A 112,500-nucleotide genomic window follows, 5' to 3' on the forward strand; every position below is an offset into this window, starting at 1 on the left:
TGATATGTAATGGATTACAAAAGGTGTTTAAATTCTTTCAATCCAATAATGAATTATGGATCTCTGATCGATAAGCTCAACAGGTTATGGGTGAAGACAGTGTAAAACAAATTATTTTCATCAAATAGAAAGATCTGTAGAAGCAGACCAGAACATGTCCTCTCTCTCTTGATGTTCTGTAGCTGTGCAGTAGATTTGCTTGTTGTGGTTTGTTGTGGTTTGAGCATGTTTTGGTGTTTCTTTGCCGCTCATCTGTGTCTAAACTTCACCTCCCCTCATCGCTGCTGTGTGATAGCTCACCTCATCGCCGTCTGGATCGCAACTCACATCAAAAGGTCTGCTCAGCGCCTCATCCTGCCCCCACGCTGGCTGATAAAGCAACACCTCATCCGTAACTTCTGTGCAATCTTCCTATCTGCTTGAATCCGGCCTGGACTTGTACGTCAGGGGCTTACTTTCAAGAACGCAAAAAAATAACAACTGCAGAAATGTGCTGGATGGTGGAGAACTACAGCAGAAAAGAGAAGGCTGGTAAGAGAGTCTATGGTGTGCAAACTTTACTGCAATGTCTGTGACAAGAAGAGATCCAGTTACATGCTTGAACTACTGTCTGGGCAAATCGGAAGCATTCAAGACACCCAACCCCCTTCCAGATATTGCTGATTAAATAATAAAAGCATGATAATCGAAGCTGCATTTCCATTTATGAAATCTAACTCACAGGCTGGAATACTGCGGGGGCTCTCGTCTTGTCCCCCCAAATCGTTCCCAAACAGTCTGTCCGACCCCATGCCAAATGCAGAGAGGGAAAAGGGGAAGGAGAAAAATAAATAAATCCTCAATTTTAATGGCTCATTTCCGTGGGACACTACCCTTAAGCCTTAGGCCTGACATCAGTAGAGAGACAACCCCTCCACCCAATCCTCCATTAAATCTTCCAATCCGCACACACTCACAGCAACGCATGAGAGTCGGCAGTATGTCTAATCTGATTTCTCAGTTTGGTGCTCCTCTCCACAGCGCAGACAGGCGGTTGGTGGCGGGGCAGGTGAAGCTACCAGCCCAAACAGGCTGCATTCATGATTTGTTATTTATATGCTCGCTCATGTTTGTTTGTTTGTGTGTCTGGACAAATTAACTGTGAAACTATGCAAACTGAATGTTTTGATACAAACAAAAGAGATAAGAAGTAACAGTGATGGTTCATTAATAAAAGTCTAAGTTTCTGAATTTTAAATCTCAGTACAAAACCCAATCTGTAATTCCTGGCCAAATTATTATACAGTTGGTATATTTGGATGCATAATTGAAGAGGTTTAGCTTTTTTTGTTAGTAAAACTAATCATCATTAAAATAAATTGATACTGGACTGAAAATGTTTTTTAAATAAATATTTATTTTTACGATTATTATTATTATTATATATTTTTTAATTATAACCCATTATAGTGTAGTTGTAAGCAGTGACATGGACATTAGTAAGTGTTCATTAATTCTTGTGTATAATGTTAATGAATGACTAATAATAATATAACACAGTTGAGAATATAAAATAGTATATATTTATTTATTACATCTATTCATTTTATTTAATAATGATAATAATTTTTCTTGAGCAAACACCATCCGCCGATGAAGGCCAAGAGATGTAGCTGAAAGCTCTGGAAGAAATTAATAAAATTAAACTATTTCCATTATCCAGAATGAACATTCGTGAGTTTAAAGCTGCCTGTGAATGATTGTACAAGATTAGTTAATAAACGTAGGAAGGATCTGTTCATGTTAGTAAGCCATCAATCGTTCATTAACTGTGTTTGACACCATTTATTATAGTGCGTTAATAAACTGCTTATAAAAGCATAACAAGCGGGTAAAAGAGAAATGTTACCCAACAATAAATCATCAGAAGTGTACAGGCACATATCTTAAAACGCTTGATAATGTTGCCCAGTGTGTCATTTAACTTGTGGGCGTACAGCACTGATACATCCTGCAGGATAGAGAGTTGTACAAAATAAACCATTTGAAGCTTCAGGACGCAGATGTGGAATCAGATGAAGAAAGAAGAGGAGATATTTTGTTCTGCGCTATCAGTCACTGTATCTGCCGTTCAGTGTCATCCTCCAATGGCCTCTGCTCCTCTGTTTTCTCCTCGCAATGATGTTATGTACACACACCTGATGATTAATATGCAGCCATGAAGCAGTGAAAAGAGGAGCGGGGGGGGGGGGGGGTAGAGGGAAAACAGAGGGGAGAAAGGCCTGATGGGAATCTTTTCGGCACAGTAAACACTGCATGAATTAACCTATCAGAGCGCTGACAACGTGAGGCGTGACCAGGAAACAAATGAGGAAAGGGCGAGAGAAGAAAGAATATACAATAGTGTATATACCGATAATATAATATCCCTAAAAACAGGACAAAGTGTGTATATGTTTATTATTGACTACAAATAATCTCTATTAGTTTAACTTCAGGTGATACTGCTATTAATAAAAGTCGGGGTGTATTATATTGTTTTACAGAACGCTTGTGCATGCATGTGTGTAAGAGTGTATAGTGCGTACTCAATGTCAATCAAACCAGTTTCTAATTAAGAGTTGCGGTGCAAGGTTAGCGATTGTTGCTAGGGAAAGAAATCACTATCAGCGTCCCATTTTCATATGAATGAGCTTCTCTAATTAAACTGAACAGCTAATGAGAGCCTATATCAAAATAATACAATGTTTAACCAGCTATGTAAGAAGTGAACAAGTGATGGTGACATATAGGACGAAAAGGAGCCGCAGAGAGAGACAAACGGAAGTGAAAGGCACGCAGATTAACTGGTTCTGAGCAGAAAACTGATATCTGTTGTCTTTGAACCTGTAATGTTATTTCTGCGCCGACAGAAGCTCAAAGAATCCGGAGGCCAAGATTGAGTTAGACTTCGGTGCACAAAAGGAACGAGCAGGAGAAAGAGAGAGAGAGAATAAATGTCGACTTGCATGTTATAAGGCTGAACCGCGTCTGAGAGCGAGAGAAGCAGGAAGGGAGATCTCAGATGAAAAGCAGAAGAAAAAAAAGTCTCTTCCATTGTTGGAGTGTGTGTGTTCGTGTGTGTGTGTGTGTGTGTGTGTGTGTGTGTGTGTGTGGCTGTCAGGCGTGCACACATACTTGTGTGCCTGCTATAATTTCTCCATTTGAAGGTTAATTAACGCTTGAAGTAAAAGCTACAGGACTGCAAATCAAAGACAGTAAACAGTCTTCCAGCCGCCTCAGGGGATTATTAGAAAAATAAATGAAAGCTGCGTAAAACAATTAAAATATTTGAAATGTGAACTTTGAGAGGCAGTTTTCCCTCCGTTTTCCTTTGATAACACTAAAATGATCAAGGACAAGTGAAATAAACTTGTGTGAAAAGTGTGCGAGCATAACGCTGTACAAAACCATACACATGTGGAGGCTGTCGCTGCAAATGTATTAATAGTAAAACAACATATACAGTATTAAAATAAAGTGTTTTGACAGGAACAGATACAAGTATATGTACAAATTACACTAAACTTAATTCAAAATCTGGAAAATGACAATATAATAATCACAAACTGCGAGGTTCTCCACTCTGAATCTGCTACTTCAAACAGAAAACAACAGATTATTGCAGCAGCCAGTGGGCAAGCAGCTAAAAGACACATTGCAAAATGCAATCTAGGCTCCTTGAAAGTAGAAGAAGTGAGGAAGTGAGTGTGATTGTAGTGGTGGGGAGGGAAGAATATATATTTGATTTCGGGGCTGTGCCGTGTGCATGTCAACACCCTCAATCTGGCAAACCAGAGGGATATGAGCTAATTAAGGAGGAAGACAACCGAAGGGGCAAAACAGGGAAGAAATCAAATTAAAGGCAAGAGGGGATTAGTGAGAGAGGCAAAGTACTTTCTACTTTTTTCTAGAGTTTAGCTCAAACATTTGGAAAGAGAGAGGACAAGACAAAGTGGGGCGGTAAACAGCGAGTAAAAAAAGTTAGAGAGACGGATGAAGAGTGCTTTTGCTAAAAACTGGTTTGGAAGTTATTTCAGACAACATTTGCATCAAATGAAGCGCCCTGCCCTGTTTCTATATGTTCCGTTTGACTTACTGTCCCTTTTTCTGTCTTTTTCTCTCTGTCTTTGTGTGTCTCTCTGTCTCCTTTTAGTTCTCTCAGAGGAGCTGTCCCTGTCCCAGCCCCGGAGCTCGTATCTGATGGGCAGCGGGCCACTGTTTTCATAAACACAGTTTTTGGAGGGCTAGCATACATACATAAACAGCAGCACCACAGGCTGCAGTGTCAGATCTCCTCTAAACCTCCGTCACTCACTCTGCTCTTCTAAAAGCCCCATCAGGCAGTGTTTGGGCCAGCCTGACACTGCCGGGCTTTCAGACGGGTCCCAGACAGAACCAGCGCCATGTTTGGGTCCCCCTGCAGACACCGAGCCCCCCGGCTCCGTCAGAACCCCACTGTCCCTGCCTGTCAGTCCGGGATTAACTCTGTATACACACTGGCCCATTACAGTACACACAGCGTAGACCTCAGGGCACAATAAATATCCTTTAATCTGATAACCTTGTGTTTGCTTAAAAAAGTATAGAGGTTTGTGCGGCTTTGAAATGGTATGTTAGCTTATTACTCTGAAAAGAATCTCTAAATCTGTAAACTTTTTTTTTCTGATAATTAAAGAACCGTTTGTGGTTTCCTACAGCTGAGAATCTGAGGTCTGAAGTGTGCTTTTGGTTTTCTGTGGCACAAAAACCCTCTGCATGGTAGTGCAGCAGCTGTCCCATACATATAAATATTTATATGAATAAATGTTTGTTGTATCTATCCACCTTCATAACAATAGTAGACCAGCAACTCAGTCCCTAAGGACTCCCTAACTCTTTTCAGACTTGTGAGGGGTTTTCTTCTAATGGGTTTTAAAAATTAGCTGCTATTAATCAATATTTTTATATTCACAAAGTATAAATTACTACATATGTGAAAGGGTTGTGACTACAGATAATTCGCAGCCGACTCCCGTCAGCTCTAAGGAGCAGTTTAGCGTCTTTCAGCTCATGGTTTTAGTTTTGAGCCCGAAACTTAACTGTTCTGCTTCACGCTCACCGCTGTCATCAGTTTTCCATATCAACTTAACAGGTGAAAATATGTCAGTGTTGTGTTCACAGCGTGTTTATGCTGCACCTAAGTGGCCCAAAACATCCCTAAAGGCAGCTTTAAATTGTTTTAGAAAGTTGAAAAATGGTCTTGTCATCTAGGCGGCAGGACATGAGCCGTTTGTTATCGGTTACCAAAATCTCTTAATTAAATGATCTGAAAACTCGCTCCACTACTGAACAACTGCACGTCATTGGACCATTCTAGTCATGAGATTTAACTTGACGTCAACAGCCATAATAATAAGTCTGGGTCAACATTTCTCTCATTGATGCAATACATTGCAGAAGACAACAACAATAAGGAGATTTTAACTTGTATGTGTCACAACAACAAAAGAGCGATACATTGCTTCTGAGGGAATTCCCAATTTAGACGCTTTTATATTAGACGCATTGACATGAATATGATACTGTTTGCACTACTCTAAGAAATTGAATAATTCCCTAAACATATTTTAGGCTCAGTGGATTCAGAAAGCTAACGACGCAGACTATGGACACATAAGGAGTGAGTTAGGACTGGATTTTCTGTTTGGGGACTAATCTAAACATAACATCTACCTCTGAGTTGCAGCAGACCAAATGGATTCCCCTCAAGACATTTCATTAGATTGTAAAACAAGCATGACAATCCAAGAATAGCTGACATCTCTTTGACATCTCTTAAGAGTGGAAGTGACTTTTCACATGACCCTACACATCACATGACCCCACCAGCAGCAATCTTAGTTGAACTGCACCCCCAGTTTTAAGTTCCCTCAGCAGTAACACAACGCTCGAAAGGGAACAGCTTCAGGCTTTTCCTTCAAATTTATTACTGTTGTTTTAACATAATTATGGGGAACATTTGTGTGCCTACACAGGACCGCAAACCAAAATCCACTAGTTTAATAATAGTTTAGGCTCTACACTGAGCTGAAAGATAGTTTGACAACAATTCAGATTAAGAGAGAATAAGTAAGATCAACTGGAATCCTAATGTTTCGCAGAGAACGTAACTTTGCACATTTCTGATCCATTTAAACTAAGTCAGCAGTGTGCCTTGTAATATGTTATCAGCGATGTAAAGTTTTACTTATTTAACTTTTAGATGGTAGAATTTATAAGTAGTTTATAAGTAATTACATTACTTATATTATTACATTATTATATTATGTGTAATAAGATTATACCAGTATATTGGCCTGGCGCTAATTCTGAACAAAATACGCCGGTTTAATGTCTTAATTAGTTTTATAGCATATGAGGGTAAAAATGACAGTTACTGCATCATTTAAAAATATGGCTTTCTGTCTTTGCTGACGTGTGGCAGTAGTTTGTAGTTACCTAGTTATTAAAAACAAGATGTGAACTCCAGAGAGGATAGCTATGTAGTTAAGGATGCATAATGAAGGGAGGCTATGGGAGATTTGTCCTACATCTTGTTGATATTTTTCTCTGACAACTGAATCATGTCAGCTTCCTCATCCTTTCACTCGTCACCTCAATCTCGGAGACACATCGGCAGATCGAGATTGTGTTGACATATGCCTCTGCCTCCCCCTCTCCTCTATGCGAAGGTGAATTACGTCGGCAGGCTCACAGAGAACCTGCTGGAAATGTTCAAGGTGATGCTGCAGGTGACCTCTGACCTGGACGACTGGACTCTGCTGAGCTCAACTGTAATGATTGCTATTCTTTGCCCATCAGCCGCGGCCTTTCACTGACTGTCCCCTCGTCCTGAGCTGACGAGGAGGGAGATGAGAGGATGACAGCATCAGTAAAAAAAAAAATGGACAGTTGTTTGGGTTGTTTGGGTGTGTGTGTATGTGTGTGTGTGTGTGTGTGTCAGGGTATGGAAGCAGTATATCAATACATTTCTTTATTGAGGTGCCAGCACTAATTTGCATGTTGTTTTTTTTGCCTGTGTAAAGGAGACGGGAATAGATATGCAAACAATTCAGTGGTGATGGGAGAACAATGGTGGAGTTAAATGCGTTTCTTTCATTGCGGTGTACCGCTTACCCATGGCAAAAATGTTGAGGACATAGCAGCTAATGAGCCTCTTTAATATGCAAAGGAAATGTGGTTTTTAGTAGCTAATTGATTTTGTCCTGAACTAACTGACACACTTAAGGACGCCAAGTGTCTGCACCAAAATGTTAAAATAAATTCATTAAGAAATGTTTATAATGCTATAAAGTTAATTTATATTTTAAATGGTCAGATTAAAGCAATCATTTCAATAATACATTAACACATCATCTTATCACCAAGTGAGAACGGTGCAGTTGACCCTGAATGTGTTAGATCTGCTCTTAATATTATTTGTGTGTGCACATCGACAATCCTTATGTAAATGTAAGACCTGTAAGTGCAAGCTCAGCGCTTATATAGGGACCTGAAAAATGCCCACAAGCACTCTTGTGCCTTTTCATACTCAAACATAAACGTCTCCTAGATAAGGCCCTGTCACACATATCCGTATGACAGAAACGTATGCCGGTGCATACGAAATATCGGCAATAGGTTGATATAAATTAAGGGTAAGTTGTGATCGTTTGAAGGACGCAGACGTTACGCTGAACACGCCAGACACACGGCCCTGTCACACAGCTCCGTATGGCAGAAACGTGCCGGCGTATATGAAAATTAGCTCAAAATGTGTCAGAGTCCAACTACAGAGTTGACTATACGTATGTCAAACATTGATAGCGTATCACTTACCTATTTAAAACGTATCGGAGCGTCTGGCCAACGGAGCTGGAAAAGTGCCATCTGGTTCACGTCATGCTGATGCTGGAGAACGGCTAACATGCTGAACGCTAGCTGTACTGTAGAAACACGTTTAATAAGTTACTCCGTCGTCAGGCATCATCTTAACATAGGGTAGGAATAGGTTATCCACTCGTTATCAATAAACTGGCTGTAGGGTTCACCGTCAGCCGACGTAGCCTATATCTAACGTACCTCTAATGTAGTCACGTAGGTATTCACTATATTTACGTAGGTAAGTATTCATGTACTATATTTACGTACTATATTTTTTCATTGATAAATATTCACGTACGTATTCCGTATTCACGTATGCCTAACGTCACGTAACGTCTGCATATCTTATGAAGCACACGTCGGGTACGTCCGGTAATTTTGAACATGCTCAAAACATCAGCGTTCAACAACGCACCCCAGAGTAACACAGTGAGCTCTTAACGAATACTACTTATACCTTACCTTATATCAACGTACACCTGCGTGTTGCCGATATTTTGTATACGCCATTTTTTTGTATACGTTATGCATTCGTTGGGTATTCGTCTGATACATTTTGTATTAGTAAGTGAAACTATCAATAGGTTAGACATGCGTATCTGTATATGTTCACTTTTCAGATCCGATGAAATGTTGGACGTATTTGGACTCTGACAAATGTTCGTATGCGTCGGCAAACGTTTCTGTCATACGGATATGTGTGACAGGGCCTTGACACACATAGAACAAATAAACACACACAAACACTCACTGTGTCACATAATAAATTGGCCGGGCCATTAAGTAGATTTTCATTGGGACTGGTGAAAGGTTTGTCTGATAACTGTGCGTAAAATGAATTAAGAATTGAAAGCCACATAATGCTTTTTAGATTCACAAATAAAAACTGTATTTACAAATGAGAGTTTGAAATTTGTAAATGTTAGGTTCACAAATGCTTTTCTTTTTTTTGTAAATTAATTTAACGCAGTCACAGATATGTTTTTATTTGTTGTGTATTTTTAAAATGTATATCTTTGTGAGTTTACAAATCATTTTTTGTATTTGTGAAAGATGTTTTATATTTACACATTTACACACGGATTGACGATCTGTTCACATGAATAATATTTAGACAAATCTATCTCCATATGAATGGACCAGGATCCGCCAGATTTTCACTGATCTCTTCTTTTGTTATCATAAATCTTACAATATCCTATTTACAAAAAACTACTCCAGTACAAGCACGAGGGTTAAACATGAGGACAATAAGCAACAACTGATTTAAAAGCATAAAGGCTGACACACTGACCAAGTGTAGGATCATTATTTAGTCTTATATATTAGTTTAACTACTTGTTTAGGGTTATACATTTGTACTACTTGTAATATATGCTGTAACACAAAAAGATGAGAAAAAACTCCAACTATCTAATCTTGTTTTCTAAGCAGCTTCACTGAATGTATTCTTCTTTCATTTTGCTGCTACCACACAAAGCAAACAAGTAAGGCCATACAATTTAGAGGCACCAATACTTGGTTTGAATATTATAATACTAAAAAAAAAAGAATACACCGCACTATTTTCATGCATGACAGAGGAAAGTGTTGTGCTTTTTATTCCACTTTGTTTCATCGGCTGGCTGAATTCGTAGATAGAATTAATTCTATCCAACGGGATATAAAGGAGTTACACTAAGTACAAGCACCACCTGGACCAGCCACAGCATTAAAACACTGATTACACAATAAGGCATCAATTAGAGTACTTTCATTAAGTACATTTTGGTGCGATTACTTTAGGATTACTTTGAATGCAGGACAATTACTTTGTGGCAATCTAAATACTAAAATAATACCAGAGTTCAAACTATTTTAGGAGCAGTGAAAGCAAGTCTGACGTTGCACCTTAATACAGGTATAATTGGCAGGCCCTTATTCGTGACCACCATTTACAAAGGCATTTGTAAAAAAAAAAAAAAAGAAGACTTCCACAGCTGATGGGGGGGGGGGGGGGAGGGGTTGAGAGATAAGCAGTGCCGGAAATGGAGGAGTCGACTGAAAGAGGCTGCGGCGGTATTAATTAAACAATGCCCATTTTAATCATAGCTAATTATATTTGCAGGCGAGGGTTGAGAGGAGTGAGGGGGCTGAGGGTGATTCTATCTGTGTCTGTGCTCATTAGGATGGTAGAGCTGTCTGATACAGCTTCTGTCATCAAATAATCAGCAATAAACATAATCTCTGTCGGAGGGAGGTGATACTGTTAAAACTAGTATAGTAAAGACCAACACCAGCATGTAAACAGAGCTGGTGAGGGATCAACCACACACAAAAGTGAAAAAAATAGTACTTCTAGATCTGCTTTCAAGCCGGAAAAATATGCCGTCAAACAATAAAAAAAAAAAAGGGAATATAATAGTCTGGAGTAAAATGGGAATATATTTGAGCAATGAGAGCACGTAAGAGGCCTTACAACCTCCCTGCTGGTTAAATTGTTAATTAATGTTGCACCCATTTATCAGTCAAATTGCTTCTAATTAGTCTTTTCAATCTGCTCTGCCTTGAACCACAATTTAAACTCTTTTCTTGCTCTCCTTCTTCGCCTTGTCAATAATCCAGCCACCGCTCCTTTCCCTTCCCTTCGTTTCTTTCTCTTACACGGCTGCGTGTTATCTCTGCTCATCAGAGACCGTTTCCCATCTATAAACATTCAGGAGCTCAGATGTTGACCCTCGACTCCTGGTTGACCTGGAGCTCACGAGCAAAAGGGGAACAGGGGTATAGCAAGGAAATAATCATGGCTATGTCTTATCTCTTTAGTGGACGAGGAGCGATTTTAAAAGGAGAAAAGTATAGAGAGTCTTATGGGGAATCAAGAATATGAACACTGGGTCATATATGCAGGTCAAAATGGACATGAAGAACAGCCGGTGTGTGCGATCATTTTCCCATGTCAGGTATATACTTCTTGTCCTGGCTTGGTGACAGTGTGCGTGCGTGCATGCGATGAGCCGAGGTGAGAACACACCCCCAGCTGCAGTCCCATAGACTCTCTGTCTGTTACCTCCTGCCACAATCAGCTACGTCTCTGAAAAGCCGCTTAAGCAGTCCACCCATACATCCTCACCTAAGCTCGGAAAGGACTATGGTGTCTGTCTCTCACCACACACACACACACACACACACACACACACACACACACACACACACACACACACACACACACACACACACTGTCACACGATCACAACAGGATTAGCATGCATGTTAAAACATAGTGGGGAAACACGGTGCACACAGCGTTTGTGTTAATGAAACGCGAGAGGATCTTTATCAAGACAAGGAGGATGAAAATAATCATCTTCTAAAAGGAGCATTTGTTAAATTGATTCAGTGTTTACAATTATATCAAGGCAAAATGCAAGACAAGAATGGCTTTCAGCTCATTTATATATTAGTGTACGACATATTTTTTAGAGTTTAACGAAGGATAAAATGTCGATAAAGGTACAGATTAGATATTAGATATGGATCTGACTAATATGAACAAAATATTTTAATAAAAATAAAAAATAAACTCTTGCAGCAATGACACAAATGTGTGCATCTTCAGGGTCTGCCTGTGAAATTATGACATTAAGTGAAATATTTAAGAGCCTGAGAGATGATTTCCATTACTGTCTCATGATGAGACATCAGACCAGTAATGGGCAAAGAAAAAGGTTTTCAATAAAAACTGGAATGGATGGGGAATGAAAGAGCGGGATGCAGCGAGGAAGAGAAATTGGAGAGACACAGGAGTAAAAAAGCGACTGAGATTTTTTCCCGTCTGGTTTTCTATAAGAGGAACGAGAGGAGATAAGACTAAAAGGACTGTCACTCAGAGGAACAATCCTTCCAGTGTCCCCTCTTGCTCCTTCTGCTCCTCCCTCCTCCCTCTCTCTCCAATTTCCACAGATTCTTGCTGAGATAGAGTCGCTGTTCACAGGGACAGTTTGCTGACATCATCCGCTACATACCGAGTGTCCTGCACTCTCACTGCCCCGCCCCACGACACTTCTGTGACAGGATGGGCACACACATACACAAAACACTACCGGGCACATTGACACCATCATTTCCACCCTGCGCACTTCTCAATGACTGGCTGATTAATAGAACCATCAACCACCTACAATAAGGATCGTCATTGTTACATTTCTTTTCTTACTATGTTTTATTTAGTTAACTCATTCAAACATCTCAATCTAACATTGAAAGAGGAAAAAAGTTCAAACGCATGCAGAATAAAAGCCGACATGGTTACACAAGAGATAGATAATGTCCACTACTCCAGTAGATGATTCATGTTTTATTCATTTACTTTTAAACAACTTTAAAACCAGTATCAACATCACAGTAATGTACATAAAAGTACAAAATTACGAAAGATCCCTTTTCTAAATCTCAAAGTCTTACACCATGTATTGATCATGCTTTTGCAGACTAGCGTAATACGATTCAGTAGGCAGTTTCAAGCTGTATGCTACAGGAGTAGGTACAATTCTTATGCGTATTAGTTACAGCTAGGATTGTATATAGATCGAATTGATCCTGGACAGAGTGTGACATCTGGAAACCTCACTTAAAATGTGCATAAAATATGTATATAGGAACAGTATCTCTTTTGACTCTTGTACATATGCCGCCGTAGGTACTGGACATACAAACTGCAGCTAGCAGAATGCTTCATAATGATAAAAACAAACAAGGTTTTTGTACATAATTACGGATGAATTCAGCTGGTTCTGCAAAAAGAATTTGGGACACAAGTGTTACATCCATTGCCGTTATGTTCTTCTTAGGCACTACCAACGTTCACACTCAAAGTCACATTCAAATAACAGTCAGAAATAAAGTTTCAGTATAAGTTTGCTTTATTTGTCTTTCTGAAAACATTGGTATTCAATTCAACTCAAGCAATCTCTAGACTGGAATAACTGCCCTCCTGGGTCAAATGCATCTCGACAAACTGCCTGCTAGGGAGCGAGATGCAGACAGTGCGTTCAGAGATCTGTTGAAATCTGTGAGTTCAGTATTTCTGTATTGCTAGCTGACGTGTTTATGCCAGTCCAGGCTCAGCTGAATCAACAACATACCGAAATCTGTTTTGCTGCAAGCCAAAAGAATTGATTTAGACTTACAAAGAAGAACAAAAGTAGCGATTCTTTAAGACACCTAAAAAAAAAAAGAAAAGCAGGAACCGAAGAGCGGCTTCTCCCCTTGTGTTGGAGCGAACTGGATTAAGTCCATCTCCATAAAGGGAGATAGTAAAAAATAATTGTTTCACATGCGTTCAGCATTCCACAATCATTACATTTCAGCAGACTGTCGCCATCAGAAGCTCACCTCGGCATGACCTCTGAAACGCCCTCAGGCCTGTCTGAAGTGACACAATGTCAGGCTGAAGTGTGTTCAAGAAAGGTCAAGACTGAACCATCTTTTTATGGGAATCAAAGACATACCGCTTGAAATGCAAGTGAATGCTGACAGGCTGAGAATCTGTTTTGGGCTCCTCTTCAGTTGCTGGTTCGCCTTTGCTCCCACCCTTCCCTTTCTTCTTAGAGGTGGAGGATAACAGCTGCTTGGTTTCTGGGCAAAGACCCTCTGAAGAAAAGATAAACAGGCAAGTCAAGTAAAAAGGTTGATTATCTAAAAAAACAATCGTTATATAAATAAATCTCTATATGTAATACATCTAGATTATAACTGACTATGTACAGTATTTGGGTCAACTTAATCATCTCAGTAGGTATATCTGATGCTTGATAGAGATCTGTTGTCCCTGTTATGTGTGCAGTAGGTGCTGACCTCAAGTTCAACTGATGCCTTCCTCCTCCTGATGTAACTCATGAAAAATTTGCAGAGGTCTCCTGGAGTCTCTGCGTTAGCCTGGCTCATTCTGACACTCTTTCTTCTCTCTTGGTCTCGTTCTCAGCCACACCGAGCCGTTTCCTGTGAACGCTGAGCTTATGCGTGCACTACAAATTCATATCTACTCTCTTGTCTTTCTGAATGCGGCTGCTTGCATGCTGTTTTTCACATGGAAGGTAAGAAATGTTCTGGCTGTCTGACGTCACGTACAATGGCGCCAGCATTCTTCTTGTTATCGTTATGCCAATGTGAGGGTTGTTATGGTTGCAGGGCAGACAGAAATCTCTTCTTGTTATCCACGATCAGCTGACAATGTCCTCTCACCAACACAGAGCACTCTCACACGCCCAAACATTAATTATGTTTGTTCACGCAGAAGTGACACATAGGAAGTGCACTTTCACACATTTGTCCTCAAGTGAATAGCTACGTGTGTGTGTGTGTGTTGTTTACATCTACTATATAATGAGAATAGTACACAGATAAAAAAAAAAAAAAAAGGGAAATGCGACTTTCACTGAAGCTTAATAGTCAAGATAAGTGCATGGGCTAGGATATGACTAGTGGTGTACTTGTCAGACAGTGTTTATCAGTGTCCAAAAATCAACACCCAATAGAAGACAAATATGGGTATAAAGTGGCTTTGGTGGAAAAATAAAATAGAGTCAGTGGCCAAGTAGGCAGCAAGTTTCTTTTGGAGGCGCAGTATAAGACCAGGTTTAAACCTGTGCTTATACCAGAGAAGAAGAAGAAGCAATGATGATCTCACTGTCTACCTAAATCTGTCAACAGAAAATGGACAAACATAATCTAATTCCTGCTTCTCAAATGTGCTGATTTGCTGTTTTTGTTCATATGTTAAAGTGAAATGAATGTGTTGGGGTCACATAATGGTAATGGTATCCCATTTAGGCTTCAGGAAATGTTGATGAACATTTGTAGACCAAACAATTTGAATTGAATAATAGAGGAAACAGTCAGCAGATTAATAGGTAATGAAAATAACCATTAGTTGTATAACTAGAAATAATGCAGGCAGATATGATCAACAGAAAAGCAAGTTTGCATAAAAGCAGACACTTTTATGTATGCATCCTTAATAAAAGAGAGAGTCTGTGGAGCAACAGGCAGTCAACTGAAACTGATACTGACATATAGCAACAAGTGCAATACCCAGCAAATCAATATATATATATATGTGTGTGTGTATGTATGTATGTATGTATGTATGTATGTATGTATGTATGTATGTATGTATGTATGTATGTATATATATATATATATATATATATATATATATATATAAATAAAGGAAAAACTGTTTTGGAGGATTGCAACATGCAACATGTACATTTGTACAAACTGCCACAAAGCAAAACCTTCAGAGTACAAATGTCAGCTAAAGATAGCTGCACCTAAACCTATAATGACACTTGTGAAGTATTGTAGGAGACTCTACTCAGACATATGGGCGTAGCAATAATTTGATCTATTATTTGTATATCTAGCATTTGTCTGATGTGAAGCAGTCGTTTTGTTTGTACGGTATGGTTATTTTAAACCATTGCTTAAATGAATCTACAGAACAATGAGGTTACAGTATCGTGATATATACCGTTACCCTTCTATAAAATGACAAACACCGTGATGGGAGATTTTGGCCAAACCTCCCACCCCTATGTTCATGCGTGAAGATGTGTGCACTAGTATGTCTGAGTATGTGAGGCAGTGGAGAGGATGTAGGTGAGGTTCTCTTTCTACATGTTTTTGTTTTCTCTTCCCTCCCGGTGCGGAGCAGTGGGTTCGGAGCAACAGAAGGTAAAATAAACACAGAACAGACTTCCCCCGGAACACAGGCAATCCCCGGAGGAATCCTGGGAATGTGGTTCAGGATGTCGGGCCTACCACTCTTACCGCATCCTGAAAACTGTCCGCAGAGCCCCCAACGTCCAAAGAAAGATAGAGAAAGCGCTCTGGATGTGTGATTTGATGAAGAGGGAGTCTTTGCATTATCACAAAGCCACAGTGGGCTGATATGTGTGACCTAGCCTCCATTAAACAGCATCAGTAGTTTAATTGCTGGTGTGACAGATGTGAAGAAACAATAACTTTTCACCTCAGGTTGTTCTTACCTTGTATACGGATCTTGAACTTCCCGCTCTGTCCAAACCCGCCCTCGATAACGCCAGTCTCGCCTGTCGACAGTGTGACCTTCAGCCCCACAAAGAGCTGGAGGTTGGTCTCCTTCTTGAAAAGGTTGCGGCCAATCACAGTGTAATCGTCAGTCACCTGAACACAAGAGAGTGGGAAAGTGCCTCATGAGCTGCAGCACTAATGACAGTTAAAAGGAAAGCACAAGAAGTGACATACGTGATTAGAAGTACTTGAATGGTGTGAAAGCATGTGATCTATTAATGACTGTGAAAATGTCAGAATGTGCTTTATTTTCATCTCATTTTTCCTTCCTCTAATCGAGGTCTTGTGGGTTGATGATTTCACTCTGTCACCATGGAAGAAGAGCTGATCCTCTGTCCTGTGTCCTCATCAACTGTACCACTCGCCGTAAGCCACATTCTTCGAGGCTCGCCGCCTGGCTGTCTGGCATTCTTCCTTTAATCCTCCTGCACATTTTATGCTATATTTGTTTGTATTTCTTTCTTATCACCCATCACTAAGTCGATCTAACCCGCCACTAATCTGATAACATGAGGGCACCGCTCTGTCTCCGACTCACCACCACCACCCCCCCCCCACCCCACTGCCAGCTATTCCTCTCTCTTCTGCCTAACTCTTATTTATTCCTGAACATTTGACCCTAACATCCCTCAAGCGTGATTGATGCGCTGATAATAAAAAAAAAAAATAGGGTGTGCTGTACACGTCTGACAGACTGGATGAATTGTGACTGGATGAGACTGTCATATCTCAACAATGCCAGTAATGTGTTCTTTTACAAAAAGAATTTAAGTCTAGAAACATAACTGGCTCTTTCTGGGAGACAGAGGAAGTACAACTTTAACGTCACATGACCACAGACTGACCTCTCGCACGCGCTGCTCTACTCCTGAGTCACTGACTGGAGCTGTCAACAGCCTGAGGTGCTAACAGCAGGAAACTAGTTCATACACTTGACCCCTGACCTGAGTCTGACTCTGCATGAGGGTACACACAGAGCAACTTAACTGTACAGCGCAGAGTGACAAGAGTCATAACATCTTCAGTGCTTCAGTACGCCCATTGATGAACATATTAACTGTGAGGAGTTGGAGGGTGTTGACTTTTTGAAAAACTCCCAAATCAAATGTTGAAATCGATAAGAAAACAACAGCATTAGATAAGATGACATACGCATTGGTGTGAACTGGAGCTCAGGATTTAGGACAAAACATGGCAGCAGTAACACAAGGACAAAAGATCTAAACGGCATGTGTGTGAGAGAGAGAGAGAAAGAAGCTGAGTCAGAGTGAAGTGAGGGAAGGTTAACTCACACAGTCATGTGGGTATTCCTGTGCCACTCAGGTGTGTCTAAACAGTGCCAACCACTGACAGCTAGACAGGGCGAGTGGCGTCAGTGGGCCACCCAAGCACACCTCTGTGTCATAGCACATGCTAAGGCATGCATACAAATCTATGCCTCAAACACTAATCACCAGGGCTGCATGTTGTTTGTGTGTGTGTGTTTATGAATGTACAATAGGGGCTCTGTCTGAGAGGCACGCTCCAGTGCCACCAGCAATGAGAAACATCCAAAGAAGAACCAAAGCCAGAAGAAAGACCACAAGGTGATGGAGAGGGCAGAGGAGCAAGGGACAACACTCAAGGGTCAGGAGAGAATGACTGTGAGAAAAAGAAGAAGTGTCCCACTCACCCTTTCCACCTGGCCCTCCTTGTGTTTCGTCTTGTAGATGCGCAGACGAGGCAGTGCAGTCTCAACATAGGCTTTATCTTCAAACCCCTGGAGCAGACGGCCTTGGAAGGCCAACCGGCATGCATTGGCGTGGATGTCTGTGTCCAGCTTTGAACCAATCACCAGGCAGAGTAAGGGGCATGTGACTGGCCGCTCAAACTCCAACAAGGCCCATTGCTCTGGGTCAGATGCTGGACTCGCCTCTCCCTGACTGGTGCCATATTCATCTTGGTAGAAGTACTCCCTCTCGAAGGTGAAGGGTGTATCCAGCAAGCAGGGCTGCGATGGAGGTGGTTTAGTGTCTGAGGGGGGCTCTGAGGCACCCACGGGTGGCAAGCCAAAGAAGGTAACCCTCGCCATGACTGTCTCATGACCCACGGTGATGTGGAACTTGGCACGGGTGGCCAGAGAGCCCTTGAAGTAGCCTATCTTCCTCACAGAGATGACAGCTGCAGAGAGGGTACGCAAGGACCCCGGGGTGCACACCACACCCCGCTCTAACAGTTTAGGGTCAAACTGCGTCACACACACACCTACACGATCCCCCTGCATGGCCCCTGACACTGGCTTCCGAAACATCTGCACCGACTTTATCTTCTTGGTCACCTGATGGGAGAGAGCATGGAGATATAATAAATAACATAACTAAAACATTATAGATGTGACTTATAAAGAATTATAAGTGTTTTATGATTCTATTGACTAGTTATAAACTAGAGATTAACAGATGGGGCTTATAATACAACATGACTACATATACTAGCCTTTACACACCTCAACAATCAACTGTAGTTAGTACTCATAGTATGCTTTAATAGTCCATGCCGTACCATAACTTAGCGTATGTGTTAACTAAAGTGAAATACATATTGATCAATCTATAATAATGCACGCTTCATCATAACGTTTCATTGTTGGTGGTAAGTAAAGTGTCATGGATTTTCATGCATTTAATATAATCTATGAGATTATTATAGAAGAATAATGTGTCTGCTTTAGGAAAGGAACCTTAAAAGGAATAGTTCAGCCCAAAATCAAAAATACATACTTTTCAGCGTGGCCATGTAGCTCACCTGAGCTAGCTAATGTTGCAGCTAAGCAAAGAAGAACGCCATTAATAGGAAAGGTAGAAATAAAATAGTTCCTTGAGTCAACCGCTCACAACAAGGTCTGTGGATTATATTGAGTAAACGGGTCATGATTTCTGGAAAGAGACATCGCTGTCGGGTTTTGAGCACAACAAGCAAAGTACAATCTACTTCTAATGTATTCAAGAGAAAGCAGATCTTTGGGTGAACTGTACCTTTAATGTATAAAACCTGCAGTATATGATATATTCAATCACAATGATAGACAATAAAGCTTTCTTACTTTGCATATATCATAAAGGTTTTATACTTTATGGTTCCATTCATAAAGCCGACACATCTTACTTGTGATTCTCTGCATTTGGGCATCAATATGTACTTCAATGGAGTTAACACATGCAATGATAATGTATGATACTGCATGGACTATTAAAGCATACTATGCGTGATGAGTCTTCATAGAATGTGTTAACGAAAAAACATCAGTTTTTATCTCCACAGTGCAGATGTTTTATAATATATTTAAGGGGAAAAGGCCCAATAGAGGTTTTTTCGTCAATAAAATATGCACATACACAAGTACTCATTAAATATGCACAACTTGCAGTTTAAGCTACCGGTACTTCTTTCTTTAAAAGATAACAGAGCTATTTGTCAAAAATATGGCGAAGACGGTTATTGATCAAATTGTTTTATTTGTGGGGGGGGATACATTTTTGGCTAAAATAAAATGTTTTTATTATTTTAATAATTATCTAAATATTATCAAGCTTTGATGAAAACATAATTAAAGATAGCGATGTGCTTTGTTTTGGGGTTTTTTAAACTGTACATCTCCAAGCTAATCACAAGTACACAAATGAACAATTAAAAGATATCTGATTTATTACCTGTCCATCGTCCCATCTATGGATTGTGGGATCTGGCATACCACATTGTTTCTCTGGTTGTGTTTATTACACACCAAATCAACAGTAACAAATGACTGCTCATTTAGCCATTTGCTGCCACCAAGAGCTGAACATCAAAACTGCAGTCAAAACTGCTGAGCCTGGCTGAAAGTGTGCATCTGGTCTAAATTACTCAACTCCTGTGCTGCCAGTTCACCCCCGCAGTCCCCTCATCCTTCCCTCACATTAAACTGACACTTCCTCTGCACCCACTCGGACATCCCTCCCTCTGTCTGCCCACTTCCAGTCAACTTCTGAACTTCCAAAATCTCTGTGGTTTTGACGAAAGAATTTTCCAGCACTTCCAGGTATTTTTATCAGAGATACAAAATTCATGCCCATTTTTCAGAGCATACCTTTAGTGCTGGGATTTCCACGGTGTCATTGATGGCCAGCGACCCCTGCAGGATGGTTCCAGTCAAGACCGTTCCCTGACCACGGATGGAGAAGCAATGGTCAACAGCCATCAGGAGGTCACCACCGGGGTCTCTCTGAGGGAGGTATGTCTGTTTCTTCAAAAGCTGAGACAGACAACCAAAGGGGAAACAAAAAAAAGACACATTTAATACACACAAAAGGTAACTGTTGTCATAATACTGCAAGGTCACAAGACTCCATTCTAGTTTGTTTTTGTTAGTTTCCAGAGTGCATTTGCTAGTTTTAGTTTTTATGAATTTAGTTTGTTTTTGTTTGAGACAGGTATAATGTCTCACAAGTATGTTGCTACATATACATACAAAATACATGGTTGGAGAACTCTGTAGAAATGGCCATCATTTTTATTTTTTAACCAGTCAGTCGTGATAGTGTGGCTTTTCTTAAACGGCATTGTTTTTATTTAGTTTAAGTTTTAGGGATCCCTTGTTCACACACACACAAATATAAACACTGCCTCACACACACACACACTGTCTAAAGGTTCTGCTCTGATCCTGATGTGAGAGTTCTTCACCCCCCCCCCCCCCCACAAAAAAAAGATATAACCTATAACTCTTTGCAGATATATTGTCATTAGCATAAATGGTATGTCGGTCGATAATTAAGAAATTGCACAAAAATATGTTTGCGGTAATTTAAGAATCAGTATATCCTTTATATAGTTTGTCCATCAGAGAGCACTGACACATTCATCAGCACATACTTTCTTTAAACTTAAGATAGTCTTATCAATTTATTATGTGTAAAAACAAAATGATTATCTGATGTTGTCATTTTACAAGAATTTTTACTTTTTTAATATCGAAATCTGTCGGCCTCAAAATCCAGTATTGGTCAGGCTACAGACAAGAGTTGACACTTTCTTAAACTAATGCTTTGACTTGATTATTTAAAGCATTACCTGTCATGAGATACATTTTTGAATTTTTGTAGCACGTCAAATAGGCAATATAAAATCATTAACAATTTGCCAGTGACCACTGCCATGCTTGGAGTACAGTACATACTTTACTAAACATATACTGTGTTGACTATTCTGCTGATAGTTTCAATTGTGCTGTAAGTAAACACCGCCGAGTACTTGCTTTACTATTTTACCACCACTTGAACAATGTCAGCTGACAAACAGCACTTGTCCATAAGTGAGAACTTATGTGCTCTTTTAAGCTAAATGAGTAACAATGGAGGGGGACCAGAGTGTTTTTCCGGACTTTACCTCTATTAACTCTGGCACTCCATGTGGCTCCTCTGTGTCAGCAGCCTCCGGGCCCCCAGGCTTCGCTGCCACAGCAATCACTGGACATTCCTTAAATCTGGCCAACAAAAAAAACAGTCATATTGAAATTACTTCATGCTTTGATGTTGAAGTAATGATTAAAGTTACTTTGAATGAAAAAAAGTGGGTCTGACAGACAGACCGCTGGAATGCAGAGAGGGAGACAGAATGTGTAATGAATGAGGAAGTTTGACAAGAGATTCAATCCTGCAGGCCACTGGGAGTATGTGGGATGCCCTAACCCACTTAGCTGCCTGGGCCCACATTTCCACAGTATTCCCGCACTATATTTTTTTTACTTGTGATAAATGCAGACCTGGTGTTCTCCAGAGTTTTGTGCAGTCTCTTGGTCATTTTCTCAATGGCACTCTGTCTTTTGTTCGGTGGCAGTAGGTCAATTTTGTTTAGGACGACCACCATGCGAGAGCAGGAGAGCTCTCCTATCAGCAGACACTCTGCAGTCTGAGTCTGCACCCCTTTCACCACATCCACCACCAGCATCATCAGGTCAATGATCTGGGCACCTAGAGAAGGAAGAAAATGCAAACAATCAAGAGGATGTCGGATATTACTGACATGGAAGAGAAGCAGCAAGCAACTATACAAAGATGTAAGAACTGTGAGTAGACTACGAAGCCGACAACAGCAACACAAACAGGAATCGAGACAGATACACAAAAATAACAGTGGAACGAGAAGAAAAATGAGGGGAGGGGTGCACAAAGGCAAAGAAAGAGTAAAGGGCTAGAGGGTTGAAACCAGAGCTGCAGCTCACTTGGTTGTCTTTCCTTTCCCTTTTTTCTTTTCCTGACTTTGGCAGTCTCTCTTTCCTGTGTTCTCCTCTTTTCTCTCCTTCTATTTGGCTCCCTCCTTTTCCTGTGCTTTCCCCACTTGGGACAGGAGGGGAAGTTTAATACATACCCCTATCCCCTCACTTTCCTTCCTCCCTAATCTACAGCATGTGCCACCCCAATGGCTCATCGGTTTCATTTAGTATGTTGGTTACACGATGCTGCAGATTTCAATGAGTGCCTCAAGTCTGCTTTAATACCATTACTTCTAGCAAAGTCTGCGCATTGTACGCTCTTTTAAGTTTAAACAAAGTTGGATTCTGGTTGTTCATTAATGTGACAAACAAGAAGGACTAAAAGAGAAAGAAGGTAACAGAGGTCCCTCTGAGTGAGTGGCTCTGGACACCCCTGTGTCTACCAAACATCCCAGTCAATATAACATGATCAATCTAGCTGCTGGAAAATGACGCCCTCTGCTGGATAGGTCAAATTTGTAAGTGAGTATGTAGTGCAAGCAGCATCCTACTGTGACCACAACTGCAGCATTTACACCGTCAGATCTTTGTCAAGCACAGGGTGGGACATGTAATAATGTATCCTTGTATGTTCTATTGTCATGTGTTATTGACACACTTCTCTGTTGATATTGTTATAGATACACACTGGCATCAAGTTGCATCAGTGTTTGTGTTTTCCAAGAAAACAGCAGGTACGCTGCAACTCTTTTCGTTTAAATCAAGGCTAGAGACTTTTCTGTTTGTCGATACCTTTCATTAAATCAAATACTTATTAATTTCTTACACTGCACTGTGACTTTTATTCCTGTACTTTATACCTGTCTTTTTATACCAGTCTTATTATTGTTCTACTTTATTTTGTTTCATTTTTATATTATCTTGGCTTTTTAAATATGACTAGATTAAATATATAAATATGATTTATTGTATTTATGTCATTTTGTTATGTTTTTCTTTTGCAATTTGTCTCGATGCTTTTGATGTTTTATGTAAAGCGCTTTGAATTGTCTTGTTGCTGAAATGTGCTATATAAATAAACGTGCCTTGCCTTGCATAGCGTTTTGACAATCTGCGTTAAGCAACTGAACATGAAACAGCATGAAGAGGGACTTTATGCCTGGACCTTCGCAATCAAAGTCAGATTCTCAACAGACGGTTGTGCTTGTTTGACAGTTAAGGCATTTTCCAGTTTAGGGCTGTTTTACATTATGATAATGGTGTGCGTATGCAAGGTTAAGTGACAACATGCACTTTAGGTTTCAGTGTACTGGTATTGTGCATGCTGGCTCACTGTCACTCTGCAATGGCCTACTGAGACTCATGAATGTTTTCAGCAACACCTGTGTTTTAGACGACAAGTCAGAACTCTGCTGTAAAAAAGGTGAAGTTGGCAGTTTATTGGTTACACCTAGCTAAATCTAATGTGGTCTAATACAACAGCCCTGCAATAGATCATAGCTTCATAGAGGTTATAATGGTCAGTATAGTAAGAGGTGCTTCTAATGTTTTGTCTCCCTCATTGACATAAATGGGGTGGACAAAAAAAAAAAACACCTCTTAATAAAACGGACTACAACTCAACTGCACAACAAACAGCCTCTAAAATGACCACAACGTTAAATAAACACGTCGCTACAACAGTTTAATGAACATCATAACCTTCAGAAAAAGTGTTGGACTGAATGTGTGAAACTGAGAGTAGAGGGTGAGGCATGGTTACTGTATCATCTACCACTGGTCAACATATCCTGACTGTATCCTATGTGTTCAACACCCTTTCATTCGCTGTCATCAGCAGTGTAGAAGGAAGTATTCCAATTCTTACAAGTACAAGTACTAATACCACACTGTGAAAAAACTCTGTTACAAATAAAAGTCCTGCATTGAAAATATTACTAAAAGTAAAAGTATGCAAGTATAATCAGGACAATGTACTTAAAGATTTTAAAGTAAACTTACTCAATGTAGAACAATGTGACTTAAATGATGAATATAGTTGGCAATGAATTGTCTGTCAATCAGCTAATTGATTAATCGACTAATTGTGTCAGTTCTGCTTGTATATATTGTTAGGTAAAGTAGTTTGTTTACAAACAAAACGTCATATTTCATAAACTGAGTATGTTTTGTATGTAAAATCGTAATCTATAAAAGTAACTAGTAACAAAGTACAAGTATAAAGAAGCATAACATTAAACGACTCAAGTAAAGTACAAAAACCTTCAATTCGCACAGTACTAGAGTAAATGTACTTCGTTATATTCCACCACTGGAGATCAGTGATCAGATCTAGCACCAAAACTTTCAGAGATTTCAGAGCGCTCACCCCCAATGATAGTACGAATAAGAGAGGCGTGTCCCGGACAATCCACAAGGGTGAACTGCAGACTTTCATACTGCTGCTGGCCTCCGCTGTCCTGCAGCTGATCAGGAAGATCCACCGTGAAGGAGGAAAAGCCGAGGTCCAGCGTGATGCCTCTCTCACGGGACTGCGGGTTCTTGTCGAAGGCAGCCGTGGAAGCGGTGCTGCTCAGCGCCCTGGCAAGCGATGTCTTTCCGCTGTCGACATGTCCGAGCACCCCGACGTTGAAATTCAACGTTTTGGTGCGACTGTTAGCAGACTCTGACATTTTGACAACGGTTTGATGTTACGTTAATCAACAAGCGTGTTTTTCTTTACTCCGAGCTGGACCTTGAACTCGGCTCCAACGGAAACGTCAAACGGAGTTACTTGCTGTATTTTCATTCGTTGACACCTTCAACAACAAGCTTCTGTAATTAGTTAGTGGCTTACAAAACAAATAAAGCTATATATAAGGCTTTAACGTTACTTCAGAATGAAAACAAGGGAGAGAAACGTCGTCCTCGCTGTCAGTGCACTCCATCCTCAGGACAACATGCTAAAGCGGAACGTTTCTTTCAGCAGCAAACAAAGGTTAAAAAAAGTGGAAAACTGACCTGACACGATATCTGTTTGATTTAAACGTAACTGTAAAATGTCTATGAGGGGATGAACCCCCTCTATCGCTTTAGTTATGCACTATTTGAGACTCTTATTTACACTATGACAAGTTTCTAGCCGTTTCTACTACGACAAAGCAACTGAAACACAAGCGGAAATGAAAACAGCCAGGGGCGTGGTTTGTGTTGGTGGAAATGAATGACATGGATTTTAGCCAATGAATGTGTCGTATCAGCTGACAAGGGCCAATAGTCTTACTAGATGAGTCTAAATAGGCGGTACTTCAGGGTATCACTTCCGCTAATTTCCCTAGTAACCCACATGGAAACCGATTTCTCTATGTTTTGAGTTTCGGCGCCGATTACGGCAGTGAGAATAACTTGAGTCACAGGAGGTATTTGATTCACCGTAATCCTGCCTTGAAGTTCTTACATCACATATTTTTAAAGTAACTGTTACTATGAAGATCGAAGAGGTAAAAAGCACCACGAAAACTCAGCGGATCGCCACTCACAGTCATGTCAAAGGACTCGGGCTAGACGAGGCCGGGAATGCTAAACAGTCAGCATGTGGTCTAGTCGGCCAGGAGGCTGCAAGAGAGGTAATGTTCATGTTTCACTGCACCTACGTTATTCATGCATTGTATGGAGGAGTGACGGCGAGAGTTGAGGATTTTTTGCAGGGATAATATCGCAAATTGTATGCGGTCAGGTGCACCGACAAGCTAGTTCCGTTAGCACTGTGGTGTCGCTGTTTTATACTCAGGTGAGAGGTGAGCTAAAGGAAAGTTCACTCTTAATAGAAGTCGCATTTATTCGTATTCTCTTTTTTAAATATTATTTTAGACGTTTGTTTTGTACATTGTTAAACAATCTACTCCGCAGCTGAACAGCAAAATAGACTAAATGTATTTTTCATCATTATGAAGATGACAATTATAGTAGGCCTACATAAAAACAGGAATTGAATTCCATAATTAATGTAAAATAAAGAAACATGATAAAATAGAATGCATAACAACTCACTGAATAACAATATTAAAAAGCAGTACCCATATTTCCAGCACGACGCTATACATCAGTAACACTGTGGCTGCATCACAAACTTATACTCTGTTCTCATCTTTTCTTTTCTACATCAGTAAAGGATATTTAAAAAATGTAAGATCTAAAGTCAAAGTTTTTTGCCTCAAGTGCAATTTCTAGCAATCGGCGCCTAGGTCCGTCTGAAATACACACTTGATGATTGTAGGAATAAATGGATCTGCTGCTGTATGTACGAACACTAACAGCACCCGTGGGGAATTTATTAAAATATGTGGAAAATCAATAAAGATTTAAAGATGGCATCTCAAACAAAAAGTATGTGTTTTCACAGTCTGTCACTAATTCATTAACAAAGGACCAGCTTCAAAAATTGTCAACAGATATAGACACCTAGTCATCACGATGCTCTAGTTTCCAGGCAAAGGACATGCCTGACTTTTACTGTTTAAAAATAAAGTAAACCAAACGGGCAGATTAATAGATTGGCCAGGGGTTAAAATGCACTTTGGGGACCTAGCAGATGCATGGGGATATATTAACTAAAAGCCATCAGCAACAACATAGCACTCAACTCAGGTGTTGTCCCACAACCAGCGACTTCTATTGCAGTCAAGTCCTGTTGACATTTTGTTTTTATATGTCAATATATAATGGTACTATTTTTTCCCACTTTCTCTAGGCTTGTGGCATCATAGTCGATTTGATCCGATCAAAGAAGATGGCAGGAAGGGCGGTGTTACTGGCAGGGCCACCCGGTACAGGAAAAGTAAGTGTGTATTGTTCATTCACTAGCAAGACAATTGAGCAGTAAAGCTTCATTGAATAGTAGCCTCTGTTGTTGCTGCAGATTGACTCTTTTTTTATTTGTTCCTCCAGACTGCTCTCGCCTTGGCTGTAGCACAGGAGTTGGGAAACAAGGTGCCTTTCTGCCCCATGGTTGGCAGTGAGGTCTACTCTAATGAGATAAAAAAAACAGAAGTATTGATGGAGAATTTCAGGAGGGCCATTGGTGAGTGTTGCTTAAATTTGATTTAGCTCCTTGGTCATAGCTTATACCCCCCAAAACTGCTGTGAAAACTATTATCCTAAACATTACATTGCTTCAGGAAAAACATCCATTTACATTGCATGGGTCAGTGCAACATAATTGCTGTTTCAAAACCCCTGCCAATCAACCGAAACTGTCTGTCTGACTAGATTCCAATCAGGCTAAACGACCTCTACCTCTACTTTTGTCATCTTTTGGTGTTTAAGGATCTTATATGTTCAACTTATTCCCTCAGTGAGGAGTCCTTGGTCAGGAAGAGCATTGTGTCCTGCACACACTATTCTCATGAGCTGAAAGACAAAACTTGACAGCAGATTTATGAGAATGGTGTTGAGAAGGAAGGAAGGCTGGAGGGGGGGTGGTTTGTCTGAATGCTGATGGTACCTGTCGCAGGGTAGGAAATGGAGCTTAGGTAGAGTGAGAGGTAGTCATCAGCACCCTTTGCTCCTCCCCTAGAACAGGATCCCAAGGGGGGGGCGGGGGTCCATTTTGAAGTTGTCATCACTCTGCTGATAAGAGCGCTGTGAAAGACGGTCCCGACCTTAAGCACCGCTGTCCGACCCTCACCACAGCAGATCAGCCACCTGTGTGCTGCTCATACTCCATGCCACCGGCTGCATGAAAGAGGGACAAGACCGGGATCCAGTTACACGAGATGATGCCCGCACATTTCATGGGCACACGTGTTCCCTCTAAATAAAATGCGTCGTTCAGTAGACTGAAGGAAGTGGCGGCTTAGTTGACACATGAATATAAAGGCCAGATTGAGTTCTCACTCTGCACTGTGCGTCCGCAATGTCGCCCACATTCAGGACTGCGTATCAAAGAAACAAAGGAGGTGTATGAAGGGGAGGTGACGGAGCTGACCCCCTGTGAGACCGAGAATCCCATGGGTGGCTATGGAAAAACCATCAGCCACGTCATCATCGGTCTAAAGACGGGCAAAGGCACGAAGCAGCTCAAGGTCAGACTAGGAGCTGTAATCTGTTTCTTTCTATCTGCTGCATGGAAAGCACACAGATATATGGTGCATGTTTAAACATTGTAGTGATAAAAGTAACTGAATTCATGGGTGCCGTCAATTTATCAAGGTACTTCAAATTTGCTAAAATGCTTTTATGGTTCTCTTTACTCCTAGCAGCAATAACATTCATCCTGCATCCAGAGTGTTTGGATTCCATTTTTATCTCTTTCTCCAACAAAACCCTAACCTGGACATTGATAATAAACAAACTTTCTTCCTCCTCTTCTTCGGCTGCTTTCACTGACCACTGTCTTACTTGAAAATCTCTTGTCTTGTTTCCTTAGCTGGACCCCAGTATTTACGAGAGTCTTCAGAAAGAGCGTGTGGAACAGGGAGATGTCATCTACATTGAAGCCAACAGTGGAGCAGTCAAGGTATTTGTTATATTACTGTGTTATACTAATGTGTTTATTTCTCACAACTGTCACAAATAGTAGAACAAGATGTACATACTAGGTGTTATTTCACCAAATGAAACTTCAGATTCCAGTGTTCTGTCTCCTCGCCTGTCCTCTTCAGCCCTTCATGGTGGCGTTCTTTCATCTCTTTCAGCTCTGCTGCATTTCTCCTGTACTCTGAAATGAGCCTTTCTCATTCCTGCAGCTCTTCATGCTCCCTCTATCTCTCCATCTCCCACAATGCTTCTTTTCCAGCAGCGGGGCTTGTGGCCTGTGTTGACAGGCCACGATGACGGTTCCTTTAATCGGTGCAGGTGGGCCAGGGGCGCGGGTCGGCTCAAGTCAGGGGCCAAAGGGGGAGGGCTAGACACATTTGTTACTGTTGAAAGCCGTATCATGAGCTGCCTTCTGAAACTCTTTCATCCCTCAGCTGCTACTCTCTGCAATGGGCTGGCACCGGGTTCTATCATACACCTGCTCTCCCCCCCGTCTTGTGTTTCACTGTTGTCCAGCGCAATGTGAGACATTCATTTTTTGTGGCAACTTTTTTTTAATTCATATTAACAAATGTTGGTATACTTTGTCTTTGCAGAGACAAGGTCGCTGTGACACTTTTGCTACAGAGTTCGACCTGGAGGCTGAGGAGTATGTGCCGCTGCCCAAAGGTGATGTCCACAAAAAGAAGGAGATAGTTCAAGATGTCACACTGCATGACCTGGATGTTGCAAATGCCAGACCCCAGGTATGTAACTGAGAATGTCTTGTCATTTAATATCTGTGCAGCGGTAAAATAGATTACTAGTTTGCAGCGTTATCCCTTACATTAAATAATTGCTCACTGTTTGATCTCAGGGAGGCCAGGACATTCTCTCCATGATGGGACAACTGATGAAGCCCAAAAAGACAGAAATCACAGGTAAAGAAAACCTAACAACTTCCCAGCCCACATCATCACTTTTTTTTTATTGTTTATCCATTCCCGTTTTCTCTCCTGTTTTTAGATAAGCTGCGTGCTGAGATCAACAAGGTGGTGAACCGCTACATTGACCAAGGCGTAGCTGAGCTCGTACCCGGAGTGCTGTTTGTGGACGAGGTGCACATGCTGGACATCGAATGTTTCACTTACCTCCATAAAGCGCTCGAGAGCACCATCGCCCCCATCGTTGTGTTCGCCTCTAACAGAGGAAACTGTTTAGTTAGGTGGGTCTAAAATGTATTTTGTGGAAAGAAACACAATCTTTAAATTGCAACAGAAAAGTGCGTCTTTCTCGGCAAGATGTAGTATTGACAATTATTTGTTGTTCACCAGGGGGACTGATGACATTAGCTCTCCACACGGGATTCCTCTGGACCTGCTGGACAGAGTCATGATAATCCGCACCATGTTGTACACGTCACAGGAGATGAAGCAGGTGAGTCTCCGCATCAGAGTACCTGCTGTTCAGTGTAGGAAATTCCCCAAAAATATTTGTGGCGCAACCTTTGCTTCCACTGTCTTAAAAATTGGGGCATTTACAAAATGTTGTGAGCACTGACATTACTGCTTAAAGTTACTGTTTTAATGTGAAGAGAGCCCAGATTTTGACTTAGAAGCATACTGTTGCAATTCCAAAGTGTTCAATCATTTGTATGTTTGAGAGAAAGTAAATAGAATCTTTCTTTGAAATCTTTGCCCCTCAATCACGTTTTAAGGAGCATTATGAGGTTTCTTAGGGCATCTTTGCTCTTTGCTTGAGCTGATCTGCATGTACGGTGTGTGCTATCTGTGCATGTGTCACTAATGACGTTGTGGTTTGTAGATCATCAAGATCCGCGCTCAGACTGAGGGGATCAATGTCAGCGAGGAAGCTCTTACGCACCTGGCAGAGATCGGCACCAAGACCACCCTCCGGTAAGAACATACTGTACATTGTGTATCACTGAATAGAACAGTCAGTTATCAAGTAAAGAAAAAGAAATTGGTTCTTTTGTCAAGTCAAAATGACTATTTAAAGTTACTAAACTAGAACCAAGACTGAACGTGGAAGACTGTCAGACCCTCCTGTGTTAACATGAGGTTTTCTAAAAGAGACTAACTCTAACTTTAAACTTTCAAAGGGAAATGTACAGTGTAGATATAGGAGCTGCAGCCTCACTCTAAACTGGCTTATACTGTACATGTGTCAGTTTACTTATTTCCTGTTTCCTCTCAGGTATGCTGTACAGCTGCTGACTCCGGCCAGCCTGCTGGGCCGTGTTCAGGGAAAAGAGAACGTGGAGAGGGAGCAGGTAGAGGAAATCAACGAGCTGTTCTACGACGCAAAGTCCTCCGCCAAAATCCTCCAAGATCAACATCATAAATTTATGAAATAAAACAAAAGATTTCCATCTTTTTCTTTTATAATTTGCAGGACTGGTGTTCAGCCAGCTGTTGCATGGTTCACTTACCCGTCATACCATAGCTCATTCTAGTGTCCCTGCCTCATTTACTTTAGTAGTTTTGTTCTAATAAAGTTTTATTCATTCTGTTTGTTGATGAAAGTAATTTTTTGAATAAAAAGCAAAAAAACAAATGGACTCTTTCATATTTTTGGAATGATTTATTACATTGATTTTGACATTTACTATATTACTGGCACTTCTCACAATGAAACGCAAGATGGATGAGACAACACTTGAAATGTATGTTCTTGCCAGTCATTCATGAAATGGTTTGAATTGGAGTATCTCTGTTGTGGTCATTATTATCCTGTAACCTGAAGGGCCGATGAATGCTTGTGACAGAAAAGGCAATAATTGTTAAAGAACCAGAACAGCTTACGTATTGAAATTCATGTTTAAAGATATATGTAACATTTTTGCATTAAAATGTCTAACAGTGACGAGACCTATGCTATATATGTTAAGTTCTATACGTACAATATCCAAAACCAGAAAAATTGAATTTTAATAAAAGGTAATGGTCCGTATAATTTGGATTTATCGCTGAAGCTCTCATAAATGGACTTTATCCTTTTCAAGCACAATATTCGGCAGTACTGGGACGTCCGCTTGTTGGAATGGTGGTAAAGACAACAGCTCCCATGACCCCACACTACGTCATAACTCAACGTTTAATTGAGAGCCCCCCTAGTGACTGAAAATGACATCTACGTTAAAGGAAGTTAACACTTCATCTTAAAAAACATGCCATAACAAAAAAGGATTAGGTGCAAAAACACTCGGAGATTGAGGAACATCTAAAGAAAAAAGGTCTGGACTGAAGTACAGCTAGAAACCAACAGATTCCAAACCACTGACGTGGAACAGGTGTTGTCCAATCATGGTCAGGAAGCCTACTGCTACTTCCTGATTGGCCGACCTGAGCGTGCGTTCAAAACAGTCTCCGTTCCTGACCTCGCTCCACTGAACACAGAGGGAGCAGCTTTACCAACTTTCTCTGTTGAAGAAAGAGAAACAACAATCAAAATAGTTCACTGTTAATGAGGCAGAACGAAGGGTTATGTAATGTAGTGGATATGCTCTGTATAAATACACACACACACACTTGGGAGAGAGAGAAGACCGTTTGAAAGTAATGTCCCATCATTAAACCCCTCCTTTCCTCTCTGTATATGGAGTGGAAACTTGAGCATCATGAGGAAACGGCCCTCGCACAAACTCACTGACATAATGTGATCTTAGCTCAACCAGATGCAGAACACAAAAGACTTCTTTCCAGTTTCATCTGTAAGACTATAGTCAAATCATATTTCCATGTGTGTTTATGTGTGTGCGTGTGTGTGTTTATGTGTGTGTGTGTGTGTGTGTGTGTTTATGTGTGTTTATGTGTGTTTATGTGCGTGTGTGTGTGTGTGTTTATGTGTGTGTGTGTGTGTGTGTGTGTGTGTTTATGTGTGTTTATGTGCGTGTGTGTGCCCTTACCGCACTCCTGCATTACTTCAAACGTCTTGCTCTTCGCCGGCCCACTGAAGCCCAGTTTGTTCTTTGCTTCAGTCAGATCCTCGTCTCTCACCTCAGGACGCTGCATTTGTTCATCTTCTTCCTGACCTGGCTGAGGGGGCGGTGAAAAGAAATAAGTACCACAACACAAGTCCTTTCAACAATATGATAAATCTCTTTTTAGAACAGTGGGTTCTTACTTGAGACATGTTGGTCGAGCAGTTGAAGAAAATCTCCTCTCTGTCAGCTCTCTCTCTTCTTCTCTAGTGAGTGCAGCCTAACACACACTCACTTACACAACCTAGCAGTGATTCTCTATTGGACAATAAATCTGTTCTTAAGGGTAATAAATGACGTAATGACAGTATGCGCTCCTCCTCTTTTCTGCCTCTCCTGCCTCTGGTTTGCCTCATTGGTTCTGCTGTCCTCCCTGCTGCTTCATTAGGAAATGATGAGATCACTGCTACAACTTGTGGCATTACATGTCCCTAAAGAAATCCCAGTGATGTAAGAATATGACAAATTCCTGTCTGTGTTTCCTCCCCCCGGTAATAAGCAAGCCACATACATGGGACTCAAAGTTCAAAAGATATGGCCCACTAGATAAGTAGTCTATCAAACTTCACAACAAACTTTATACTATGCCTGAAAAAAAGGAGCTGTGAGGAGAACAATGCTGTTCCACTCCCTACCTGCTCATTATCCAAAATGACATCATTATTTAGACCTCAGTGGCGATAAGTATAAAGGAAGGACAAACAAATAACAAGTGTTTCCAAGCAACATGTCAGATAATCTCTGAACTGAAACCCATAAAGTAAAATATGTCAAAAAGCTGGTGCAGACGTAGAGTGCAAACCCGTGCTGTTGAAAGTCTATGCTCCCCCAATTGTCACCAAACATTTTACAATAACAATTAAATATAATTAACAAACTTCAAGCGGAGATGCACCATTATGCTTTGTTTGTGGAGTCTGAAACAGAATTTTTTTTTTTAAACCTGACTGCTTAGTTTATAAATTCATATTTTTACATTAAATGAATTATGACACCACAAACATGAATGTGTTGGTCTTGTATTATCATGTATTGCAATCTATTCCAGTAACAAATTCAACTGTTTTCTTAAAATACATTCATTTCTTTATCGGCCAAAAACAGTCATGACATGTTTGTTCATACTTGTTTAAGCAAACACAGGAATTATCAAGTGAAAACATATCAGCATCACACACACACACACACACACACACACACACACACACACACACACACACACACACACACACACACACACACACACACACACACACACACACACACACACACACACACACACACACACACACACACGAGGTCAATTAAAAAAAGTTGTTCCCTCGATGCTTTCACTCAGTCAGTAACTGTCAATCAGCAGCTCTCGTTAGAACGTTTGTTGTGCAACAGAATCTTTTTTCCAGTCCAGTTCACCAATATCCAGTCTAATTTAAGTGTGTTTCTTTCTGTATTGGGGCAAGAGCTGAGTCCTTATGAACTGAATGAGCCGAGTCTCTGTGAGAAGTATCGCCACAAACACACCAAGCAGACACGTTGCTCCTACACCGATATGTACCAGCCTTAGCGACCAGCCGCCGTCACAGCAGAACACACCCTGCAGCCAGAGAATAAAGAATGTTAGGGCCACGGATTTGCACAATATTTAATACAGATTAGGGATGGGACGATATGAACATTTCATGTCACGATTATCCTGGTCAGAATAATTGCGATTCACAACATTATCCTGAAAATTATCAAAATATGCTTAAAAGCGTTGAACAGTTGGAATCCCTTCACCTTACTTTTGTTAAGAAACAACACATCACAGATAGGACACACACATTTTGAGTGAAATACATCATAAGGTCCCCCTGCATAAATAATTCTTTTTTTTCTGTTCTTTCTTACATGATAATACTTTATTTTTTATTTCTTAAATCAGGCCTTATTATTTACTTTTCTACTATGATAGTGAGCTAGACAGCTTTTTCAAGTCACTTGTGAGGATATTCACGATTATCCTGATAATGGAAATTCAACACAATCAAATTATTGTGAGTGTTTTTATCACGATCGGCGATAAAATCCTATATCATCCCATAACTATTACTGATTATAGAGAATACATACAACTGTAATGGAATGGTCGATATTTAAAGCTCAAACCAGAGTGGAGAATAAAAAGACCCGATGCTCTTGTACCTCAGACAGCGCTGTGACAACGCCACTGACAGCAAGTGCCAGTAGTAGGAACGGGGAGGGCAACAGGCCTCGCAGAGGTTTCCATTGACTGGACTGGAAGTATTGGTGTATGTAAAGCAGGCTGTGTAAGATGCGGAGGCCCATGTTAAGGCAGTTTGCTAGTATGAAGCCAACACTGCCAGACCACCAGGTCAGCATGTAGGACAGGAACAGGAAAGACACAGAGAGAGCCAGCATCACCAAGTTATACCTGAAGACAAAACACAAACGCAGAGTTAACTGACAGGTAACATGAGGTGTAATATTATTATTAATAATAATAATAATATTGTTTTATTTATATAGCACTTTTCAAGCTTTCCAGGTTAAAATATTTACAGAATTTAAGAATCATAAACCCATGTAAGCCCCTCCTGTATGACATACATGCAATATTCAACCAGCACTGAGCCCGAACATAAACAGGTGGAGGTGCAAGTGCAAATAAAATAACTTAATATATGAACAAATAAGATGAAAATAGGTGATATCATATAAGACAGATAGAACACCAATAAAATAACAAACTTTTGTACAATAAATCAAAATATATCGAAAAGTGTATATATGAAATGATATTTTTACATTTATATTTCTACATTACTTACTTGTCAACTTCTTCTTGGCTCATAGCAGCAAATACAAAGCACTCTGTTACACCATTTACAGCGAGCAGCAGAACATAGCAGCTGTAGCATCGCAGCAAAGTGGGCCCTTTAACAAAAAACAAACAAACAGAGAGCAGTGGCTAAGACCAAGAATCATGGCAGAATATGTTACAAACATCCAGTACAACCAGTGGGTCGTGGCTCTGTTACCTGCCCCACTGCTAAGTAGAGAGCCGCCATAAATGTCCAGAGCCAAGTGAGAATAGGCGTAGCCAAACACTGAGATGATCAGACCAACCACCAGCACCAGTTTCAGCAGACACTCCAGGACCTCTGCTGCAATAGCAATGTCTTCCTGTAAACAAAACCCACAACATGAAGTTAAACCAGCGATTCCTTTCAAGCCATCAACAAAGACTTATTTCTGTTTATATCCAAGACCCATACCCTTTTCTGACTTTTGACATCACGTCCTCGCTGCAGCACTTTGGCAAAGAAGATGTAGAAGCTTTCCTCGATAGGCAAGAAGATGAAGCGAGCCACCATGGAGCCCAGATTATTGACAATATCATAAACTCCCTGGTCTCCAAAGCTGAGGACGTTCAAGAAGGTCATGACGTAGCGCTCACCCTCCGTCAGGATCTGCTTCAGAAAGGACTGCTTGAAGAAGCTCCATGTGAGCCGTGCCAGAGTCCAATCAACCAGCGGCTATAAACAGAGCAATACATGAGGATCATTAGTCCTGTATGGTAACAGTTCATCTTGTAACTGGTCAGTTTGATTTTGTGAAGATAGATTATGAAAATAAATAAATATATTGTACTTAATTGCCCTTATTGCCCTATTACCTCTCCATCAGCTCTACAGGGCAAGAGATCTCCAACACAGTGCAGAGGAAAACCCTTCTCGGCTGCCTCTTTAGAGCCCAAGAAACGAATGAAGTAAACAGCGTAGCACAGCACCACGGATCCTGTGTACACCAACTAAGAAAAGGCCATAGCTTATAATCATTACATATAGAGGAGTTAATTACAGAAATAATGGAGAGGACTTCATTTCTTACATGAGCAGCAGAGAAGATGTAAAGGCCCCATTCACGTGCAAACACCACCAGCACCACGGTTATACTGCACTTAGCAATCATTGCTAAGCTCTCAGCGACCACCTTCAGTCTGACAAACATGTGAGCTTGAGCTAGGACCCAGAGGGGCTCAGCCAGGAGCTCCTGTACTCCTGACAAAGCAAACAACACCACTGCAGGGCCGTAGTACGGGATAGTCTGGGGGTCTGGGACCTCTAGGAGCCACAGCCACACACAAACAAGCAGGGCTGCCCATAACACACCCAGAGGCAACCTGAGAGGTAAGAAATAAAAGTATAAGACACACAGGCAAACGTCCAAGATGAATAAAATAATAATAATTTCAGACAATCATTCATATTCAACAAGTCAAAAATCTTTCCATCTGCCTAATAGTGTGGTACATGAAGAACATATGAATATAAAAATATAAAATGTAGGGGAGGACTCTGAATAAGTCTTTTGGGCTTCTTTCCTCTCCTGCACTGTAAATACTGTTCTTTATTGTTATGTTATGTTTATTGTTGTTGTGAAAATAAAATAAAATAAATACACTAGATTAAATGCACTGTACTCATTAAGTAAAATCCCTCAACTCACGTCAGCCATAGAAGGTTGATTATTTGTCTCCAGCTGTGGTTCGTCCCCGATACCCCACTCAGACAGGCTCTCCGGAAAGCTTCTCTGGATAAAAATACTAATGTGGAGTACAGTAGTGTAAGCCTACACACACACACACACACACACACACACACACACACACACACACACACACACACACACACACACACATTACAGCAGCTGGTGCAGTAAAATGTGCTGGCATTGTGCTCTTTCTCATCTTGACCAGCAGCAGTCATCACCCTTACCTGACGTTGACCACACCAATCAGCTCTTTGGAAACAAACCGCAGTGTGAATGCATTCAGCAAGAAAGTGAAGACACGAAACATCACCTGAGATAAAATAAATAAATAAACAGTATTAGTCGACTGAACTTTTAAAACACAAGGCTGGTATATCCACAATGTGTGTGTGCATGTACCTGTAGCAACACATTATACGATGCTAGAGTTGACGCATTCTTCAGTACATCCTGAGAACTCATATTGGACTTCCTCTGACTCGCTTTAAATATTGGTCAAGCCTGAATTTGACAACTTTTCCGGTGCTTTCTACGAAGACAAATCATTATAGAGTCATAGTGTAAAAACTGTCAGGGGTGGCTGCCTGAAAATTGATAACAATAGGGCCTTATTCCTAATGAACAAGTGTTGCACAATTTGTAGAACAGCAGCAGAGGCTAGAAGCAGTATAGTAATAGTAACACTTCCGTACACATTGTACGGAACACGCTACGCGGTGACGTCAAAGAGCGTTACGTCCAACGCGTTGTCGCTAGAGGGCGTAACATCCTTCTATTAATCTATGGGAGGTCACAGAAGTCTGACAGGAAGAGAGAAATTACCCTGATTCTGGGGGGAAATAAATAATGTGCAGTGTTGGCTGCTAAATATGTATCTTCCTAACAAACAGTAGTACATAAACATATGGACATTTAGAAATGTAATGGTAGTTACCATATTCTACTTACCACCACCATCTAATGTTTTTAATGTTGTTATTTATAGATTCATGGCTGTCATGTAGTATGTCTCTTTATTTATTTATTTTTTATAGAATATTAGATATCTTGTATTATCCCTACTAACTATTAGAGAAATTCTACAGTCACAATATTAATTATGCTGAGGAAAAAAAACATTTATATATTATTTTGTCACACAGATCTCAAAATCTATATGAACAAGCTGATGTAAAGTATTACACCAGCTTTTCAGTTTTGTAAAGCCTTCCTTTCTTTTGTTGTATATTTTTTAATTATGTATGTTATTTATTTTACAAAACCAATGTAACTATTCCGACAACCCGTCTCTAATTGCATTTCTTATGTCCTGAAAATGTCACTTTCCACCACCTTTGCATCACTTTAACAGCAATTTGATGAATTAAGTTTATGTCCCAGAGGAGGTAACAGATTATATACTACCCAAGCAGCAATTGCAAAACTGTGTTCTGCAGGTATATGTGGGTTTATATTTATAGGTTTATTAATCTTGAGAACCAGCCTATGATAAGTTGTCTAAGGATATAAATGTTTCGTTCTTTTTGTTTATCTATGGAAAGTAAGAAAAGTTATTTCCAACATTGTTCCAAGATGTTCAAATTCAAGAGACAAAAAATGATATATATACACACAATAAAAACCTTAAAAACACAAATATATTAGTATGAATTATACCAAAATGAAGATCCATTTAGAAATACTAAAATAGAATAAGCCTTCATTAGTTACCCGTCACCCTGTTCTAACTAAACCCTCTTGTTTTTGAGAATGTAATCTTTCATCGTATGAGGACATGACAACTTTCTTTTTTAAATAGCACACCAGACTTGGGACTTGATGTTTTTTTTAATCAGATGTAAAAGATGGAGACAGTAAAAAAAAGTACATCCTTAGTGAACCAATATACATATACAGTGTCTATTTACAGCATTTCAGTGACTCCCCACTCCTGTTTGAAGTCAACTTGACCTTCTGCACACGACTGCATCCCCAGTACACAGACGGGACTTTTCAATTCAGCTGAGACCAGCCGTTACTATTAAAATGTGTTCTTTACATGGCACTGGAGAGTCAACAACCACAAGTTCTTCTTTGTCAGCAAGACATGATTAATCCAGTCGAAGGCAAAGATAGATAACGATCATTATTAATCTATATTTATAGATGGACAGGGTTTTGTTGGTCTGACATGCAGTCAACTCATTCCCACAAAAAAATCTACAACAGTATAATTTATTCCTATAGGTTTCTATCTCTCCATCCCCAGTTAGGTTGAATGGATTGTTACAAAAAGGGACAAAAAAATGGCTGTAGATGGTAGCGGTGACGTCAAGTGCAATGTAAGGATTTAATTAAATCTTCCCTTATATTATTACTCATACAGGCCTTCACAACCTAGCCAAATAATAAGCATGCACACAAACACAATAACGTCAATATGTACAGTACAAGGGCCCGTTTCTACATTTCTACACGTACCCAAGGAGAATAGTTTGTGCTTAAAATAAGGTCACAGAAATACTGATTGTGAAACAGCTGATTAATTTGTAGGTTTAACAATGTGACAGAATAAGGGAATTAGCCCTTAGGCAGAAGAGATTTTATCCAGGTCTGACTCATCACAATGTCACTTTTCTAAAAGGTGCTCCATTTCAGGGTTGATGAATGAAAAACCAGCGAAGGCCGCCTGATCCATGGAGTCTATGAAGTTCTTATCGCTGTAGGAGAGACGAGGCTTCTCACTGAGGAACTCCCGATCAAAGTTGCTGCAATCATTCGGTGCTTTCTGTAATTGGTAACAAATATATCTCAGCAAAATCACAAAACAGGGGCAAATATGACAGATTATAGACATATGTAAACGCAGCACTTTACTCCTCTATGACGTGTATGTGGGGCTTACCACTTTGGGTTTAAAGGGGGGTTCAATCTCTCTCCTCTCCAAGGCCTGCCAGTTGATGGTCTTGAAGAATGGGTGTAAACGGATATTACCTACGATTCCTAACCTGCGAGTGGGGTCTCTCTCAAACAACTGCAGAGAAACAAAGTCAATAAAGGTAAGTAAGGACATGTGCACCATTACATCTCAAAAACAGCTTTTTCAGGATATATAAATTAACATTATTTATTTGGAATTGAAGCAGCAGCAACATTTATTTTTGCCACCTAAAAAACTTAATATCAGTTTAAGTGTATGCTATATTTAGAAGATTTTTACAGATTTATCCTGCTGTGAGACAGCCCTCTACGACGGGGGACTAAAACCATTATCTACAGTATCCTCTCGTCAAAGCCACCAGAGTCCTTTGACAAAAACGCTAATTTTACATTGCAGAACACGGGACACCGCTGCCTCGGTCGTTAGTTTGTTAGTGTTATTGTGTGACTTTGGTGAATCCAAACTATCCAAAGTCACACATTAACACAAACTAACTAACCGATAAAGGCAGCGGAGTCCCGTGTTCTGGGATGTAAAATGACAGTTTATTTCTTAATGGAGCCGGGTGGCTTGGGCAACAACATAGATGAAAAAAACTGCTTCTGTTCCTCGTTGGAAAGGAATTTCTCACAGCACAGTAAGTGGTGAACATTTTTCAAATCTAGCAGACAGTTAAACTAATATTTTTTTTTTTTGGTCGCCCTTTCTTTTAGTTGTCTAATAAATGTTTTGTTAACGGCCCCGTCCACAGCAGTACATTGCTACGCCTCTGTGCCAGTGCTGCTGTCTGTTTCTCCAAAATCGGGGCATGTGCTGATCGCCATCAACTGTGGGTAATACACTGACTATAGGTTACTTATACAACCCCACTTCAAAACATCCAAACTATCTCTTTAAATGTAAACCATTAAATAATCAAACATGGAAATCCCAGATTGGATGTATATTGTATAAAAGGTTGTTGTACAGACCCTCTCAAGCAGGTCCTTGACCTCCTTGTTGATCCAGCGAGGATAGTGGGGAGTATCCATGCGGATGGACTCAAACAGCTCATCCTCATCATCTCCATGGAAAGGCGACTGACCAATCAGCATTTCATACAGCAACACCCCAAATGACCACCAGTCAACAGAGAATGAGTATTTCTGTCCCAGCAGGATCTGAGTTGAAACAAAGTATTATAAATCAGAATTATTCTAGACAGACACATGTTTGTATGCAGAATAAAGAAAGCAAATCAGTTGCATATTTGAATATTTCAGTGTGAAACAATATACCTCTGGGGCGATGTAGTCAGGAGTGCCGCAGAAGGTTGTAGCACGATTCTCTCCAAACACGTTCTCCTTGCACATGCCGAAGTCGGCGATCTTTATGTGTCCCTCATGATCCAGCATCACATTGTCTAATTTAAGATCTCTGGAAACAAAGCAATCACAGCAGGATTGGAAATAAACACAAGTGATTTTGAAGATGATAATAGATTGTGAGTTTGCAATCATAAGGTTTGATCTGACGATTTTGTATTAATCAGAATTAAGTTGCATGTTTTAAACGGTAACTTTTAGAGGATTAAATATTGTGATATGAAAACAGTTCTGCAAACGAGAATGTGAAATCTTGAATGCCTTAAAACACCACACATGCCAAAAAGAGCCTTAATACTCACGGCTTATAAAATGTTTTTAAGAAACATACCAGTGGTTTTGTAGGTCTTATGAATTAATTATAAGTTGCATTTACTTACATGTTTTCATATGGATAACCATTTTTTCAAAGCATACCTTAAAATCTATTTTTTTATTTTATTTCCAGGCAGCCATTAGGTTCAGCTCATTATGCCATGATTTAAAAAATCTAAATGTTGCAGACATCTGAAACATACCTGAGATCCAAGGTATGCAATTGCAAGCAGTGACACTATTGCTGTGAGCTTTTTATTGCAATAAATGAACAAATTCAGTTTCCTAAACAGTCCCTGTTCCCAACTGCATTACCACACAATGATTAAGAAAGAAAAAGAAATGTGTCAAAACGTGTGGGATTACCTAACCAGGAAAGTTTTGAGTGTCCTCAAGTTATATTTCACATTTCACTTTTTCTATATTCTAGTAAAACATTAAAGATGACCAGTGTATGTACTTTAAATCCAGATGTTTTACATAGTTTTGCTCTGACCTGTAGATGATCCCTTTGGTATGTAAGAACTGAAGACCACAAATGATCTCAGCAGAGTAGAACCTGGGAAGACAAACACGGCAAAGAGAGACAGATATCAACTACTCATCTCTGGTGGAAAGCTACAGGTCCGCGCTGTAGCGGTCTCACTAGTGAGTTGGCAGCTGAACGCTGGTGTCACTGTACAGCTGAATTATTGAGGAGGACATTTGTATGGAGTAGCAGACCGGTGAATAACGCTCTCATAATGTGAAACCTGAGAGCCAAGGTGAGACGAAAGATTAGCCTATCTCTGACCTGCTTCTCTTGTCATCTGTGTCAGGTGAAACGATTGAGTCCCAAGAAGCGATAGAGTAGACTCTGCTCTTACCCAATAACTGGTCGTTTACTGTACATTTTAATTTAACTTTTATCTATTTATCATCTCTCACTTAAAACCCTTACAAGTACAGCTGTTTTAGAACAAGTTAGAAGGTGTGAAACATGTACGTAGGCCTGTCATGATAACTACTTTTGTTGGACGACATGTTGATAAACAATATAATTATCATTTTAAGACTATTTTATGCCACTGATGTAAAGATAATATAATAGCATAATAAGGAAAGTGCACCCTTTCAGAGAGCAATGAACTTTGAATGGGTGAACTTCTAAATTCAGACATTGGAATTGGAGTGTGAAGAAATATCCTAAATACATAAAACAGAAATAAAATAAAACCACACAACCAAAACAATATATACAATGGACTCTCAGACTATTTTAACAAAAATTGCATTAAAAGAATATAAAACATTTGGCACAGAGGAGAGTTATTCATTCTTTGACAGTGTCATGATCTTGGTTTTCTGTTTCCTGTTTTAGTTTGAAGTTTCACTCCCTCTTCTTGTTTTACTTCCTGTCCTTGTGTTTTTTGTTTTTTTATTTTGCAAGCTTTCTTAATATAAAGCTCTCTTTTGGTTAAAATCATCGTCTGTTTCTCTGCACTTGGGTCCTCTCCTACACCACACCGTAACAGACAGGCAATATACTTCATATAATATATTACATAGAATAACATATAAGTAACAACAACAACACTCTCATTCGGCTTAAACCCAAAATGTTCCCACACAGAAATAAAAATGATCATATATTACATGATAAGTCGATAATATAATTATCGTGACAGGCTTTACATGCACGTCTAAATCGCTCTACCGACTGAGCACTACAGACACAAAAGAGAATTTAAAATGAAGTCTAGATATGTGTAGTATGTGTAAGTAAGGAACATTGAGACTAGACTCTCTACAGCACTGGGTTAACAGGTTAGCAGTAGTCACTGGGAGAACAGGCCCTTTGTGCTGATAAAGAGGTAATCTGAAACTACAGTTCAGTTGATACCTAAGGACAAATACAGAAAAACCAAATCCAGGAGATACTTTTCATTCCCCTGTGACAACTTGTGAAGCAACACACAAGCTTATTATTGTGCGATAATGAAACAGCCCACTCTCTTTTTCTCACTCACTGAGGGTGAATTATCCGTCCAGGCTGAATACAGTCACTGAGTGAGGAGGATTTTAGTGGATGCCAACACAAGATCAGGTGTCTGTGTTCGCTAAGCAGAGAATTACTCCTGTCATCTCACACAGCCACAAGTTTAACTACAGGGAAGTGTAATCACTGACCACTTTTTAACGCTCGTTAAAAACAACACGGTGACACTATTTCACTGGGGAAAATATTTCACAAAAAGAAGGTGATTAGATCTAACAGCACTTACAAATAAATGTTTCACTTTCATCTCTAGCGGTGGCGCAGGTGCCACCAAGCTTTCGACTTCACAACAGTCTTTTTACAAGTGTGCCATTGTTTTTTTCTGGAGGGATTCCCACAGACTGATGAGTAGAGAGGTGGGTGGTAGTAACTGATACCTCCCCATACAAACATTACACAGGCACTAAGAGCTTCTTAGTCCTTACAAGGCCAGTCTGCTAGTGAGCAGCAGCTTATAGACACCAGATCTAGTCCACCACGGTTCAGTATATCATGTCAACAAAAAGAAACTATAATGGGCAAGACAAGGAGAGTGACATGGGGAGAGTAAACATAAGCTCTTCTTTACAACAGCTCACTGATTCTGTATTTATGGAACACTGCACAGCTGGAGGGACTCCAGAGCACTGAGGAATGATGGCAGGTAGTGTTTACGTAGTGTGTCTGTGAGGTGTTATGTCTGTGTGACAGTTGTGACTCACATGGCTCTGTAGAGTTCAAAGCGCCCTTTCTCCTGAATGTGAAACATCAGGTCTCCTCCGTTCAGATACTCCATCACAAAGAACAGATGCTCCTGTTGACAAGTTTCACTTTGGGTATTGAGGATACAAATCCAATCAATGATGTAGAATAAAAGAAAAAAAAGTAAGAAACTAATGAGATGGAAGTGGACTACCTTGGTATGGAAGGTGGAGTAAAGGTGTGTGAGGAAGGGGTTTTCCCAGGCTAAAGCCAAGACCCTCTTCTCTACCATAGTGCACTCCACATCGTCATCCATCAGCACTACATCTTTCTTCAGAGCCTTCACTGCAAAGTACTCTCCACGACCTTTCAGCTCTGCCAGGAGAACCTGTGAGGCGATGAGAAGGAGAAGAGATACGTTCATTTCTTCCCGTCTACTTAAGAGCATGACGTTTGAAATGTCAAGTTATGTGTTAATACTTTTAAACACCTTGTCCAGAGATCATACTTTTATCTTTTGATTTATGCCATTATTTCTATATGAGGCCTATATGTGCCAGTGTATAGGACAGTTGACTGGAGTGTTGTTGATTCACTCATGGTTATCCTCTGACTCTTGGATTATGGTTTTTGAAAACAGCAGTCTCACAGTTAACTTCTTTGTACCTTGCCAAAGCTGCCTTTTCCCAAGACCTTGTGGAAGACAAAGTTGTCCACGTTGATCCGGGTCAAATGGGTAATACGAGACAGGGGTCGTGGGTTGGAGTCGTCCCACAATCTGCCATAGGGAGATCCATCTAATGGACAAACAATTACCAATCAGCACACATAAAAATGAATTAAATATAAATTAAATATAAAGAGAGATGCACCGATTGGCTGATATTCGCCTTGTTGACTGCAATCAGCCTTCCAACAACTGTGATGATATTAGTCGATGGCAGTGGCAGATGTTTATCTGTTGTGTCGCATCAGTTTCGCGCCGGCTAAATGTTGTTTTAATAATTTGCGGTTGGATTCGAATAAGCTGGCATACCCAGCTGCTGATTTGGAGAAGAAGTCACAGGCTGGACACGACTGCCATGATGTAAGATCACCAACAGGGGCCGCCAGCATTTGTAGTTTGTTTACAAATACAAATGAAAGAAAATGTCAGCATGTGGGAGTATTACACGTCCAGGAGATCAGAGACATGCAGTTTGTAAGATGTGTCTTTCCAGAAATCTGTTTTCCAGCACTATGTGCTCCATGCTGTTCAGATCTGCGCCTCACATCTTGGAAGAGAAGAGAAATAGCTGCACCAATGCAGAGATGCTCACAGCATCTTTAGTAGTTAGTATAGTTATAGCTAGTTGTATAGCAGGCTAAAAAGGCTTTTGAAGCAGTAATGAGTAATGATTTTAAAACAGTTTAGTTATTTATTTAATAATGAAAATGTATTTGTTTTCCTGGAACAGAAGGGGGATAAATAAAATATAATTATCTTAAACATTGAACACTTTTGAGTATTATTCAAGTATTATTATCAATACAAAGCCTACTGCTCGAATGAATGTATGCAAGTGCACATACAGAACACTCACTGACCAGTGATATCCAGTCCAGCAAGCTTGTTAACTTCATCGTAGACTCCAATATCAGAGATATCAGGCAGATCCGAACGACGGGTAGACGATTTCTGATGGAATAGAGAAAGAAAAAGAAAAAGAAAAAATAAGCATGGAACAACCACACAAATATTTTCCTAGCAATGGTTACTCATCTAGCTGTGGTATATCCAATGTGAACACATTGAACAATGTGGGTTTGCTCTGACTGTCTCCCAAACTACATACAATTAGAGGTCTGTAAAAAGAGAACAAGAGAACTGAGGGATCCACATTGAGCCAGTCCTTAAACACACCAGGACAGGAAGCTCAGGTTCTCCTCGAGGTCAGATGTCACACTCAGATTAGTTTACTAGAATGATCAAGTTGGTAATGATTAATGTTAGAAGCAGGACTAAAATGGGGTCACGGTTACAGCTAGGAGAGGGGTTAAGCTAAGAACATGGTTAGAGTCATTGAACATCGGGATATTTATCTGTTTCATTACAAACCTTTCTACGTGTGCCTCTGAGACCTGTCCCACTGCCTTATCTCGCTTGTGTTCTACATATTCATTCAACACAAAGCTGCATGCAACATAAAAAGCGATAATGTTAATACTTCAATAGTTTACATGATCTGTTAGCAGATCATATAATGCACACATGTAGATGTTTTTTTGGTTTTTCATTTATCATCACTTTATCAATAAGAAGATAAAGCTATTGTGATTTTGTTGTTTTGTAACAAGTTAGTAAAACTCTTGGACCTGGACAACATCCAAATGAAGTTTTACCAAGCTCACTTTAGAAAATGTATTAAGTTCTTATCTACAATTGAGTTTATCATCTATTAATCAAGTTACATTAAAGTTCTTTAACCCCATCTCAATGTACTAATAGCGCAGTAAGAGATAATGTAATTAGATATCCACAAAGTTTGAAAGAGCCATGGTATGAGTTAATTAGGTTATATGGTATTTGAGTCAGACTTGTCCTTGAAATTCTTTAGACGTTACTTTGACGTGACGCTTGATTGGACCATGCATTGGATGACTTGTCACAGTCTCCATGAACTCACCTGGCTGACTTGTGTCAGTGCTTCAGCTAGTAGTTTCTGGTTGATACCACAAAGGTTGGCCACTTTACCCTGACACTTGTGATGGACATTCATAGCACAATCTACAAACGGAACAAAAAAAAAGGTTGTTTTAGAAGTAAACTTACACTCCACAACAATTAATCAATCATGTCGGCGTTGTACCTTCACATTTGAGGCCTTGTTTGACAAGACCCCACAGCAGACTTCCACAGTGATCGCAGAAGGTGGGACTCATGTAGTTGTTGGTCTTGAAACGATGCGGCATGTCAATTTTAAAGCGCTCCTTCTGGAACTGCGGGGACAAACTGGATTTGTCATCTTCATGAATGACCCGTGGCAAAGAATTTCCAATCAGTTGCCTGCGATACCTCAAAGGCCTGCGCACCTGCCTCATTTTTTCCTTTTCTGTTTGCTTTGTCGTCCTCTCTGAGCTTACACTGTCAGAAGTGACCACACTGCTGGATATAAAGTTCCTTGCTTGTTCCCAGGTCTACCTCGACACTAATTTTGAGTGCCTCTCTAAAACCACACCCCATGTGAGTGCTTGATTATATCCATGCAACCATTATCTAGGTCAGTTGGTCTTTGACCTTCTTTATCCAAAAATATTGACGATCATTGAAAAGGGTCTTATTGGATGTGGACCCTGACTGCTATCATTGCTATGGTGTGTGAACTGTTATGGTAGGATACTTTACTACAACAACAACAACAACAAAAACAGAGTGAGAAAAGCCCACACTAAACTAAATAAATGTGTGACACGGAGAACGCTCACAGTACATGGTGTAATGCACAAAGATGGGATACGTACCACAGTATCCCGACTGTTGGCAGCAGTACCGGTACATCTGCCGATTATTTTGTCTATGCATTTCTTGTGGATGGCTGCATTGCATTCTGATTTTTTTTTAAAAACAAGATAAAAGAGATTTGTATACTTTGATCCAGTTTCTGAGCATATAATGTACACTGGCCACGCAAAGAAGGCCGGGAAGTATGTCTTTTTTTCATCAGAGGAGTTCTTAAATGAATGTACACTTACGTTTGCATTTATAGCCTTGCTTGTTGAGTCCCCTGTGGGAGGCAAAGGGACACAAATGGGTCAGTCTGTATCATTCTTAGATCATGTGAATGTGAATGGTTTGTTGATTATTCACTTAGTTAGTGATAATGAACAGCTGCAGTAAACCCATGCTGATTTGTGTATCAGGGTTTACTTTCCCCCCAGATTTCCTCTCCAGAGACCAAGATGGGCTCCAAAGCACATCTGTAGCCATTAAACGATGACAAACATTGTAATTGTAATTTACAACTTAAAGGGTGAGTTGACCTTATTGGTTTTATCAATAACATCATTAGCAACCCGTTTGTCTAAAGAGTCTGAGAGACTCAGAGTATTAAATACTTCCAAATATCAGGAAGTTCCTAAATACCATGTTTTAAATCTCACATATCTCTCATATCTGCTCTGTGGTTTATGAGTTCCCCTTTAGCTGCCTTGAAGAGCTTTGTTTATAAGAGTCAGACTAACCAGACAAATTCTCTGCACACAGAGCAGAAAGTGGGCTGTCTGAAGAACGTGGCGATGAACTCGTGGTTCTTTATGAAGTGGATCTTAGCCTGCTTGATGGCCCCTCGTCTACGGTTCAGGGTAGGAGCGTCCTCCTCCTCCTTGGCAGCGTGCTTACTCTCTTCAACATACACAGAGAAACACAGATCAGCCCTCCCACAATACTGCAATGAAAAAACAATGGTCATTTGTCACAAATGGATAGCCTTAATGATAACCAATAGGGACCCAAAGGAATTGCTCACATGAAAGCCTGTGAATGATAAGATTAAGTTAGCAAGGAAAATCACGGACAAGTGGCTGGACAGTCCGTGTCGGTGGGGGGGTTAAAACATCAAAAGGAAGGATAACTACAGACTGGCTGGGTGTAGAGCTACAGATACAGTTTTATCAGTATGCTATTTGTGTATTCTCCTACTCTATTTCTCAATTCTTCTGACTGATGGGGTTTGTTTGTGTTTTTGTCTGTGCTCTGTTTGAAGTGGGTGGGTCTAAGTTATAAAAAATATGATGTGCCATATGTCTGTGCACAAATCAAAATTTAGCAACACTTGAATTAGAATATGATGACAGGCCCCCTCCTTAGGGTCTGGGAGCAATTTTGGAAGGGATTTGGCCCACAACGGGCCAGCTTCCTCCTATAAGGGTTTGGGGGTAAGTAACAAAAGCTGGACAGTCTGTTCAGAATGTCATCGCTTCATCATGTAGTCATTTGTGTGAAATTATCATAACTAGTGTATGAATTCTTGAGTTATGGCCAAAAACATGTTTTGTGAGGTCACAGTGATCTTGACCTTTCACCACCAAATTCTTATCAGTTCATCCTTCAGTCCAAGTGATAATGCCTCCAGCCACAGCCGTCATCGGTGCAGAAGCATAAAAACCCCCACAATATTGACAATGTGGTAGTAACGGCGCAAAGTTGAAATTCATACCAATAATTATGGCCACAATAATAATACTGTTGACCCAGCCAGCAGACCTGTTCTGGAGCTTCTTAAAGGTTCCTCCAATCCGGCATCCCTGCCAGTGGCCGGAGAACTCTCCCTAACTTTATTATCACACCAATATCAAATCAACACATTACCCAACAACTAACAACTAACACCAACTTGTTCTCTGGTTTCCTGACAAAACCTTTATTAACTGTCCGGTATTCATTGTTCTGTTTTCATTGTGTAGTCCTGTTAGTGTTTCTGTCTTTTGCACTCCAATAAAAAGAATCTGATGACATTTGATGAATTCTTTAAGGTTAAAATGTTGATAAATAATAATTAAGGTTTTTTTGAGAGTTGCTTTTTAGCCAAATATATTCAATGTTATAGAAGAATACATTTCAAATTACAGAGGCTTTGGTGACGACATGGAAAATGTTAAACTAGAGAAAACAAACCAACCAGACAGCTACAGAACAAAGTCCACAAGCAGAGAACAGATGAAAATAGAAAATGTTTCCACTTTATTTCCTTTACCTGAATCCGCTCCCTCCAGAAAATACTGCACTGCCATCATCACTTTCCCAGAAGGATGAAGATCCACCTGAACACAGAACACACAGTTAGGACACACAGACACTTGGACAGACTTAGAGATTGCTCTACGGGGACAGAGGACAATCTGTAATGTCCTACCCAGAACTCAGCGCGCCCGTTAGCTTTCTTGCAGCGCTCAGCTAGGACAGACACTCCAACAGTGACCTCAGCCAGCGGCTCCTCTGCCGTCTTCATCAGCAGTACCTCCAGCACACGACCCTCATAGATGTGGGCATCAAAACTGGCCTTCCAAGCCGGGTACATGGTGGGTTTCCGCTGAACCAGGGTCTTACCTCGTTCTAGGAAAATGGACACAGAGAGGAAAAAAAGGAAATATCTTGTTGGTTTCAAGCACAGGAAATATGAAGGAAGTGGTGTCTTTTTTTAATAATTAACTTCTGTAAAAGACAGGGTGCTATAGGCTATTGAAGAGTTTCTCACCAGTTGTTAGGGCCTCCTTCATCTTGATTGCACAGAAAGGCGCGTCTGCCAGAGGAGGCAGGACACCCAAGTCGTACGAGTTGAAGGCGATCCTCAAGAAAGGAGCCATGGTGACGAGTACCAAGGTCACCTGCTTTCAGAGATGGACAAACACAGCGTAACCCTGGTGACATTTATCTATAATTACATTAGTTACACACACAGATAGTTCATTGTCATCATTCTGCATACACACACACACTCTTGCATATTCTGCAGCAATACTGCTGGCTCAAGTGTTACAGGTATCTGTATATACATTGTTAGACCAAACAATATCATATAGTGGTCCTTTAATTGACATCTGAGAAATACATTTAAAACATATTCCTGACAGGCACCAGCACCCACACACAAACACAGTAGATGGCTGTGTCAGCATTGGACAGAGCTTCTTCTGTTTAAGTAATTTCAAGTTCCTTTTATTTATAAAGCAAAATATCACACACAAGCAGAAATCTCAGGGTCTGAAAAGAGAAGTCAATTCAGAAGTGCCTTAAACCTGCATTCTTTCAAATGCCCAGCAGGGGACGACTTCACTGGTTGCAAAAAGGAGTCCGGTTATATAGAAGTCTATGAGAAAAAGACCGTACTTCTCAGGTGATTTATTACCTCAGTAAACATTTTCCTGATGAGTTTATGGTCTCAATTGCTAGTTTCAAGTCTTCTTCAATACAGCATGATTTAGTAAATGATGGTCCCATTTAGAGTAAAATAGAAGCGTATGCTTTAGGGCGTGGCTACATAGATAGATGGATAGACAGAGATAGATAGACAGAGATAGATAGATAGATAGATAGATAGATAGATAGATAGATAGATAGATAGATAGATAGATAGATAGATAGATAGATAGATAGATAGATAGATAGATAGATAGATAGATAGATAGATAGATAGATAGATAGATAGATAGATAGAGATAGATAGAGAGATAGATAGAGATAGATAGATGGATATATAGATAGATAGATGGATAGATAGATAGATAGATAGATAGATAGATAGATAGATAGATAGCATAGATAGATCCTAGATCGCATAGCTAGCCCTCGCTCGACTCGCTCCTCCTCGCTCGCTGCGCCTCGCCGCTCCTCCTCCTCGCTCGCGCGCTCGCGCGCTCGCTAGCGCTCGCTAGCTCGCGCGCTCGCTGCTGATCCTCATCGCGCGCTCGCTCCTCGCTCGATCGCGCGCTCGCTGTCGCTCGCTCGCTCGCTGCTCGCGCCTCGCTCGATCGCTTCGCTCGCGCGCTCGCGCCGCTCGCGCTCGCTATCTCGCGCGCTCGCTCTCGCTCGCGCCTCGCGCGCTCGCGCCTCTCTCGCTCGCTAGTCCTCGCTCGCTCGCGCGCTCGCTCGCTCTGCTCGCTCGCTCGCTCTCGCTCACTCGCTCATCGCTCGCGCGCTGCTCGCTCGCTCGCGCTCTCGCTCGCTCGCCGCTCGCTCCGCCGCTCGCGCGCTCGCTCGCGCGCTCGCTCGCTCCTCGCTCGCTCGCTCGCTCGCTCGCTCGCTCGCTCGCTGCTCGCTCGCTCGCGCGCTGCGCGCTCGCTCGCGCGCTCGCTCGCTCGCGCTCGCTCGCGCGCTCGCTCGCTCGCTCGCGCGCTCGCTCGCTCGCGCGCTCGCTCGCTCGCGCGCTCGCGCTCGCTCGCTCGCTCGCTCGCTCGCTCGCTCTCTCTCTCGCTCGCGCGCTCGCCGGCCTCGCTCGCTCGCTCGCGCGCTCCTCGCTCGCGCTCTCGACGCGCTCGCTCGCTCGCGCGCTCGCTGCGCGCTCGTCCGCGCTCTCGCGCTCGCGCGCCGCGCTCGCTCGCTCGCAGCCTCTCTTCGTCGCGCGCTAGCTGGGGGGGGGGGGGGGGCGCTCGCTCGCGCGCTCGCGCGCTCGCTAGCGCGCATCGATATCTGATAGAGAGATAGATAGAGAGAGAGATAGAGAGATAGATAGATAGATACTTTATTCATCCTGAGGGAAATTTATCACAATTTACCTTGTGATTTACAGGTCGCTGCCACAGTGTTGTCCGGTTTGAGTGCTCTCCCTGTTTTTGTCTTCAAACTTTAACCCTTTCACAGTGTGTTTTCAGTTCATGAAAGTTATCTGCAACATTTTGGTCGCATTAAAAAATATTTTCAGCCTTTGGTTGTCATAGCTCCAACTCTTGTGTCAGCTCTGGTTCCAAAAAAACAAAATGACAACGGCCAAAATGGCAAACTCGAGGCTTCAAAACTGTAGTGCATAAACGAATGGGTGGGATTGTACTGACTACATCCACTTATTTTAGGCTATATGGTCCCTAACCCTAACCCACATCACACAAAAAAGGGGCTTTACAATCTGTACAGCATACAGCCTCTGTTTTCCCCCAAAAAAACTTTAACAGGGAAAGATATGGAAGAAACCTCAGGAGGAGCAACAGAGAAGGAATCTATTTCAGAACAGACAGACATGCAAAATATGTTGTGTGTAGTGTACAGAATAGACCAACTTAAAATTGTAAACTTGTACTTTGTCATCTCACTTTGAAACATTTCTACCCACACGGAGGAGGGACACAAAACATTTTTACACCACTGTCAACAACAGTACATGTTTTTCTGTGGAGGACAAATTATTGAAGGTGTTTGTATCTGATTTCAAAGCTGGTTGTTGGAGGTTAATTCAAAAGTAAATATATATATAGCCATTTTTGGTAAAAGGACTTTTGCTAGCAAATGTAAAACTTTAAGATCAGCTTGAAACATATTTTTGGGCTCTTGTGATGGGCTTTTGTTTTATAGGAATCTGAGATAGAGACCTAATGATTAAATAATTGGAGAAAAAAACCCATTAAAGATTAAAGATGAACATTGGTTGCATCCTTGTTCATTAGATGTGAAATATATTCTGATAGTGACGTATTGATGAGACATCAATATCCCCCTTATGCTGGTCACTAGCTTTTGCATGCATGATTTGCTGGTTGCATAAGCTTACATGTGCTACAGATGGAACCATCACTTTTTCTCTAACAGCCTATGCAACACCAGTTTCTGCAAGTGCAATTGAAAAGGTGACGCCCATCAATCTCACACGTTGGCCAGGCACTTCAGTTGCACCAATGCTTTCCTCAATGTTTTGACAACACCTCTATGTATAAAATACAACCACAATGCCAATGTGCCAGCATCTTTTAAGCCTCTGCTAACTGTTTAGTTCCCTGTCACTGTGTCTTCTTGACTGTGTACTTGACTTGGTTTCAGCTGCAATAGTGGAGATGTTTTCCTGCACTATGAAGTCAGTGCGAGCCTCAACATGTCGCTAATCCAAATACAAGCATGCAGCGCACCACAGTAGGCCTCGCTGGTATTCACAATCCTGAACCCATAACCACCCACACTGAGACCAGAAAAGTAAAGACACATTAAAAAAAAACACGAGAGAAAAGTTTGCACTAAGAGGGGAGGGTGATAAATGACCATATTCACTCACTCACCCACTGCTGCTGTGAGCTGTGATGTCAGGGTTTTTTGAGTTAATCAATAGCAAGCACAGTGTGTTATTGAGGGCGGTTGTGATTGATTATCTAGCAAACTGTTCATGTACAGTTTCGATTTGTTCCATCTGTTAAATTCAGTAGTTATGTCCCATGCACCAGTATAATGTAATTTGCAGACCTCAATCGAACTTCAAAATATTCCTTTTTAAACGACCTACTTACTGATTGTTGCGAGGAACAGTACCCTTCCTGATACGAAGAAAAAAGAGAAGTAAAATACAGAAAAAAGTGGGCTTGGACAGTAAACTGCTGTCTATGTATGTAATTACCACCTCACAATGTAAGCATGTGCAATATTACTAACATGACAGACCAGTAAAACATGCATTTAGCTCACTCTCTGAATATGCACTTTTGTCTTCAGGACGCAGGTATAGTATGCCCAGGATGTGGACTAAAAGAGGCATCACATCCTTTGTCCGACGCTGTATGCAGCTGCTTAACAAGCTCTGATCATATGGGATTCATTTGTCTGAAACCTTTTTAAACTTGCACATGATGTCCTTTATCGATTTCCCAAAATATGTTATTTTTCTGATGATTTTATGATTATATTATGTATGGTTGATGTTGTTTTGATATTCTTTTGTTCTCTCTGAGCAAAACAAGTTCCCCTAGGGGCAATAAAGATTTAATTCATTCATTAAATTTGCAGCCTGCACTGTTACTGCTGGTGATGGAAAACATGTCCTCACATGTACTTCTGTGTCACAGACGCACAAACACACACGTGGTGAAATTGTAACTGTGCTATGAACATATTGCAACCACATTTGAATGCTGCAAAGACAACAATAATGTACAAAACACTGCGATAGTCACAACGTAAAGTCTGTTACAGTGATTTACACTACAACTGTGACCATGCAGCTATTTGAAGAGAATCAGCATTGACCAAGAATTAGTCAATGCATCTGATTTTGTTTTTGCAACAATTCTCTCTCTGAAGGATGTGGTTGATTGTCACTTTCAGAAGACACTTCAAGTCTCTGATGACAGTTAGAGACCAGATTATCTTTATGACACATACATGTAAATATAAAAGTTTAATTAAGATTAAGTTTAATTTGCTGTCCAGACCTGCCCACATTCCTTCTCATGCCTGGAGTGGTAACATATGCTGTGACCTGAACGTGGTTTTGATGTAACCACCATGGCAGCACAACTGTTTAATAAAAGCTAACAGCAGTTAAAGTCATGTCCCCTTTAACCAGTCATAGCAGTAAACCAAACGCTACCAGCTGGGGTTCCCCCGCAGACCCCAGAGGTATACTTTTTGTCATATCACACAGGTGCTTTATTCTATCAGGACAACTTGTCAGTCATTTTGAAGGACACAGATGCAGCAGACACAGATTTCCTCATGTGCTGTGTCCATTTCAGAAATCAGAAATCCATTATTCGTCCCGCAGCGGGGGCATTGACAGCAAAGGGACAGTGCAGATGAAAGATAAAAAATAAGTAGGCTAACATATTAAATAAGAGGCAAACACACGTGTAATAACATAAAATAAGGAAGCGTAATAAATATAAGTGAAGCCAGTAATAACAATAATGAATAGTATACACTTTCCTAAAATAATAATACAAATCTGAGCTTCAGATTGAATTAATGACATAACTAATAATGTTTTGAGAAGAAATACGTTTTGCTATGACGGTTGTTTCTTACAGTAGTGTATTGGTAGTGTGTTCAATATGTTGGTAGGATGAGGGTTAAGGTGACCCCAGCTGTATTAAGAAAGGGTCTCACATGTTGAGAGCTGTCATAGCATTAAGTGGTGTCCAGTATCGATCCGTTTGCAGAGTCCTGACACTTCAATGTTTAATAAACCACTTTTTGTTACCATAGTGAAAGTGCCATAAAAGCTGACAGGTCAGATTCCGTCGCATCGTTTCAGTTTAATTAAAACTGATGGCGACTATCCGAAAAAGTTGGTCGTGATTATTATTTCAGTCATAACAGCTCGTCCAGTTGTGTAGTGACAGTGCTTTTTAATGGCCATATACAATGCGTATACATTGCTGTGTTACGGTTACTGCTGTACGTTAACGTACGTTTTCACACTTAGCTAACGTTAGCGCCAACGGTTACAGTTGGTTTCCCCATAGATGAAAGACGAAGATGGGGTACTTTGAGCAACTTTTTTTGCAAACTCAAAACGTAAAAAAGGACCCTAACTCTTGTGAAAACCTCGATTCGAAATAATATGAAGAACAACAAAAGCTCACCTCAAACTTGGTAATGTTTCTTTAACACCGCAGCACGACGAAAGTTGTTCTTTCTCTTCCTCTCGGTTTTTCGCTCTGTGATTCCGTCGATTGAGGAAGTGTGTGGCGCGCGCTCGCACAGGCTTTCTCGGCAAACTGTGACGTTTACCTGCTACACACACACACACACACACACACACACACACACACACAAAGTGGTCCCCAGTAGTTTCAGTACATCCAGTTGCCCTATTTTGAATAGAGGTCCTGTCAGCTATTATAATGCATGTTCCCACTTGAGTTCACATCACACACAGATATGTTTCAGCCACACACATGTCATTTTTCATTTCAGTCCACCTGGCTGATTGACATGATGTTGTGTGTTCATCACTGCAGACCCGTTGATTACCTGAGCAAACGAAACTGGCCCAGAAACTAGAACTGTAGATACAGATCTGCATTGCTGGTGAATGTGCCCTAGATTATTGTAGCATAGCCTGGTATGTGGGGGAAGAGATGTTTTTTTCTCTCTTGTGTTTGTGTGGCAGGGGGTGGGGTCACGTGGCTGGTGCTGTAGGCTGCGGGGGTAGTTTTGAGGTTTGAGCTAGGTTTTGCCGGTGAGGAGGTGGCATCTTTGGCAGCCAAATAATCTTTTCTTGTTCTAAACTGACACAAGCGCTCCAAATTATCCATTTCCTTCATTTATTTCATGCTTGCACTCACCCCCTCACAAACACACCCTACACACACATCCACATATATATTTTTGAAAGATGAGTAGGCCTATGGGCAGCAATTATCATCTGATGACACTAATGACATTTTGGCACACAACACGGAAATGAGGAATGAGTCGTAATTAAATGTTTAGGTGTGGTTTAAAAGTATAATACTGTATGTGCTGCTATAGTTCAAAGTGAATGGAAAGTGAAACTGACCAGGAAATGGCTGACAAATGTCGCACAGGTGTGTCAGTGTTCCCCTCTCTCTTCTCTGAGGATCTACATAACAGGTTAATTGTGAGTCATGGCAGACACAGGATGTCTACAGTGGAGACAAAAAACTACATTGCCCCGCTGCTCATCTGACTGACAGATGCACATTCAAAGCTGGAGGATCCCTCTCCCTTCTGTTCCTTCTCACACACATCCACACATACCAACTGTCATGAACCCGTAGAAAGGCGGATGTTAATTTTAGCATACAAAACCTGATGAAGATCCACATAGAAACTCCTTATAGATGGAGTTAATCCATATGGCTGTGTGGCTCTGTTAGACAGGAGAAAGTTGTATTAATTATAGCTGAGTTTGCTATAATGCTGTGTTAATGTACGAATAGGTTATAATTTTATTGGGGTCAGTATTACCCCAACAGGTCCAAAGATAAATCTCAATCGTCAAAAGATGATTTATTGTGAATAGTACATACTTTTGCATCTTATGGGCAACTAAAATCATTTAAATTAAACAATCTGAGAAGGACAAATCACTCTTTGGTTAAAGGGGGCATATTATATATATTAAAAAAAATTCAGTGCTTGTGCACATACATTTGGGTATCTGGAGTGCCTGCCAACCCACAAACTGTGAAATAAGACAACCCAGTCTGTGTTCTGTGTCAACCAACTAAGGATTTAACAAGCCTTTCAGTTGAAGCTCCCTTTCTATGTCACATGCATATTCATTAGAATATATCTCCCCCATCTGAGTATGTCCACCCACAGCTTGAAACTACCTTTGCAAAGGTGCACCATATTCTTCTCGCAAGCCAATCAAAGCAGTTTGAAGAGTGAATATAGGCATATTCAGACAGACAGTAGGAGAAAACTGTGATGAGTTTTATAAACATGAATGCATGTAAACATGTTCCATTAGAAACCCAAAATACAAGTAGGACCCCTTTAAATTGCTTACCAATTATGTCAACAGTAAGAAAAAAGCAGACACTGCCAATGTATTTAACTGTCTATGTAAAGTATGCATTTATATAAAGAGAGTTAAATACATTTAGAGCAATTCCACAAAGAAAGAGTACATATTAAACCTCACTCACCCTGGTAGCTACTGATTTAAATATTAAAGTCTTCTCTATAAAAAACAAAAGGCAGATGAAGTGGATAGGTTATTGTTGGCAAAGCACGTTGATTAAAGCTTGGTGATTAGTTGAAGGATGAACAGGGTCAAAAAATAATCAGGCTTCAGTCCTGGCAACATGACCAAAAATGTCCCCTTGCAATGCTTTAAGGCAGGGGGGTCAAACATGCGGCCCGCGGGCCAAAACAGGCCCACCAGAGGGTCCAATCCGGACCACGGGATGAGTTTGCAAAGTGTTAAAATTAGTTGTTTTGATCATAAAGTAAAAGCCTTTGTAGATACACTGATCTGTAAGTTGTAACACACATGTGTAAATGATAAACTAATAATATTGTTGAAATTGCACAATTTTTTTCCTTGTAAAAAGATTAAGTTTGGACATTTTCAGAATGTACTTTTTTGCACAAAAACGAAGGGGAACAATTTGGAGTTGTCGTTATTTATAGGTTATTATGCTGTGATGTTACTGGTCCCGCCCACTTGAGATCAAATTGTGCTGCATGTGGCCCCTGAACTAAAATGAGTTTGACACCCCTGCTTTAAGGGCATGCCAAAAGTAATTTTCTGAATGAAATGATAAGGAAAGCTAAACAGTTAAATGGCCCATTTAATGCAAAGCGACACAATGAACTCTTTGTACTCCCTAATGGCTGTGTTGTACAGCTCTGGATTGCACGTTACGTGTTTGGCCACCATAGTGTGATGTCAGGCTGCATTTCTCCAAATCTTGAATCAGTTTCGACTTTTCGCCGCAGGCCACTGCTGTTCTTTTTCCCCACTGTCGTAGACTAAATGCACTACCCACATTCAAATGAAGGGGAGAACTGAAATTTTCACCTCAACACCTGATTTGGTGTGAATACAGCCTTAGATTTAACAGTGAATTCCTGGAGTCTGCGCTGGTAACACCCTGGCAACTGCTTCCGGCCAACAAATAGTCCGACACAACACAACTTTTCCGATTAAACAAGACAAGAAGTGACGTGTTAAATAATGAGCCTTAGAAGTTCTGGTAGGCAGCAATTGTTACCTTTGGCCAGAGCCAAGCTAGCTGTTTATCCTTATTTCTGGTCATTATGCTAAGCTACGCTAAGTAGCTGTTGCAGCTAGCTTCATATTGAACACACAGACGAGAGTGTGGTGTCAATCTTATCATCCAATTTTCAATAAAGAAAGATATTAAGCGTATTCTCCAAAATGTCAAACAACACCCTGACTGTCTTTGTCTTCGTTCAAAACCTTCAGATATTTACGTCTCTCAGTGACAGCTGCCGCTCCTGCAGCACGTGTTGCCGATGACAGAATGGTCATATGAGAATGGAAAGCACAATGCAGAATCCATATTCTGGCAACAGGGATAATAAATGTTCAGTCGTAGGTGCAGAGTGTGCAAAAGGCTGTGTGTTTTTCTCAGTTTGTCCTGTTGAGGGAGAGTGGGCTATTTAAAGCTTTAAGGGAGGAGGAATAGGTGTAACATTGACTTGGCAGTGTGGGCTGCAAAGAGTTTGCAAAGTGGGACATAACAGAGTGTCCCTCTATTCTTCCAGCCTCTACATCTTTTTTTCTCTCCCTCTCCCCATCTCTGAAGGGCGCCGAGAGACACAAGACAAGGTGCAAACCCAGAAATGTCAAGCCAATGTCAAGTGGACACAGCTTTTTTCACTTATGTCCCATTTTTCAGTCTTTTTATTTTAATCTCCAGCTATTACGTAATAAAGTCTTTCCTTTACCCCTGAGGATCTGCCGCCCACACTATGAAAGATGAGAAGGCATGCTGTTGTAACTCACGACATCAACACAAACACTGCATCGCCTTCACAGACTGAAATTGAAAATAGCCAGAAAGTTGTCATTAAAAACTGTTCTCACAACTCTGCTCTGAGAGCATCATGTGTCTGAAAAAAGCCACAGATGAGGAAATTCAGCTCAGACAAATATTTAAGCTTCTTTGGCATCAGCTGTTAATGACTCCTAACGCTGAACAAATACAACCGAGCTGAATGCATCCGACCTTATTGGGTAGGCTATGTGTGTATGATTGATTATTTGCTTCTCTCTGCATTGCTCTTGCCTGCAGCGATATTAAAGTAAGCTTGGATTATGACACTGTTGCTGTTCCATTCCAAAAAAAGAAGAAGTATTTTCCACCATTAGCCCCACAGCAAGCGTGCATCACTTGTTTTTCTAATTAATTAGCACATAGTGGATGATTAATAGTGCAACTGGACTTTAACCGTTTTTGTCTTGTTTACTCTTCAACCAGCTGAAGCCAAACATTTCCTGTTTCTTGCTGCTTTGCAGTGCCAGAAAAATCATAAACAGAAGTATGGTGAAAATACAAAAGTGAAAGTTCTCGAGTCTTGGCAAAAACTCAGTTTTAGTGTTGTATAAATATAAGTACATTTTCCACTCAGCACCAAACCAAGGCCAAATAAGAGAGGTTATTCCAATGATTCAGTGAGATGCAACGCTGCAGTGCAGGAAGTGTGGGATGATTAATACTTTTTTAATTTGAAAGGAAATTGTGTATTGTGTTTCAACCAACAGCAACAAAGGAGAGAACATTACTAACATGTGATAAAAGAGTAAAGCGACAGAGAAGGGAGAAAAGAGAATTGGGGCTAGAGAGGGAGAGCAGAGTGATGAATGATCTGTCCTCTATATAGGACGAGGTGTCTGCAACTTTTCAGGAGCCCCAGAAAGCAAACTTTCTGCCTAGTATCATTCTGGGTCAGGAAGCCTCGGGGGGAGACGAGAAGCAGAGCAGGCCTGGCCTTTCTTTGGCCGCACAGCACATCGGTCTGCACATCACTCAGTCCCTGATGTCTTCCCAACAGCTCAAAATGTGATCTGAAACACTCACCAGCTTGCCGTTTATCAGATCCGACAGCACATTGACTACATGTCAGTGCAGACTCATATAGGGGGGGCGGCTTATGTTTCCATTTTCAATGTATGTAGTGAGCTCCATCAGCAAGGACGCAGTGACAGGAAGTCAATGCCAGCCTGTACTTTAATGTGTTGTCCACCTGCCAGCTGGAGGACATGAAGAGGATAAATAGAAAACACAGACACAGACTGTTTCCATCATTAAAGCCTCTTTACTTGATTTGAAAATAATAGTTAGAAATTCAAGCTTAATAAATCATCAGGTACAGTACAAAGTCCGATACACTGATTATGTAGATCAGTGAAATCAGTGACTCATGGTTCAGTTCACGGGAAACAAAATCTCTGCACAACTGGATCTGTAGTCTTTATACAAATGAGAATTTACATTCTACGTATGTTAGGTATTTTAAACAATAATGACGTAATTGGCAACATTTAAAAAAGTATATTAAGTAAATTAAGGACAGTAGCTGAAGCCTTTGGCCTCTATGATCAAGGTACACTCATGTTTATTTTTCAGGTTCATTTATTTTTCAGTGCAAAATGCATATAAACGGTTTATTCACTGGCAGGACCACCTCCAACAACACAGTGCATGGCAAAGCTACAGACACTTCTATACATATAAAATTACACATTCGTTTATACAGCCTGCGCTTCAAAGTATTAGTCATAGAGATGCATTTAATCCAGCGTGAGAACACATGTTGAAATGAAGGCATAACTAATTCATTTTTTACAGAAGGTCAGGCCACTCCAGATTTGGGCATTTTTGAGTGAGGTTGAAATGAGTTACTATTTGTTCATCCTGCCTGCAAATGACAGTTAAATGGCTGTGGTTAAAGTGTATTTTTGTTCAGTTCTTTCTTTATGTTGTTTTTGAAATATTTGATACATTAAAAAAATAGTTGAAATCATAGAATGTATTTATTTTCCAAAAATCTAAAATCTTCCTCATGATTTAAAAGGCATGTCTCTGATTAGCTGCTGGGGGAAATACAGGTCGCATCAATGTAATGTTCCACACAGGCAGGTATCTGGGACACCGCCTCTCGTGGCTCTTAGCATCACACCTGCTGGAGCAGCAGGCAGCGGACACTGGAGGTTGTCAAAGTAGGTAATCGTGTCCCCTCACAAAGAACACAATGTCTTCTTTTTTTCAGTCCAGCCAGACAAGTTACAACTTGCAGACATAATCAGATATGTTTTTTCCCTTTATATCTCCATCTTCCGCTCTTGGTTTCACAGTCCGTTTGTAGCAGAAGAAAGGCAGAAGACTTCTATTTCCGGCAACCCACCCAGAGTAGCTGATCCTATAAAACTGTGGCTTCCTCCATGGCATTCACCCACCTGTATGAGGAGAGGAGTTTACATTAGGAGAAAACAGCATGAAGTGCAGTTTTGCTTAAAGAGTAATTTCAGTCTGCTTCACCTGAGCACTACCAATTATGTGCTTGTCAGCATGACAAATAGCTACATTATTAACTGAGCTAATTTTATAGTGTGCTCCTGAATTAGAAAGATTATAGTATTACTCTCTTGTTTCCACTTCAGACCAGTCAAGTCAAGGAGTACATGCTCTTCTGTGGGTCAGGGAAAACTATCCAATTTTGGAACTATAATGACCCAGATTCTTTTGACTCACTGAGCAATGTGAGTCCCCCCCCCCCCCAGATAATATCAGTAACAACCCTGTGAGTCATCAGAATGTCTTTTTTTAGTTGTCAATCTCTTAACATTTTGAAAGTAGCAAGGAGGCATGCTTCTCACTTTTGGGCTGTGTCGTTGTCCTCAGCTTTAAAGGAGTAATACAAAGTGTTTTTGTGGTAAAGCTGGAAGATGTTGGCCTCCCCCTCTCCGCCCTGCTTGTCAGGTAGCTTCACTGTGAAACCCAGAAGTGGTAAACTCTCGGATGCTACTTTCTCCTGCAGACAGAAAAGTCATCAGAGGAACAAAAATGGATTATAAGATTCTGTGGTGTAACTGTGGGCACTTTTAGTTATGATATCTATTAGACGTCACTGTTTAAAGGAATACTTCACCCACAAAATGATTATTTCTATATCAATTACTCACCCCGTGTTATGTTGGGTTCTTGAAGAAAACTTTAAGCACGTTTTTCTCGCATGCCTCCACGACTCGCACGAGTTGTATGAGAGCTTGTGTTTAGATGTTTTGATATAGTTTTGCTATTGTTTAAACGTTCACCTTTAATCCATCAAGACGTTTTTTGATTCTTTGTTCACCCCATGTCATGCAAGACAAACAACGTTTTCTTCAAGAACTCAAGGTAACACAGGTTAAGTAATTGATATACAGATGGTCATTTTGTGGGTGAAGTATTCCTTTAAGTGTGAATATGTGCTGCCCAGGTTGAAGGGGAGTGCATGTTTCCCCTCACCTCTTGAGCTTGGTAGGTGAAAAGCACCTTGTCTCGTATGAGGAACCACAGTCTCTTCCAGTTTCTCTTGCTCTTCTTGCTGCGCTGTAGAGTGCCACTAATGGAGCCTTCCTCTGACACGGTCACCTGCACAAAATAGGAGCAAGAGGGGACGGATAACTATCAATGTTACTTACAAAACGTTGCATAGCTGTCATCCACAAAGTCAAATATTCAGTAATTTGCACTGTGCAGTGAACAGGGCCCTGTCATGTCGCAGGCGCACCTGGTTGAAGGAAACAGTGCCTTTCCGATGTCTCCAGATGTTGGGAGGATGAATGTTTTGAAACACAGCAGAGAGAGGACGACTGGAGCGGTTTGGACGAGGGCTACTCTTAGCTGTCAGTGCAGATACATCTCCCCCTGTAGAAATACATAAATGCTTTTTAACCACAGCAGAGGACAGGGACGCAACACCTACACGGACAAACGACATGGCAGGTTAATTGCCTGAACAATACTGCGGCAGAGGCTATATCCTTTTCTGTTGAATCATAGTGAGGATATGGGACAATGGGAACATTTTTTAGAGTAAGGAAATGAATGAAAATGAACCTCAGCGTTGCAATTTTCTGTATGTTACATGCTTATTACAAAAACTGGAGAGTAATCTTTCAACCCAATTCGGTTATGTTTATTTTTGTTTGTGCTTGTTTCATACATTTCACATGATTCTCATCCAATACCCAATGTCCCTCGAACTAAACTCCGATAACTACATTATGGGGCCACTGGCACTGAAGTTATTTTAAGTGAACTAAGTAATATAGCCTACGGCTTTATACTTTTTATTCCTTCATTTTGTTTATATATATATATATGTTTTCAAGTAAAATGAACTTGTTTTTACAAAAATCTGCCAGCTCTGTCGGATTTCAGTCCATTGCAAGTGGGGCAGAATAATAGCAATACTGAATGTGTGGGCAGACTGACAATCAAAGTGATCGATGAATTGTATTCAAACAGAGTTTCCCCACCTCTCTTCTTCAGCTCGTTGTAACAGTGATCGCACACTTTAGCCATGCGGTCTTTCATGTATTTCAGTGGATATCTGTTCCTGGAGCAGCTTCGACAAACAATCTGTGTCAAACAACATGAATTCACCAGAGGCACGTTAAAAAGCACACACTCATCCAGCACACTGGTCGAAGACACAAGCTGTCGCAGTCCTCAACAGACTATTCAAAGATATTATAGAACACAGTGTTTTATTTGTGTGTGACTCACTCGTCCACAGCCATGGCAGTGGTGTCTACGGAGAGTGAGGCTGAAATCTGAGGTGCAGTTCATGCACATCATCACTTGTGAGACTGGAACAAGTGTGGGGGCTTTCTCTCCTAGAGTCAGCCGCAGACGATCTCTGGCCTGGAACAAACATACAGAAACAGAAAAACATACTAAAACACACTCTGGCCATTCTGGTTGGGTGAGGATAAGCACGACTGAGGAAAAATGTTATAAGGTTAAGGGGAAACACTGCAATTGAATTATGTAAAAATGTTAACTAATCGATATCACCATGAAACGTCCCCAGTTGGTTACTTACATTAAAGCTGCAGTTGGCAACTTAAAAAAAAACTAAAAACTTGTTGTCATATTTATTGAAACTGTCACTAGATCTTGAGAGCAAGACATGATTTTCTCTGGCTGGTGGGCGTTGTTTGGTTTTGGCTTAACTGTTTTCAACATGGTGGACCAGGTCACAAACTTTCTCATTTTACAGCTAAAATTCAGCTGTTTATTTTGGATGTTTTTCTTTCCACTAGTCTAAAAAAAAACACAAGTTATTGAACCAAAATAGCCTAAACTCTAAGATTGACCACTGCATGAAAAAAGAGTTTTGCCTGCAGTGTCTGGCAGTATGAGATGAATACAGAGAAACAGATTTTGCTCACCTCTCCTGAGCAGCTGTTGAATGTAACAGATCCCCGGGCATGTTCAGTCACAGTGCGGCTTAGAGTGTAAAACCAGTCCTCTCTTTCAATGAAGGAACTGCAAAAGAATACACAATAAATCACTACATTAGTAAATAAATACTAAAAACTAAACAAACTACGAGTTAATTTCAAGCTTTTCATTACTGTCATTATAGATATGAACTATTATTCAAACAGAACACAGTACAGTGACCCACCTTGCAGACAAAGTGATGGAGATGTCTGTTCCTTCGATCCTCAGTGCATTTTGGACATTTTCCATGATGGGTTTACTGACCTGGAACCAGTAAACCCATTAATCAAAGACCAGGAAGTAAAACTTTCAGTTAAGAAACAATACATTTTCCATTCTCACATTCTCTGTTAACTGCAAAGAGGTGAATCAATTAATTACAAATCCATATTTGTATATTATTTAATACTTTCATAGATGTAGTATTTAGACTGCCAGATTGAATTGCAAATCAACTCCTGTAGGATTTTGAAGGGAAAACATGGTTAGAAATCAAAGCGATTAGGCAACTTAATGAAAGATTCTGACCTTCAAACCAGTGAGTGGCAGATTATTCTTCAGTCTGTATTTCCCATCCTGCTGAGGGTATGTGTACAGCAGCACATCATTCATCTAAAAACAGACAGAGATAACGCTCATAATTCACAGTAAATCTGCAGAATAGACAAGTAGTTGCAGATCAAAGGACATGTTAAAAGGATTTCTTTTTAAAATAGTAAAATAGTTCAAATAGTCAGCTGCCCAGACTCCATCATGCATGTGCATCAATTCTCCAGTAGGTGGCACTGTACTACACAACTTGACTTCTGTGAGTTGACACAGTTGAATTCACACCAAACTGTGTGTATTTTTTGTCTTATTTTAGATAAAGTGGTGTTAACTTAGACCTCAAACACTAGAATGTTTTCACATTCATACACCGAAGGAGGAAAGTTTCTCTGTGTGTGGAATCTATACATTCAAAACCCCTACCTTGATTTTTTATGATCTTAAATTAATAGACAGCAAAGTAGTTGGATCATTAACTTCTGTATAATTTTTCCAGTGTGTGTTTTAATACTTTGTTATGAGACTGCAGCTCCTGCAGACTTGTTTTATGATGCTGTCTACAACATTAACAATAGCTCATAACAGGTGATCAGCGTCTGGGTGGATAAACTGGCAGGATAAAAGTTACGCAGTGATGATTACCAACATTTCTCCAGAAGAGACATTTACGAGCTTTTTTAGTGTCGAGCCCAGAACACAAATTTCAAAAACGCCACAGGAGAGAATACGCTTGATGATGTTCTATAGATAATTGGTAAAGGCGTTTAATTTCCTAATCTCTCTTAATTTGAACATTTCAGGGCTATCTATCGATGTGCAGTGTTTCCTATTCCTCTTTGATTCACTATTTTTTATCTGTGGCATTGTCACTCAGTTCACACATACAACGTTATCGATTAGATCCTTCTCCCCTCTCTCCCCGTTTACTTTGGCATGATCTTGGCCAGCTGAAGTCACTGTCTATATTTTCGGTGCTGAAGAAACATCAAACTAAAATGTTAACTGACGGAATTTAAGTCATAAAAGGTCACAGGTGCACATGGATAAGGAGCTGGTGTTGACCTTCCCTGTGCTGTCAGTAAAGAATTGGCTCAGGAAGTCAGCATTCAGAAACATCCTGCCAGGAAACCCTGCTCTTAATAGCTCAGTCTGGACATAGAAACACAGCAGACACTAAATGCATGACTCTACATTTTACACAGAGCTTTCTTAAGAACCTACAGTGGTTACATGATGAAGCAAACATATTATATAACTTAACATAGTATGACCACTTGTGTCTGTTAACTTAAAAACTACAAACAGGAAGCAATGTTTACCAAAAACAGGTGGCGGGGCTGGTGACTCTTCCTGCTGACCTTCATCAGGGTGCCCTCCTTCACAAAGACCTGATTAAAAACGCATATACACACGACCAAACTGAGCACTTCACGATTCATCTGACCATGACACATAGAGGCCATCTGCGCTAATTAATGTTGTTTTAAAAGCGGGCAGACTGGGGATTCCCAGCTGAATGATTGTGTAAAGGGTAACACAGGGTGGTGCAGGGCAGACAGGGTGGGCTGGCAAAGAAACAATGCTGTTATCTGAGTCATACCCTGCCAGGCTGCAGCAGGTCCCGCTGGCCACGAACACTATACTCTATGTTGACCAGACGCAGCAAATTCTCCTGAGACACAAAGAGAGAAAAGAACAGAAAGATAGGGGCAGAAAATGAGACAACAAAATAAGAAATTATGAGTCCATTACTTGTAATTTTCCTGTAAACCCCAAACTATTTTTTTTATGCTTGGCTATTTTCCCGGGTCTCTTTGTTTAAGACATTCAGTAGTTATCGCCTGGATCAGGCATGTTCTCCTTTAGAATGAGCCACATTACTACTGGAGCTGCTGAAGACGTAAAAAACCAAGAGCCTCTCTGTGAGTCATTTAAAGCAACACATGTCAATAACATCCGCTGCCGGATGGATTCATTGAAAACATCCTTCTTAGGAGGTGTGATTCTGTTTTGGACAGGAATTCTCACTTAGATTGTACAACATTGGGTTTGTCACCATACTCCTTTTCTATGTGTTATAAATAAAGTTGTATTAAAAAAAAAACATCCTCCGTGAGTGCAGTCAGATTCTCGTAGCAACGCAGGTCCTTGTGAATTCTCTTTCACAACTTTCCTTAAACTCATGAGGTTTTCCATCGAGGTGTGTTAACATGCTAATACTTGCTTATTAGAACTAATAAAGTAGAACTGTGGCCAATAATAATATAGCGTCATAGGTTTTTGGACATAAATCAAAGTATTAGACAAATCATGGTAATCCATCTATACTGTAGCTGTAGAGACATTTCACTAAAAAACACAAATGGGAGCTTCGTGGTGATGCTAGAGGAGACGTGAGGGGATCCATACTGTAGGATTCATCACCTGAGAATGGTAAATGTCCATAAGAAATGTTGTGCTAATCTATCATGTAGATATTGATATATTTCACTGGATAACTGAACATTTTAAACTGCTAATGGCGCTAAAGGAAAAGTCGGGGTGTCAGCCAAAGTCATAATTAGGATTTATCATCTGGGACCATGAATGTCTGTACCACACTTCGTGGCAATCCATCCAATAGTTATTGAGATGGAAACTCCTCTACGCCTTAGTAGTAGGAAAGAAGATAGGTGCAATAAAAACATTTTTTGAGTTTGATTTATACTTATATTACAACATTAGACATAGGAGAAATGTTTAAGTAAGATCATTTTGATAACTTGTTGGGGTGAAAATGCTTTCATATTTCTCCCTCTGTATATACTTAATCAAACCTGTACTGTGAAAGTGACGCTACATTTACTCAGGAAGCCGTTAACTTTTCTTCTGGAATAATCTGTTGAGGAGCTAAACTTTAGGTGGATGACTGGACAGCTATGAACATACATTTACAGAATTATAGACTTTGAACAAACAGAAACAATTCATATTGTTGGAAGTACTAAGCTAAGAGCTTCTATAGATATGTGTTTTAATGTCTGTGTGTTCAGTACAAATCAAGGTTTAGATTGAAAATAAGATACGTAAATCTGGATGTTAGTATGTTGGGTTCAAGGGTTACATATGTCTACACATGGCACTTACCCCGTGTTGTAAGCTGTCATTTGCTTGATCTGCAATGTCAGATACTACAACCACAGCAGCTGTAAGAGACAAACACACACAGAAGAATCAGGAAAGATGTGTTGACATATTAATAATCTTTTACGTCTATTTTTTTTTTACGTCTTCTTATCTGGCCAGATAATTCACTACATTAATTGTACATTCCTCCTGATGCTTTTAAAAATGCATTACAGGAATGCACTGCTGTCGTTGTTCGGTTTTGTCTTTAAAGAATAAAAGGACTACAGCTGCATTTTGTTGTGCAACCTTGTGCTGCAGAATGACAGTAAATCATCCTTGAAATATGCAAGAAGTAAACAATGAATATTCATAACATGGGATGATGAATGTCATGTGACGATTATCCTGGTCAAAATAATTGCGATTTACGATAATATCCCAATAAGAACTCAAATTAAAAATCTTAAAACGGCACTTAAACATACTGGAATAATTTTACCTTAGTACATCTTATTAATTGGCATTTGTATTGCATCACCGATAGGACTTTTTGTGAACATCCTTCTTAATGAAAAACGATCAAACAATCCTATATAAGGTAATCATAAATCATACGGACATTGTGTGAGTCTGTTCTTCCTTACATGATAATTCCTGTATTTCTTTCAGTCAGGCTCTATTTTTAATTCTCTACCATGATAGCGTGATATCGCTCGAGAGGATATTCACACTTATTCCAATAACGGTTAAGGAAACTTATTGTGAGTGTTTTTATCGTAAAATCCTATATCGTCTTATCCCTATTCATAACTGATTAGATGTTCCTGTGTAGAAAGACACCAAACATAAAACCTGAATGGAGAGCCTGGATGCGTCTACAACTCTGGAATAGGGTGGCTCCCTCATTGGAGATAAGAGATAATGTGGCTGCAACTGGCCTTCTCATGAGTTACACATTACAGTCTTCACACAGAAGAGAGCTGAAATGACTGCCTGGTGGGTTTCCACCACAAACAAACAAATCTAAATTGGCTCTCTCCATGGCAAATGAGAGCAAATTAATTCCCTAAACACACAGAGTCACAAACAGACGCCAGTAAAGCCTTGTTTATTCTTGCTGTAGCACAGTGGGGCCTCCCTCCACAGATGGCGCACAAGATACGAGAACGCACAAAAGCGGGATCGTTGCAGTACTCTCCGAAACGCCAGGGTGCGTACAAACAAAACACTCTGTGAAGAAGCACGAAGTCAACGAGTGTACCGGCAAAACGCCATCGAGTCAAGTGTTTGGAAGAAGAAATGTATTATAAAGAAAAGAAGGTTGAAAGGTTGAATATCGTCTAAATAATTTGATTCGGCTGAAATATTTACTCAAATGTAGATTTGAAAGACATCCTGGTTCTAAAGCATTTAAACTCAGATTATTTCTTTTTACATCCTGAGAGTAAATTATTTTACTTCTTAATTCAAGTTATTTGCTTTTATAAGTAGGCTATTCGTGGCAGTTTTGTCGCAGCAGCCGCCTAGTTACATACTGTAAATTCAGAGATGCATTACCAAGCGATGCGACAACTTGCGGAGCCTTTTCGCACATTATGCACAATATGTGATGACTTCGCTTTTGGCTTGCACACACTCCCGCCGGGAACACCACGGCGAGCATAAACCAGGATTAGGGCTCTCCTGTGAGTGACTGCATGATGCTGTTAGTTTACGGTACCTTGGGTGTCTTTGTATTCCTTGGAATCTGGGGAGAGGTTGTTCAGGTAATCTGTCAGAGGAGTGAGAGAAAATGAATGAGAGTCGAGAATGCAACCATCAGAAAAGATACTAAATCTCGTCCTTTACACGAGACTCACCAGTAAGCAGCATGCTGTACTGAGCCACGCGCACAATGACCTGCAGCAGTTGATGTTTCAGAGACCCAGCTGCACTCTGCTGCTAAGATATGAAAAACAAATATAAAATTCAACATTTTCACTGTACCACTGCTGCACATTAGGACCAGATTTACTGTAGAAATCTACATGAACTTTAGCCAAACAACATGACACATTAATTAAAACAGTCAAGAAGTAATAAGAAAAAAAGGGCCGCAAATAATAAAAGCTAAAAAGAGCTTTGAGCAGAACCAACCCTCATATTTTACGCGTGAACACAGACTGCTGGTCAGCACGGTGCCTCGCAGGATAACAAATGTGTGTGTGTTAGTTTGGATGGGTGCATGGGAAAAGTAGGGCTGCATCTAACAATTATTATCCATTAATCTGCCAATTATTTTCTAAATTGGTCTATAAAATGTCGGAAAATAGTGAATAGTGATTGTAAATGTCAAACCCAGTTTCTCAAAGTCCAAGGTGATGTCTTTAAATGTCTTGTTTTGTCGGTCCAAAACCCAAAGATATTCAGTTTAATATGATATAAAAAAGATGAAAGCAGGAAATGACTTTAACGATTGATCGCTTATCAAAATAGTTGGCGATTCTTTTCTGTCGATCGTCTAATCTTTGCAGCCCTAGTGAAAAGACAGCAGTCTCTATTTATCGACGCCCTCTTTTTCAATAATCACTTTATTATAATAAGTTAATTCTCAGAGAAAACATGCCCAGCTCTGCAAAGACCTTCTACCAAGTCTTCTCCTCGGTGGTCTATAAAATGGAGGGAAAATATTGAAAACTCCTTTGTCACTGGCTGGGTGAAATTTGATTGTAAATCAAACAGTGGATAGTGAACAGCTGCAATCTCCCCGTTGAACTGTAAAGCATAATATCGTATATCCTATTTTCTTAATAATAAACTTAATAGCTTCCCTGGCTGACTGCTTTTAAAAACACTGTCTTGTGTCTGCTCATTTAATTGAGGCTAATTATAACTCCTCACTAAAGTGGATATGTTGGGGAAGCAACTTACATCAATTTTAAGATCCCCCTGTTTTTAAAGAGACGTTCTTTGGCTAATTGTTGTGCTGAGTGGCTCGAACTGAATGTATTAGTTCTTAACATCTAAACATGCGGCCTATATTTTTCCTTTGGGTGTCATCACAGTTTATTTTAACAGCCATGAACACTGTGTAGTTGTTGCTTTAAATGAAATCACTACTTTTAATCACTTAACTGCCTACCTTTAGCTTGAACCTTTGTAAGGTTTACATCTTTTGCTTTTAGTCACAAGTGCTTTCTTCTCTCTCACATGCACAGAAGCCAATACCACACACTTAGCCATCGCCATCTCTGCTACCATGGAACACGCACTTCATCTTTGTCATTGCACACAAACAGACACACTGAACTCTGCTGATAAGAGATAATGTGCAGAGATAAGTGAGGCTCTTGATAACTATCAAATATAGGAGGTTGAAAGCAAAGTTTCACGGTTATTTTTTTATCAAAACCTCTGTAGCCTTTCACCACCTCGTCAAGTGTTTTATATAAAATATTTAAATGATTCCAAACGTGCCCAGTAGTCATGTTTTCCCGTGGTTTACACATTTAAGCAGTGAGCACAACCGTTACATGAAATGTCCAAAAAATGCAAGTACATGTTTTTCATGAACGCTGGAATATAAACTACGAATTAGTGACAACACAGTGGAAAGAAGAGGAGGAGAACGGGTGAGGAAGAGGAGGACGAAAAGCTAACAGGGCCAGATTTCTCTTTCTGAAGAGGCAGCAAGAGTTTCACATGTCATGTGTACAAAATACACATAAACTGTGTTCCGTGACTGTATTTGTTAACCAGAATAGGTCATTCGATAAAAACAAAACAAAATGTGTCTATAAAAGAACCTAAATATTGCTGCTTATGGTCATGTTATGTGTGTGTATAACTTTGAGATGGTACTGTTTCAACTGTTACATTTTCATTGACTGCATTGTGTGTTGCATTACGCGTTATGTGTTTTTAGTGAGAGAAGCACAGTCTGACCTCAAACTGGTGAACAATGGCTGCAAAGGCAGGTGAAGTTCGACAGCTGTCCTCCAGCAGGTTCATACTGCGATCGTAGTGGCCGATATAAGTGGTGAAAACCAAGAACTCTGCTTTTCTTGACAGGTAGATGTCTGCAATCCTCTGGCACTCCTCCCTGAATGATGGGGACACAGAGGTGAGGAGGATGGAGGAGAAGCGGTGTGGAAGGTAATTCCTTTTAGCATGCGTCTGCATCTCAGTAATAACAGCGTTGGACAGTGTTCGTGTCTCACCAGTGTCGGATTCGATTCTCTAGCTCGGTGAGGATTCGGCGGTGCAGGGTGTAAACATCAGGCAGCTCATTGAGAATCTCTCGAAGCCTCTCTTCGTCCAACACAGGTTCCCCCTCGTCCCCAACTGCCGCCCCCACTGCTTCCCGGAAGTCCTGGCACACGGGTGAGTGTGGAGAGATGGTTCGTTTTCATAGTTTAAGTTTAAAACCTCACTAAACTCACAATTTCTGCATTTCTCCCCTGTTTTTCCATCCCTTTTTTGTTTCAATAGTGTAACAAGATAATATCTGACAGCATGAAGTACATGAGTTATTATATCAAGAAATCTCATCATTGATAAGAACACTGGAGCAGCGCTGGTGTAGGTCAGTGTTTCTCAAATGGGAGTATTCCAGGGGTACGTGAGATTATTTTAAAACCCAAGTTAATTAAAAGAATATCAGTTATGCATAGTTCCTAAAATAATGATAGAATAAATAGTTCAATAAACATTTTTTAAATGTAAGTTCTATAAACGTCATTTTATATTCAATATTCCTGTTTTCAAACGCTGTCCTAAACTCTCAACTACTACATTTTGTTCAAAGGGGGTACATTATTGAAAACAAGTTTGAGATACACTACTCTAGGTCACAAGCTTAATCCTCACACAAGAGGAAAGCATTTAGGAAAGGGAAGTGAGAGGGCAGCACCTCCCTCATTATCACTGCCGAGGAGCCCTTGAGCAAGGCCTAGAAGCACGTACTGCACAAGCCAACAGATCAGACGGTGTTTGTAATGTGCAGCTTTTAGTGTGTTGAGGAAAGGTTCCAGGACATTTGTGCTCAGTGAATCTACTCAGACACACGACATAAATAGCATTTAATAAAAGTGAATTCCTACGGAGCTCAGACAGCTTACTGTAGCTTCATGTAGAATCTACTTCCCTCCCACAGAGAATATCTTGATACATACCTGAGAAAGTTATAGCAATAGTAAATTTGAAAACAAATATAGATGCATCACTTACTTCCTGGAGGAGCTTGAGGGCTTTCACATGTCTGTGGACAGAGAAAAGAAAATACAAACACAACAGGGAAGCTTTGATTAGTTTTGATTAGCAGAGATGTTTCATAAGGGAAATAAGTTAATAAGTACATGTAACTTACAATCTCTCTGTATCCACCAGCTCTTTCGCGATGTAAAAGGCTCTGGATCGACCATCAGGCTGTAAACAATCATATTATTTACTTGTAATGAGCCCAGGGTTAGGAAGAGCTGAAGCATTTTGGCTCCAGTTCAATAAATATAGCTGGCTCCCCTCCCCGCATCGTCTCCAAGGGGCAATGAAATTCTAAATAATGAGGACAGCCTTGTAGTAGCCCATTAACCTTCATTAACCCGCATTAAAATCCTGGCTTGTAAGGGCCATTTTGCAATTGCCCAAGGTGAAAAACAGTTCACTTTGTTTTATCTGTTGCATTTTTCTTCTTCACATATGTCGTTATTTCTACAAAACAAAACAAATGAAATAACTTTTTAAAGGGATAGTGGCTAACACGTACCTCGATGTAAACAGTAGATGTAACAACATTGTCAATGAATTAAAGTAATAAACTTGAACATTTTAATGTCTACTATTCATTATGTAGTCATTATCTACCGCTTAATGAGGTAACACAATGGTGATTGAGCCAATGACCCACTGATGAAAGATCTTGCATTTGCAGTAATATGAACTGCGGCGACATCCCGGGAACTACTGAACCCAGACTGGTTGGATCTCTCTTATCCATCTTCAAGATTGTAACTTTAACTAACAATAAAGTTACTTTTTCTAAAGGAAATCTAAAGTTTCACAACAGGAATGTTTACTTCTAAAACATGTTAAATATAAATATTGATTTCCACACAAATTCAACACATTAGTTTGAACTAACCTGTCTGTCATAGATGCTGTCTGCACCTCCCTCTTCTTCCTCTGAGGTGCGTCCTTGGTCTTCCTCACCCCCCGTCTCTCCACCGACATCACGCACTGAGACAGTCGGTGGAGCGAAAGGCACCGAGCACACGTTGTAGGCTTCTGTATAGGCACTGGTGAGGAAGAAGGGGTGCTATGGTGAAATATAGCATGCATACAATACATGCATACATCAAGTAATCAGGTCATTATAATTTCTGAGGATTGAGCAGCAAACACTTCAGATGCATTCTGACATACAAAGTCAAACTAGTCAAATCAGTCTTAAACTTCTGAATTACAGTACATGTATAGTGTAGTGGATCCCTCATGTCTGTAAAGTAAACATGAAGCCTATTACAAAGGCTGGAAACAAGGGGAAACCGCTAGCCAGGCTCTGTCCAAAGGTAACAACAATCTGTACATCAGATTATATCAGATTATATCTCAAGACAAAAGAAACATAATAAAAAAACTTGTAAAAGAGAAATACATGTTCTTTTTCCCCCTTTAATCATATTGTAGGGCTGCGTATTTGATGCCTTTAAAGTATAGGTCAAAAGTAAAACCCAGTACCTGTAGTATCCAAACTTCTCCAGTCAAACGATACCTGCATTCGATTCATTTTGTACCCAGATCTAAAAAGAATGACTATTTGTATGGTTTTGCTCCGAGCCAATCACTGCATGGCTCAGTGGTTTAACGTGTGACAATAAATCAGATGAATTTAACCATACGAGCCATCTTTAAGGTCCTTTATGGTTGTCTACATTGAAATATCAATATAATAAACATGCAGTGATAGAAGAAAATGTGAATGGATAAAACATTGCAGTTCTAGAGAAACCAATAAAATGATCCTGAGAGGCCTGTAGTGACAACTGTTCCCAACGAGGGATGCATTCGGGTATTTTATGCTACGAGATTCTCTTCTGCAGCCCAAATGAATATGCTAATGGCTGCGGCTCAGTGGGCAGTGTAAGCTATGCAAATACAAACACGTCCTTAAGTTACAGTAGTGATGTAGTAGTCCTCTATGTGACCAATTGCCTTGCCAATGTTCCTGTTTTACTCCAAGCATCGTTGAATTTCACCCCACTGAGATGCAAATTAGGTACGTATGAACAACATATGTGAGCAGTTCAGATCTCTGCATCTCACACATTAGAGCTGCATGGCCCATTACAGCTCACTGTCTCAAACTTTGGATGAGATACCAGGGGGTGTTTGAACCACAAACTACATGCACGGTTTCTATATTAGTCTTTTATATCACCCCCACAGAAACGGCCTCTGTAACCCTTACGGTCCTGCTACGAGGGCTCAAGGCGAAATCTGTGGAGATAAATTACAGAAGGAGATAAAAAAAATATCCATTTTCTTTTTGCCTGAGGTTCATTGGTGAGCCTGTATCTGTTCCGGTGATAGCACTGACTCTGCTGTCCATTATGATATTGCATTGCTGTGATTAGAGGTGCTGTGTTTACTGGTTTACTAGTGTGGAAAAATGATAATCATACCACTGTCTTTCTTTAGTATTAGAATAGAAAGCTCAAAGACATGAAAAGTTTGCAGTTTGTTTTACCGAACTTTGAAGTCTTTCATGGCCTAACATTAGTAATCTAACAAAACAAATATCTAAAATCTAAATACTACAAGTGCAATTATGATCATTGTGAAGCCAGAAAGTCAACATGAGTCGATGTTTACCTATACATATTCAAAAGAATGTATCACACTATATGGTAGTATCACATAAGTATAATTTTACTCTAAATAAGGTGAAAAGAATCACATACTTTTCCAACAGTGGAATTGTATAGGATTTAAATTCATGTGTACAAATAACAATTAAACATAGAATGAATTGATAAAATTAAGATGTTGTATTTACTTGTATTTATTGTACTTCGTGTGTATTTTGTCTGTTTAGAAATACAAAATATTAAGTTTTAATATCAAACAAAATGTCTGTCTTTTAGAGCCTTTGTTGTACAGTTTTCTCTTGCACACACAACCACAATGGTAAACATGATGATAGGGAAGCACTGCAGTGAACAACTGCTGACTACAGAACACACAAAGATTTCTTTTCCTCAGCCTGTTGTTTCTATAGAAGAGCAATGACTCCAAAATGATCTGACTATTAATCATCCGGAGCGGCCTGTATGATATGGGCACAGCTAACAGGAATGCAGGGGGGGATGGGATAATGTCAGCGCAGCATGGCTGATCATACCGACAAATAACAACACAGCAGGGAGGTGAGAGGCTCTACTTACAGCATCAACACTAGGGCCTGTTTTTACACCTAAAAAGATGATTTATGAATGAAACTAGCCTGTTTTCACTTCGATCCAAAGAGACCACCTCACCTCCAACACCACCTCCAGCGTTTCCTTCACTACCACCCAACATGCCCCAACAACACACTGATGCCTCATGGCTGAGGCTTAGTTCATCTCCCTGCATAGCATGAGGGAAGCTACTCTTCCCTACCACTGATCACCACTTCTATGTCTGCTGTGATCGCAGCGTCAGGGGACTCAACATAATAAATAGTTATAAATCCTCCTCCCCAGGGGCATTGTTAAACCCACACAGTGGCCGAGAAGTAATAAGACTTGTGCTCCATGTAGAAGATGGCAAGGATCACTAATATGTCCAGATGCATCCATCTACATGACACACAAGTTTTATCCACACAAGGGGCATGGCTCTGTCAGTCGATCGGGTGGTCCTTTGATCTAAAGTGAAATATCTCAACAATTATCTGATTTAGGGCCATGAATTTTGTACAGATGTTCATTTGCCCCAGACGATGAATCCCAACGACTTTCATTTTCATTACGCTAACTTATGCTTCCTCGCATCCTCTCTCCTCACGTGACTTGGAAATCTTTCCAAATGCACCTCGAAGAGACAAGGAGGGAGGAGGCTTCTGGAGGAGCTAAGAGCGAGGAAACACTGAAGACTTTGTCTCCTCCGTCCTCGCGTCTCTTCCTCACATCCTTGCTGGGAGGAGCTAAGACGCGAGAGTATGAAGCGAGTAAGGGAAGCAAGGAGACACGTTAAGCATAATAAAAAGCACCCCTAGACTTTTCTCTACCACCATCATCAGATCAAAACGTTCAAATGTTACAAATGTTAGCATGCTAACACTCTAAACTAAGATGACTATGGTAAAGATTATAATCGTCACAGAGCTGCCAGCATGGCTGTAGACTCTTTGTTGTCTTGTTTACATACCTTTCTGTTTCCTCTTCAGGTGACTGAGTTTTACTCTTGAACCCAGGGAGGCTGCTCATGTCCACGTAACCATCAGTGTCGTTGGCAGAGGACAGCACCCGTCTGGGACGGTCAAAGAAGTCTGTGAACTGCGGCTGTCGGACGGGCCTCTGCTGTGGGACCTGAAGGTTTTCGTAATCCGAACTGATGGCGGGAACATTCTCGTAGTCTGAGGTATCTGCGTTTGGGAAGGAGATGGAGCGAGGCTTGCTCAGGGGAAGAGGTGTGAAAGGAACACGGGAGCGGTCCTCAAAGGACTCCACCCGGACGACATTGCGATTGAGAAAGGCCACAGAACTTCCTTTTATTTTGCTATCCCTGTAGAGCAAGAAGGTGGAGGCCGGCTCGGATGAAACATGAGGTTTACAAACAAAGCGTGAGTTGAGCTGTGGAGAGCTACTGATGCTGTGTCTATCTAGATCCAGCAGTCTGCTGGGAGTGTGGACGCTGGACTCAGCTGAAGACTTAAACAAGGACGGGTTAACATCCACCACAGGCTTGCTCTCTGTCTTTCGCCTAAATTTAAGCATCAGGAAACGCTTAATGGAGGATTTCTTTTTCCTGTTTTTCTCTGAAGCGTCTCCTTCAATGAAAAGCGAGGGGGAACTCTTTGTGATGGGCCTCTTGGTGATGTAGGCCAACTCAAACGGAGGAGGGATATCCACTACAGATGTGGGAGTGGAAAGGCCACTGGATGACAGAGGTGAGCACCGTGAAAAGCTTCCAGATGAACAAATGGCACCTCCCTGTCTTGGGGATCCATCCCTATAGCTGTAGACACCCAGAGGCATGTCCTGTCCCTCCATGGAGAGGGAGCGGGGGTACAGGGACAAATAGTGGGGTTTGCCGTAGCTCTTGTGCCGCGTTGAGCTCATCATGGGGCTGCTGCTCAACGCAGGTTGTCCAAATCCACTAAGATAGGGCCTCTGAATGAACTGCATCTCAGCCACGTTATTATTAATGCGGTGTGACATTGAGCGGGAGCACGTCTCTGTTGTCCTCTCATGAAAAGGAAAAACATTTTCCCCCTCTGAGCTGTGCCCTGGCTCCTCATAGAGATGTTCATCACTGATGTCCTGCTCCGTGTCAGAGGTGTTGTCCAGAAACGGTACTATGTGACCCTCCAGGTCTTCCTCAAAGACATCAGAGTCACTCGGCGAAAGCAGATGGCTTTCCGAAAGAGAAGATGTCAGCGAGGTGTCGGTGTCTGTCGGCACTGAGATGGATACCAGCCTGAACCTTGGGTGGCAGTCCATCTGATCGAGAAAGGCCTCTGCTGTCTGAGCTTTGGGTTCTTCTGTCCTTCTCTGATATGTTTTCACCTTGTTTTCATCACGGTGGTAGCTGCTGAGCTCAAGACTGTTACCAACCTCCACGTAATCCTCTGAGGAAACAAATTCTGTTTGTCCATTTTCTGCAGTTTTCTCATATTTCCCGGCCGATACTCCGCTGCTGTTTACAGATGGAAGTGGACTCGGTGTTAGTCCATGAGCTTTTTCATTCCTTGGCATCATCTCTCTGTTAATAATGTCCTCTGAAGAGACGTAATAAGGCTCGTGAGTTAGATCATAATCTGCAGCAACATGTCTCTTAGCTGTGTCACAGACCTGTTCCTGGTCTTCGGGGATAAAGTCATAAAAACTAATGTTCTGTAAGTTTTCGCCCTTTTCCTCCATTTTATGGCCACATCTAAACTTCAGGATGTTACAAGTGATGCCACAATCAGAGGCGGATTCCTCTTCTTTCTCCTCCCCAGTCTGTTAGAAAGATGTGTGTATCAGTGTCCTTCATGTTTTTATTGCTGAGGAGACCAGGTTCGTCTGTGAGGGACTCAGTTAAATCATCTGCTGTACAGTCACCTGTTTCATCCTCCTTGAGCTTTTCCTGCCTCTCCCTCATGGCTCGATTTTCAGCAGAATAGCAGCCTGCCTCCTCATCAATGCTATTAACAGAAATGTCTCCCACTGAGAGGCCATCAGTGTCGGCCAGCGCCTCGCCTGCGTCACAACCTTCGGCATCCATATCCTCCGTCACGTCTGTGTCAACCATCTCCACCACAGTCCTCAGAGTCAGCTGTGAGTCCAGCATCACTGACCCAAAGTGTTTCTATGGAGTCCACCTCCTCTGTAAGAGCACTGTCAGTTAACCTCCAGTCCTCGTCCATCTTCTGAATCATGTCTTCTTCCTCTTCCTTTTCCTCCTCTGTCACCTCTCCGTCCTCCGCACCCTGAGCATCTCTTTGCGGTGATTTGAGTATGCTGCTGTTAAATTGTTTCTCTGCTGGCAACCTGTCTGCAACCACTTTGCTTGGACCACTTTCTGTCTCGTGCTCTTCGTCAATCTCGCCATCTGAATGAAGCAAGCTGCCATTGATGCATCCTCCCTGGTTGCCATTAAGCTCTGGTGTGACTTTAGGTTTTGGGGCTATAGAGGGTTTGGGACCCCTGGCTGCAGACATGAGAGGGGAGGGCAGCTTCAGGCTGGCGTGACAAACAAATCTTGGCTTTGGAGCAACAGAAGGCTTGGTGCAGTCTGAAAGAACAACAGGAAAAGGAAACTGTAAGATTACGCACTTTAAAATAGCTTACAGGTCATTTGTATTGTGTTCCTGTGACCTAAAACTGCTCAAAAATTCTAACTTCACACATAATAAAATGTTAATATTGTTAGATGATCATTGTCCTGTGGTATCAGTTTGATCATTTTCTTCACAAGATGTGCACAATATTTGTTAAGGAACTGATGTTGCAACTTATCAAATGTAGATGAGCTGGAAGCTTTCCTCATACTTTCCAGAAAGAGCTACCCAAAACTAAAAATGTGGTTATGAAAGGACATTATAAGGGACTTAAAATGAGTAATGTTTGCTTTTACATCCTTTGAGAAAGAATACAAAAATATCTAAGGGATTTCCCTGACTCACTTCCGGTGATTCAAGCAAGAGAAACCCCTCTCAGACTGCATTTACTGCTTTGAGAATAATACTTATATATACAGTGTCAAAACAGTAACGCATGTAATTCATAAACATTTTATGCATTTAACTCAAGCACAACATATGATCATATTCAAAGGACCTGAGCTATTAAGGAAAATGTGGCTTACCATACTATAAGTAGTTTTGTTAATGGTCATTGGACCTGTGGGTGACTGCAATGATTGCTTGAGTTTTTACACCCATAAATGTAATTAGAGCATTAGAGCTAAATCACGTTGATAGCTCTTTAAAAAAGTGAATAATTAACCTAACATAACCTCTGCTCTGATATTAACACTGCGTTAAACACTTTGGTTTGCTTCACATCCTGTTCTACTCGCAGGAATGTACACAATAAGTCCAATATTAGAAGATGTAATACAAACTAAGACTCTATGTCTAGCTCTATGCTTAATACTCACTTTCTCAAAATATACTAAATGTCGAGCACACATAGGAATAAATGGTTTGGTTCAAAACCACACTTGTCCATTGAAATAAATCTCACCTGTGTTCATTTTTGCGATGCGACCATCTCCAACATCTTGTCCACGAAAGCAGCTTCGGTACACAAAATGTTAAATAACGTGTAAAAACGGAGCCAAACTCAGCTGAAGTGTGTAATCACAGAGTGAGTGAGTCTGACTGAACAGCAGCTCTGTCTAATCTTCCTCTGAGAGGGAAAACGCTGCTCAGCTGATCGTGTGTGCGTCCTACAGCGCGCAGGACGCGACTGGAAACCAAATGGAGAAAAAGAAAGAAAGAAGATGAAGCAAAGAAGCTCGACCCGCACAGCACAGAGCAGGAAGTTACAGCAGCAGCAGGCCCAGTCAAGTGTTGATTAACATTAACCTACTACTAAGGGCTGCTTAGTACTTTTAATATACAGCATAAGGTAAAATGTTAGGGATGTGGATATTTAAAGTGTCAAAGTGAGTTAAAAATCTGTCATATTTCAGACATTAGCCTCCCCCTAATTTATAACAACCTGTAAAAACTTTTCTTGATCACACACCAGACTACATGTGAAAACTATAACTTTTATGATAGAAAATAATAGAAATAATGCTGCCACTTTCTAATAAGACACTTCTTTATGTAAGTGTAAGTATGTGAGTTATAAATAATTGCTTTATTACTGGTGGATAAATCGTTTAATAATGCTTTTTGGATTAGTCTTCATCCTTTAGTAAAAACAGCTTTTCGGTTGCCAGGTTGTTAAAAGTGTGTTTGACTACCAACATGCGTAACTGCAGACTTGATGGATAAAAAACTATTTGTTAATGACTTTAAATTAAAATTAAATGTGTTGTAAATTAGTGTAAACACAGTGCATCTGGTCATCAATGGATATTTATAATTGCACACCCAACTATACTAATATGTATTGCTACATTATTAGTGAATAGAAAGGATAAACACCAAGCAAAGGGATTTCACAACATGGCAACCCAAAGGTTGTTCTTATAAATGGCTTATAACTGTTCTATAAAACATTAGTAAATTATTTATTAACTATAAAAGTGGTACCACAATTGTATTTTTCACCTTAGAAAACACAAGATTACTTTACTTTACATCCATTAAATCAAAGGTTCCCCAAAATGCTTTCACAATGTCTGCCGGACACCATCTTACATTAAGATCAGACGAGAACAATATATTCTTAGTTGTTTCTGGATACAATCATCAAAAAGTTATATATCTCAGTTTGTCTGATCACGTCTCATTAAAAAAGTTAATTATGTGTGATTTCAAACCATCCTTGCTTCCCTGTCTGATCCGTGTACTACAAGCTCTTTTCTACATAACAGGAAACTGCTCTCCCTGTTTCCTGCACAGCCCAACTTCACATCCTCAGCAGTGTATGGACATCAGGATCACATGTAACCCCTCTGTGCATTGACTGTGACTCACTGGGGGTGAAGTAAGGGAAGCTATTCTTACTCTTGAATTGTGATCAGCTGCTGGAGATTTATTACACTACAAACATATATGCTGTGTGTCAGAGATTCAATAGCAACAAACAGAAGCATAAAAATGAGGAGCGGCTCTGATAGGGGGCGGGTATGGGGGGGGTCAGTACAGCAGTAGGAAGGGAAAAAGGGAGCAACATGATTTGGTGCCATTCGCATTGATAAACGGACTGACCTCACACCTTTAAATAACCCTTTTTTAAAAGAGCGTGATAAAAATGTAATCCCAGTGTTACACACAGTAAACTACACATCGCTCTAAAATAGGCTAATCCTGGTCAAACAGCACAGAAGAGTCCTCCTGGTAAACTGAAGCTTTCCCCGACACCACCCAGAGGCTCTCTGCGCTGATGAGGCTGAACAACACAATGAACAATCTCGCCTTAAATTTGTATGCATCACACTTTAAGGTCAAACATCAATCCACAGCTACACAAGGGAATCCATACACATCAGTCCACAGCTATAGTGGCATATTACTGTAAATATGTTGTACTGTGTGTCTGTACTACACACAAAATGCAAAACCTGCAACAAAAATAAACACACTAACTCATCCTAATTAGTTTAAGCAGTGAGGTCCCAGAGTGCTTCTTTCAGTGTGCTGCTCTTGAGACAGTATTGTCACTAACAGAGTGTTCGGCTCATTGAAAAACATTACGTGGCTGCACCTTTGACCACCTTGTTGTCGCTGCAATAATTGTGTTTTCATATTGAGTCAATAAAGGGGAGGAAGGTGGGCTCTGCAGCCTGCAGCACGAGAGAATAATGACAGATCCCCTGACAAACATGGCTGATATGAAAACATGTTTTGGGATGGGGGGTTCCCCACACACACACATACACACACACACACACACACACACACACACACACAAGGATGGCTAAAGCATAAGGCTGGCGATACGTGGATATTGTAAAGAAATCCAATGCAAAGACCAGAACAAACAATGTGTTAGATTCTCCCTCAAGACTTTACGATTTCCCCTGTGGCTCTCAGCCAGAAGCCCATTTGTTCTTGCTCAAGAGGTGAATATATAAAATGGATTTCAATAGATTTTCAGCTGACTTTACTCAAACAGGAGTAAATTATGCTTTTGACGGGGACTTTTTTATGCTGTGGAATAATGCACAATTGTTTTCTAAAGAGTATTTACAATAACAGGACGGTGTTTGTGAGATCGAACCACAATGAACTACAGTGTCCATGTTCATCGTAGTGACTTTGTAGAGTAGAGTGTAGAACAGTGGAGCTCTATGGGACAGAAGGACAAACTATTATTATGGCTTTTGCTAGACAAACAATACTTGTAAGGATCAAGCTCTTGTTGATTTTGTTCTATTTAATGGGATTTGTCAACAATAAATAATAAATATCTTCAGAACTAGTCTTTAAAGTTTTGAGTATTTCCTCTAAATATAAATCTTGCAGTGTTTCAGAGCGTAAGTGTGTGCTGATCATTTTAACCTGCTGCACTACACACTGCTGTTCCCCTCTTCAAATCAAAATGAATGAATTCAACACATAATCAATAAATTGTCCTTATTCTACGTAGATCTCTCCCATAAAAGGGTTGGGATGCTCCAGGTCCAGGTCAGGCGAACATACAGCCATGATATATTGGATGTGTAAAGTAACAGTATTGAACAATGTCAGTATGTTTTTAGAAACAAATTAGAAAAACAATTTGAGCCATGTGCAGCCTGAACCCTGAGGTCCATCTCTGTCTGTGTGTCTCCTGTTTGCGTCAGGCGAGGAAAGAGTGTGTCTCCTCCTCTCTCCTGCTCTGAGGTGAAACAATAAGACTGGGGCTTTAAAAAGGAACTCCATCTTGATATACTCCTTCCTGTGACTGTTTTCAAGTATTTCAGCAAAACTAGAGCACGGAGGGCGTAGGCACCAAACTAAAGGATCATTCCAGTTATGTTCAACCTGGGCCTCATTGTCCTACTTTTTGACATCATCACAGATTTGTAAGGTTTAAAAGAAATAGCACTATTACATTTTCTGACTCATTCTTTTCTTTTTACTTGTAGGCCTATTATAACAAAAGAATTAGGGTCCATGAACACAAGAAGTTCTTAAGCCTAGACTTCCCTATGTGTTTTATTTAAAGGGCCAGTGTGCAGTATTAGTATCTATTCGCAGAAATGGAATATAATATTCATAACTATGTTTTCATTCGTGTATAATCACCTGAAACTAAGAATTGTTGTGTTTCTGTTACATTAAAATGAGCCCTTCATATCTACATCCACGTTTCTACTGTAGCTAAGAACGAACAACAAAAACACTCCACACGCTTATAAAACTGTGGTAACGCCGGCCGACGCCAACATTTTTGGTGGCCTCTGAGCGAGATGAAGCTCTTGAAAGATACCGCAGCTCCTCGAGCACCACGGTTTAACACTCGGTGGCTCTTTACCCCAGTTCTGTAAAGGGAGGGGTGAGCGGAGGGGTATTCAGTTGATTGCAATCTGCAACTACAAGGCTCGATGCCACCAAATCCTACACACTGTCCTTTAAGCTTCAACATTATGAATGATGTGAATTATTTAACTGTTTTCTGTAATGTGGTTCAAGATAGTATAATTATGTATTTAGTGTAACTTGAAAATTAGATATTTTTTAATCAGTATTGCATATTAAAATTACTTTCTCCAAAGAAATAAAGGAGCTATTAGACACATATTTTGGTTGCAATGAGCACAAACTGAAAGAATAAAGGAACTAAGTGGTTACTATTACCATAAATCCACACAGATTTCTACTTTTACAAAATACGTAAGTAAACATGAAACAGAGAAAACACAGACGCACATTTGTGTATCCTTGGAAAGTATTGTTGACTTTTGTTTTCTTTGGCAACACTGAATCCTATAAACTCGAGTATTTGAACCAATAGGATTCAGGAACAAACTCTTGTGTCATGGCTGTCTAATTTTAGTTTCCCTTCATGACAAGGAAGAAAACACAGCTGGAGGGTTGTTTTTGTTCTTCTGTGAGAACTTTCTGACAAGTGCACAATAGGGTTAGTTCTGACAAAGGAAAGCTGTAAAAATAAGATTTATGACGTAAATTGTTTTACATTTATCTATTATATTACGTTTGTAGTTCTCTTTCTTGTCTTAATGTGTTTAATTCTTCACACAAATTAGAGCATGACAGCTATTTACCTCGATATGAACTAATAATAGCACATAGCTTTAATTGAATAATAAAGAGTCCAATATTTGAGAGGCTGAAAATTACTTTAGCGATAAATCGATTATCAAAATAGTTTATTTTACTGTCGATCGACTAATCGATTACTTCACTAATCGTTACAGTTCTATAACTCACAATGGACTGTTCAAAAGAAAAGAGTCTAAAACAATGAAGCAGAAACAGGGATAATCTTTTATTATCTTCCTTGTCAAAACCTGGCGCCTACATTTCCCACAATGCAACTCTCCTGCTCAGAGTTTAGTCAGAGATTCGGGTGTGTTCTGCTTGCAGAGGCTAATGTAGCCTCGATACAAAAGCAGAGATGAAGAGGAATTGATTAAATATGTAAATATATCATAAACTATCAAGTGAGGACACGTTGGAGTGTTTTCCTTGAATCTTCTGAGGAATTTCAGCACAGCTTTGACTCACGACAATAAACAAAAGGACAATATGATTAAGTCATCTGTGCTGTATGGAAATATTTTAACAAAATATAAAACATAAATGTCTGTTATTGATGATTAGCAATGCCTCATATTGTCAGTCAACATACCTGCACATCCCGTATTTGTACACTGGCTTTTACATTTTCTATGCTGAAGGAATTCAAAGGCATAATGCACATTAAAGCATTGCTGAGATTTATTAATCAGCTTTGACTTTCAGCAAATGTATCACTGTTGATTTAAGTGACAGCTATTACTGAACAATACATCCGTCAGGTTGATGTCATTGGAGGCAATACGTCTAATGACCATATTAATGTGAGCACAGATCATACGTCAATAATAATAATAATAATAAATTGTATTTGTAAAGCGCCTTTCAAAGCTAAAAGCAATCTTAAGGTGCTAAAATGCAGGACAACAACAACAACAACAACAACAACAACAACAACAACAGACATAAGATTTTACGGAAAGGCTTTTGTGAAGAGAAAGGTTTTTAGGCTCTTCTTGAAGGAGTCGGTGGCCTGTGGAGCCCTCAGGTGTTCTGGGAGGGGATTCCACAGGTGAGGATCCCTTTAAAACCACACTGGATAATCTGAACTGACCCTCTGTCAGGAGTGCAATGTGTGTGCATTGGACAATACAGGCGATGGAAGTGAATTTAACACCGCAGAATTACAGCAGCTCAGTCAAAACCTCAGGATTAATACGTCCAGCGAACCTGTCACCTGCCACAAAGACACTTTATATACTGTCACTATACTGAAGGGAGTTTTACGTCTCTTTTCATGAATATGTAAAACGTTTTTTTTTTTGCAAAGATCAGGAAATCACTTGTTTTCTATCTTTAACAACAGTTTAAGCACATTAACTTATCTGCCCGTATCACCGTTTGTAAAACAAATACTGAGCGTTAAATGAAAAGATTGAAACCGTACAACTCTCATGTCTGTCTGACATCCCGGAGCCGGGTAGCTTAGCATTCAGACGGAAGTAACAAAACCCACCAACTAGCAATTTTAAAATGTATAATATGTAACATTTCCACATTAAAATGTTTAATATCCACTAAACCTATGTTATGTATGCTGTTCAGTTGTGTACTTTCTTTATCCCAAATGTTTTCAGTAACAGCCCATTTCATTTGGTCGACAAACTCTGTCTCTGTTCAAACTCCCGTGTTTTGTTATTGTTTTGAATGAGAGACCCAAAATTGTAAGAACAAATTGCATATTGTGCATTTAAAGCTCACTCATTAATCAACACTTTAGATCTCTTTGGAATAATCTGTACAAAAAACATGTGTGAAAATGTGACACGTTGTGACGGCGGTTATGTGCCAGGCCATTACTTGGCAGGGAACAGTAACTTCCTGAGTTTCCACTAACAATAAAACAGCTAATTGTCATTTTTACAAAGATTTATCAAACAATATATAACGTTTTATTTAGTGCACTTTATAGGTGCTGGTAGTAGTACTTTTTGTTTTACCATCAGACAGATCCAGGCTATCTCTTTCGCTCAGTGTTTGTGCTAAGCTCAGCTAACTATCTGCTGCCTGTTCATTCAAGTGTATCAATCTTCTCATCCAACAAGCGAAACTGTCAGATTTTCAGACATTTCTTTTTAACATAACTATAAATCCTACTATCACTTTGTGTGTGTGTTTAGAATCAGATGTTTACTGTGGACTGGCAAACTGCAATTTAAGTTTCATGAATAATGAAGAGGAATACAGGGAGGATATATTCTGGTTTGTACAGGCAACATTAATCTTCTACTGCATGGACACATTGAGATGCATGTAGCAACTTAACAGCTCTTGGATCTAACAATCAATACCGGCCATGTGACACCGGAGCGAGCAAGACTGACATCGTGCTGCCAAGAAACAATGCATCCTGCCTTTAAAGCATCTAAATTAGACAAAGTCACTGACAGTCACATTTCATCATTAAACTTACCTCCGTGATCTGACAACACTGAACACACTTAAACATTTACTTATCAGCTGCTGCCTCATGTGTGACTCCTAAATCCACCCAAAATAGTTTTATCGATTAAGGAAGATGTTGTTAACACAGTACTCTTTCCCATTATAGATAGAGCAAGTTGGCATTTAAAATAGAGATGAGACAAGGAGATCCACTAGAACGTAACGTATATAAGAGTAGGGTTACTCCAGAAAGTGAAATCAACGCACCAGTCTCAAGCTTTTGCTTTGACTAAAGCAAAATACCATCAGGAGAAGTTTGGTGTTAGGAAACGAAAGCTAACAAACACCAGGTGTGCCAGCTGATTGCATTCATCAGGCTGATAATGTCACGAGCCTACACAGCATGTAGGAACAATCAAAACAGCACATGTCTACTCCACATATACATCAACACATAACAACGTCCATGGCTGTCATCGTCACGGTTAAAGAAAGGTTTACATCTGTTGATGACAAATTATTCATGTGTTAAACATCTGACTAATATTAAGAAACTGATTTTGACTCCTTCCACAAAGTTGGAAGAAAACTCATGAAAAATAACTGATCGAAGTAAATATTGGGACATCATTAAATAGTCATGACTAAATAAGAAAACAATCTAATTTAAGGTGATAAAAACAAAACACCCATAGTTATTATCGGGTTCTTATTATAATTCATTATAATGGGATTATACATTAAATTTAAAAACATTTTGTGTGTTGTTCTTGCATAGATTTAATGCTATTTCTTTATGTTTTTCACTTTACTTAAAGCACCCAATGACCACTGAATGTATAATCTCATTATAATTCATTATAAAAATGTTATAATATATTACAACTGTGGGAATTATAATGCACTATGACCCTTGGGACAACTAAACATTTTTGGTGAGGGACAATTAAGAAGAATTATGATACTTGACCTCATAACACATTATAAATATAAATATTATATTATAGTGCCTTGAGAATGCTTTTAGCTTTGAAAGCGCTTTATAAATACAATTTATTATTATTCTTATTATTATAAAATGCTTTTAATGTGTTGTGATTATTGTTATAAAGCATTGCAAATATTCATGAGTGCTTATAACTATAATTATACAGTGCTATGAGCAGATTATAAAGCATTATAAGTATGTTTATATTGTATTTTAGACATGGGCGTGTGACCGGACTTGCTGCATCTGTTAAGTGCAGGTAGGCTGCATGCTGGGTGGTTTAGAGCAGGCAGAGGGTGAGAGCGGACTGCCAATGAGTCCACAGTCTCTTTCCTTCCTTTTTCACTCCCTTTCTCCCTTTCTCCCTTTCACACAAGCAGAATTTATGAGGCCATTACGAGTGTGCATGCAGTGTCAACAGTGCCCAGCTAATATCTTTACCCAGCACCGTGAGGAGCCTGTCAGACAACACATGCACCGCCCAGGAGACAAACTGCCCTCCCAGCTCTCAGTTCAGCTGAACACACACGTTTAAACACTTAATACAAATTTACTTTGCCTCAGCCTTTCAAACACATTAATTGGCTTCTTTCAGGTAACTTAAATGTTGAATTCAGCCCAAGCCTCCACTTATTACGATCCGATTTGTCATTAAAGAAGGAAACTAAAACCTGGTCAGATGCCCAGAGGATTAAAATCAACACAGTGCACCTTGTAACACACCGACATTTAGAGATATATTCAGGTAAGTGCTAACTAAAGTGTTTAGCACTAAGCAAAATATGCACTAAAGCTGGTATCAAATGTCTGGGCATATTGGTAATCTTGTTCTTGATTTTAATAAATGTTTGCCATTTTAAAACTGTTTTATTCAAGTAACATTCTTGTAATGGACCAAAAAGAACAATGTGAGAGTTTGTCAGTGGTAATCTCTGACTTCTCTACCCTGTCTGTGGCTCTCAGCCCCAAGCCTGTTCCTCTGAAGTCACACGTCCCAAATGTAGTTTTATTATTAAAAAGGCTCAATCGTTTACCAAAGCAGCTGGGCACTGTAGTTTTAGTTAACAATACTCAAACAGGGGTAAATTGTGTATTTGTTGTGGATAGTTTTCAGCTGCAGGGTATTGCAGATCTAGTGAATATGTACAGCACAGACTCAGTGCTACAGTGCCCATGTTCATCACGCAATTAAGTAAGTACATTTACTCAAGTACTGTGATTAGGTACAATTTTGAGTAGGGGTGGGCAATATATCGAATATACCCGATGTAGATGTAGTAAATGAGTATCATATAAGCAGCTGGCATGAGACTCACTTTAGTAAACTATAGTACGTACTGCCAATTGTGTTGGTTTCTTTTGCTAAATGAAAAAAGGGGTTTTGTAGAAAGCATGTTTATGTTTCCTAAAGTAAGATGTAAGTATCAGGATTCAGCCCGGAGCTGCCACAGCCCCAGTGTTAACAGTGTGGTCAACAGAAAGCAAAGGTGTTATTTACGACATAAAATCAGACGCCCCATGATGTGAGTTGAACAGCCAAATGCTGTCATTAGAGACTCCACGGGGTCTTTGCCCCTCTTTATGTGTCCCATCTGCTGTTAGTGAAACACTGCAGCAGGCCTGCCATCAAGCTCACTGGCACCAGTCTGTATTACATGTGGCTGTTTGACACAACACAGCAGGAGTGGCATTATGGCCTGGTGGCAAGAGCGGCTCAATAGCTGCAGCAGCATTAGCTCCCATTACGCACACACCAACTCATTACAGCTCACCGTGGGGTGATTCTGTCAGAGGGACGCGAGCCTCCATCTGAATAACAGCGTCTCACAGTGTGGAGGTGGCGATACACGCCAGTGGAAGACGCAATTCACTGATGGACCTTTAATGAAGCCCACAGCAGCAGTGCTCTTGTTGAGCAGAGTGGGATGTTGAGGCAATAATGTGTTTTAATTGTCTGCCCTATGGACATTGCTCTGACTTGAAAGCATATGGTCAAATAAGTCTTATTTCTTTATGTGCAAATGTTGTCCTCTAAACTATGAACATTGTACTTCCAAGGACCTGTTTTTGATTTGAGGTACAATGTGACATCATTCATTTTTATTTAACGCACAATATGTAATTTTCTGCCACTAGGGGTCTCTCGATTAAAACAATGACAAAAGATGGAGTTTGGTGGCGTTGGAATGTAGCGTGGGATCATGGGAGTTGTTGTCTTCATCACCATTTCCATCAGTTTCTCCCGGTTAGGATTCTTTCATTGTTGATTGTTCAGGAAGTTTTGACCAGAAGCCGAATTATCCATAGAGGTCCAACCCTAACCCTCCAAAACCAACAGACCTGGTGATTGAAAACGGTAAAAACACTGAATAAAGCAGTTTCACAAATCTGTGTTTCTCCAACACTGTTCAGCTGCCGGTAACATTTGATTTACTCATCTTGTTTCTCTGATCATTTAAGGGCCAGACGTCCGATGTCTGAAATCCTCCATCTGGTTAAAATATATAGTTTAAAACGGCCAAGATCTAAAAAGTGTAAATGTGCCTTAAACTGGATAAAAAGTAAATGTATGACGCACCGAATCAAATGGACCGTTACCTTGATTAAAATTTCGGATTCCTCTAGGTTTGAAAATTATTGGAAACATTTGGGATAATGTATTTACACAACTTAACAGCATAGGTCAAGTGGTTTTAGACATTTTAATGCGAAAATGTTACATAATACACATAAGTTGTAGTGGTAGAAACACAATTATTTACTAGAAATGCTTTTTGTGCTCACTGTAATAAATAATTGTAGCAGAAATAATAATAATAGTAACCAAAGTGATGAAACGGGCTCAGAAATGTGATGTATCACTGCATTTCATTTAGTTTATATCATGTGGTATTTCTATGAGGACAACTGATAACAAGTTGAACTCCTGCAGCGCTCCACAGCTGAGATAAGCACAAAGAAGAACAACTTGCATCCCAAAGCGAGAATCACGTCATGTTGGGAGGAAATGAAACCAACCAGCTACCATCTCAGGTGGTACAGAACAGAAGGTGAAATTAATTTAGATGGATAAACTTGCTTACGTATCAGAAATGAAATGTAATAAGCTCTAATGAATGCTCGTTTTTTCCACTTGTCTCTCTTTCAGTCTAGCCGGACCTTGCAAAAAGCCCCCTATTGTTTTATGACTCCACTGAAAAACAAATCTCAAAGTAACTTTAACACTTGTCTAGCAGTTTTCTATCAATGTTTTCTTATACTAGTGTGTGTGTCTTTCTGACACCTGAATGTTGCATGTTTTGTTGTCTTGAACAACTACACAAAAAAACAGACATTGAGTTATTTGGTTACAATAATGTGGTAGCCATTTTATATTTTTATATCTGTATATATACACACACACAAACACACACACATACTAACGCTGTCCCATTGTTCTTTAACCATATCATAGGAGTTTGAGGCTCTTCTCAAACATCTCATAATCAACACAGGTTATTAGGCCACTGTCATGATCGTGATTTTGTATATCCTGTTTTATTTTGAAGTGTTCACTCCCCATTATGTCATGTCTAGTTGTACTTCCTGTCTAGTGTGTTCGCCTCTCTCTGTGATTGTTGATTTGTTCCTCCTGTGTCCGTTCACCTTGCCCTTGTGTTTTAGCTTCTCTCCCCAGCTGTGTCTCGTTCCCCTCGTTTAATGTCTGTGTATATATCCCTGTCTGTCCCAGTGTTCCTTGTCAGTTCGTCATCTAAGTGTCACCCTTGCAGATGCTGCCTCGTGCTTCCTCGTGCTTCCTCGTGCTTCCTCGTGCTTCCTCGTGCGGGTGTCACGACTCTGGTCTCCGCCCTTAGCTCCTGTACCTCAGCATGTAATCGAGCATTCTCATTCTCCAGCCCGGACTCCAGAGTGGCTCCGCCGGCATCCAGTCCGGCCTTTCCGCCAGCCTCTTGAGCGGCTACATTTCCAACATAAACTGTTTAATTAGGTCTACTTTATAGTCTTGTAGGGGTGTAATAATATCTATGAAGTATTATATTGAATAAATTGGCCTCTGGCTTACCTGATATATATAAACCACATTGTTGGAATTAATCCTCTCATGTGTCTTCATCAAATATACAACCCAGGTTTTCTTCCCATGCCACCCTAAGAGTTTTACAACCATTGTTATTTACCAAAGGACATATTTCCCTTACGATTAATTATTGTGGAAGTGAACTGTTCCTTTTACACAGTGTCTAATTAGAAAATATTTATAATAATGCCCCTATAGATTGAATATTTCACTCATTCTGTTATAGGAAAGTAAATTGCCGTCTTCAAATAGATTAGCATTCTAATACTTCTTTTTTAACCACTGAGCACAATAACATGTCTGTTTAACTATTCTTATTTTGGGGTTGTAACATATGGATGCATATTTTTTAATTATTATGAGGGATCTTACATTTTTCTCATGTACTTCTTGCCTATCTTTGAATGTGCTAGGGTGGGATTCATTCTGCGTGTTTTTTGTAATGTTTCTATGATTTATAAATCTGTTAAGAATTTCCAAAAAAGTTATTTCCTCACCATCTGTCCTGAACAAATGATCTGAACATTTGCATTAGTGTTCCAGTTATCTTTTGGCTTTTGGAGTATCCCAGTTACGTGTTGTGCATGTGGCTTATTATCCTTAATGGAGTCAGTGGTATTCCCTTTATTCCCTTCACTTGTTTTTATATTAATGTTGGTCACTTCTTTGAGAAACCTAAACTGATCCTATAAGCTCAAAATCCTGTCTCTTTGGACTATTTGTGTCTCTTTTGTTGCGTTGTAAAATGGAGTACCCCTTCCAATATCAACGATTCATGCAGCTCGCTGAACAAGTTGCAGAATCCACCCTGGGATTGACAATTTATGAGTTTGATTCCCTCTCCCAGTTTGTGAGTCCAGTCCCCAGTTTGGTCATTAAAACTCTGCATCATAAAACTGCTCCAAGAATTAAAAACCTCTTTTAGACGAGTGTCTTATCTGAGAACCTGGGCCTCATTGGATTTACACCAGCAGTAAACTGTGCAGATTCTGGGGAAGACCTGTGTGGTGTTACAGGACAAGCAAAGCAAAGAGACTCAGGAAGTCATTTCAGACAGGTAGTTAAGGTTCAGTTACGTAATCTGATTAATTAGACTGAAGACATTGAATTTCTTAAATGGTTTCAATATTGTACACATTTAAAGAGCTTTCCTTTGAAAATACTGAAATGCATGTACCATACATTTGTTCATTTAGGAGTTTTAAATAACCATTGGTGTTCTTTTTATAAATTGTTTGGTTTGTTTAACAACTGGGTGCATGTTCCCCTTTTAAAAAAAGCTTTCATATTGTTAGTACATGGAGACATGTCTTTCAAATAAAAACATCTGTTAGACCTAGCATCTTACTGCTGCTGGATGGAGCTGTTACAGATCAATACAGAAACAATCCAGGGCAGGTCCATACTAATAACACAACATCTTTGCAATACTCTAGTGTACCTGAACATATCCATCAGGTCTGTGGAGGGATCATTTGCTCCTACCATGTCTGAGGGTTCATTTTGCTTGTAGAGGGGGTAAACATCGCAGCTTATTGTCCTGGACAATTGTTGCCTTTTATCCCAGTAAAGCTGCATTAACAAGAGGCCACACTTGCTGCTCTCGGCCTCTCTGGATCAAAGACCTGCAGTGCCATAAAGACAACAGTGATTGCCTGCCCAGGACGTAGGACAGGATTACTGAGGAACATGTGTTAGACCTCATAACCTTCCTCATAAAGGCTCCATTAGCTCCTGCGCTACAGTAGCTTTACAGCTGCACTGAAAGAAATATCAACAGTAAACTTACACCTCCACTGTCTGAACAGTTCATACGGGACTGCTGGTTAAACAGATACAACTGCAAAAATAAACTACTTAGAAAAATCACATTAGATCTGAAGAGGTTTCCACATGCTGAAGGTCGTTTAATTTCTATTATGAAAACAGCAGGTTGCCATTTTCCTCAGCCACAGCGGGATTAAACTGCCACAACTAAATGTAGTGATCATTTGTCAGTGCAGCTGGTCCCTGAGAGGAGGGCGGATCTGTCAATGACAGACACTCCCTCCCATCCCTAATAAGTGATTTGACTAATCAAAATGGTGAGTCAGCATGTTAAATTAAGATGAGAAGATGCACATTTTTTTTCAAGCATGTGTTAAGTTTTTCGTGTGGTGTTAATTCCACCAAGAAGAGGTTTCTTGATCTTCTCAGTACAGCGTGGACGGTCATCATTGTGGCTGAAAATAGATGAAGCTGCTCTGAGCGCTTCGGCCACATCACATAGTTTAAAGGCAGTTTTACAGCCTAATTGCTGTGATGTGCAGTGAGGTTACATTAGTAACCGTATGAGACTGAGAAGTTATTAAATCATCTTCTATGGTTATAAATTCCCTCTGCACATTACATCGCGTTCCTTTAGAAGATATTCACCAGCCACATGGACATATATCACTATGGAAGACATTGGCCTTTGAGTTTGTGGCATGTAGCTGGAGGATAAATGCGTTCCTCTCCAGCATTAATTATCACTTACATTATTTGGATGCCACTTTGATGACACTGTGAGGAGCATGTGAGAAGGATCTAAAATTATTCTAACTGCATTAAAATTCTCTTCCCTGGATTTAGGAACTGAAATAGTTTTCAGTTAATATTGTTTTCCTTTTGGTTTTTCCTTTTTTGTCTGTGCCGTTTTAATCTGGCTCAGTGAAGCATTTTGGGCTGCATGCTTGTATTGAAAGGTGCTATATAAATGAAAGTTGAGTTGAGAGTTTGAGACTGACGAGGTGATGCCGAACACCAGGATGTGTCCGGTCGGGCTTCAGGGAGCAGCAATGAAGAGTCTCAGTTTGTCACTAATGGCTTACATTTCAGCAGTACAGTTCAATCTTCTTGCCCTCATTTCACAGAAAAGACATTTCTAAAAACTAAACTCACAACCTGCTGCCTTTTCACAGCTGCCACGAATGAACAGTTTTGAGAAATGAGAGACAATACAGTCATTTTTTACACTATTTGTAATTTAAAACTCATACAAAGAATGTTTCAGATCTGAACCGATTTATCAACATTTCTTTATACAGAATAAATTATTTAAGTCAGTTCTTAAGACATCATCTTGGACTCTGGAAAATTGTGACGGACATTTGTCACAATTTTATGACATTTTACAGATGTAACAATTAAATCATTTAATGGGAAAAATAATCAGCAGACTGATCGATAATGAAAATAACCGCAGTTGTGGAATAATGTCCTTCAACAGTTCAGATAATCACTGCAGTAAAGGAAGGAAGGTGTACAGTACCATCTGGTGGATATTTTCATACTGCAGACTTCTATATTTCAAATAATTCATGCCATCTCTCCATTACAAAAATTCTTCATGGAGGTGGAGACCTTATATGTATAAGATGTTAAACTTTTAAAACTAAAATAAATTAACTGTTTTTCACAATGACAAGAAAACAAAAAAAGGTAAAATCAGGATTTTTTAATTAAATGCTGAAACTCTAAAGAGCTGAAGCAAAAAGTAAAAGTAAAAAGTAAAAAGTAAAAAGTGTAGTATTTACACTCTAAATATGAACCAACTCCACAGCAAATATGACATTTTAGAGATCAGGTAATGCTTCGGTAGAAGGACAGCATGTCATCCACACTCTGCTGAGGCTGAGACTGGCTCTGCAGCTGGGGGGGACACTGGGGAGGACACTGGGGGTGATACTGGGGGGGATATTGGGGGGGATATTGGGGGGGACACTGGGGGAGATACTGAGGTGGATACTGAGGGGGGTACTGGTTGGGGTACTGGTTGGGGTACTGGTTGGGGTACTGGTTGGGGTACTGATTGGGGTACTGGTTGGGGTACTGTGGGGGAAACAGGTGAGGTGGTCCAGCAAACTGAGGAGGAGGTGGAGCAGGAAACTGAGGATAAAATGAAGGAGGATACTGGGGATTCAAAGGAGGATCAGACACGGGAGCTGAATCTGTTTGCGGAGTCTGATCTGCTGGGGGATCTGAAGGTGGAGACTGCGATGAAGTCTGTGTTTGTGGAGGAGGTGAAGGATTCTTTTGAGGTTGAGGAGGAGCGGGAGCAGATTCGGGCTGGGATTGTGGTTCCTCTTTGCTCTCAGAGATTCCTCCTGGGCCTTTGCTCCACTTGAAGGACATCTTGGATTTATTCTCCGGAGTTTTATTCTTCCCCAGTCTTTCTTTCTTCCACTCGCTAAAGTACGCAGAGGGAGGTGCAAATTCTGACTCTCGCTCTTCGCGACACCGAGATTTCCACTCACTAAACATGAACTCTGGAAGAAACAGTAAAAAGATGGTGTTAAAGAAGTCAACATACATTAACTTTAATCTTGAAAACCTTTAACAACAGGTACACGTGCAATAACATATGGCATACATAATTCAGTTACAATTGTCGTCTCATCCATGGCACGTTTCATTATAGATATCTAAACACAGCTGCGTCACAAAAGACCACAAAAAGCAATTCAGATCGATACCTCCAACTACATAACCCTTAACTTTACATTCTACTTGCAAATCTATTGCATGATAATTTACAGAAAATAAAGAGGAAGCACCTCAATTCACTGCAAAAATGATGCATGACACCTGAACAGTACAAGAGTCTATAGTACAGAGGGATCTGGATCGGGTGGAAAAACATATGATCTTGTGTGTAACACAACCATCAGCCATCATTCATTGTTTGTATGTTCTGTTGTCTACTTTAATCAAGTTGACTTTTGCACCACTGCTTTAAATAAATTGCAGAAACACTTATTTTTATACTTTCATTGGAGTCCTGGATTTATTTTTCCTTTAATAAGGCTTACCTTTGCCTCTGTCCCATTCTCTGACATGAGGAACTCCTGGTTTGGTGTCCTTCCTTTCCTGGATCTCCACTTCCACCTTCTTCACTGTGCGGACCTCTGGTGGAGCCGGGGGTCCTATTAATTCCCCTTCGTCCTCCCCTCCTAAGACAAACAATTGCAACAATTGAACTGCAGCGTGCAAACAGACAATACGCAAACAGCTCATGGCTGCTTTTGATACGAGGTGGTAGAGGATTCTTACCTTCATTCTCCTCTTCTCTCTGCTCGTCCTCAGTGCCATCCAGCTTGGCCTTCTTCATCTTCCTCCCCCTCACTTTGGCCAGTCGGGCCTGCAGGATGGACTGCCTCTTGTCCTTCAGTTGTTCCCTCTTAGTGCGCTGGTCTGTTGTCTGAAAGACAGGACGGATGTAAAGACAAACGGAGTCTGAGCAAACACTGAAAAGGTCATAAATCATCTGTTTCGACTTAAAATAGATTGTATTCATCAATATAACAAGTGAACAAGGACTTTAAGTGTGTAGCAGGCTCAGAAATACTTGGTAAACTACAAAGACGTAACAAAGATGCATATGGACAACATACTTCTGTCAGTCCAGTACAGTGTGGATATACGCGTTTGTTTAATGTACATACATTTAAGAGTATGCTTGTAGTATGGGGTGCATGGTTATCAAGCAAACCTTTAAAATGCGCACACTTAAGGTAAATATTTCTGTATTTACATCTGGCCAGAGATCGGCAGCTTACCTGATCTCTGAGCATGTCCAGAGTTTCTCTCTGCTTTCTGCGCTGCTCTGCATCCTGAGCGAACGAAAAGTAACCCACACCGAGATCCCGAGCCTCTGAGATGAACAGACAGAGAAAGTGTTTTTTTTTTACAGCGCATAAAAAAACGAATCCTTTCATTTCAAATGTTTGCAGGAAGATTTAAGAGATGCTTTAACAGTAACCTTGTCCCCTGATATCCTCGTAGTGGATCGGTCCAACAGGCCTCTTCATAGCCTCCTCTTCCTCCCTCTCCCACTCCTGCCTCTGTAGCTCTCGACGCATGTCCTCCGAGAGCAAGGTCTTCTCAGCTGAGGCTTTTCTACATGGAATATTCATTTTCAAAAAAGTTACAGTTCCCATCATCCAGAAATCATCAGCTGCAGCTTTAAAGAGTGTTTTATTCGTAGAATATTTACCCTTTTCCTTGAAGGTCTTGGTCCATTTTCTTAAAACCTGGCAGGTCTCTCTTCATGCATCTTCGAGATCGGCCCAAAGCGTCAACATAATCCACCCTTCAGAGAAACAACGCAGCAGGAGAACAGTTTACAAACAGGTTTTAAATTGTTTAATAACTCAAACATACTTATGTAATGTATACATTTCCACGCTTTTTATTTGAACTTTCATTACAAGCAGATGTTTGAGGTTAGTAGTTGTAGCAGTGGTGGGACTAGTATAAAATAAAATCACTGGGACTGGAAAGAGTTTTTTTATTAACAATACCCAGCCTGAAAGTTACTGTATGTACTTTTAAACCACATACTAACTTAACAACATATTTCCTAAATCAACCCCTTGAAAAACTATTAATCAATCAGACGTTACCATTCCTCATCTGGGTTTTCAGGAGGAGGGAGAGAAGACGAGTTGTCTCTTTCCTCATCCTCTCTTTCTGTCTTCTGTGCAAGTGTTTCTCTCTTTTGGTCAATAATCTTCTGGGTGAAATCCACCAGGAACAGTCCTTCGGTCTCTTCATCTGAAGGATTACAAAGTCAATATATTTGGTCGTACAACTAAATATTAGGAAGATATCCTTTATGCTCCACCAACCTGGAAAATCTCCTTTTGTCATTTGATCGTAGAGTTTGGCCTTCTCCTCCAACCTGCGTCTGTTATTAGAAATAAATTAAGAGGTTTTGGTCACCATTGTATCATGACTGTAAATCTACAATTTAATGTGCTGAACTCACTTTGATGTATCCAGGCTGGTCTGCTCCTCAGCCAGCTGCTCTGCATCTTTCTCAGCTCTTGCTGAAACACCAGTGTTTTGTTTGCTCCAGACATTAGGTTTCTGCACAGGAGCATGAAGACAAGACATCCTTGTAAATTATATGACTCGGGCTGCAATCTATGATTATTTTCATTATTGATTACCCTGCCAATTATTTTCTAGATTAATAATTTGGTTTACAAAATGCCAGAAAATAGTGAAAAATGTTCATCTCAGTTTCTTAAAAGTCCAAGGGAATGTCTTTACATTTCTTGTTTTGTCAGTCCACAAGATAAGATATCAACAACAAAGAAAAGCAGGAAATCTTCATATTTGAGGCTACAAACTACATTTTAGCATGACAAATGACTGAAACAACTAATTGATTACCAAAATAGTTGCCAATAGTTTTTCTGTCGATCGACTAATCGTTGCAGCTGTAGAGCTCTCTTATTCATTTATACAAGCAGGTACAAATAAACAAAAGAAACAACACATACTGTACCTTGACTTTGGATTTTGTAGTGAATCCAGCACCAGTATTTTCATGCCCAAGCTTTTCCTGTTTGAATTGTTCCTGCTTTCTGTACAGTTCAGCTTTAAGGTCCACCAGCTGTAAGAAACAAAGTTAATACCCAAAATAACGTTATAGGTCAAGAAAACAAACACATTTTTATTGTTTTGCTATTAAACTCCTGGAACTCTAATTATTTGCTAGCAATATAGCCTGAGAGTTAGCTAACGTTAGCTGTTATTATATCATTTAACGTCACACAGCGTTAACTATTTGTCAATAACATGTGTGCGGAGCTGATTCTTTATGCAACTCACCGACGAAGCAGTCACAGTGAAGGGTTTCTTCTTCTTTGTATCCATGTTAGTACTTTTTTTACTCCATAACGTCCAAGTTGCTGCTGCTAACTGTTCTCGACTTCTTCGTTGGTGGTTCTGCGTTAGTGAAATTCCTCTTTACCGCCACCTAGTGGCGCTGGTTTATATATACGCAATAAATATGAAACCACCCTCTCAAGCAGCAGAGGACGAAATACTTAGATATAAGTAAAAGTCATAATATCACAGTGTAGAAATACTCTAAGTAAAAGTCCTGCATTCAGCAACTTAATTACTTAAGTAAAAGTATAAAAGTATCAGCCTCAAAGTACCAAGTATACTACAAATAAATGTAAAAAGTACAATATTTCCCTCTGAATTGTAGGGGAGTAGAAGTATAAAGTAGCAGGAAATGGAAATACTCAAGTAAATTACAAGTACCTCAAATTTTACTTAAGTACAGTACTCAAATAAATGTATTTAGTTACTGTCCACCACTAATCCCAAATCCTTGAGAAGTCTTCATGACCTGGTTAATTTCTGTCTCATGTGCAACTTTGTCTTGAAAACTATTAAGTGAACTCAGCATTGCCTACAAATTAGAAATAACCGATTATGTAATAGTTAGAAGCAATGTGAAATATGAATATATTATATCATTATTATATGTATTTATAGAATGGACTGTTGAAAAGTTTAAGAACATAATCTTATCAAATACACATTAGCTTATATTCAGTCAAATTCCTCAGTTGGATGCACTTAAGACACATTAAATGAGTTATTTACTGTTGAGCAGTGTTAAATATTAACTTTAATATCTGGCTGTGTGGAGATAAAGCTGTTTTTCTCCCTGACTATATACTATTGTTCATAGTTCCCATGTGTATTGCACTGAAATAACAGCTCATTATTGGCATGTTCCTGTAGGCATGCATAATAGGCTGAATCCGTCCCATTTCTCTGTATCTCTATGACAGCAATACTATACCTCCATCACCCCATTGAGTAGATAAGATGATCAGCTGGCTATCAGGTTGCAACAGAGAAATGCCCACTTTGTTATCAATTTAAACATTTGAACAGTCCAATGCTACCAAGATATGACAGCATAAGTACCTGATACTATTATATTTAATGCCTTTTTAAACCAAAATGAAAGAGGGTGAGAGGTATATAAAAAGGTATGAAGCAAGAAAGTCCCAAACAAAGTAGGCCATTTGGAGGGAAAGAGAACTTAGGTCGCTGTCGATATCAGATAAACATTTAAGGAGCTTCATCATATTGAGATTTGTATTCCATCATGTTTTTGAAAAGAAACACCTGTTTGTTGGTCTTCCTGCTGTGTTCTCTGACCTTGTGGTGCAAGTCGACCAGCGCAGGCTCCAGCTTTCTCAGCCCTTCACAAAAACCTCAGGTAAGATGCAAATGTATTTATTTATTCCTTTTAATTTGGCTAAGCAAGCTTCTCCATATTGATTCAACTCTATTTAATTACATCAGTTAACTTGGATTTACTTTACAGAGATCAATTTAAAATAGTGCAACAGCTCTGCCTAATTTAGGATCGTTTAGATATGTGATAGTTGGATTATTTATGGCATCTGAATTGCCAAAAATAATTGGTCATTCATTTGAACTTCTAATGAAAAGCTGAATTGGTTACAATCATGAGATTTCTCTGGTCTAACCACAGAACAAGGGGAAGTCTTCTAGAGTCGGTCGTCAAGTCATGGAGGAGCCTAGTGAACCCACGGAGGACAACCACATCACAGTGAGCAGCAATCACACTCATGACAACACCACGTAACTCAAAATCATCCCTATAACTTTATGTTCTTCCTCTGCTCCGAGTAGATAAGTGCCCCCTTTGAAATTGGCCTCACTTTGACGGAGCAGGACTTTGAGGAGTACGGGGTCGTGCTGCAGGAGATCATTCAGCGTCTGTTGGAAAACACAGAGACTGCAGCAGGTTTGCCTGAATCCTGTTTTATACATTACAAAGTTGTGTTCTTTTCAGCCAATATATATATAGTCAAATAATTCAACTTTACAATTTTAAATGTTTTTTTTCAACATGTTTCATCTTGTTTTCAGAGAGACCATCACGACTTTGAAGATCGTGGACAAGAATTTCAATTGTGCTGTCTCAATGACTCCAATTTCTTAATTTATTAGATAGTGATGAAACCATTAAGTCTGTAGACATGCCAGTCTCATTTATTTTAAAAGTTTATGTATTCTTTAGCTCAAGGCTCTTAAAACATCATTACTCAGACTGTGACTTATTAAGTTACAGGTGGTACCACTAAATCTTAACCCACTAGTCAGTTTCATAAAAACTAAATCAGGAACATGGTTATGTGTAAAATGTCATCTTCAATACTCAAGATCTTTTAACCTCATCCCAGGATCTTTACCAGTGAGGGAGTTGATTCAGCTGTCATCACACGCCCTTATTATGAAGCTTAGCTGGTGTAAACATGGTAGAAAAGTAGTTTAATACAATATAGAAGCTGATATAAGTCGATTATGGCTACAATGTGATTTTGTCAAACTACTTTTCTCTCAAATGTGTAAGATTGTAGTGAAATTAATTTCTCTCATATTCATCATTAACTCACATTCTTTAGTATAGTTTACATTCATCTTAAAACTGTCAGCAGATGAGTCGCTCATGTTACCTGTGTAGTGATCTCTTATTATTCACCATTACAAACGCCCAATATCCATTATTCTTTGTTGTTCTTCAGAGACCTACATGTGCCTGTAAAAATAAAGCATCAACTCATTTCTGGTCTCCGTCTCACCTTTGTCAAGATTCTGGGTGAAATTAAGGAATTGGGAAGGAATGGGGAAATTGGCAGGTGCATGTTGTTTTCCCCTTTAATTATGTGATACAATTGAAATTTGGTTTTGAGTCTATAATGAGAAACCTCTGTATTCTGCTTTATTTGAAAAAAGGAGGACCATTCAGTCTCCTCCTATATTAACTGCACCTTTGTGTGGAAACAGAAAGTGGATGTGAAACTAAGAATTTCTCTGTTCACTATAGTAGTTTGTTTCAAAAACACATTTTTACTATTTTCTCTACATTAAAACATTAATATTTGATTTTGGGGTAAACTGTCCCTTAAACTTCTGGTTTGACTGCCTTCTTTAGGGTCTCTTCCGTTACAACTGCAAGCACAGGCTTAAATGTTTCCGTTAGGGTTGTTAGAAAACGTTCTGTTTAAATCTGAAGCATTAGGCCAAACAGAGCAAAGCACATGCTCTGATGCTTCAGTCGGTCGTGTGTTCCACCTTGTAGCTTTTTACTCTAACCACCAGAACATGTCACAAGAAGGCCAGGCTAATCATTGTCAAAATAACACGTGTACGTGGACACGTCTCGCAGCTTCTTCCTTTCGTCAATAAATAATCAGCTTTGCACATAGCAAACACCACACTCGTTTGGGTCGCTGTATTACAAACGATACTCTACTCTTCCATTTTACATCTTCATGTGCTCGTCCGTCACTTATGTAAAAAGGGTTATTCAACAAACCAGCCATTTAGAATAAAAAAAACTAAATTAAAGGCCTTTAATACATCTCTACTGTATCAAACCAAACTACACAGCAGCAAGAAGACATCCAAACAAAATGTCAACACAACAAAAACAACTAATTCTAAAAATGCTTAGGAATTAATTTCTATAATGAACAATGAAATACAATCAGATAAACAATATAATACAGTATCTCTATCAGAGAAGTTTCATTTATTCTTTTAGCATTTTATATGGTTCCAGATTATTTTGAGTCTTTCAGATTGTTTAAAAATTAGACTGCTCCTCCATCTCTACACTACTCTAAGATTGGTGCATCTAAAACAAAAAGCCACATAAAATGTTTGTCACAAACCAGCTCAAAAACTTTGATTCCGTCTTCTCTTTCTCGCTAGTTTTTATTATCCATAGATCACACGCCGTAGAGCTGAATGGTGTTGTTTCGGATGGTGCTGAGGACCGTGGCCATGTCTTCCCCCTTCAGCAGGCTCAGCTCCTGCAGCGTGTAGATGCCCATTCCAGGATGTGCAAACCGGCAGACATCTTTACTCACCTGTTAAGAGAGACACACTTATCACATGCATGTCGTCAACATGTAGTCCCGATGTTTGGATCAATACTGAAACATGATTTTAAAACTACCATCCAGTCAAGACTATGCAGTCCTAGGTGATTTACACGAGCTGAATATACAGTATACTGGACATACTTATTCATGAATGAGTGTTAAGTATTGAGGAGACCCTCATCCCTCTTTAAAATCTGACACAAGGGTCACTTCCCATGAGAACAAGGGTGTTTATTTTATGTATATTGGCTGTTTGTTGAACATTCATAACAATCTCAATTCTTGATTGATTAACTTGAGATAAAAGAGCAGTGTGTGTACGAGGTCTTATATGAGCTGACATCAGCGTCACTTTCAGCTAAACTTGGCACTTCGGCTGTAATTACAATACACATTTAGATGGTTATAATTTACAGTTATTAACAATGTTAAGAGCTGAGAGACTTTCGAGCAGTGTTTTGGTTTTCCTGGGCCTCAATTTAAATGTACCTGTCTTGGCAGGAAATATGGTGCGTCGGTCTCCAACACAATGCGGTTCAGAGGGATCCGGCGGACAGCATCTCGGGCCTCGGCAGCCTTGTAGTAGGTGATCAGGGCCGTGAAACCCACATACAGGTTTGGGAACTCTGTCAGGAAGGGCTCAATCACTGGATAACTGTTGGTGAAACAGTGCCTGGAACCCACGAGTAATCAAAAAAAGAAAAACAGCTCAAATATACAACTGTTTAAAAAAGGTATAAAGTTATTACCCTCAAGACTTTAGTCTTAGTTGATTTGGCAAAAATGACCTAAACGCAGTGAGAAGTACATACACTGCGGCAAGCCATAGCTGTCGCCAGGGCGGAGGCATAAATATGGGGTTGGATTGAATGAATACCTTAAGGATTATAACTTTAAACCGAAAAAAACAGAGTTACTAACTTTTGAACATTTTCATGTTGATAAAAAAGGCAGAATATATTTCTTTTTTCAAAGTGATGTAAAGTGAGAATAATTAGTCAGATGATCTTCCTCCACACATACCTGTGAATTCTGTATTCCCTCGGGACGCACTTCTTCATGATTTCCAGCAGGTCATCATCTGCGTCCCTACAGTGGATCACCAGAGGCTTGTGCATTGCCACAGCCAAACGCAGCTGACGCTCAAACACCTTCACAGAGAAGCAACATTCATTACTATTTTACAAAAGTATCATTCCATTCCTTAACATATTTATGTCCCCTTCACAACGATAAAGGCCCTTCTGCTTTAAAATGAACAGTTACTGGACTACAAAGTTTTATTCGATGCAGACCATATGCACCTAGACTGTACCTCTTTTTGCTTGGAGTGTTCAGTGGAGTTTTTGTGAGAGTAGTCCAGGCCAATCTCACCAAACGCCACAGCTTTTGGATGCCGCATGGCCATTAGTATATCGCGTTCATGGGCACTTGAGTAGTCTTTGGCAAAGTGGGGGTGGCACCCAAACGCCCCCCATACCATGTCTTCAGCCAGTAAACCTTCCCAAAGGGCCTCCTTCACCATGATCCTTGGGTTGCAGAAGTTGGCAATGCAGCCTCTAAACTCCGGAGGAAAGCTGCTTTGGTATTGCCTTTGAAAGCTGTTGAATGTCCCGCAGAAGCCAAGCTTTCCATAGAGCATGTCTATATGACAGTGTGTGTCGATGAAACCAACCTGACTGTCCAGGTAGGGGTAACTGGTCCACAAAGGTGCTGCTCCCATGGATAATCTTCTTTTAGAAGTGCCACCCTGAGTAAAGGAGTTGGGGGGTTGGCGCATGGAAGAGCCAGTATCTGACTTCCTGCGTGGGGTTGTGGAGTTCAAGTGAGGGTTCAACACTCCTCTTTTTGAGTATAGTGGCAGAGCAAAGGGATCCGATAAATGGGACATAATGTTAGAGGAGCGGAAACTCTCAGTCTCAACTCTGGATCCCTTTAAAGGGGCCGTTTTTGTTGGGTGCGGCTCCTTGAATGAGACAAAAACTGACCGTGAGAAAGGCCTCTCCATCTCCTTAGCAGCTGCCTGGACGACCTCAGGGGTTTCATTAGTGTATGAAAAGGTGAGAGAGGAAGTTGTAGCTCCCTGGGTATTCACTGAAGGACTTTTCCATTGTTGGCTGTCAGGAGAGCCTTTCTGATGAGTCGAGAAACAACATGAAGAATCTGGGATATACTCGAGGGCAGAGAGGGACGTGCCACAGCATTCGTCTTCTGGTCTATTTTCTGTAGCAAATAACTTGTCTGGAGAGTCCGGAGCAACAAACCTCTTTGGTGAATCTCCTTCTTTTAACACAACACTCTGAAAAACGTAAAACAAAATATTTTTAAGACGCCCATTTTGCACTTTCAATACAAATACTACTACTGGCTACTTGACTACTTTTCATTTATTTCGATTCTTTTAATCATTAACTAAATTAACAAAAATGTAATCCCACACACACACAAGAAATAGCAAATTAGTATCCATCTAAAACATTTGAAATAATAAGAAAACAAAACTGCAAGAAAAGAAATTACTGGGTAGGGATGCACCGATTTAACATCAGTATCGGCCAATTTCCTTTAGTAGTTAGTAGGGTTATAGTTGTATAGTAAGCTAAAAAGGCTTTTGACTTGAAGCATTTTTGGTTTTTAGAATGAATCGTCCCCCGTTTCCCTGGCACAGAATAAATAACAATACTAAAAGGCGGTAAGGGTATTGGCCAAATTATTTTAAACAATGGTATAGGCCCAGAATTTTACAAGAGGTGCATCCAAATTTGTAGTTGTTAGTTACCTTACCCTTCTGTCTGTTTTTAGCTCTGTGCCGTCATCTTGGGCTTCAATGTCCTCAAACAACTGAAGGGTGGAGTCCCACTGTTCTTCCTGTAAACTGCTGTTGTTCTTAGATTTATTCTCAGATTTGATTGGTGAACACTCAATACTCGTGAACGTTCTGTCAAGTGACAGCGGACTGGGCTCTTCAGTCTTCAATGGTGAAGTCATGGGGATATTTGTATTGCTACCACTTGCTCTTGAGCTGTCAACGGCTGCTATCAATGCCCTCCTGTAGATAGCCTCCTTCATGAAGTAAGAGTGAAGTGGAGGTGAATATACTTGCTTGCTCTCTGAGTGTTCCAGCTGAGGGGATGACTTGTCCATAGGTTTCTCCTGATAGTTATGGTGCAAACGGACAAATAAATCAGTCATTTCGTCACAATAAATAGCCTCTAGCTCTGATAAAAGAAAAAAAGAAAACACTTTTAAATGTAACATTAAAAGATGGGCAGAGCAAGATTTACCTCTGAAATTATGAAATCTTCACAATTTTTCCTGGAAAGCTTCCTCAGTTTAAGTTTGCCTAAAGAGGCTGTGCTTTCGCCAGGCTCCTGTGCCTTCCTCTTGGGAGTGTCCAGACTCAGTGCTCCAAGGCCATCAGGTCCTGGAGAGTCACAGAGGGGCAAAGTATTTGAATCTTCATTCAGTGACATATTCCAGTGAGGGGGTGTGCCTGGGCCAGCATCTCTCTGCTGAAGCTGTGTGGGTGAGGTGATTGTAGTTCGTAGCCACTTAAAGGACAACTTCTTTCTGCTGCTGTCCATGAGATTTCTAATCCAATACACAGAAAAGGAATGAGCACTTTTGTATGACCATCTAGTACATCATGCGAATAAAAAGGTGAAAACATGAAAGCATCACTGTTCAAAGAGTCAAGTTAAAAAATATAAGGATTTTCCCATCTCATCTCATAATCAATGTAGCTAGTAGATGAATATCTGAACAATAATTAAATACTTAGCATGCTGTGTGCAAAAGTAAAATGTCCTAAGTATAGATTTCTGTATTTATATTAAACTTAACTTATTTAAATCTCTTACATAATTGTATCTAATTTATCTGGTTTTAATCTTTACTGCAGTATATTTTTTATTAACACCACTCATGTCCTTTATTAAAGCATGTTTTAAACTATGTCAGGGTTCCCACACCTTCTTAAACATCAAATGCAAGGTCTCTACAAAAATACTATGATATTACCTTGTATTTTTCCATTGCCTTTTATTGTTGATGTTATTGTACTCACTGTTGTTGTGCTGTGCATTTTAATTTGTCCTGTAAACTTGGCTTGACAATTCAAAATGATAATGCAAACCCAAGAAGAGTTGCTTTTGCCAAATAACAATTAAAGGGAATCCAAATAAAAGAAAATGTTCACAAAAAGCCCAGCAGCTTTACATACCAAGGCTTACTTCCACTAGGTACTGTAGGAAACGTAATAATGTACTGGTGCAGAGTAGCCAAGAAATAACAATAGTTAATTTAACTGATCAAACTTATACTTCATTGATCTGATTCGGAGTTCAAAACGCACTTTTTGTAAACCTACTATCATTAGCCTTTTGTCTATTGTATCAGATTTTAATTGAATTAATTGCTGTGAAATTACAGAAAATGTAAACAATATGTTGAAACATCATTTCTTTTTAAAGATTAGCTAATGTTAACTTGTTACACCTGGTGCTAAACCAACCGTTAGCTAGCACCTTCACGTTAGCCTATTAAGTGCTAGCTATGAACTGTCTTCACGTGTTGATTCAAACTGCGACTCAAAAAGTAGCTTAATGTTCTGGCTACAAAAATACGCTTAAAAGTCAGTTACTATACTTTTTAATCACACATATAAGTAGTCCGTTAGCTACATTGATTAAGTTATTTAACGAGCTAATAGTTACCTTCTCGAGCACGGCTCAGTAGAAATGGCAGAACTGCGCAGGAGGTCAAAATATTAAGGTGTCACTTTATGTCCACTCGGTAATTTACACGAGTTATTGCTTACAACGTTTCTGCATAAAAACAAAACATGATAACGCTTCATTGACATGTTTTAATACTGGATTAAATTGAAAAGTTTGTGTTTATAAAAACCGCTAGATGGTGGTAAAGTTTTATTTGGACCGTTTAAAGTTTAAACCATAAGGTTTGAACGCAAACGAGCGACCAGGTCAGTACATCTCGCGAGACCAACGAGATTTGAATAATGAGCAAAAAACACCGCGAAAACCGGTCGGTGATTTAACGACGCTCTAATAAAACGTCTTTGTTTGAATATAGGAAAGTCAAATGTATTTATGTTGCCCAATTTATTCAGTTTCTTTGCATACATTTAAATTATGAAAGGAAAACAGTATTTTAAATAGTGAATAGAATAAAATGTATACTGGTTATAATTTAAGAGACAATCCTAATTATGAAATATAAAAGATAAAAACGATAAACACTTGATGTAGTTAACATATTTTACAATTCATTTTTTATTTTTTTAAAACCTGTATTGTTTTTTTGTTGGATTCAAATAAGTAATCTAAATTAAATTGTTCAAACAAGTATAGCTCTTTTTTCCCACATTTTCCAGGGTGTTTACCAACAAATCCACTTCAATACTTGATTCCACTCTCTAAAGATATCTTATTATTACTTATTATATTATTGTTATAATGAGATAGCTGTTAGATCATATATTTATTGTCACTATAACATCAACACTCTCAGCCACACATCCCATAGCCCACACTCCAGACAACAACCCGTCCACTAAACACAGTTACATATCACTGTGTCTCGTACAAACACCCAGACAGTCACACGCACACACACACACACACACACACACACACACACACACACACACACACACACACACACACACACACACACACACACATCACCACACATACCCTTAGGCCTCCATAATCTAATCTCAATTTCTGGATTCATATCATATCATCACATATATCATCGTAACTGCTCAATGCTATTGTCTGTATGTCTTGCCATTACTTCTATCTTATTTATCTTCTATACATACATGTAACTCCTTTTTTGTCATGTTCTTTCATGAAAAAACAAACAAAAAAAACAGTGGTCGTTAACTTTTCTTTCTTTCAGTCAAGAGTCAAGAGTCCAGATAACACAGCTCCCCTTGAGATGTTCATAGTTTTTTATTTTTTATTCAGCATACCATAGCCAGGTAATGTATTTTACACATTATCCT

The 112,500-nt window shown here is 40.0% G+C and overlaps 9 protein-coding genes across 14 annotated transcripts; 2 read left to right on the top strand and 7 right to left on the bottom strand.

Moving 5' to 3' along the window:
- Window positions 1–12,222: 12,222 nt before the first annotated feature.
- On the bottom strand, window positions 12,223–25,472 carry eefsec (eukaryotic elongation factor, selenocysteine-tRNA-specific). The gene is made up of 7 exons (XM_029431038.1): window positions 24,615–25,472; window positions 21,797–22,004; window positions 21,421–21,517; window positions 20,123–20,287; window positions 17,690–18,334; window positions 15,954–16,110; window positions 12,223–13,554 (listed from the first exon to the last, which is right to left on the bottom strand). Exons 1-7 carry the CDS (start codon window positions 24,916–24,918, stop codon window positions 13,373–13,375), a joined length of 1,758 nt encoding a protein of 585 aa, XP_029286898.1. The 5' UTR covers window positions 24,919–25,472; the 3' UTR covers window positions 12,223–13,372.
- Window positions 25,473–25,710: 238 nt separating this feature from the next.
- ruvbl1 (RuvB-like AAA ATPase 1) lies at window positions 25,711–31,318 on the top strand. Its single transcript, XM_029431040.1, has 11 exons — window positions 25,711–25,851; window positions 26,976–27,062; window positions 27,173–27,305; window positions 28,157–28,308; window positions 28,653–28,742; window positions 29,359–29,508; window positions 29,619–29,682; window positions 29,768–29,966; window positions 30,076–30,178; window positions 30,566–30,657; window positions 30,959–31,318. Exons 1-11 carry the CDS (start codon window positions 25,711–25,713, stop codon window positions 31,116–31,118), a joined length of 1,371 nt encoding a protein of 456 aa, XP_029286900.1. The 3' UTR covers window positions 31,119–31,318.
- Window positions 31,319–31,330: 12 nt separating this feature from the next.
- On the bottom strand, window positions 31,331–33,028 carry mustn1a (musculoskeletal, embryonic nuclear protein 1a). The gene is made up of 3 exons (XM_029431042.1): window positions 32,888–33,028; window positions 32,670–32,799; window positions 31,331–32,184 (listed from the first exon to the last, which is right to left on the bottom strand). The coding sequence occupies exons 1-3, from the start codon at window positions 32,894–32,896 to the stop codon at window positions 32,087–32,089; spliced, it is 237 nt and encodes a 78-aa protein (XP_029286902.1). The 5' UTR covers window positions 32,897–33,028; the 3' UTR covers window positions 31,331–32,086.
- Window positions 33,029–33,150: 122 nt separating this feature from the next.
- rft1 (RFT1 homolog) lies at window positions 33,151–38,020 on the bottom strand. The gene is made up of 10 exons (XM_029431039.1): window positions 37,701–38,020; window positions 37,526–37,611; window positions 37,257–37,379; window positions 36,639–36,930; window positions 36,424–36,558; window positions 36,023–36,283; window positions 35,786–35,930; window positions 35,576–35,681; window positions 34,929–35,178; window positions 33,151–34,338 (listed from the first exon to the last, which is right to left on the bottom strand). The coding sequence occupies exons 1-10, from the start codon at window positions 37,761–37,763 to the stop codon at window positions 34,174–34,176; spliced, it is 1,626 nt and encodes a 541-aa protein (XP_029286899.1). The 5' UTR covers window positions 37,764–38,020; the 3' UTR covers window positions 33,151–34,173.
- Window positions 38,021–39,109: 1,089 nt separating this feature from the next.
- Window positions 39,110–56,778, bottom strand: prkcda (protein kinase C, delta a). 2 transcript variants are annotated; one of them, XM_029432179.1, is made up of 18 exons: window positions 56,650–56,778; window positions 50,853–50,982; window positions 50,511–50,710; window positions 50,352–50,418; window positions 48,841–49,000; window positions 48,352–48,383; window positions 48,121–48,206; window positions 47,469–47,598; window positions 47,286–47,386; window positions 46,207–46,297; window positions 45,286–45,416; window positions 44,834–45,007; window positions 44,640–44,731; window positions 42,397–42,459; window positions 41,499–41,637; window positions 41,193–41,381; window positions 40,186–40,314; window positions 39,110–40,068 (listed from the first exon to the last, which is right to left on the bottom strand). In XM_029432179.1, exons 2-18 carry the CDS (start codon window positions 50,959–50,961, stop codon window positions 39,910–39,912), a joined length of 2,052 nt encoding a protein of 683 aa, XP_029288039.1. In that variant the 5' UTR covers window positions 50,962–50,982; window positions 56,650–56,778; the 3' UTR covers window positions 39,110–39,909. The 2 variants fall into 2 exon arrangements, with proteins under 2 accessions (XP_029288039.1, XP_029288038.1); XM_029432178.1 differs by having other exon boundaries at window positions 39,910–40,068; window positions 50,853–50,985; window positions 56,650–56,729.
- Window positions 56,779–61,831: 5,053 nt separating this feature from the next.
- On the bottom strand, window positions 61,832–82,780 carry fgd5b (FYVE, RhoGEF and PH domain containing 5b). The gene is given in 23 exon segments (XM_029432760.1): window positions 61,832–62,969; window positions 63,390–63,544; window positions 64,021–64,146; window positions 64,286–64,422; window positions 65,037–65,139; window positions 65,287–65,424; window positions 65,955–66,051; window positions 66,194–66,273; window positions 66,538–66,621; window positions 67,878–67,946; window positions 68,159–68,230; window positions 69,685–69,743; window positions 71,387–71,437; window positions 71,526–71,607; window positions 73,591–73,747; window positions 73,866–74,017; window positions 74,875–74,905; window positions 75,014–75,072; window positions 75,785–75,938; window positions 79,054–80,846; window positions 80,848–81,150; window positions 81,152–81,624; window positions 82,578–82,780. Coding segments are annotated over 23 exon segments (4,422 nt in total). The 5' UTR covers window positions 82,588–82,780; the 3' UTR covers window positions 61,832–62,932.
- Window positions 82,781–97,691: 14,911 nt separating this feature from the next.
- Window positions 97,692–102,475, bottom strand: ccdc174 (coiled-coil domain containing 174). Its single transcript, XM_029431888.1, has 11 exons — window positions 102,349–102,475; window positions 102,023–102,130; window positions 101,498–101,598; window positions 101,358–101,416; window positions 101,133–101,283; window positions 100,724–100,819; window positions 100,490–100,626; window positions 100,287–100,381; window positions 99,781–99,928; window positions 99,540–99,680; window positions 97,692–98,996 (listed from the first exon to the last, which is right to left on the bottom strand). The coding sequence occupies exons 1-11, from the start codon at window positions 102,391–102,393 to the stop codon at window positions 98,311–98,313; spliced, it is 1,767 nt and encodes a 588-aa protein (XP_029287748.1). The 5' UTR covers window positions 102,394–102,475; the 3' UTR covers window positions 97,692–98,310.
- A 1,176-nt stretch (window positions 102,476–103,651) lies between these two features.
- Window positions 103,652–104,465, top strand: ghrl (ghrelin/obestatin prepropeptide). The gene is made up of 4 exons (XM_029430667.1): window positions 103,652–103,765; window positions 104,045–104,122; window positions 104,206–104,320; window positions 104,446–104,465. The coding sequence occupies exons 1-4, from the start codon at window positions 103,652–103,654 to the stop codon at window positions 104,463–104,465; spliced, it is 327 nt and encodes a 108-aa protein (XP_029286527.1).
- tatdn2 (TatD DNase domain containing 2) lies at window positions 103,777–111,475 on the bottom strand. 5 transcript variants are annotated; one of them, XR_003832353.1, is made up of 8 exons: window positions 111,182–111,475; window positions 109,751–110,057; window positions 109,251–109,619; window positions 107,782–108,765; window positions 107,490–107,617; window positions 106,956–107,139; window positions 106,254–106,451; window positions 103,777–104,292 (listed from the first exon to the last, which is right to left on the bottom strand). XR_003832353.1 is itself a non-coding variant. In XM_029432756.1 (7 exons), exons 2-7 carry the CDS (start codon window positions 110,048–110,050, stop codon window positions 106,311–106,313), a joined length of 2,106 nt encoding a protein of 701 aa, XP_029288616.1. In that variant the 5' UTR covers window positions 110,051–110,057; window positions 111,182–111,475; the 3' UTR covers window positions 105,918–106,310. The 5 variants fall into 5 exon arrangements, 3 of the variants coding, with proteins under 3 accessions (XP_029288616.1, XP_029288619.1, XP_029288618.1); XR_003832354.1 differs by lacking the exon at window positions 103,777–104,292 and adding an exon at window positions 104,894–105,115; XM_029432756.1 differs by lacking the exon at window positions 103,777–104,292 and having other exon boundaries at window positions 105,918–106,451.
- Between the last annotated feature and the right edge of the window lie 1,025 nt (window positions 111,476–112,500).

This window comes from Cottoperca gobio, chromosome 5 (assembly GCF_900634415.1).
Source record: "Cottoperca gobio chromosome 5, fCotGob3.1, whole genome shotgun sequence".
In the NCBI taxonomy this organism is placed as follows: domain Eukaryota; kingdom Metazoa; phylum Chordata; class Actinopteri; order Perciformes; family Bovichtidae; genus Cottoperca; species Cottoperca gobio.

Coding starts and splice junctions, on each gene's coding strand:
- rft1 (XM_029431039.1), bottom strand. CDS start 37,763: ATGAGTTCTCAGGATGTACTGAAGAATGCGTCAACTCTAGCATCGTAT. Junction 37,612..37,700: donor CGTATAATGTGTTGCTACAG/GTACATGCACAC, acceptor ATTTTATCTCAG/GTGATGTTTCGTGTCTTCAC. Junction 36,284..36,423: donor CCTGTAGAGCTGATGGAGAG/GTAATAGGGCAA, acceptor CTCTGTTTATAG/CCGCTGGTTGATTGGACTCT.
- ruvbl1 (XM_029431040.1), top strand. CDS start 25,711: ATGAAGATCGAAGAGGTAAAAAGCACCACGAAAACTCAGCGGATCGCC. Junction 25,852..26,975: donor GCCAGGAGGCTGCAAGAGAG/GTAATGTTCATG, acceptor CACTTTCTCTAG/GCTTGTGGCATCATAGTCGA. Junction 29,683..29,767: donor CAAAAAGACAGAAATCACAG/GTAAAGAAAACC, acceptor TCCTGTTTTTAG/ATAAGCTGCGTGCTGAGATC.
- prkcda (XM_029432179.1), bottom strand. CDS start 50,961: ATGGCTCCTTTCTTGAGGATCGCCTTCAACTCGTACGACTTGGGTGTC. Junction 50,419..50,510: donor ACGGGCGCGCTGAGTTCTGG/GTAGGACATTAC, acceptor TTCTGTGTTCAG/GTGGATCTTCATCCTTCTGG. Junction 49,001..50,351: donor TCTGGAGGGAGCGGATTCAG/GTAAAGGAAATA, acceptor TGTATGTTGAAG/AGAGTAAGCACGCTGCCAAG.
- tatdn2 (XM_029432756.1), bottom strand. CDS start 110,050: ATGGACAGCAGCAGAAAGAAGTTGTCCTTTAAGTGGCTACGAACTACA. Junction 108,766..109,250: donor AGCTAAAAACAGACAGAAGG/GTAAGGTAACTA, acceptor TACGTTTTTCAG/AGTGTTGTGTTAAAAGAAGG. Junction 107,618..107,781: donor AACACTCCAAGCAAAAAGAG/GTACAGTCTAGG, acceptor TTCTCTGTGAAG/GTGTTTGAGCGTCAGCTGCG.
- ccdc174 (XM_029431888.1), bottom strand. CDS start 102,393: ATGGATACAAAGAAGAAGAAACCCTTCACTGTGACTGCTTCGTCG. Junction 102,131..102,348: donor TCACTGTGACTGCTTCGTCG/GTGAGTTGCATA, acceptor TGTTTCTTACAG/CTGGTGGACCTTAAAGCTGA. Junction 101,417..101,497: donor ACCAGCCTGGATACATCAAA/GTGAGTTCAGCA, acceptor TTCTAATAACAG/ACGCAGGTTGGAGGAGAAGG.
- ghrl (XM_029430667.1), top strand. CDS start 103,652: ATGTTTTTGAAAAGAAACACCTGTTTGTTGGTCTTCCTGCTGTGTTCT. Junction 103,766..104,044: donor GCCCTTCACAAAAACCTCAG/GTAAGATGCAAA, acceptor GTCTAACCACAG/AACAAGGGGAAGTCTTCTAG. Junction 104,321..104,445: donor AAACACAGAGACTGCAGCAG/GTTTGCCTGAAT, acceptor TCTTGTTTTCAG/AGAGACCATCACGACTTTGA.
- mustn1a (XM_029431042.1), bottom strand. Junction 32,185..32,669: donor TGAAGTAATGCAGGAGTGCG/GTAAGGGCACAC, acceptor TTTCTTCAACAG/AGAAAGTTGGTAAAGCTGCT.
- eefsec (XM_029431038.1), bottom strand. CDS start 24,918: ATGTCAGAGTCTGCTAACAGTCGCACCAAAACGTTGAATTTCAACGTC. Junction 16,111..17,689: donor AGGAGGGCCAGGTGGAAAGG/GTGAGTGGGACA, acceptor TCTTGTGTTCAG/GTGACTGACGATTACACTGT. Junction 13,555..15,953: donor GTTCAAGATCCGTATACAAG/GTAAGAACAACC, acceptor TCTTTTCTTCAG/AGGGTCTTTGCCCAGAAACC.